Genomic DNA, 121,924 nt, shown 5'->3' on the forward strand with positions numbered 1-121,924 from the left:
CTCGTCTCTCTTCTAGGACCCATTTTACGTGTCTGTTTTAAATCCTTCGTAAATCCACTCCACAATGGCCTATCAACTTGAAACTGTTTAGGGTCATCAAAGACATTACCATGATGAACCATGTTCAGTTTGGCATTAATATCTTAAAAAGTAAAACATTTATTTTTTGACTATGTAACACTAATCCTTAAAATAATAATTTAAAATAGACATCTCATGGACTAAAAGTCAGATTCACTCCAAAAGTGGTCTTTGGACTCATCACAATAGTCCCTAAAGAGGACTCATCACAATAGTCCCTAAAGAGGTCTCATCACAATGGTGCCTAAAGAGGACTCATCACAATGGTGCCTAAAGAGGACTCATCACAATAGTCCCTAAAGAGGTCTCATCACAATGGTGCCTAAAGAGGACTCATCACAATGGTGCCTAAAGAGGACTCATCACAATAGTCCCTAAAGAGGACTCATCACAATAGTCCCTAAAGAGGACTCATCACAATAGTCCCTAAAGAGGACTCATCACAATAGTCCCTAAAGAGGACTCATCACAATAGTCCCTAAAGAGGACTCATCACAATAGTCCCTAAAGAGGACTCATCACAATAGTCCCTAAAGAGGACTCATCACAATAGTCCCTAAAGAGGACTCATCACAATAGTCCCTAAAGAGGACTCATCACAATAGTCCCTAAAGAGGTTGTTGTTGTCCTGATATCTCTAAAAACAAGGAAACAAATCATTATTTACATACGTAACACTAATGCTCAAAACCATCTGGAATCATCTTCTACTTTATGAACAATACATCAGATTCACTTCTGATTTTTGTCTTTAATAGTTTTGAGAAAAAATAGTTGCTACATTCAAATATGGCCGCACTCTACCTATAGACGCATGTTAGCACACATGCTAATGCTAAAACATAATTTAAACATTTACTCATGAACCATAGATCAGATTGACTCTAGATTTGGTATATAGACTTGGTAGACTGGTATATAGATTTGGTGTATAGATTTGGTAGACTGGTATATAGATTTGGTGTATAGATTTGGTATATAGACTCAATGAATTAGCCTCTAAAGAATTTGAGAAAGATTAATTGTTGCATTCATTATCGGCCACTAGATGAAATGTTCTTACGTAGTTGATTTGCAAATCCAATCAGCTTTCCACATTGATTTAATGTCGTCACATTTATGTTTTGGGTTAAAGTGAAGAGGAAACTACATGGATTACAACCAGGGAAGGTGAAAAATGTCAAAATACAACAACAAAAAATAACATAAAGATCAATCTTTGAAAAATAAACTACCAAATACTTGTATTTTGAAGTGTATTTAATTAAAATGCATGTATTTTGTATTTTAAAACACAGAAGTACATTATCCAGTAGCAGGCCCCAACAGCAACAACCCTCTCAGTAATGGTAACAGAAACAGTTGACTTGCTCTGACTGTGATACAGTATGTTGCTGTTTATCTGCCTTTAATGCACTGAAGTCACTCTGGATAAGAGCGTCTGATAAATGACCAAGTGTATTAGTGAAAATGAACATACCAAAATGAAATGCAATGTGCTAGGGCAAGAAACTAAAAGGTTCCCCCCTTCAGGGTCCCCAGGACCAGGACCTAAGGACACGGATCTACAGTATGGTACAGTAGCTTTCCCAGAAGCCTGGTTACAGTATGGTACAGTAGCTTTCCCAGAAGCCTGGTTACAGTATGGTACAGTAGCTTTCCCAGTAGCCTGGTTACAGTATGGTACAGTAGCTATCCCAGAAGCCTGGTTACAGTATGGTACAGTAGCTATCCCAGAAGCCTGGTTACAGTATGGTACAGTAGCTTTCCCAGAATCCTGGTGCAGCTCTGGGTGGAACTCTGGGTGCAGCTCTGGGTGCAGCTCTGAATCCACCTTCCATATCATTTCTGGTATCCCCAGACTCCATCGGGGCGATGCCCTGATACATAATAACATTTTTCTCATGAGTGGAATAGCCCGCCTCTTTCAGGAAGATCTCCAATGATTGGCCACGTATGGTCATGAGCAACCCCCTGCTGATGCAATATGTGTTGACCGGGTCGAAGCTCCTCAGGTCCTCGTGCTGGGTCACATAGACCTTATCCACTGTCATGTCTGGACGCATACTGATGATGAGGCGGTCCATGTTGCTGGTATCTATGTCACCAGTGTTGTACTTCCTGACGTACTCAGGCATGGAATCAGATGCTGGGAGGTGGAGGTTGCCCACCTCATAGAACGGGTAGTCACCATAAGGAAGCAGCCTCTTGCAGACGTCGTTTTCACACTCACGTCTGTTCATGAAGTAATGGAAACCAAAGCGTTCTTCTTTGGGGTTGTAATTTGCAACCATCTGGTTGTCATTTTTGTAGACGATGTAATCGTTGGCGAACCAGAAAAGGAGCTTGAGTCCGTGCCGGGGTGAGGGACGACCAAACCTTGAAGCTCTCAGCTCCGCCATATTGTTCAATGTTCGTACCATGGTACCCCTGGGGGAGGGAGAGAGAGAGAGAGAGAGAGAGAGGGAAAGAGGGAGAGAGAGAGAGGGGGATGGGTAGAGAGAGAGAGAGAGAGAGATGAATAGAGAGAGAGAGAGAGAGAGAGAGATGAATAGAGAGAGAGAGAGAGAGAGAGAGGGAGAGAGGGAGAGAGAGAGGGAGAGGGAGGGGAGAGAGGGAGAGGGAGGGGGAGAGAGAGGGAGAAAGATGGATATAGAGAGGGGGAGAGAGAGAAAACAGACAGCATTAAACAATACAGTTCATGGTGATACAGTTAAGTTACCTTCCATATACAGTATAGTTGGAGTGCACTAATGTGGCTGTTCCCTACATCACTACACTGGCAAAAGTGTTACAGGCTGTTTAATTTTATTTTTCTATTTCGAGGTTGGATGTTAGCACGTAGAACGCACCAATTGGTGTCACCTCGTTAGTCAGTTTGTGTTACACCTGTGCTGGCTTGTCCATCTCGTTAATTAGAAGGTGCTTCACCTGTGCTGGCCCAGGTTATATTTAAGAGTGGCTGGCCCAGGTGATATTTAAGAGCGTCTGGCCCAGGTTATATTTAAGAGTGGCTGGCCCAGGTGATATTTAAGAGTGGCTGGCCCAGGTGATATTTAAGAGTGGCTGGCCCAGGTGATATTTAAGAGTGGCTGGCCCAGGTGATATTTAAGAGTGGCTGGCCCAGGTGATATTTAAGAGTGGCTGGCCCAGGTGATATTTAAGAGCGTCTGGCCCAGGTGATATTTAAGAGTGGCTGGCCCAGGTGCTATTTAAGAGTGGCTGGCCCAGGTGATATTTAAGAGAGTCTGGCCCAGGTGATATTTAAGAGTGGCTGGCCCAGGTGATATTTAAGAGTGGCTGGCCCAGGTGCTATTTAAGAGTGGCTGGCCAAGGTGATATTTAAGAGTGGCTGGCCCAGGTGATATTTAAGAGTGGCTGGCCCAGGTGCTATTTAAGAGAGTCTGGCCCAGGTGATATTTAAGAGTGGCTGGCCCAGGTGATATTTAAGAGTGGCTGGCCCAGGTGATATTTAAGAGTGGCTGGCCAAGGTGATATTTAAGAGCGTCTGGCCCAGGTGATATTTAAGAGTGGCTGGCCCAGGTGATATTTAAGAGTGGCTGGCGCAGGTGATATTTAAGAGTGGCTGGCCCAGGTGATATTTAAGAGCGTCTGGCCCAGGTGATATTTAAGAGTGGCTGGCCCAGGTGCTATTTAAGAGTGGCTGGCCCAGGTGATATTTAAGAGAGTCTGGCCCAGGTGATATTTAAGAGTGGCTGGCCCAGGTGATATTTAAGAGTGGCTGGCCCAGGTGATATTTAAGAGTGGCTGGCCCAGGTGATATTTAAGAGTGGCTGGCCCAGGTGATATTTAAGAGTGGCTGGCCCAGGTTATATTTAAGAGCGTCTGGCCCAGGTGATATTTAAGAGCGGCTGCCCAGGTGATATTTAAGAGTGGCTGGCCCAGGTGATATTTAAGAGTGGCTGGCCCAGGTGCTATTTAAGAGTGGCTGGCCCAGGTGCTATTTAAGAGAGTCTGGCCCAGGTGATATTTAAGAGTGGCTGGCCCAGGTGATATTTAAGAGTGGCTGGCCCAGGTGATATTTAAGAGTGGCTGGCCCAGGTGATATTTAAGAGTGGCTGGCCCAGGTTATATTTAAGAGCGTCTGGCCCAGGTGATATTTAAGAGCGGCTGCCCAGGTGATATTTAAGAGTGGCTGGCCCAGGTGATATTTAAGAGTGGCTGGCCCAGGTGCTATTTAAGAGTGGCTGGCCCAGGTGCTATTTAAGAGTGGCTGGCCCAGGTGATATTTAAGAGTGGCTGGCCCAGGTGCTATTTAAGAGTGGCTGGCCAAGTGCTTCAGTTGTCTTGATAGATGTGGAGGGTTGGCACTGTTGGATTCTGGGTTAAACGTGGATTAGAGACATGATAGATCAGAAGTAATATTATAGTTTCTGAGGGGGGAAAGAGACTGGTTGTTACATCAGTATTACTATAGTATCTGAGGGGGGATAGAGACTGGTTGTTACATCAGTATTACTATAGTATCTGAGGGGGGAAAGAGACTGGTTGTTACATCAGTAATACTATAGTATCTGAGGGGGGATAGAGACTGGTTGTTACATCAGTATTACTATAGTATCTGAGGGGGGATAGAGACTGGTTGTTACATCAGTATTACTATAGTATCTGAGGGGGGATAGAGACTGGTTGTTACATCAGTATTACTATAGTATCTGAGGGGGGAAAGAGACTGGTTGTTACATCAGTAATACTATAGTATCTGAGGGGGGATAGAGACTGGTTGTTACATCAGTAATACTATAGTATCTGAGGGGGGATAGAGAATGGTTGTTACATCAGTAATACTATAGTATCTGAGGGGGGAAAGAGACTGGTTGTTACATCAGTAATACTATAGTATCTGAGGGGTGATAGAGACTGGTTGAAGTAATACTATAGTATCTGAGGGGGGATAGAGACTGGTTGTTACATCAGTAATACTATAGTATCTGAGGGGGGATAGAGACTGGTTGTTACATCAGTAATACTATAGTATCTGAGGGGGGATAGAGACTGGTTGTTACATCAGTAATACTATAGTATCTGAGTGGGGAAAGAGACTGGTTGTTACATCAGTAATACTATAGTATCTGAGGGGGGATAGAGACTGGTTGTTACATCAGTAATACTATAGTATCTGAGGGGGGATAGAGACTGGTTGTTACATCAGTAATACTATAGTATCTGAGGGGGGATAGAGACTGGTTGTTACATCAGTAAAACTATAGAATCTGAGGGGGGAAAGAGACTGGTTGTTACATCAGTATTACTATAGTATCTGAGGGGGGATAGAGACTGGTTGTTACATCAGTAATACTATAGTATCTGAGGGGGGATAGAGACTGGTTGTTACATCAGTAATACTATAGTATCTGAGGGGTGATAGAGACTGGTTGTTACATCAGTAATACTATCGTATCTGAGGGGTGATAGAGACTGGTTGTTACATCAGTAATACTATAGTACCTGAGGGGGGATAGAGACTGGTTGTTACATCAGTAATACTATAGTATCTGAGGGGGGATAGAGACTGGCTGATACATCAGTAATACTATAGTTTCTGAGCGGGGATAGAGACTGGTTGTTACATCAGTAATACTATAGTATCTGAGGGGGGATAGAGACTGGTTGTTACATCAGTAATACTATAGTATCTGAGGGGGGATAGAGATTGGTTGTTACATCAGTAATACTATAGTACCTGAGGGGGGATAGAGACTGGTTGTTACATCAGTAATACTATAGTATCTGAGGGGGGAAAGAGACTGGTTGTTACATCAGTAATACTATAGTATCTGAGGGGGGTTAGAGACTGGTTGTTACATCAGTAATACTATAGTATCTGAGGGGGGATAGAGACTGGTTGTTACATCAGTAATACTATAGTACCTGAGGGGGGATAGAGACTGGTTGTTACATCAGTAATACTATAGTACCTGAGGGGGGAGAGAGACTGGTTGTTACATCAGTAATACTATAGTATCTGAGGGGTGATAGAGACTGGTTGTTACATCAATAATACTACAGTATCTGAGGGGTGATAGAGACTGGTTGTTACATCAGTAATACTATAGTACCTGAGGGGGGAGAGAGACTGGTTGTTACATCAGTAAAACTATAGTATCTGAGGGGGAATAGAGACTGGTTGTTACATCAGTAATACTATAGTATCTGGGGGGGGGGGATAGAGACTGGTTGTTACATCAGTAATACTATAGTATCTGAGGGGGGATAGAGACTGGTTGTTACATCAGTAATACTATAGTATCTGAGTGGGGAAAGAGACTGGTTGTTACATCAGTAATACTATAGTATCTGAGGGGGGATAGAGACTGGTTGTTACATCAGTAATACTATAGTATCTGAGGGGGGATAGAGACTGGTTGTTACATCAGTAATACTATAGTATCTGAGGGGGGATAGAGACTGGTTGTTACATCAGTAATACTATAGTATCTGAGGGGGATAGAGACTGGTTGTTACATCAGTAATACTATAGTATCTGAGGGGGGATAGAGACTGGTTACATCAGTAATACTATAGTATCTGAGGGGGGATAGAGACTGGTTGTTACATCAGTAATACTATAGTATCTCAGGGGGGATAGAGACTGGTTGTTACATCAGTAATACTATAGTACCTGAGGGGGGATAGAGACTGGTTGTTACATCAGTAATACTATAGTATCTGAGGGGGGAGAGAGACTGGTTGTTACATCAGTAATACTATAGTATCTGAGGAGTGATAGAGACTGGTTGTTACATCAGTAATACTATAGTATCTGGGGGGGGATAGAGACTGGTTGTTACATCAGTAATACTATAGTATCTGAGGGGGGATAGAGACTGGTTGTTACATCAGTAATACTATAGTATCTGAGGGGGGATAGAGACTGGTTGTTACATCAGTAATACTATAGTATCTGAGGGGGGATAGAGAATGGTTGTTACATCAGTAATACTATAGTATCTGAGGGGGGAAAGAGACTGGTTGTTACATCAGTAATACTATAGTATCTGAGGGGTGATAGAGACTGGTTGTTACATCAGTAATACTATAGTATCTGAGGGGTGATAGAGACTGGTTGTTACATCAGTAATACTATAGTATCTGAGGGGGGATAGAGACTGGTTGTTACATCAGTATTACTATAGTATCTGAGGGGGGATAGAGACTGGTTGTTACATGAGTATTACTGTAGTATCTGAGGGGGGATAGAGACTGGTTGTTACATCAGTAATACTATAGTATCTGAGGGGGGAAAGAGACTGGTTGTTACATCAGTAATACTATAGTATCTGAGGGGTGATAGAGACTGGTTGAAGTAATACTATAGTATCTGAGGGGGGATAGAGACTGGTTGTTACATCAGTAATACTATAGTATCTGAGGGGGGATAGAGACTGGTTGTTACATCAGTAATACTATAGTATCTGAGTGGGGAAAGAGACTGGTTGTTACATCAGTAATACTATAGTATCTGAGGGGGGATAGAGACTGGTTGTTACATCAGTAATACTATAGTATCTGAGGGGGGATAGAGACTGGTTGTTACATCAGTAATACTATAGTATCTGAGGGGGGATAGAGACTGGTTGTTACATCAGTAAAACTATAGAATCTGAGGGGGGAAAGAGACTGGTTGTTACATCAGTATTACTATAGTATCTGAGGGGGGATAGAGACTGGTTGTTACATCAGTAATACTATAGTATCTGAGGGGGGATAGAGACTGGTTGTTACATCAGTAATACTATAGTATCTGAGGGGGGATAGAGACTGGTTGTTACATCAGTAAAACTATAGAATCTGAGGGGGGAAAGAGACTGGTTGTTACATCAGTATTACTATAGTATCTGAGGGGGGATAGAGACTGGTTGTTACATCAGTATTACTATAGTATCTGAGGGGGGATAGAGACTGGTTGTTACATCAGTATTACTATAGTATCTGAGGGGGGATAGAGACTGGTTGTTACATGAGTATTACTGTAGTATCTGAGGGGGGATAGAGACTGGTTGTTACATCAGTAATACTATAGTATCTGAGGGGGGATAGAGACTGGTTGTTACATCAGTAATACTATAGTATCTGAGGAGGGATAGAGACTGGTTGTTAGATCAGTAATATTATAGTTTCTGAGGGGGGAAAGAGACTGGTTGTTACATCAGTAATACTATAGTATCTGAGGGGGGATAGAGACTGGTTGTTACATCAGTAATACTATAGTATCTGAGGGGGGATAGAGACTGGTTGTTACATCAGTAATACTATAGTATCTGAGGGGTGATAGAGACTGGTTGTTACATCAGTAATACTATCGTATCTGAGGGGTGATAGAGACTGGTTGTTACATCAGTAATACTATAGTACCTGAGGGGGGATAGAGACTGGTTGTTACATCAGTAATACTATAGTATCTGAGGGGGGATAGAGACTGGCTGATACATCAGTAATACTATAGTTTCTGAGCGGGGATAGAGACTGGTTGTTACATCAGTAATACTATAGTATCTGAGGGGGGATAGAGACTGGTTGTTACATCAGTAATACTATAGTATCTGAGGGGGGATAGAGATTGGTTGTTACATCAGTAATACTATAGTACCTGAGGGGGGATAGAGACTGGTTGTTACATCAGTAATACTATAGTATCTGAGGGGGGAAAGAGACTGGTTGTTACATCAGTAATACTATAGTATCTGAGGGGGGTTAGAGACTGGTTGTTACATCAGTAATACTATAGTATCTGAGGGGGGATAGAGACTGGTTGTTACATCAGTAATACTATAGTACCTGAGGGGGGATAGAGACTGGTTGTTACATCAGTAATACTATAGTACCTGAGGGGGGAGAGAGACTGGTTGTTACATCAGTAATACTATAGTATCTGAGGGGTGATAGAGACTGGTTGTTACATCAATAATACTACAGTATCTGAGGGGTGATAGAGACTGGTTGTTACATCAGTAATACTATAGTACCTGAGGGGGGAGAGAGACTGGTTGTTACATCAGTAAAACTATAGTATCTGAGGGGGAATAGAGACTGGTTGTTACATCAGTAATACTATAGTATCTGGGGGGGGGGGGGATAGAGACTGGTTGTTACATCAGTAATACTATAGTATCTGAGGGGGGATAGAGACTGGTTGTTACATCAGTAATACTATAGTATCTGAGGGGGATCGAGACTGGTTGTTACATCAGTAATACTATAGTATCTGAGGGGGGATAGAGACTGGTTGTTACATCAGTAATACTATAGTATCTGAGGGGGGATAGAGACTGGTTGTTACATCAGTAATACTATAGTATCTGAGGGGGGATAGAGACTGGTTGTTACATCAGTAATACTATAGTATCTGAGGGGGATAGAGACTGGTTGTTACATCAGTAATACTATAGTATCTGAGGGGGGATAGAGACTGGTTACATCAGTAATACTATAGTATCTGAGGGGGGATAGAGACTGGTTGTTACATCAGTAATACTATAGTATCTCAGGGGGGATAGAGACTGGTTGTTACATCAGTAATACTATAGTACCTGAGGGGGGATAGAGACTGGTTGTTACATCAGTAATACTATAGTATCTGAGGAGTGATAGAGACTGGTTGTTACATCAGTAATACTATAGTATCTGAGGGGGGATAGAGACTGGTTGTTACATCAGTAATACTATAGTATCTGAGGGGGGATAGAGACTGGTTGTTACATCAGTAATACTATAGTATCTGAGGGGGGATAGAGACTGGTTGTTACATCAGTAATACTATAGTATCTGAGGGGGGATAGAGACTGGTTGTTACATCAGTAATACTATAGTATCTGAGGGGGATAGAGACTGGTTGTTACATCAGTAATACTATAGTATCTGAGGGGGATAGAGACTGGTTGTTACATCAGTAATACTATAGTATCTGAGGGGGGATAGAGACTGGTTACATCAGTAATACTATAGTATCTGAGGGGGGATAGAGACTGGTTGTTACATCAGTAATACTATAGTATCTGGGGGGGGATAGAGACTGGTTTTACATCAGAAGTTAATGGTTATCTGTAGGAATGTGCTGGGTGGACGGGAGGAAGTCACGGGAGAACTATAGGTGAGTAACTAACTATGGGTGGAGACCTTTGGTTTAGACATCAAGTGGGTTGAGGTCAGGTCACCTTAAGGGTTAAGGGAGACGGAACGGTTTATTACTCTGTCACTTCGTCTTCCTGTTAAACCATAAAAGTTGAAAGGATTGGAGAGAAGGAGGAGTGCCTACATTGGAGTATATATATATTTGTGGTGGAAAGATGTTATGTCTGAAAGGAGCTGTATTGAACATTTGGGAAGAATTACATCTGGTTAAGATTTTTTTGTCCGTTGAGTCAATTAGAACTGAACCTTTAGTTGTCTTGGTAGATGTGGAGGGTTAACTCCTCTAGTTGTCTTGGTAGATGTGGAGGGTTAACTCCTTTAGTTGTCTTGAGAGATGTGGAGGGTTAACTCCTTTAGTTGTCTTGGTAGATGTGGAGGGTTAACTCCTTTAGTTGTCTTGGTAGATGTGGAGGGTTAACTCCTCTAGTTGTCTTGGTAGATGTGGAGGGTTAACTCCTCAAGTTGTCTTGATAGATGTGGAGGGTTAACTCCTCTAGTTGTCTTGATAGATGTGGAGGGTTAACTCCTTTAGTTGTCTTGAGAGATGTGGAGGGTTAACTCCTTTAGTTGTCTTGGTAGATGTGGAGGGTTAACTCCTTTAGTTGTCTTGGTAGATGTGGAGGGTTAACTCCTCTAGTTGTCTTGGTAGATGTGGAGGGTTAACTCCTCAAGTTGTCTTGATAGATGTGGAGGGTTAACTCCTCTAGTTGTCTTGATAGATGTGGAGGGTTAACTCCTCTAGTTGTCTTGAGAGATGTGGAGGGTTAACTCATTTAGTTGTCTTGGTAGATGTGGAGGGTTAACTCCTTTAGTTGTCTTGGTAGATGTGGAGGGTTAACTCCTCTAGTTGTCTTGGTAGATGTGGAGGGTTAACTCCTCTAGTTGTCTTGATAGATGTGGAGTGTTAACTCCTCTAGTTGTCTTGGTAGATGAGGAGGGTTAACTCCTTTAGTTGTCTTGATAGATGTGGAGGGTTAACTCCTTTAGTTGTCTTGATAGATGTGGAGGGTTAACTCCTCTAGTTGTCTTGGTAGATGTGGAGGGTTAACTCCTCTAGTTGTCTTAATAGATGTGGAGGGTTAACTCCTTTAGTTGTCTTGGTAGATGTGGAGGGTTAACTCCTCTAGTTGTCTTGGTAGATGTGGAGGGTTAACTCCTCTAGTTGTCTTGGTAGATGTGGAGGGTTAACTCCTCTAGTTGTCTTGGTAGATGTGGAGGGTTAACACCTTTAGTTGTCTTGGTAGATGTGGAGGGTTAACTCCTCTAGTTGTCTTGATAGATGTGGAGGGTTAACTCCTCTAGTTGTCTTGGTAGATGTGGAGGGTTAACTCCTCTAGTTGTCTTGATAGATGTGGAGGGTTAACTCCTTTAGTTGTCTTGATAGATGTGGAGGGTTAACTCCTTTAGTTGTCTTGGTAGATGTGGAGGGTTAACTCCTCTAGTTGTCTTAATAGATGTGGAGGGTTAACTCCTCTAGTTGTCTTGGTAGATGTGGAGGGTTAACTCCTTTAGTTGTCTTGATAGATGTGGAGGGTTAACTCCTTTAGTTGTCTTGATAGATATGGAGGGTTAACTCCTCTAGTTGTCTTGATAGATGTGGAGGGTTAACTCCTCTAGTTGTCTTGATAGATGTGGAGGGTTAACTCCTCTAGTTGTCTTGATAGATGTGGAGGGTTAACTCCTCTAGTTGTCTTGGTAGATGTGGAGGGTTAACTCCTCTAGTTGTCTTGATAGATGTGGAGGGTTAACTCCTCTAGTTGTCTTGATAGATGTGGAGGGTTAACTCCTCTAGTTGTCTTGATAGATGTGGAGGGTTAACTCCTCTAGTTGTCTTGATAGATGTGGAGGGTTAACTACTCTAGTTGTCTTGATAGATGTGGAGGGTTAACTACTCTAGTTGTCTTGATAGATGTGGAGGGTTAACTCCTCTAGTTGTCTTGAGATATGTGGAGGGTTAACTCCTTTAGTTGTCTTGATAGATGTGGAGGGTTAACTCCTCTAGTTGTCTTGATAGATGTGGAGGGTTAACTCCTCTAGTTGTCTTGATAGATGTGGAGGGTTAACTCCTCTAGTTGTCTTGATAGATGTGGAGGGTTAACTCCTCTAGTTGTCTTGATAGATGTGGAGGGTTAACTCCTCTAGTTGTCTTGATAGATGTGGAGGGTTAACTACTCTAGTTGTCTTGAGAGATGTGGAGGGTTAACTCCTTTAGTTGTCTTGATAGATGTGGAGGGTTAACTCCTTTAGTTGTGGTTTACTTCATGTCTTTAAGTTTGGTGTGTGTTTTCATTTTGTTTGCCTGTTCTTGGTGAATTTAGTGGGTCTCATGGTGGAAGTCTTTTAGGATCCAGTTGTTGTTGCTAGTCAACGTTCAGTGGACACCATGAGTGTCTCTCAGAACCCCTCCTAAAACCCCAGCCGTGTCGTTTTGGTTGTTGTCATTGACTTTTAGTTCCCCCTTCTGTTTCAGTGACATATTTGGTTTTCTTGCTGTGGAACGTGACAATAGGACATCAAATAGAAAGGAGGACCAAGGCACTCTTCATATCATTAATTAAATTACCTTTATTTGTATGGTATGTTCAATAGAAACAAAGTTTAAAAAATCAGACGAAATCAAATCCCTGACGGAGGCCATACTCCCTGACGGAGGCCATACTCCCTGACGAAGGCCATACTCCCTGACGGAGGCCATACTCCCTGACGGAGGCCATACTCCCTGACGAAGGCCATACTCCCTGACGAAGGCCATACTCCCTGACGGAGGCCATACTCCCTGACGGAGGCCATACTCCCTGACGAAGGCCATACTCCCTGACGGAGGCCATACTCCCTGACGGAGGCCATACACACTGACGGAGGCCATACTCCCTGACGGAGGCCATACTCCCTGATGGAGGCCATACTCCCTGACGGAGGCCATACTCCCTGACGGAGGCCATACTCCCTGACGGAGGCCATACTCCCTGACGGAGGCCATACTCCCTGACGAAGGCCATACTCCCTGACGAAGGCCATGCAGCCGAAACATGTCGATTTTTAAAACTTTGTTTCTATTGAACATGCTATACAAATAAAGGCATTTTAATGAATTATATGAAGAGTGCCTTGGTCCTCCTTTCTATTTTATGACCAATTCACCCCTTTTACCAAAGAGCACCTTCTATCTACCAAAATGTACTATAGTGTACCTTAGTAGCGCTTCCCTTCCTCCTCTTTCTACTAGTGACAGTAGGACAGTTGTTATCGTTGGACTAAAACAACTGTGGTAACCTAGTAACGTGAGCCCTCTTGACGATTATCATGAAACGTCATCAACATGAACAGCCCAGCAGGTTTGAGCACATTTTCATTTGGCAGCACATCCATCAAGAGACAATATACTGTACATGAGTTCCAAATGCCACCCTATTCCCTATATAGTGCCCTTCTTTTGAACAGGGCCCAATAGGGAATAGGGTGTCATTTGGGACCACTCCTGGATGAGTCAAGTGTTAGTTTGAAATGTAATCTCCTGAAGGATCCAGGAACATGAAACTTAAGGGGAAGAAAATATTTAACTACATGACAATGAATGCGAGGTTTAAATAGTTACAAAACAGTATACCTGTTAAAGTTAAAAGTGAACGTCATAAACAGAAGGGGAAATCTGTCACATTTACCGTACCATGTTTTAATGTAGAAAATACTGTATATATTTATATTTTATATTTTTTTACTGTATTTAAGTTTCCAGTAATGTCAACTTATTATACATTTTGATAGTACTGCTTTATTATTCTGGAAAAACTTCATATAAAAAAGGATATAAATATTCACTGAGTGTATAAAACATGAGGAACACCTGCTCTTTCCATGACATAGACTGACCAGGTGAATCCAGGTGAAAGATATGATCCCTTATTAATGCCACTTGTTAAATCTGCTTCAATCAGTGTAGATGAAGTGAAGGAGACAGGGTAAAGAAGGATTATTAGGCCTTGAGACAATTGAAACATGGATTGTGTATGTGTTGCTATTCAGAGGGTGAATGGGCAAGATAAAACATTTATGTGCCTCTGAACGGGGTCGGGTAGTGTGGAACACTTTTGACACCTTGTAGAGTCCATGCCCCGGTGACTTGAGCTGTTCTGAGGACAAAGGGGGTGCAACTCAATATTAGGAAGGTGTTCCTAATGGTTTGTACACTCAGTGTATATATATATATATAATTGATTACAACTGTTGTTGTATCTGATCATAAACAACTCAAGACTGGAGAGCAGACCTCGATGAACTCAGATTAGATCAGATTTAGATGACCTCAGATTAGAGCAGACCTCAATGAACTCAGATTAGAGCAGACCTAGATTGAACTCAGATTAGATCAGGCCTAGATGAACTCAGATTAGATCAGACCTAGATGAACTCAGATTAGAGCAGACCTAGATGAACTCAATTAGATCAGACCTAGATGAACTCAGATTAGAGCAGACCTAAATGAACTCAGATTAGAGCAGACCTAGATTGAACTCAGATTAGATCAGACCTAGATGAACTCAGATTAGAGCAGACCTAGATTGAACTCAGATTAGAGCAGACCTAGATGAACTCAGATTAGATCAGACCTAGATATACTCAGATTAGAGCAGACCTAGATTGAACTCAGATTAGAGCAGACATAGATTAACTCAGATTAGAGCAGACCTAGATTAACTCAGATTAGAGCAGACCTAGATTAACTCAGATTAGAGCAGACCTAGATTGAACTCAGATTAGAGCAGACCTAGATGAACTCAGATTAGATCAAATAAAGTATCAAGTTGTTAATTGTGAGCTAGATTCGGGCATATTCCTTCCTAGAGAGAAAATTACGAAAAATACATCACAAACTAGATCTAGCGTGTTTAGTAAGGACAGACTAGATCTAACTTGTTTAGTAAGGACAGGCTAGATCTAACTTGTTTAGTAAGGACAGACTAGATCTAACTTGTTTAGTAAGGACAGACTAGATCTAACTTGTTTAGTAAGGACAGACAAGATCTAACTTGTTTAGTAAGGACAGACAAGACCTAACTTGTTTAGTAAGGACAGACTAGATCTAACTTGTTTAGTAAGGACAGACTAGACCTAACTTGTTTAGTAAGGACAGACTAGATCTAACTTGTTTAGTAAGGACAGACTAGACCTAACTTGTTTAGTAAGGACAGACTAGATCTAACTTGTTTAGTAAGGACAGACTAGATCTAACTTGTTTAGTAAGGACAGACTAGATCTAACTTGTTTAGTAAGGACAGGCTAGATCTAACTTGTTTAGTAAGGACAGACAAGATCTAACTTGTTTAGTAAGGACAGACAAGACCTAACTTGTTTAGTAAGGACAGACTAGATCTAACTTGTTTAGTAAGGACAGACTAGACCTAACTTGTTTAGTAAGGACAGACTAGATCTAACGTGTTTAGTAAAGACAGACTAGACCTAACTTGTTTAGTAAGGACAGACTAGATCTAACGTGTTTAGTAAAGACAGACTAGACCTAACTTGTTTAGTAAGGACAGACTAGATCTAACTTGTTTAGTAAAGACAGACTAGATCTAACTTGTTTAGTAAAGACAGACTAGACCTAACTTGTTTAGTAAAGACAGACCAGATCACAAAAAAGCACATAAAATGTTTTTACTGTACCTGGTGTTTTAAAATAAATGTAATCTCTATTTTCTGGTGCTCGATGTCCCTGTAGATCTGTATGAGGCCGTGTGAGAAGATGATTGGATGATCTGCAAGCTTTGCTGCCTGTGTGTGTGTGTGTGTGTGTGTGTGTGTGTGTGTGTGTGTGTGTGTGTGTGTGTGTGTGTGTGTGTGTGTGTGTGTGTGTGTGTGTGTGTGTGTGTGTGTGTGTGTGTGTGTGTGTGTGTGTGTGTGTGTGTGCGTGTAGTAGCAACCCGTCATTCAGGTTCTATTATAAGCCCCTCCTCTTTTTTTCTTGCATGTTATTTTTGCATGTAACTTTTGTTCCTCCTTTAGCACCTGTTAGAGCTGATAAAGGAGTTACTAGACTGGTCACCAATCAGACCTGTTAGAGGTGATAAAGGAGTTACTAGACTGGTCACCAATCAGACCTGTTAGAGGTGATAAAGGAGTTACTAGACTGGTCACCAATCAGACCTGTTAGAGCTGATAAAGGAGTTACTAGACTGGTCACCAATCAGACCTGTTAGAGGTGGTAAAGGAGTTACTAGACTGGTCACCAATCAGACCTGTTAGAGCTGATAAAGGAGTTACTAGACTGGTCACCAATCAGACCTGTTAGAGGTGTTAAAGGAGTTACTAGACTGGTCACCAATCAGACCTGTTAGAGGTGATAAAGGAGTTACTAGACTGGTCACCAATCAGACCTGTTAGAGCTGATAAAGGAGTTACTAGACTGGTCACCAATCAGACCTGTTAGAGGTGGTAAAGGAGTTACTAGACTGGTCACCAATCAGACCTGTTAGAGCTGATAAAGGAGTTACTAGACTGGTCACCAATCAGACCTGTTAGAGGTGTTAAAGGAGTTACTAGACTGGTCACCAATCAGACCTGTTAGAGGTGGTAAAGGAGTTACTAGACTGGTCACCAATCAGACCTGTTAGAGCTGTTAAAGGAGTTACTAGACTGGTCACCAATCAGACCTGTTAGAGGTACTAAAGGAGTTACTAGACTGGTCACCAATCAGACCTGTTAGAGGTGTTAAAGGAGTTACTAGACTGGTCACCAATCAGACCTGTTAGAGCTGTTAAAGGAGTTACTAGACTGGTCACCAATCAGACCTGTTAGAGGTGTTAAAGGAGTTACTAGACTGGTCACCAATCAGACCTGTTAGAGCTGATAAAGGAGTTACTAGACTGGTCACCAATCAGACCTGTTAGAGGTGTTAAAGGAGTTACTAGACTGGTCACCAATCAGACCTGTTAGAGCTGAAAAAGGAGTTACTAGACTGGTCACCAATCAGACCTGTTAGAGGTGTTAAAGGAGTTACTAGACTGGTCACCAATCAGACCTGTTAGAGGTGGTAAAGGAGTTACTAGACTGGTCACCAATCAGACCTGTTAGAGGTACTAAAGGAGTTACTAGACTGGTCACCAATCAGACCTGTTAGAGGTGTTAAAGGAGTTACTAGACTGGTCACCAATCAGACCTGTTAGAGCTGTTAAAGGAGTTACTAGACTGGTCACCAATCAGACCTGTTAGAGCTGTTAAAGGAGTTACTAGACTGGTCACCAATCAGACCTGTTAGAGCTGTTAAATGAGTTACTAGACTGGTCACCAATCAGACCTGTTAGAGCTGTTAAAGGAGTTACTAGACTGGTCACCAATCAGACCTGTTAGAGCTGTTAAAGGAGTTACTAGACTGGTCACCAATCAGACCTGTTAGAGGTGTTAAATGAGTTACTAGACTGGTCACCAATCAGACCTGTTAGAGGTGTTAAAGGAGTTACTAGACTGGTCACCAATCAGACCTGTTAGAGGTGTTAAAGGAGTTACTAGACTGGTCACCAATCAGACCTGTTAGAGCTGTTAAAGGAGTTACTAGACTGGTCACCAATCAGACCTGTTAGAGCTGTTAAAGGAGTTACTAGACTGGTCACCAATCAGACCTGTTAGAGCTGTTAAATGAGTTACTAGACTGGTCACCAATCAGACCTGTTAGAGCTGTTAAAGGAGTTACTAGACTGGTCACCAATCAGACCTGTTAGAGCTGTTAAAGGAGTTACTAGACTGGTCACCAATCAGACCTGTTAGAGCTGTTAAAGGAGTTACTAGACTGGTCACCAATCAGACCTGTTAGAGGTGTTAAATGAGTTACTAGACTGGTCACCAATCAGACCTGTTAGAGGTGTTAAAGGAGTTACTAGACTGGTCACCAATCAGACCTGTTAGATGTGTTAAAGGAGTTACTAGACTGGTCACCAATCAGACCTGTTAGAGGTGGTAAAGGAGTTACTAGACTGGTCACCAATCAGACCTGTTAGAGGTGGTAAAGGAGTTACTAGACTGGTCACCAATCAGACCTGTTAGAGGTGTTAAATGAGTTACTAGACTGGTCACCAATCAGACCTGTTAGAGGTGCTAAATGAGTTACTAGGCTGGTCACCAATCAGACCTGTTAGAGGTGTTAAATGAGTTACTAGACTGGTCACCAATCAGACCTGTTAGAGGTGTTAAAGGAGTTACTAGACTGGTCACCAATCAGACCTGTTAGAGGTGTTAAAGGAGTTACTAGACTGGTCACCAATCAGACCTGTTAGAGGTGATAAAGGAGTTACTAGACTGGTCACCAATCAGACCTGTTAGAGGTGTTAAAGGAGTTACTAGACTGGTCACCAATCAGACCTGTTAGAGGTGTTAAAGGAGTTACTAGACTGGTCACCAATCAGACCTGTTAGAGGTGTTAAATGAGTTACTAGACTGGTCACCAATCAGACCTGTTAGAGCTGTTAAATGAGTTACTAGACTGGTCACCAATCAGACCTGTTAGAGGTGTTAAAGGAGTTACTAGACTGGTCACCAATCAAACCTGTTAGAGATGTTAAAGGGGTTACTAGACTGGTCACCAATCAGACCTGTTAGAGGTGGTAAAGGAGTTACTAGACTGGTGTCACGTTCCTGACCTATTTTCTGTTGTTTTGTATGTGTTAGTCGGTCAGGGCGTGAGTGTGGGTGGGCATTTCTATGTTTTGTGTTTCTATGTTTAGGTCTGGTAATCAGCCTTATATGGTTCTCAATCAGAGACAGGTGTTTTACGTTTTCCTCTGATTGAGAACCATATATAGGTTGGCTGTTCACACTGTTTGTTTGTGGGTGATTGTCTTCCGTGTCTGTGTCTGCGCACCACACGGGACTGTTTGGCCGTTCGTTTCGTTTATTGTAGTCTGTTCCTGTTCGTGAGTTCTGCGTGTTTTATCTAAGTTCCATGATCAGGTCTGTCTACGTTGTTTGTTTGTCATTTTGTATAAGTCAAGTATAGTTTCGTGTCAGTCTTCGTCTTTTCAATAAATTCATTATGTCAACATACCTCGCTGCGTATTGGTCCACCGATCCTTCTCTCCTCTCCTCGTCCGAGGAGGAGGAAGACGACAGGCGTTACAACTGGTCACCAATCAGACCTGTTAGAGGTGTTAAAGGAGTTACTAGACTGGTCACCAATCAGACCTGTTAGAGGTGTTAAAGGGGTTACTAGACTGGTCACCAATCAGACCTGTTAGAGCTGATAAAGGAGTTACTAGACTGGTCACCAATCAGACCTGTTAGAGGTGGTAAAGGAGTTACTAGACTGGTCACCAATCAGACCTGTTAGAGCTGATAAAGGAGTTACTAGACTGGTCACCAATCAGACCTGTTAGAGGTGTTAAAGGAGTTACTAGACTGGTCACCAATCAGACCTGTTAGAGCTGATAAAGGAGTTACTAGACTGGTCACCAATCAGACCTGTTAGAGGTGGTAAAGGAGTTACTAGACTGGTCACCAATCAGACCTGTTAGAGCTGATAAAGGAGTTACTAGACTGGTCACCAATCAGACCTGTTAGAGGTGTTAAAGGAGTTACTAGACTGGTCACCAATCAGACCTGTTAGAGGTGGTAAAGGAGTTACTAGACTGGTCACCAATCAGACCTGTTAGAGCTGTTAAAGGAGTTACTAGACTGGTCACCAATCAGACCTGTTAGAGGTACTAAAGGAGTTACTAGACTGGTCACCAATCAGACCTGTTAGAGCTGTTAAAGGAGTTACTAGACTGGTCACCAATCAGACCTGTTAGAGCTGTTAAAGGAGTTACTAGACTGGTCACCAATCAGACCTGTTAGAGGTGTTAAAGGAGTTACTAGACTGGTCACCAATCAGACCTGTTAGAGCTGTTAAAGGAGTTACTAGACTGGTCACCAATCAGACCTGTTAGAGCTGATAAAGGAGTTACTAGACTGGTCACCAATCAGACCTGTTAGAGCTGTTAAAGGAGTTACTAGACTGGTCACCAATCAGACCTGTTAGAGCTGTTAAATGAGTTACTAGACTGGTCACCAATCAGACCTGTTAGAGCTGTTAAAGGAGTTACTAGACTGGTCACCAATCAGACCTGTTAGAGCTGTTAAAGGAGTTACTAGACTGGTCACCAATCAGACCTGTTAGAGCTGTTAAAGGAGTTACTAGACTGGTCACCAATCAGACCTGTTAGAGGTGTTAAATGAGTTACTAGACTGGTCACCAATCAGACCTGTTAGAGGTGTTAAAGGAGTTACTAGACTGGTCACCAATCAGACCTGTTAGAGGTACTAAAGGAGTTACTAGGCTGGTCACCAATCAGACCTGTTAGAGGTGTTAAAGGAGTTACTAGACTGGTCACCAATCAGACCTGTTAGAGCTGTTAAAGGAGTTACTAGACTGGTCACCAATCAGACCTGTTAGAGCTGTTAAATGAGTTACTAGACTGGTCACCAATCAGACCTGTTAGAGCTGTTAAAGGAGTTACTAGACTGGTCACCAATCAGACCTGTTAGAGCTGTTAAAGGAGTTACTAGACTGGTCACCAATCAGACCTGTTAGAGCTGTTAAAGGAGTTACTAGACTGGTCACCAATCAGACCTGTTAGAGGTGTTAAATGAGTTACTAGACTGGTCACCAATCAGACCTGTTAGAGGTGTTAAAGGAGTTACTAGACTGGTCACCAATCAGACCTGTTAGAGGTGGTAAAGGAGTTACTAGACTGGTCACCAATCAGACCTGTTAGAGGTGGTAAAGGAGTTACTAGACTGGTCACCAATCAGACCTGTTTTAAGGTGATAAAGGAGTTACTAGACTGGTCACCAATCAGACCTGTTAGAGGTACTAAAGGAGTTACTAGACTGGTCACCAATCAGACCTGTTAGAGGTGGTAAAGGGGTTACTAGACTGGTCACCAATCAGACCTGTTAGAGGTGTTAAAGGAGTTACTAGACTGGTCACCAAGCAGACCTGTTAGAGGTGCTAAAGGAGTTACTAGACTGGTCACCAATCAGACCTGTTAGAGGTGTTAAAGGAGTTACTAGACTGGTCACCAATCAGACCTGTTAGAGGTGGTAGAGGAGTTACTAGACTGGTCACCAATCAGACACAACATTAAGGTAAAACAGAGACTTAAACAAGATCAAATATATGATCATCTCAAAATGCAGACAGGTTGTGTGAACTGGTTCCAACTCCAAACTATGAACTGTACATGTTTGTAACACCTAAAGAGATTGTGTACAGATTAGTGCAAAAAGAGGTATGGAATAACCAAAGAGTTTATTGAATTCCTTCATTATGTACAGTTGAAGTCAGAAGTTTACATTCACTTAGGTTCAACCACTCCACAAATTTCTGGTTAACAAACTATAGTTTTGGCAAGTCGGTTAGGACATCTACTTTGTGCATGACACAAGTCATTTTTACAACAATTGTTTACAGACAGATTATTTCACTTATTACTGTATCACAATTCCAGTGTGTCAGAAGTTTACATACACTAAGTTGATTGTGCCTTTAAACAGCTTGGAAAATTCCAGAAAATTATGTCATGACATTTGAAGCTTCTGATAGGCTAATTGACATAACTTGAGTCAATTGGAGGTGTACCTGTGGATGTATTTCAAGGCCTACCTTCAAACTCAGTGCCTCTTTGCTTAACATCATGGGAAAATCAAAAGAAATCATGACCTCAGAAAAGAATTGTAGATTCTGGTTCATCTGGTTCATCCTTGGGAGCAATTTCCAAACGCCTGAAGGTACCACATTCATCTGTACAAACAATAGTACGAAAGTATAAACACCATGGGACCACGCAGCCATCATACCGTTCAGGAAGGAGACGCGTTCTGTCTCCTAGAGATTAACGTACTTTGGTGCGAAAAGTGCAAATCAATCCCAGAACAGCAGCAAAGGACCTTGTGAAGATGCTGGAGGAAACAGGTACAAAAGTATCTATATCCACAGTAAAACGAGTCCTATATCGACATAACCTGAAAGGTCGCTCAGCAAGGAAGAAGCCACTGCTCCAAAACTGCCATAAAAAAGCCAGACTACGGTTTGCAACTGCACATGGAGACAAAGATCGTACTTTTTGGAGAAATGTCCTCTGGTCTGATGAAACAAAAATAGAACTGCTTGGCCATAATGATCATCGTTATGTTTGGAGGAAAAAGGGGGGGCTTGCAAGCCGAAGAACACCATCATGTTGTGGGGATGCTTTGCTGTAGGAGGGACAAAATAGATGGCAACATGAGGAAGGAAAATGATGTGGATATATTGAAGCAACATCTCAAGACATGTCAGGAAGTTAAAGCTTCGTCGCAAATGGGTCTTCTGGGAATGAGATGAAAGAAATAAAAGCTGAAATTAATCATTCTCTACTATTATTCTGACATTTCACATTCTTAAAATAAAGTGGTGATCTTAACTGACCTAATGTCACGTCCTGACCATAGTTCTTATGTGTGTTGCTTGTTTTAGAGTTGGTCAGGACGTGAGCTGGGTGGGCATTCTATGTTGTGTGTCTAGTTTGTCTGTTTCTGTGTCCAGCCTAATATGGTTCTCAATCAGAGGCAGCTGTCAATCGTTGTCCCTGATTGAGAATCATATATAGGAGGCTTGTTTTGTGTTGGGATTTTGTGGGTGATTGTTTCCTGTCTTCTGTCTTTGTGTTCTGCACCAGATAGGACTGTTGTCGGTTTTCACATTTATTGTTTTGTTGTTTGTAGTGTTCACATATTCGTCTATTAAACATGTTGAACACTAGCCGCGCTGCATTTTGGTCCTCTCCTTCATCCCAGGAAGAAAACCGTGACACCTAAGACAGGGAATTTTTACTAGGAGTAAATGTCAGGAATTATGAAAAGACTGAGTTTAAATGTATTTGGCTAAGGTGTATGTAGACTTCCGAATTCAACTGTAAATGTCTTCAATAAGATTGTGTGTGTGTTCTTAAAAAAACACCTGTTGTTAAGGGGAATGTGTGTTCTCAGTAAAACACCTGTTGTTAAGGGGAATGTGTGTTCTCAATAAAACACCTGTTAAGGGGAATGTGTTCTCAGTAAAACACCTGTTGTTAAGGGGAATGTGTGTTCTCAGTAAAACACCTGTTGTTAAGGGGAATGTGTGTTCTCAGTAAAACACCTGTTGTTAAGGGGAATGTGTTCTCAATAAAACACCTGTTGTTAAGGGGAATGTGTTCTCAGTAAAACACCTGTTGTTAAGGGGAATGTGTGTTCTCAATAAAACACCTGTCGTTAAGGGGAATGTGTGTTCTCAGTAAAACACCTGTTGTTAAGGGGAATGTGTTCTCAGTAAAACACCTGTTGTTAAGGGGAATGTGTGTTCTCAGTAAAACACCTGTTGTTAAGGGGAATGTGTGTTCTCAATAAAACACCTGTTGTTAAGGGGAATGTGTGTTCTCAATAAAACACCTGTTGTTAAGGAGAATGTGTTCTCAATCAAACACCTGTTGTTAAGGGGAATGTGTGTTCTCAGTAAAACACCTGTTGTTAAGGGGAATGTGTTCTCAATAAAACACCTGTTGTTAAGGGGAATGTGTGTTCTCAATCAAACACCTGTTGTTAAGGGGAATGTGTGTTCTCAATCAAACACCTGTTGTTAAGGGGAATTTGTTCTCAATCAAACACCTGTTGTTAAGGGGAATGTGTGTTCTCAATCAAACACCTGTTGTTAAGGGGAATGTGTTCTCAATAAAACACCTGTTGTTAAGGGGAATGTGTTCTCAATAAAACACCTGTTAAGGGGAATGTGTTCTCAGTAAAACACCTGTTGTTAAGGGGAATGTGTTCTCAATAAAACACCTGTTGTTAAGGGGAATGTGTTCTCAGTAAAACACCTGTTGTTAAGGGGAATGTGTTCTCAGTAAAACACCTGTTGTTAAGGGGAATGTGTTCTCAATAAAACACCTGTTGTTAAGGGGAATGTGTGTTCTCAGTAAAACACCTGTTGTTAAGGGGAATGTGTGTTCTCAATAAAACACCTGTTGTTAAGGGGAATGTGTTCTCAGTAAAACACCTGTTGTTAAGGGGAATGTGTGTTCTCAGTAAAACACCTGTTGTTAAGGGGAATGTGTGTTCTCAATAAAACACCTGTTGTTAAGGGGAATGTGTGTTCTCAGTAAAACACCTGTTGTTAAGGGTAATGTGTGTTCTCAATAAAACACCTGTTGTTAAGGGGAATGTGTGTTCTCAATAAAACACCTGTTGTTAAGGGGAATGTGTTCTCAGTAAAACACCTGTTGTTAAGGGGAATGTGTGTTCTCAATAAAACACCTGTTGTTAAGGGGAATGTGTTCTCAGTAAAACACCTGTTGTTAAGGGGAATGTGTGTTCTCAGTAAAACACCTGTTGTTAAGGGGAATGTGTTCTCAATAAAACACCTGTTGTTAAGGGGAATGTGTGTTCTCAATAAAACACCTGTTGTTAAGGGGAATGTGTGTTCTCAGTAAAATACCTGTTGTTAAGGGGAATGTGTTCTCAATAAAACACCTGTTGTTAAGGGGAATGTGTGTTCTCAATAAAACACCTGTTGTTAAGGGGAATGTGTGTTCTCAGTAAAATACCTGTTGTTAAGGGGAATGTGTTCTCAGTAAAATACCTGTTGTTAAGGGGAATGTGTTCTCAATAAAACACCTGTTGTTAAGGGGAATGTGTGTTCTCAATAAAACACCTGTTGTTAAGGGGAATGTGTGTTCTCAATAAAACACCTGTTGTTAAGGGGAATGTGTGTTCTCAGTAAAACACCTGTTGTTAAGGGGAATGTGTTCTCAATAAAACACCTGTTGTTAAGGGGAACGTGTTCTCAATAAAACACCTGTTGTTAAGGGGAATGTGTGTTCTCAATAAAACACCTGTTGTTAAGGGGAATGTGTGTTCTCAATAAAACACCTGTTGTTAAGGGGAATGTGTGTTCTCAGAAAAACACCTGTTGTTAAGGGGAATGTGTGTTCTATCCACTAGCCTAGTGGTTAGAGCGTTGGGCCAATAACCAAAAGGTTGCAAGTTCAAATCCCCGAGCTGACAAGGTACAAATCTGTCATTCTGCCCTTGAACAGCCAGTTAACCCACTGGTCCTAGGCCGTCATTGTAAATAAGAATTTGTTCTTAACTGGCTTGCCTAGTTAAATTAAGGTAAACAATACAAGGTGAGTGCTGACTGAACCAACCTTTATAGGGGTGGGTTTCAAATGACACACTATTCCCTTTCTTGTGCACTACTTTAGACTAGGGCCTATAGGGAATAGGGTGCCATTCAGGATGTACTCTTTATAAATACACAGTTGAATACTGGTAGTATAACACAACATACTAACTGTAAGGCCAGCAGCCTCAACAACTCTCTCATCAGTTGAATACTGGTAGTATAACACAACATACTAACTGTAAGGCCAGCAGCCTCAACAACTCTCTCAACAGTTGAATACTGGTAGTATAACACAACATACTAACTGTAAGGCCTGCAGCCTCAACAACTCTCTCAACAGTAGAATACTGGTAGTATAACACAACATACTAACTGTAAGGCCAGCAGCCTCAACAACTCTCTCAACAGTAGAATACTGGTAGTATAACACAACATACTAACTGTAAGGCCAGCAGCCTCAACAACTCTCTCAACAGTTGAATACTGGTAGTATAACACAACATACTAACTGTAAGGCCAGCAGCCTCAACAACTCTCTCAACAGTTGAATACTGGTAGTATAACACAACATACTAACTGTAAGGCCAGCAGCCTCAACAACTCTCTCATTATCGTCTCCTCATATAAAGAGCTGAGTCAAAATCACCAGGAATTAGTTTGGAACTGTATTATAGCAATGTGTATATTTTTATGTTATATTTAAACCATTTCTTCCTTTGAGAACAATTTTACACCTCATCTGACTTGAAATTTGAACTGTCTCCTGTTTATATTATCTGTCAAGGTCTTTTTCTGAGGCAGCTCTGGTCCAGTTCGTTACGTGAAGCTTGCGGATGCTGAACATTCAAGCAGGCCACACAAAATAACGCCTTGGACCAGAGATATTGTAGGGGTTACAGGGGGACAGGTTGGTAAAATGCAGTACTGTATTAATATCCTGTTACTGCTGTTTCTACTTAACATATATAAATAAAGGCTGTCAATAACACTGAAACAAAGCAGTGGTGTGGTCCCCTCATGTCCCCCTCCCACATAGTACTGCCTGGATTACACCACATAATACTGCCTGGATTACACCACATAATACTGCCTGGATTACACCACATAGTACTGCCTGGATTACACCATATAATACTGTCTGGATTAAACCACATAATACTGCCTGGATTACACCACATAATACTGCCTGGATTACACCACATAATACTGCCTGGATTACACCACATAGTACTGCCTGGATTACACCACATAGTACTGCCTGGATTACACCACATAGTACTGCCTGGATTACACCACATAGTACTGTTTGGATTACACCACATAATACTGCCTGGATTACACCACATAGTACTGCCTGGATTACACCACATAATACTGCCTGGATTACACCACATAGTACTGCCTGGATTACACCACATAGTACTGCCCGGATTACACCACATAATACTGCCTGGATTACACCACATAGTACTGCCTGGATTACACCACATAATACTGCCTGGATTACACCACATAGTACTGCCTGGATTACACCACATAATACTGCCTGGATTACACCACATAGTACTGCCTGGATTACACCACATCGCACTGCCCGGATTATACCACATAATACTGCCTGGATTACACCACATAGTACTGCCTGGATTACACCACATAATACTGCCTGGATTACACCACATAGTACTGCCTGGATTACACCACATAGTACTGCCCGGATTACACCACATAATACTGCCTGGATTACACCACATAGTACTGCCTGGATTACACCACATAATACTGCCTGGATTACACCACATAGTACTGCCTGGATTACACCACATAGTACTGCCTGGATTACACCACATAATACTGCCTGGATTACACCACATAGTACTGCCTGGATTACACCACATAGTACTGCCCGGATTACACCACATAATACTGCCTGGATTACACCACATAATACTGCCTGGATTACACCACATAATACTGCCCGGATTACACCACATAGTACTGCCTGGATTACACCACATAGTACTGCCTGGATTACACCACATAGTACTGCCCGGATTACACCACATAATACTGCCTGGATTACAGCACATAGTACTGCCTGGATTACACCACATAATACTGCCTGGATTACACCACATAGCACTGCCTGGATTACACCACATAGCACTGCCTGGATTACACCACATAGTACTGCCTGGATTACACCACATAGCACTGCCTGGATTACACCACATAATACTGTCTGGATTACACCACATAATACTGCCTGGATTACACCACATAGTACTGCCTGGATTACACCACATAGCACTGCCTGGATTACACCACATAATACTGTCTGGATTACACCACATAGTACTGCCTGGATTACACCACATAATACTGCCTGGATTACACCACATAATACTGCCTGGATTACACCACATAATACTGTCTGGATTACACCACATAATACTGCCTGGATTACACCACATAATACTGCCTGGATTACACCACATAATACTGCCTAGATTACACCACATAATACTGCCTGGATTACACCACATAATACTGCCTGGATTACACCAAATAATACTGCCTGGATTACACCACATAATACTGCCTGGATTACACCACATAATACTGCCTGGATAACACCACATAATACTGTCTGGATTACACCACATAATACTGCCTGGATTACACCACATAATACTGCCTGGATTACACCACATAATACTGCCTGGATTACACCACATAATACTGCTTGGATTACACCACATAATACTGCCTGGATTACACCACATAATACTGCCTGGATTACACCACATAATACTGCCTGGATTACACCACATAATACTGCCTGGATTACACCACATAGTACTGCCTGGATTACACCACATAATACTGCCTGGATTACACCACATAGTACTGCCTGGATTACACCACATAATACTGCCTGGATTACACCACATAGTACTGCCTGGATTACACCACATAATACTGCCTGGATTACACCACATAGCACTGCCTGGATTACACCACATAATACTGCCTGGATTACACCACATAATACTGCCTGGATTACACCACATAATACTGCCTGGATTACACCACATAATACTGCCTGGATTACACCACATAATACTGCCTGGATTACACCACATAATACTGCCTGGATTACACCACACAGTACTGCCTGGATTACACCACATAATACTGCCTGGATTACACCACATAGTACTGCCTGGATTACACCACATAATACTGCCTGGATTACACCACATAGTACTGCCTGGATTACACCACATAATACTGCCTGGATTACACCACATAATACTGCCTGGATTACACCACATAATACTGCCTGGATTACACCACATAATACTGCCTGGATTACACCACATAATACTGCCTGGATTACACCACATAATACTGCCTGGATTACACCACATAATACTGCCTGGATTACACCACATAATACTGCCTGGATTACACCACATAATACTGCCTGGATTACACCACATAATACTGCCTGGATTACACCACATAATACTGCCTGGATTACACCACATAGTACTGCCTGGATTACACCACATAATACTGCCTGGATTACACCACATAGTACTGCCTGGATTACACCACATAATACTGCATGGATTACACCACATAGTACTGCCTGGATTACACCACATAATACTGTCTGTATTACACCACATAATACTGCCTGGATTACACCACATAATACTGCCTGGATTACACCACATAATACTGCCTGGATTACACCACATAGTACTGCCTGGATTACACCACATAATACTGTCTGTATTACACCACATAGTACTGCCTGGATTACACCACATAATACTGTCTGTATTACACCACATAGTACTGCCTGGATTACACAACAAAGTACTGCCTGGATTACACCACATAGTACTGCCTGGATTACACCACATAATACTGTCTGTATTACACCACATAGTACTGCCTGGATTACACCACAAAGTACTGCCTGGATTACACCACATAGTACTGCCTGGATTACACCACATAATACTGTCTGTATTACACCACATAGTACTGCCTGGATTACACCACATAGCACTGCCTGGATTACACCACATAATACTGTCTGTATTACACCACATAGTGCTGCCTGGATTACACCACATAGCACAGGGAGGCTGTATCAACGTGAACTAATGTGTGTCAGCGTCTTCATACCTCTCTTTGTTTTTCTCCATCACTCTCCATCTCTTTCTCCTCTTCCGTCAGTCTGGAGTGCTGTTCCATCTGTGGCCACAAGGTGGAGTGAGAAGATCATGTAGAAACACATGATCAACAGACAGCTGATTTTACGTGGCCGTTTAAATCCCTGTAAATCCACTCCACAGTGGCATATCAACTTGAAACTTGTCAGCACTATCATGGACATCTCTAAGATGAACCACACTGAATGTTGTACTGAGATCTCTAAAAGAAAAACATGGAAACTATTAACAAATCATTATTTACAACTAATGTTCAAAACCATCTGGAATCATCTTCTCCTTTATGAACAATACATCAGATTCACTTCAGATGTTTGTCTTTAATAGTTTTGAGACAAAATAGTTGCTACATTCAAATATGGCCGCACTCTACCTATAGACGCATGTTAGCACACATGCTAATGCTAAAACATACTTTAAACATCTACTCATGAACCATAGATCAGATTGACTCTAGATTTGGTATATAGACTTGGTAGACTGGTATATAGATTTGGTATATAGACTTGGTAGACTGGTATATAGATTTGGTATATAGACTTGGTAGATAGACTCAATGAATTAGCCTCTAAAGAATTTGAGAATGATTACTTGTTGCATTCATTGCCGGCCACGAGATGAAATGTTCTTATGTAGTTGATTTGCAAATCCAATCAGCTTTCCACATTGATTTAATGTCATCACATTTATGTTTTGGGTTAAAGTGAAGAGGAAACTACATTGATTACAACCAGGGAAGGTGAAAAATGTCAAAATACAACAACAAAAAATAACAAAGATCAATGTTTGATAAATAAACTACCAAATACTTGTATTTTGAAGTGTATTTAATTAAAATGCATGTATTTTGTATTTTAAAATACAGAAGTACATTAGCCAGTAGCAGGCCCCAACAGCAACAACCCTCCAAGTAATGGTAACAGAAACAGTTGACTTGCTCTGACTGTGATACAGTATGTTGCTGTTTATCTGCCTTTAATGCACTGAAGTCACTCTGGATAAGAGCGTCTGATAAATGACCAAGTGTATTAGTGAAAATGAACAAACCAAAATGAAATGCAATGTGCTAGGGCAAGAAACTAAAAAGTTCCCCCCTTCAGGGTCCCCAGGACCAGGACTTAAGGACACTGATCTACAGAATGGTACAGTAGCTTTCCCAGAAGCCTGGTTACAGTATGGTACAGTAGCTTTCCCAGAAGCCTGGTTACAGTATGGTACAGTAGCTTTCCCAGAAGCCTGGTTACAGTATGGTACAGTAGCTTTCCCAGTAGCCTGGTTACAGTATGGTACAGTAGCTATCCCAGAATCCTGGTGCAGCTCTGGGTGGAGCTCTGGGTGCAGCTCTGGGTGCAGCTCTGGATCCACCTTCCATATCATTTCTGGTATCCCCAGACTCCCTGGGGGCGATGCCCTGATGCATAATTACATTTTTCTCATGGGTGGAATAGCCCGCCTCTTTCAGGAAGATCTCCAATGATTGGCCACGTATGGTCATGAGCAACCCCCTGCTGATGCAATATGTGTTGACCGGGTCGAAGCTCCTCAGGTCCTCGTGCTGGGTCACATAGACCTTATCCACTGTCATGTCTGGACGCATACTGATGATGAGGCGGTCCATGTTGCTGGTATCTATGTGATGAGTGTAACCCTTCCTGACATACTCAGGCATGGAATCAGATGCTGGGAGGTGGAGGTTGCCCACCTCATAGAATGGGTAGCCACCATCAGGAAGCAGCTTCTTGCAGATGTTGTTGTCACACTGAAGTCTGTTCTGGAAGTGATGGAAACCAAAGTCTCCCTTGTTGGGGTTGTAATTTGCAACTATCTGGTTGTCATTTTTGATGACGATGTAATCTTTGGCGAACCAGAAAAGGAGCTTGAGTCCGTGCCTCGGTGAGGGACGACCAAACCTAGAACCTCTCAGCTCCTCCATATTGTTCAATGTCTGAACCTGAACCATGGTACCACTGGGGGAGAGAGAGAGAGAGAGAGAGAGAGAGAGAGAGAGAGAGAGAGAGAGAGAGAGAGAGAGAGAGAGAGAGAGAGAGAGAGAGAGAGAGAGAGAGAGAGAGAGAGAGAGAGAGAGAGAGAGAGAGAGAGAAAGAGAGAGAGAGCGAGAGAGAGAGAGAGAGAGAGAGAGAGAGAGAGAGAGAGAGAGAGAGAACAGACAGCATTAAACAATACAGTTCATGATGATACAGTTAAGTTACCTTCCATATACAGTATAAGCCTCTGCTAAGAGGTCTGGACCTTTATGGCACAGGAGTGCACTAATGTGGCTGTTCCCTACATCACTACATTGGCAAAAGTGTTACAGGGTGTTTTATTTTATTTTTATATTTCGAGGTTGGATGTTAGCATGTAGGGAGCACCAATTGGTGTCACCTCGTTAGTCAGTATGTGTTACACCTGTGCTGGCTTGTCCGTCTCGTTAATTGGAAAGTGATATTTAAGAGCGGCTGGCCCAGGTGATATTTAAGAGCGGCTGGCCCAGGTGATATTTAAGAGCGGCTGGCCCAGGTGATATTTAAGAGTGGCTGGCCCAGGTTATATTTAAGAGCGTCTGGCCCAGGTGATATTTAAGAGCGGCTGCCCAGGTGATATTTAAGAGTGGCTTGCCCAGGTGATATTTAAGAGTGGCTGGCCCAGGTGCTATTTAAGAGTGGCTGGCCCAGGTGCTATTTAAGAGTGGCTGGCCCAGGTGATATTTAAGAGTGGCTGGCCCAGGTACTATTTAAGAATGGCTGGCCAAGTGCTTCAGTTGTCTTGATAGATGTGGAGGGTTGGCACTGTTGGATTCTGGGTTATACGTGGATTAGAGACATGATAGATCAGAAGTAATATTATATTTTCTGAGGGGGGAAAGAGACTGGTTGTTACATCAGTATTACTATAGTATCTGAGGGGGGATAGAGACTGGTTGTTACATCAGTAATACTATAGTATCTGAGGGGGGATAGAGACTGGTTGTTACATCAGTAATACTATAGTATCTGAGTGGGGAAAGAGACTGGTTGTTACATGAGTATTACTGTAGTATCTGAGGGGGGATAGAGACTGGTTGTTACATCAGTAATACTATAGTATCTGAGGGGGGATAGAGACTGGTTGTTACATCAGTAATACTATAGTATCTGAGGGGGGATAGAGACTGGTTGTTACATCAGTAATACTATAGTATCTGAGGGGGGATAGAGACTGGTCGTTACATCAGTAAAACTATAGAATCTGAGGGGGGAAAGAGACTGGTTGTTACATCAGTATTACTATAGTATCTGAGGGGGGATAGAGACTGGTTGTTACATCAGTAATACTATAGTATCTGAGGGGGGATAGAGACTGGTTGTTACATCAGTAATACTATAGTATCTGAGGGGGGATAGAGACTGGTTGTTACATCAGTAAAACTATAGAATCTGAGGGGGGAAAGAGACTGGTTGTTACATCAGTATTACTATAGTATCTGAGGGGGGATAGAGACTGGTTGTTACATCAGTATTACTATAGTATCTGAGGGGGGATAGAGACTGGTTGTTACATCAGTATTACTATAGTATCTGAGGGGGGATAGAGACTGGTTGTTACATGAGTATTACTGTAGTATCTGAGGGGGGATAGAGACTGGTTGTTACATCAGTAATACTATAGTATCTGAGGGGGGATAGAGACTGGTTGTTACATCAGTAATACTATAGTATCTGATGGGGGATAGAGACTGGTTGTTAGATCAGTAATATTATAGTTTCTGAGGGGGGAAAGAGACTGGTTGTTACATCAGTAATACTATAGTATCTGAGGGGGGATAGAGACTGGTTGTTACATCAGTAATACTATAGTATCTGAGGGGGGATAGAGACTGGTTGTTACATCAGTAATACTATAGTATCTGAGGGGGGATAGAGACTGGCTGATACATCAGTAATACTATAGTTTCTGAGGGGGGATAGAGACTGGTTGTTACATCAGTAATACTATAGTATCTGAGGGGGGATAGAGACTGGTTGTTACATCAGTAATACTATAGTATCTGAGGGGGGATAGAGACTGGTTGTTACATCAGTAATACTATAGTACCTGAGGGGGGATAGAGACTGGTTGTTACATCAGTAATACTATAGTATCTGAGGGGGGAAAGAGACTGGTTGTTACATCAGTAATACTATAGTATCTGAGGGGGGTTAGAGACTGGTTGTTACATCAGTAATACTATAGTATCTGAGGGGGGATAGAGACTGGTTGTTACATCAGTAATACTATAGTACCTGAGGGGGGATAGAGACTGGTTGTTACATCAGTAATACTATAGTACCTGAGGGGGGAGAGAGACTGGTTGTTACATCAGTAATACTATAGTATCTGAGGGGTGATAGAGACTGGTTGTTACATCAATAATACTACAGTATCTGAGGGGTGATAGAGACTGGTTGTTACATCAGTAATACTATAGTACCTGAGGGGGGAGAGAGACTGGTTGTTACATCAGTAATACTATAGTACCTGAGGGGGAGAGAGACTGGTTGTTACATCAGTAAAACTATAGTATCTGAGGGGGAATAGAGACTGGTTGTTACATCAGTAATACTATAGTATCTGGGGGGGGGGGGGGGGGGATAGAGACTGGTTGTTACATCAGTAATACTATAGTATCTGAGGGGGGATAGAGACTGGTTGTTACATCAGTAATACTATAGTATCTGAGGGGGGATAGAGACTGGTTTTTACATCAGTAATACTATAGTATCTGAGGGGGATAGAGACTGGTTGTTACATCAGTAAAACTATAGAATCTGAGGGGGGATAGAGACTGGTTGTTACATCAGTAATACTATAGTATCTGAGGGGTGATAGAGACTGGTTGTTACATCAGTAATACTATAGTATCTGAGGGGGGAAAGAGACTGGTTGTTACATCAGTAATACTATAGTACCTGAGGGGGGATAGAGACTGGTTGTTACATCAGTAATACTATAGTATCTGAGGGGGGAAAGAGACTGGTTGTTACATCAGTAATACTATAGTACCTGAGGGGGGATAGAGAATGGTTGTTACATCAGTAATACTATAGTATCTGAGGGGGGATAGAGACTGGTTGTTACATCAGTAATACTATAGTACCTGAGGGGGGATAGAGACTGGTTGTTACATCAGTAATACTATAGTATCTGAGGGGGGATAGAGACTGGTTGTTACATCAGTAATACTATAGTACCTGAGGGGGGATAGAGACTGGTTGTTACATCAGTAATACTATAGTACCTGAGGGGGATAGAGACTGGTTGTTACATCAGTAATACTATAGTATCTGAGGGGGGATAGAGACTGGTTGTTACATCAGTAATACTATAGTACCTGAGGGGGGATAGAGACTGGTTGTTACATCAGTAAAACTATAGTATCTGAGGGGGAATAGAGACTGGTTGTTACATCAGTATTACTATAGTATCTGAGGGGGGATAAAGACTGGTTGTTACATCAGTAATACTATAGTATCTGAGTGGGGATAGAGACTGGTTGTTACATCAGTAATACTATAGTATCTGAGGGGGGATAGAGACTTGTTGTTACATCAGTAATACTATAGTATCTGGGGGGGGATAGAGACTGGTTGTTCCATCAGTAATACTATAGTATCTGAGGGGGGATAGAGACTGGTTGTTACATCAGTAATACTATAGTATCTGAGGGGGGATAGAGACTGGTTGAAGTAATACTATAGTATCTGAGGGGGATAGAGACTGGTTGTTACATCAGTAATACTATAGTACCTGAGGGGGGATAGAGACTGGTTGTTACATCAGTAATACTATAGTATCTGAGGGGGATCGAGACTGGTTGTTACATCAGTAATACTATAGTATCTGAGGGGGGATAGAGACTGGTTGTTACATCAGTAATACTATAGTATCTGAGGGGGGATAGAGACTGGTTGTTACATCAGTAATACTATAGTATCTGAGGGGGGATAGAGACTGGTTGTTACATCAGTAATACTATAGTATCTGAGGGGGATAGAGACTGGTTGTTACATCAGTAATACTATAGTATCTGAGGGGGGATAGAGACTGGTTACATCAGTAATACTATAGTATCTGAGGGGGGATAGAGACTGGTTGTTACATCAGTAATACTATAGTATCTCAGGGGGGATAGAGACTGGTTGTTACATCAGTAATACTATAGTACCCGAGGGGGGATAGAGACTGGTTGTTACATCAGTAATACTATAGTATCTGAGGGGGAAGAGAGACTGGTTGTTACATCAGTAATACTATAGTATCTGAGGAGTGATAGAGACTGGTTGTTACATCAGTAATACTATAGTATCTGAGGGGGGATAGAGACTGGTTGTTACATCAGTAATACTATAGTATCTGAGGGGGGATAGAGACTGGTTGTTACATCAGTAATACTATAGTATCTGAGGGGGGATAGAGACTGGTTGTTACATCAGTAATACTATAGTATCTGAGGGGGGATAGAGACTGGTTGTTACATCAGTAATACTATAGTATCTGAGGGGGGATAGAGACTGGTTACATCAGTAATACTATAGTATCTGAGGGGGGATAGAGACTGGTTGTTACATCAGTAATACTATAGTATCTGGGGGGGGATAGAGACTGGTTTTACATCAGAAGTTAATGGTTATCTGTAGGAATGTGCTGGGTGGACGGGGGGAAGTCACGGGAGAACTATAGGTGAGTAACTAACTATGGGTGGAGACCTTTGGTTTAGACATCAAGTGGGTTGAGGTCAGGTCACCTTAAGGGTTAAGGGAGACGGAACGGTTTATTACTCTGTCACTTCGTCTTCCTGTTAAACCATAAAAGTTGAAAGGATTGGAGAGAAGGAGGAGTGCCTACATTGGAGTATATATATATTTGTGGTGGAAAGATGTTATGTCTGAAAGGAGCTGTATTGAACATTTGGGAAGAATTACATCTGGTTAAGATTTTTTTGTCCGTTGAGTCAATTAGAACTGAACCTTTAGTTGTCTTGGTAGATGTGGAGGGTTAACTCCTCTAGTTGTCTTGGTAGATGTGGAGGGTTAACTCCTTTAGTTGTCTTGAGAGATGTGGAGGGTTAACTCCTTTAGTTGTCTTGGTAGATGTGGAGGGTTAACTCCTTTAGTTGTCTTGGTAGATGTGGAGGGTTAACTCCTCTAGTTGTCTTGGTAGATGTGGAGGGTTAACTCCTCAAGTTGTCTTGATAGATGTGGAGGGTTAACTCCTCTAGTTGTCTTGATAGATGTGGAGGGTTAACTCCTTTAGTTGTCTTGAGAGATGTGGAGGGTTAACTCCTTTAGTTGTCTTGGTAGATGTGGAGGGTTAACTCCTTTAGTTGTCTTGGTAGATGTGGAGGGTTAACTCCTCTAGTTGTCTTGGTAGATGTGGAGGGTTAACTCCTCAAGTTGTCTTGATAGATGTGGAGGGTTAACTCCTCTAGTTGTCTTGATAGATGTGGAGGGTTAACTCCTCTAGTTGTCTTGAGAGATGTGGAGGGTTAACTCATTTAGTTGTCTTGGTAGATGTGGAGGGTTAACTCCTTTAGTTGTCTTGGTAGATGTGGAGGGTTAACTCCTCTAGTTGTCTTGGTAGATGTGGAGGGTTAACTCCTCTAGTTGTCTTGATAGATGTGGAGTGTTAACTCCTCTAGTTGTCTTGGTAGATATGGAGGGTTAACTCCTTTAGTTGTCTTGATAGATGTGGAGGGTTAACTCCTTTAGTTGTCTTGATAGATGTGGAGGGTTAACTCCTCTAGTTGTCTTGGTAGATGTGGAGGGTTAACTCCTCTAGTTGTCTTAATAGATGTGGAGGGTTAACTCCTTTAGTTGTCTTGGTAGATGTGGAGGGTTAACTCCTCTAGTTGTCTTGGTAGATGTGGAGGGTTAACTCCTCTAGTTGTCTTGATAGATGTGGAGGGTTAACTCCTCTAGTTGTCTTGATAGATGTGGAGGGTTAACTACTCTAGTTGTCTTGATAGATGTGGAGGGTTAACTACTCTAGTTGTCTTGAGATATGTGGAGGGTTAACTCCTTTAGTTGTCTTGATAGATGTGGAGGGTTAACTCCTCTAGTTGTCTTGATAGATGTGGAGGGTTAACTCCTCTAGTTGTCTTGATAGATGTGGAGGGTTAACTCCTCTAGTTGTCTTGATAGATGTGGAGGGTTAACTCCTCTAGTTGTCTTGATAGATGTGGAGGGTTAACTCCTTTAGTTGTCTTGATAGATGTGGAGGGTTAACTCCTTTAGTTGTGGTTTACTTCATGTCTTTAAGTTTGGTGTGTGTTTTCATTTTGTTTGCCTGTTCTTGGTGAATTTAGTGGGTCTCATGGTGGAAGTCTTTTAGTATCCAGTTGTTGTTGCTAGTCAACGTTCAGTGGACACCATGAGTGTCTCTCAGAACCCCTCCTAAAACCCCAGCCGTGTCGTTTTGGTTGTTGTCATTGACTTTTAGTTCCCCCTTCTGTTTCAGTGACATATTTGGTTTTCTTGCTGTGGAACGTGACAATAGGACATCAAATAGAAAGGAGGACCAAGGCACTCTTCATATCATTCATTAAATTACCTTTATTTGTATGGTATGTTCAATAGAAACAAAGTTTAAAAAATCGGACAAAATCAAATCCCTGACGGAGGCCATACTCCCTGACGGAGGCCATACTCCCTGACGAAGGCCATACTCCCTGACGGAGGCCATACTCCCTGACGGAGGCCATACACACTGACGGAGGCCATACTCCCTGACGGAGGCCATACTCCCTGACGGAGGCCATACTCCCTGACGAAGGCCATACTCCCTGACGGAGGCCATACTCCCTGACGGAGGCCATACACACTGACGGAGGCCATACTCCCTGACGGAGGCCATACTCCCTGACGGAGGCCATACTCCCTGACGGAGGCCATACTCCCTGACGGAGGCCATACTCCCTGACGGAGGCCATACTCCCTGACGGAGGCCATACTCCCTGACGGAGGCCATACTCCCTGACGAAGGCCATACTCCCTGACGAAGGCCATGCAGCCGAAACATGTCGATTTTTAAAACTTTGTTTCTATTGAACATGCTATACAAATAAAGGCATTTTAATGAATTATATGAAGAGTGCCTTGGTCCTCCTTTCTATTTTATGACCAATTCACCCCTTTTACCAAAGAGCACCTTCTATCTACCAAAATGTACTATAGTGTACCTTAGTAGCGCTTCCCTTCCTCCTCTTTCTACTAGTGACAGTAGGACAGTTGTTATCGTTGGACTAAAACAACTGTGGTAACCTAGTAACGTGAGCCCTCTTGACGATTATCATGAAACGTCATCAACATGAACAGCCCAGCAGGTTTGAGCACATTTTCATTTGGCAGCACATCCATCAAGAGACAATATACTGTACATGAGTTCCAAATGCCACCCTATTCCCTATATAGTGCCCTTCTTTTGAACAGGGCCCAATAGAGAATAGGGTGTCATTTGGGACCACTCCTGGATGAGTCAAGTGTTAGTTTGAAATGTAATCTCCTGAAGGATCCAGGAACATGAAACTGAAGGGGAAGAAAATATTTAACTACATGACAATGAATGCGAGGTTTAAATAGTTACAAAACAGTATACCTGTTAAAGTTAAAAGTGAACGTCATAAACAGAAGGGGAAATCTGTCACCTTTACCGTACCATGTTTTAATGCAGAAAAAATGGGTTGATACTCTATATATTTTCAACCACAATCTGTCAGGTTTCAGGTAATGTCAATTTATTAAATGTTAATACATTTTGATAGTACTGCTTTATTATTCTGGAAAAACTTAATGTAAAAAAAGGATATAAATATTCACTGAGTGGACAAAACATTAAGAACACCTGTTGTATCCATTACATAGACTGACCAGTTGAATCCAGGTGAAAGATATGATCCCTTATTAATGCCACTTGTTAAATCCACTTCAATCAGTGTGATGATGAAGGGGAGGAGACAGGTTAAAGAAGGATGTTTAAGCCTTGAGACAATTGAAACATGGATTGTGTATGTGTTGCCATTCAGAGGGTGAATGGGGAAGATAAAATATTTATGTGCCTCTGAACGGGGTCGGGTAGTGTGGAACACTTTTGACACCTTGTAGAGTCCATGCCCCGGTGACTTGAGCTGTTCTGAGGACAAAGGGGGTGCAACTCAATATTAGGAAGGTGTTCCTAATGGTTTGTACACTCAGTGTATATATATATATATAATTGATTACAACTGTTGTTGTATCTGATCATAAACAACTCAAGACTGGAGAACAGACCTCGATGAACTCAGATTAGATCAGATTTAGATGACCTCAGATTAGAGCAGACCTCAATGAACTCAGATTAGAGCAGACCTAGATTGAACTCAGATTAGATCAGACCTAGATGAACTCAGATTAGATCAGACCTAGATGAACTCAGATTAGAGCAGACCTAGATGAACTCAATTAGATCAGACCTAGATGAACTCAGATTAGAGCAGACCTAAATGAACTCAGATTAGAGCAGACCTAGATTGAACTCAGATTAGAGCAGACCTAGATGAACTCAGATTAGATCAGACCTAGATATACTCAGATTAGAGCAGACCTAGATTGAACTCAGATTAGAGCAGACATAGATTAACTCAGATTAGAGCAGACCTAGATTAACTCAGATTAGAGCAGACCTAGATTGAACTCAGATTAGAGCAGACCTAGATGAACTCAGATTAGATCAAATAAAGTATCAAGTTGTTAATTGTGAGCTAGATTCGGGCATATTCCTTCCTAGAGAGAAAATTACGAAAAATACATCACAAACTAGATCTAGCGTGTTTAGTAAGGACAGACTAGATCTAACTTGTTTAGTAAGGACAGGCTAGATCTAACTTGTTTAGTAAGGACAGACAAGATCTAACTTGTTTAGTAAGGACAGACAAGACCTAACTTGTTTAGTAAGGACAGACTAGATCTAACTTGTTTAGTAAGGACAGACTAGACCTAACTTGTTTAGTAAGGACAGACTAGATCTAACGTGTTTAGTAAAGACAGACCAGATCACAAAAAAGCACATAAAATGTTTTTACTGTACCTGGTGTTTTAAAATAAATGTAATCTCTATTTTCTGGTGCTCGATGTCCGTGTAGATCTGTATGAGGCCGTGTGAGAAGATGATTGGATGATCTGCAAGCTTTGCTGCCTGTGTGTGTGTGTGTGTGTGTGTGTGTGTGTGTGTGTGTGTGTGTGTGTGTGTGTGTGTGTGTGTGTGTGTGTGTGTGTGTGTGTGTGTGTGTGTGTGTGTGTGTGTGTGTGTGTGTGTGTGTGTGTGTGTGTGTGTGTGTGTGTGTGTGTGTGTGTGGTAGTAGCAACCCGTCATTCAGGTTCTGTTATAAGCCCCTCCTCTTTTTTTCTTGCATGTTATTTTTGCATGTAACTTTTGTTCCTCCTTTAGCACCTGTTAGAGCTGATAAAGGAGTTACTAGACTGGTCACCAATCAGACCTGTTAGAGGTGATAAAGGAGTTACTAGACTGGTCACCAATCAGACCTGTTAGAGGTGATAAAGGAGTTACTAGACTGGTCACCAATCAGACCTGTTAGAGCTGATAAAGGAGTTACTAGACTGGTCACCAATCAGACCTGTTAGAGGTGGTAAAGGAGTTACTAGACTGGTCACCAATCAGACCTGTTAGAGCTGATAAAGGAGTTACTAGACTGGTCACCAATCAGACCTGTTAGAGGTGTTAAAGGAGTTACTAGACTGGTCACCAATCAGACCTGTTAGAGGTGATAAAGGAGTTACTAGACTGGTCACCAATCAGACCTGTTAGAGCTGATAAAGGAGTTACTAGACTGGTCACCAATCAGACCTGTTAGAGGTGGTAAAGGAGTTACTAGACTGGTCACCAATCAGACCTGTTAGAGCTGATAAAGGAGTTACTAGACTGGTCACCAATCAGACCTGTTAGAGGTGTTAAAGGAGTTACTAGACTGGTCACCAATCAGACCTGTTAGAGGTGGTAAAGGAGTTACTAGACTGGTCACCAATCAGACCTGTTAGAGCTGTTAAAGGAGTTACTAGACTGGTCACCAATCAGACCTGTTAGAGGTACTAAAGGAGTTACTAGACTGGTCACCAATCAGACCTGTTAGAGGTGTTAAAGGAGTTACTAGACTGGTCACCAATCAGACCTGTTAGAGCTGTTAAAGGAGTTACTAGACTGGTCACCAATCAGACCTGTTAGAGGTGTTAAAGGAGTTACTAGACTGGTCACCAATCAGACCTGTTAGAGCTGATAAAGGAGTTACTAGACTGGTCACCAATCAGACCTGTTAGAGGTGTTAAAGGAGTTACTAGACTGGTCACCAATCAGACCTGTTAGAGCTGATAAAGGAGTTACTAGACTGGTCACCAATCAGACCTGTTAGAGGTGTTAAAGGAGTTACTAGACTGGTCACCAATCAGACCTGTTAGAGGTGGTAAAGGAGTTACTAGACTGGTCACCAATCAGACCTGTTAGAGCTGTTAAAGGAGTTACTAGACTGGTCACCAATCAGACCTGTTAGAGGTACTAAAGGAGTTACTAGACTGGTCACCAATCAGACCTGTTAGAGGTGTTAAAGGAGTTACTAGACTGGTCACCAATCAGACCTGTTAGAGCTGTTAAAGGAGTTACTAGACTGGTCACCAATCAGACCTGTTAGAGCTGTTAAAGGAGTTACTAGACTGGTCACCAATCAGACCTGTTAGAGCTGTTAAATGAGTTACTAGACTGGTCACCAATCAGACCTGTTAGAGCTGTTAAAGGAGTTACTAGACTGGTCACCAATCAGACCTGTTAGAGCTGTTAAAGGAGTTACTAGACTGGTCACCAATCAGACCTGTTAGAGCTGTTAAAGGAGTTACTAGACTGGTCACCAATCAGACCTGTTAGAGGTGTTAAATGAGTTACTAGACTGGTCACCAATCAGACCTGTTAGAGGTGTTAAAGGAGTTACTAGACTGGTCACCAATCAGACCTGTTAGAGCTGTTAAAGGAGTTACTAGACTGGTCACCAATCAGACCTGTTAGAGGTACTAAAGGAGTTCCTAGACTGGTCACCAATCAGACCTGTTAGAGGTGTTAAAGGAGTTACTAGACTGGTCACCAATCAGACCTGTTAGAGGTGTTAAAGGAGTTACTAGACTGGTCACCAATCAGACCTGTTAGAGCTGTTAAAGGAGTTACTAGACTGGTCACCAATCAGACCTGTTAGAGCTGTTAAAGGAGTTACTAGACTGGTCACCAATCAGACCTGTTAGAGCTGTTAAATGAGTTACTAGACTGGTCACCAATCAGACCTGTTAGAGCTGTTAAAGGAGTTACTAGACTGGTCACCAATCAGACCTGTTAGAGCTGTTAAAGGAGTTACTAGACTGGTCACCAATCAGACCTGTTAGAGCTGTTAAAGGAGTTACTAGACTGGTCACCAATCAGACCTGTTAGAGGTGTTAAATGAGTTACTAGACTGGTCACCAATCAGACCTGTTAGAGGTGTTAAAGGAGTTACTAGACTGGTCACCAATCAGACCTGTTAGAGGTACTAAAGGAGTTACTAGACTGGTCACCAATCAGACCTGTTAGAGGTGTTAAAGGAGTTACTAGACTGGTCACCAATCAGACCTGTTAGAGCTGATAAAGGAGTTACTAGACTGGTCACCAATCAGACCTGTTAGAGGTGGTAAAGGAGTTACTAGACTGGTCACCAATCAGACCTGTTAGAGCTGATAAAGGAGTTACTAGACTGGTCACCAATCAGACCTGTTAGAGGTGTTAAAGGAGTTACTAGACTGGTCACCAATCAGACCTGTTAGAGGTGGTAAAGGAGTTACTAGACTGGTCACCAATCAGACCTGTTAGAGCTGTTAAAGGAGTTACTAGACTGGTCACCAATCAGACCTGTTAGAGGTACTAAAGGAGTTACTAGACTGGTCACCAATCAGACCTGTTAGAGGTGTTAAAGGAGTTACTAGACTGGTCACCAATCAGACCTGTTAGAGCTGTTAAAGGAGTTACTAGACTGGTCACCAATCAGACCTGTTAGAGGTGTTAAAGGAGTTACTAGACTGGTCACCAATCAGACCTGTTAGAGCTGTTAAAGGAGTTACTAGACTGGTCACCAATCAGACCTGTTAGAGCTGATAAAGGAGTTACTAGACTGGTCACCAATCAGACCTGTTAGAGCTGTTAAAGGAGTTACTAGACTGGTCACCAATCAGACCTGTTAGAGCTGTTAAATGAGTTACTAGACTGGTCACCAATCAGACCTGTTAGAGCTGTTAAAGGAGTTACTAGACTGGTCACCAATCAGACCTGTTAGAGCTGTTAAAGGAGTTACTAGACTGGTCACCAATCAGACCTGTTAGAGCTGTTAAAGGAGTTACTAGACTGGTCACCAATCAGACCTGTTAGAGCTGTTAAAGGAGTTACTAGACTGGTCACCAATCAGACCTGTTAGAGGTGTTAAATGAGTTACTAGACTGGTCACCAATCAGACCTGTTAGAGGTGTTAAAGGAGTTACTAGACTGGTCACCAATCAGACCTGTTAGAGGTACTAAAGGAGTTACTAGACTGGTCACCAATCAGACCTGTTAGAGGTGTTAAAGGAGTTACTAGACTGGTCACCAATCAGACCTGTTAGAGCTGTTAAAGGAGTTACTAGACTGGTCACCAATCAGACTTGTTAGAGTTGTTAAATGAGTTACTAGACTGGTCACCAATCAGACCTGTTAGAGCTGTTAAAGGAGTTACTAGACTGGTCACCAATCAGACCTGTTAGAGCTGTTAAAGGAGTTACTAGACTGGTCACCAATCAGACCTGTTAGAGCTGTTAAAGGAGTTACTAGACTGGTCACCAATCAGACCTGTTAGAGGTGTTAAATGAGTTACTAGACTGGTCACCAATCAGACCTGTTAGAGGTGTTAAAGGAGTTACTAGACTGGTCACCAATCAGACCTGTTAGAGGTGTTAAATGAGTTACTAGACTGGTCACCAATCAGACCTGTTAGAGGTGTTAAAGGAGTTACTAGACTGGTCACCAATCATACCTGTTAGAGGTGTTAAAGGAGTTACTAGACTGGTCACCAATCAGACCTGTTAGAGGTGGTAAAGGAGTTACTAGACTGGTCACCAATCAGACCTGTTAGAGGTGGTAAAGGAGTTACTAGACTGGTCACCAATCAGACCTGTTAGAGGTGTTAAATGAGTTACTAGACTGGTCACCAATCAGACCTGTTAGAGCTGATAAATGAGTTACTAGATTGGTCACCAATCAGACCTGTTAGAGGTGTTAAATGAGTTACTAGACTGGTCACCAATCAGACCTGTTAGAGGTGTTAAAGGAGTTACTAGACTGGTCACCAATCAGACCTGTTAGAGGTGTTAAAGGAGTTACTAGACTGGTCACCAATCAGACCTGTTAGAGGTGATAAAGGAGTTACTAGACTGGTCACCAATCAGACCTGTTAGAGGTGTTAAAGGAGTTACTAGACTGGTCACCAATCAGACCTGTTAGAGGTGCTAAATGAGTTACTAGACTGGTCACCAATCAGACCTGTTAGAGCTGTTAAATGAGTTACTAGACTGGTCACCAATCAGACCTGTTAGAGCTGTTAAATGAGTTACTAGACTGGTCACCAATCAGACCTGTTAGAGGTGTTAAAGGAGTTACTAGACTGGTCACCAATCAAACCTGTTAGAGATGTTAAAGGGGTTACTAGACTGGTCACCAATCAGACCTGTTAGAGGTGGTAAAGGAGTTACTAGACTGGTGTCACGTTCCTGACCTATTTTCTGTTGTTTTGTATGTGTTAGTCGGTCAGGGCGTGAGTGTGGGTGGGCATTTCTATGTTTTGTGTTTCTATGTTTAGGTCTGGTAATCAGCCTTATATGGTTCTCAATCAGAGACAGGTGTTTTACGTTTTCCTCTGATTGAGAACCATATATAGGTTGGCTGTTCACACTGTTTGTTTGTGGGTGATTGTCTTCCGTGTCTGTGTCTGCGCACCACACGGGACTGTTTGGCCGTTCGTTTCGTTTATTGTAGTCTGTTCCTGTTCGTGAGTTCTGCGTGTTTTATGTAAGTTCCATGATCAGGTCTGTCTACGTTGTTTGTTTGTCATTTTGTATAAGTCAAGTATAGTTTCGTGTCAGTCTTCGTCTTTTCAATAAATTCATTATGTCAACATACCTCGCTGCGTATTGGTCCACCGATCCTTCTCTCCTCTCCTCGTCCGAGGAGGAGGAAGACGACAGGCGTTACAACTGGTCACCAATCAGACCTGTTAGAGGTACTAAAGGAGTTACTAGACTGGTCACCAATCAGACCTGTTAGAGGTGTTAAAGGGGTTACTAGACTGGTCACCAATCAGACCTGTTAGAGGTGATAAAGGAGTTACTAGACTGGTCACCAATCAGACCTGTTAGAGGTGATAAAGGAGTTACTAGACTGGTCACCAATCAGACCTGTTTTAAGGTGATAAAGGAGTTACTAGACTGGTCACCAATCAGACCTGTTAGAGGTACTAAAGGAGTTACTAGACTGGTCACCAATCAGACCTGTTAGAGGTGCTAAAGGAGTTACTAGACTGGTCACCAAGCAGACCTGTTAGAGGTGGTAAAGGGGTTACTAGACTGGTCACCAATCAGACCTGTTAGAGGTGTTAAAGGAGTTACTAGACTGGTCACCAAGCAGACCTGTTAGAGGTGCTAAAGGAGTTACTAGACTGGTCACCAAGCAGACCTGTTAGAGGTGTTAAATGAGTTACTAGACTGGTCACCAAGCAGACCTGTTAGAGGTGCTAAAGGAGTTACTAGACTGGTCACCAAGCAGACCTGTTAGAGGTGTTAAATGAGTTCCTAGACTGGTCACCAATCAGACCTGTTAGAGGTGTTAAAGGAGTTACTAGACTGGTCACCAATCAGACCTGTTAGAGGTGGTAGAGGAGTTACTAGACTGGTCACCAATCAGACACAACATTAAGGTAAAACAGAGACTTAAACAAGATCAAATATATGATCATCTCAAAATGCAGACAGGTTGTGTGAACTGGTTCCAACTCCAAACTATGAACTGTACATGTTTGTAACACCTAAAGAGATTGTGTACAGATTAGTGCAAAAAGAGGTATGGAATAACCAAAGAGTTTATTGAATTCCTTCATTATGTACAGTTGAAGTCAGAAGTTTACATTCACTTAGGTTCAACCACTCCACAAATTTCTGGTTAACAAACTATAGTTTTGGCAAGTCGGTTAGGACATCTACTTTGTGCATGACACAAGTCATTTTTACAACAATTGTTTACAGACAGATTATTTCACTTATTACTGTATCACAATTCCAGTGTGTCAGAAGTTTACATACAGTAAGTTGATTGTGCCTTTAAACAGCTTGGAAAATTCCAGAAAATGATGTCATGACATTTGAAGCTTCTGATAGGCTAATTGACATAACTTGAGTCAATTGGAGGTGTACCTATGGATGTATTTCAAGGCCTACCTTCAAACTCAGTGCCTCTTTGCTTGACATCATGGGAAAATCTAAAGAAATCAGCCAAGACCTTAGAAAAAGATTGTAGACCTCCACAAGTCTGGTTCATCCTTGGGAGCAATTTCCAAACACCTGAAGGTACCACATTCATCTGTACAAAAAATAGAACACAAGTATAAACACCATGGGACCACGCAGCCGTCATACCGCTCAGGAAGGAGACGCGTTCTGTCTCCTAGAGATGAACGTACTTTGGTGCGAAATGTGCAAATCAATCATAGAACAACAGCAAAGGACCTTGTGATGATGCTGGAGGAAACAGGTACAAAAGTATCTATATCCACAGTAAAATGAGTCCTATATCAACATAACCTGAAGGGCTGCTCAGTAAGGAAGAAGCCACTGCTCCAAAACTGCCATAAAAAAGCCAGACTACGGTTTGCAACTGCACATGGGGACAAAGTGTAATAAAATAATGACTATCGTTATGTTTGGAGGAAAAAGGGGGATGCTTGCAAGCCGAAGAACACCATCCCACCTGTGAAGCACGGGGGTGGCAGCATCATGTTGTGGGGGTGCTTTGCTGCAGGAGGGACTGGTGCACTTCACAAAATAGATGGAAACATGAGGAATGAAAATTATGTGGATATATTGAAGCAACATCTCAAGACATTAGTCAGGATGGTAAAGCTTGGGTTTAAATGTATTTGGCTAAGGTGTATGTAAACTTCTGACTTCAACTGTAAATGTCTTCAATAAGATCCTTGCTATAACCTGATTCTGAGGGTTGTTAAGGGGAATATCTTTCTCAGTAAAACACCTGTTGTTAAGGGGAATATCTGTTCTCAGTAAAACACCTGTTGTTAAGGGGAATATCTGTTCTCAGTAAAACACCTGTTGTTAAGGGGAATATGTGTTCTATCTGATACAATGCAAGGTGAGTGCTGACTGAACCCACCTTTATAGTATTTTGAGTCCCAAATGGCACCCTATAGGCCTATAGGGAATAGGGTGCCATTCAGGATGTACCCTTTATAAATACACAGCTGAATACTGGGTAACACAACATACTAACTGTAAGGCCAGCAGCCTCAACAACTCTCTCATCAGTTGAATACTGGTAGTATAACACAACATACTAACTGTAAGGCCAGCAGCCTCAACAACTCTCTCATCAGTTGAATACTGGTAGTATAACACAACATACTAACTGTAAGGCCAGCAGCCTCAACAACTCTCTCATCAGTTGAATACTGGTAGGATAACACAACATACTAACTGTAAGGCCAGCAGCCTCAACAACTCTCTCAACAGTTGAATACTGGTAGTATAACACAACATACTAACTGTAAGGCCAGCAGCCTCAACAACTCTCTCATCAGTTGAATACTGGTAGTATAACACAACATACTAACTGTAAGGCCAGCAGCCTCAACAACTCTCTCATCAGTTGAATACTGGTAGTATAACACAACATACTAACTGTAAGGCCAGCAGCCTCAACAACTCTCTCATCAGTTGAATACTGGTAGGATAACACAACATACTAAGTGTAAGGCCAGCAGCCTCAACAACTCTCTCAACAGTTGAATACTGGTAGTATAACACAACATACTAACTTGTAAGGCCAGCAGCCTCAACAACTCTCTCATCACCGTCTCTCTTCTCATATAAAGAGTCAAAATCCCCAGGAATTAGTTTGGTACTGTATTATAGCAATGTGTATATTTTTATGTTATATTTAAACCATTTCTTCCTTTGAGAACACTTCTACACCTCTTCTGACTTGAAACTTGAACTGTCTCCTGTTTATATTATCTGTCAAGGTCTATTTATTAATATCCTGTTACTGCTGTTTCTACTTAACAGATATAAATAAAGGCTGTCAATAACACTGAAACAAAGCAGTGGTGTTGTTCCCTCATGTCCCCCTCCCACAGAGTACTGCCTGGATTACACCACATAATACTGTCTGGATTACACCACATAGTACTGCCTGGATTACACCACATAATACTGTCTGGATTACACCACATAATACTGCCTGGATTACACCACATAATACTGCCTGGATTACACCACATAGTACTGCCTGGATTACACCACATAATACTGTCTGGATTACACCACATAATACTGCCTGGATTACACCACATAGTACTGCCTGGATTACACCACATAGAACTGCCTGGATTACACCACATAATACTGCCTGGATTACACCACATAGTACTGCCAGGATTACACCACATAATACTGTCTGGATTACACCACAAAGAACTGCCTGGATTACACTACATAGTACTGCCTGGATTACACCACATAATACTGCCTGGATTACACCACATAATACTGCCTGGATTACACCACATAGAACTGCCTGGATTACACCACATAGAACTGCCTGGATTACACTACATAGTACTGTGTGGATTACACTACATAGTACTGCCTGGATTACACCACATAGTACTGCCTGGATTACACCACATAATACTGCCTGGATTACACCACATAGTACTGCCTGGATTACACCACATAATACTGCCTGGATTACACCACATAGTACTGCCTGGATTACACCACATAATACTGCCTGGATTACACCACATAATACTGTCTGGATTACACCACATAGTACTGCCTGGATTACACCACATAGAACTGCCTGGATTACACCACATAGTACTGCCTGGATTACACCACATAGTACTGCCTGGATTACACCACATAATACTGCCTGGATTACACCACATAGTACTGCCTGGATTACACCACATAATACTGCCTGGATTATACCACATAATACTGCCTGGATTACACCACATAATACTGCCTGGATTACACCACATAATACTGCCTGGATTACACCACATAGTACTGCCTGGATTACACCACATAATACTGCCTGGATTACACCACATAATACTGCCTGGATTACACCACATAGCATAGGGAGGCTGTATCAACGTGAACTGATGTGTGTCAGTGTCTTTATACCTTTATGTTGCAAAGCTAAATAGACATTTCTGTTTATTTTCTTTTTATTGTTATTGTCGAAACTATGAGGAGAATCACAGAATAAACATTTAATTTAAACTGAAAGATGTGTGTTGTTTAATGGCGCTGGTTGGTGTTCTATGTGTTTCTACATGATCTTCTCACTCCACCTGGTGGCCACAGATGGAACAGCACTCCAGACTGACGGAAGAGGAGAAAGAGATGGAGAGTGATGGAGAAAAACAAAGAGACACCTTACAGTCATGTACATTCTCAGTTCTCGTCTCTCTTCTAGGACCCATTTTACGTGTCTATTTTAAATCCTTCGTAAATCCACTCCACAATGGCCTATCAACTTGAAACTGTTTAGGGTCATCAAAGACATTACCATGATGAACCATGTTCAGTTTGGCATTAATATCTTAAAAAGTAAAACATTTATTTTTTGACTATGTAACGCTAATCCTTAAAATAATAATTTAAAATAGACATCTCATGGACTAAAAGTCAGATTCACTCCAAAAGTGGTCTTTGGACTCATCACAATAGTCCCTAAAGAGGACTCATCACAATAGTCCCTAAAGAGGTCTCATCACAATGGTGCCTAAAGAGGACTCATCACAATGGTGCCTAAAGAGGACTCATCACAATAGTCCCTAAAGAGGTCTCATCACAATGGTGCCTAAAGAGGACTCATCACAATGGTGCCTAAAGAGGACTCATCACAATAGTCCCTAAAGAGGACTCATCACAATAGTCCCTAAAGAGGACTCATCACAATAGTCCCTAAAGAGGACTCATCACAATAGTCCCTAAAGAGGACTCATCACAATAGTCCCTAAAGAGGACTCATCACAATAGTCCCTAAAGAGGACTCATCACAATAGTCCCTAAAGAGGACTCATCACAATAGTCCCTAAAGAGGACTCATCACAATAGTCCCTAAAGAGGTTGTTGTTGTCCTGATATCTCTAAAAACAAGGAAACAAATCATTATTTACATACGTAACACTAATGCTCAAAACCATCTGGAATCATCTTCTACTTTATGAACAATACATCAGATTCACTTCTGATTTTTGTCTTTAATAGTTTTGAGAAAAAATAGTTGCTACATTCAAATATGGCCGCACTCTACCTATAGACGCATGTTAGCACACATGCTAATGCTAAAACATAATTTAAACATTTACTCATGAACCATAGATCAGATTGACTCTAGATTTGGTATATAGACTTGGTAGACTGGTATATAGATTTGGTATATAGACTTGGTAGATAGACTCAATGAATTAGCCTCTAAAGAATTTGAGAATGATTAATTGTTGCATTCGTTGTCGGCCACTAGATGAAATGTTCTTACGTAGTTGATTTGCAAATCCAATCAGCTTTCCACATTGATTTAATGTCATCACATTTATGTTTTGGGTTGAAGTGAAGAGGAAACTACATTGATTACAACCAGGGAAGGTGAAAAATGTCAAAATACAACAACAAAAAATAACATAAAGATCAATCTTTGAAAAATAAACTACCAAATACTTGTATTTTGAAGTGTATTTAATTAAAATGCATGTATTTTGTATTTTAAAACACAGAAGTACATTATCCAGTAGCAGGCCCCAACAGCAACAACCCTCTCAGTAATGGTAACAGAAACAGTTGACTTGCTCTGACTGTGATACAGTATGTTGCTGTTTATCTGCCTTTAATGCACTGAAGTCACTCTGGATAAGAGCGTCTGATAAATGACCAAGTGTATTAGTGAAAATGAACATACCAAAATGAAATGCAATGTGCTAGGGCAAGAAACTAAAAGGTTCCCCCCTTCAGGGTCCCCAGGACCAGGACCTAAGGACACGGATCTACAGTATGGTACAGTAGCTTTCCCAGAAGCCTGGTTACAGTATGGTACAGTAGCTTTCCCAGAAGCCTGGTTACAGTATGGTACAGTAGCTTTCCCAGTAGCCTGGTTACAGTATGGTACAGTAGCTATCCCAGAAGCCTGGTTACAGTATGGTACAGTAGCTATCCCAGAAGCCTGGTTACAGTATGGTACAGTAGCTTTCCCAGTAGCCTGGTTACAGTATGGTACAGTAGCTTTCCCAGAATCCTGGTGCAGCTCTGGGTGGAACTCTGGGTGCAGCTCTGGGTGCAGCTCTGAATCCACCTTCCATATCATTTCTGGTATCCCCAGACTCCATCGGGGCGATGCCCTGATACATAATAACATTTTTCTCATGAGTGGAATAGCCCGCCTCTTTCAGGAAGATCTCCAATGATTGGCCACGTATGGTCATGAGCAACCCCCTGCTGATGCAATATGTGTTGACCGGGTCGAAGCTCCTCAGGTCCTCGTGCTGGGTCACATAGACCTTATCCACTGTCATGTCTGGACGCATACTGATGATGAGGCGGTCCATGTTGCTGGTATCTATGTCACCAGTGTTGTACTTCCTGACGTACTCAGGCATGGAATCAGATGCTGGGAGGTGGAGGTTGCCCACCTCATAGAACGGGTAGTCACCATAAGGAAGCAGCCTCTTGCAGACGTCGTTTTCACACTCACGTCTGTTCATGAAGTAATGGAAACCAAAGCGTTCTTCTTTGGGGTTGTAATTTGCAACCATCTGGTTGTCATTTTTGTAGACGATGTAATCGTTGGCGAACCAGAAAAGGAGCTTGAGTCCGTGCCGGGGTGAGGGACGACCAAACCTTGAAGCTCTCAGCTCCGCCATATTGTTCAATGTTCGTACCATGGTACCCCTGGGGGAGGGAGAGAGAGAGAGAGAGAGAGAGAGGGAAAGAGGGAGAGAGAGAGAGGGGGATGGGTAGAGAGAGAGAGAGAGAGAGAGAGATGAATAGAGAGAGAGAGAGAGAGAGAGAGAGATGAATAGAGAGAGAGAGAGAGAGAGAGAGGGAGAGAGGGAGAGAGAGAGGGAGAGGGAGGGGGAGAGAGGGAGAGGGAGGGGGAGAGAGAGGGAGAAAGATGGATATAGAGAGGGGGAGAGAGAGAAAACAGACAGCATTAAACAATACAGTTCATGGTGATACAGTTAAGTTACCTTCCATATACAGTATAAGCCTCTGTTAAGAGGTCTGGACCTTAATGGCGTTGGAGTGCACTAATGTGGCTGTTCCCTACATCACTACACTGGCAAAAGTGTTACAGGCTGTTTAATTTTATTTTTCTATTTCGAGGTTGGATGTTAGCACGTAGAACGCACCAATTGGTGTCACCTCGTTAGTCAGTTTGTGTTACACCTGTGCTGGCTTGTCCATCTCGTTAATTAGAAGGTGCTTCACCTGTGCTGGCCCAGGTTATATTTAAGAGTGGCTGGCCCAGGTGATATTTAAGAGCGTCTGGCCCAGGTTATATTTAAGAGTGGCTGGCCCAGGTGATATTTAAGAGTGGCTGGCCCAGGTGATATTTAAGAGTGGCTGGCCCAGGTGATATTTAAGAGTGGCTGGCCCAGGTGATATTTAAGAGTGGCTGGCCCAGGTGATATTTAAGAGTGGCTGGCCCAGGTGATATTTAAGAGCGTCTGGCCCAGGTGATATTTAAGAGTGGCTGGCCCAGGTGCTATTTAAGAGTGGCTGGCCCAGGTGATATTTAAGAGAGTCTGGCCCAGGTGATATTTAAGAGTGGCTGGCCCAGGTGATATTTAAGAGTGGCTGGCCCAGGTGCTATTTAAGAGTGGCTGGCCAAGGTGATATTTAAGAGTGGCTGGCCCAGGTGATATTTAAGAGTGGCTGGCCCAGGTGCTATTTAAGAGAGTCTGGCCCAGGTGATATTTAAGAGTGGCTGGCCCAGGTGATATTTAAGAGTGGCTGGCCCAGGTGATATTTAAGAGTGGCTGGCCAAGGTGATATTTAAGAGCGTCTGGCCCAGGTGATATTTAAGAGTGGCTGGCCCAGGTGATATTTAAGAGTGGCTGGCGCAGGTGATATTTAAGAGTGGCTGGCCCAGGTGATATTTAAGAGCGTCTGGCCCAGGTGATATTTAAGAGTGGCTGGCCCAGGTGCTATTTAAGAGTGGCTGGCCCAGGTGATATTTAAGAGAGTCTGGCCCAGGTGATATTTAAGAGTGGCTGGCCCAGGTGATATTTAAGAGTGGCTGGCCCAGGTGATATTTAAGAGTGGCTGGCCCAGGTGATATTTAAGAGTGGCTGGCCCAGGTGATATTTAAGAGTGGCTGGCCCAGGTTATATTTAAGAGCGTCTGGCCCAGGTGATATTTAAGAGCGGCTGCCCAGGTGATATTTAAGAGTGGCTGGCCCAGGTGATATTTAAGAGTGGCTGGCCCAGGTGCTATTTAAGAGTGGCTGGCCCAGGTGCTATTTAAGAGAGTCTGGCCCAGGTGATATTTAAGAGTGGCTGGCCCAGGTGATATTTAAGAGTGGCTGGCCCAGGTGATATTTAAGAGTGGCTGGCCCAGGTGATATTTAAGAGTGGCTGGCCCAGGTTATATTTAAGAGCGTCTGGCCCAGGTGATATTTAAGAGCGGCTGCCCAGGTGATATTTAAGAGTGGCTGGCCCAGGTGATATTTAAGAGTGGCTGGCCCAGGTGCTATTTAAGAGTGGCTGGCCCAGGTGCTATTTAAGAGTGGCTGGCCCAGGTGATATTTAAGAGTGGCTGGCCCAGGTGCTATTTAAGAGTGGCTGGCCAAGTGCTTCAGTTGTCTTGATAGATGTGGAGGGTTGGCACTGTTGGATTCTGGGTTAAACGTGGATTAGAGGCATGATAGATCAGAAGTAATATTATAGTTTCTGAGGGGGGAAAGAGACTGGTTGTTACATCAGTATTACTATAGTATCTGAGGGGGGAAAGAGACTGGTTGTTACATCAGTATTACTATAGTATCTGAGGGGGGAAAGAGACTGGTTGTTACATCAGTAATACTATAGTATCTGAGGGGGGATAGAGACTGGTTGTTACATCAGTATTACTATAGTATCTGAGGGGGGATAGAGACTGGTTGTTACATCAGTATTACTATAGTATCTGAGGGGGGAAAGAGACTGGTTGTTACATCAGTAATACTATAGTATCTGAGGGGGGAAAGAGACTGGTTGTTACATCAGTATTACTATAGTATCTGAGGGGGGATAGAGACTGGTTGTTACATCAGTATTACTATAGTATCTGAGGGGGGATAGAGACTGGTTGTTACATCAGTATTACTATAGTATCTGAGGGGGGAAAGAGACTGGTTGTTACATCAGTAATACTATAGTATCTGAGGGGGGATAGAGACTGGTTGTTACATCAGTAATACTATAGTATCTGAGGGGGGATAGAGAATGGTTGTTACATCAGTAATACTATAGTATCTGAGGGGGGAAAGAGACTGGTTGTTACATCAGTAATACTATAGTATCTGAGGGGTGATAGAGACTGGTTGTTACATCAGTAATACTATAGTATCTGAGGGGTGATAGAGACTGGTTGTTACATCAGTAATACTATAGTATCTGAGGGGGGATAGAGACTGGTTGTTACATCAGTATTACTATAGTATCTGAGGGGGGATAGAGACTGGTTGTTACATGAGTATTACTGTAGTATCTGAGGGGGGATAGAGACTGGTTGTTACATCAGTAATACTATAGTATCTGAGGGGGGAAAGAGACTGGTTGTTACATCAGTAATACTATAGTATCTGAGGGGTGATAGAGACTGGTTGAAGTAATACTATAGTATCTGAGGGGGGATAGAGACTGGTTGTTACATCAGTAATACTATAGTATCTGAGGGGGGATAGAGACTGGTTGTTACATCAGTAATACTATAGTATCTGAGTGGGGAAAGAGACTGGTTGTTACATCAGTAATACTATAGTATCTGAGGGGGGATAGAGACTGGTTGTTACATCAGTAATACTATAGTATCTGAGGGGGGATAGAGACTGGTTGTTACATCAGTAATACTATAGTATCTGAGGGGGGATAGAGACTGGTTGTTACATCAGTAAAACTATAGAATCTGAGGGGGGAAAGAGACTGGTTGTTACATCAGTATTACTATAGTATCTGAGGGGGGATAGAGACTGGTTGTTACATCAGTAATACTATAGTATCTGAGGGGGGATAGAGACTGGTTGTTACATCAGTAATACTATAGTATCTGAGGGGGGATAGAGACTGGTTGTTACATCAGTAAAACTATAGAATCTGAGGGGGGAAAGAGACTGGTTGTTACATCAGTATTACTATAGTATCTGAGGGGGGATAGAGACTGGTTGTTACATCAGTATTACTATAGTATCTGAGGGGGGATAGAGACTGGTTGTTACATCAGTATTACTATAGTATCTGAGGGGGGATAGAGACTGGTTGTTACATGAGTATTACTGTAGTATCTGAGGGGGGATAGAGACTGGTTGTTACATCAGTAATACTATAGTATCTGAGGGGGGATAGAGACTGGTTGTTACATCAGTAATACTATAGTATCTGAGGAGGGATAGAGACTGGTTGTTAGATCAGTAATATTATAGTTTCTGAGGGGGGAAAGAGACTGGTTGTTACATCAGTAATACTATAGTATCTGAGGGGGGATAGAGACTGGTTGTTACATCAGTAATACTATAGTATCTGAGGGGGGATAGAGACTGGTTGTTACATCAGTAATACTATAGTATCTGAGGGGTGATAGAGACTGGTTGTTACATCAGTAATACTATCGTATCTGAGGGGTGATAGAGACTGGTTGTTACATCAGTAATACTATAGTACCTGAGGGGGGATAGAGACTGGTTGTTACATCAGTAATACTATAGTATCTGAGGGGGGATAGAGACTGGCTGATACATCAGTAATACTATAGTTTCTGAGCGGGGATAGAGACTGGTTGTTACATCAGTAATACTATAGTATCTGAGGGGGGATAGAGACTGGTTGTTACATCAGTAATACTATAGTATCTGAGGGGGGATAGAGATTGGTTGTTACATCAGTAATACTATAGTACCTGAGGGGGGATAGAGACTGGTTGTTACATCAGTAATACTATAGTATCTGAGGGGGGAAAGAGACTGGTTGTTACATCAGTAATACTATAGTATCTGAGGGGGGTTAGAGACTGGTTGTTACATCAGTAATACTATAGTATCTGAGGGGGGATAGAGACTGGTTGTTACATCAGTAATACTATAGTACCTGAGGGGGGATAGAGACTGGTTGTTACATCAGTAATACTATAGTACCTGAGGGGGGAGAGAGACTGGTTGTTACATCAGTAATACTATAGTATCTGAGGGGTGATAGAGACTGGTTGTTACATCAATAATACTACAGTATCTGAGGGGTGATAGAGACTGGTTGTTACATCAGTAAAACTATAGTATCTGAGGGGGAATAGAGACTGGTTGTTACATCAGTAATACTATAGTATCTGGGGGGGGGGATAGAGACTGGTTGTTACATCAGTAATACTATAGTATCTGAGGGGGGATAGAGACTGGTTGTTACATCAGTAATACTATAGTATCTGAGGGGGATCGAGACTGGTTGTTACATCAGTAATACTATAGTATCTGAGGGGGGATAGAGACTGGTTGTTACATCAGTAATACTATAGTATCTGAGGGGGGATAGAGACTGGTTGTTACATCAGTAATACTATAGTATCTGAGGGGGGATAGAGACTGGTTGTTACATCAGTAATACTATAGTATCTGAGGGGGATAGAGACTGGTTGTTACATCAGTAATACTATAGTATCTGAGGGGGGATAGAGACTGGTTACATCAGTAATACTATAGTATCTGAGGGGGGATAGAGACTGGTTGTTACATCAGTAATACTATAGTATCTCAGGGGGGATAGAGACTGGTTGTTACATCAGTAATACTATAGTACCTGAGGGGGGATAGAGACTGGTTGTTACATCAGTAATACTATAGTATCTGAGGGGGGAGAGAGACTGGTTGTTACATCAGTAATACTATAGTATCTGAGGAGTGATAGAGACTGGTTGTTACATCAGTAATACTATAGTATCTGAGGGGGGATAGAGACTGGTTGTTACATCAGTAATACTATAGTATCTGAGGGGGGATAGAGACTGGTTGTTACATCAGTAATACTATAGTATCTGAGGGGGGATAGAGACTGGTTGTTACATCAGTAATACTATAGTATCTGAGGGGGGATAGAGACTGGTTGTTACATCAGTAATACTATAGTATCTGAGGGGGATAGAGACTGGTTGTTACATCAGTAATACTATAGTATCTGAGGGGGATAGAGACTGGTTGTTACATCAGTAATACTATAGTATCTGAGGGGGGATAGAGACTGGTTACATCAGTAATACTATAGTATCTGAGGGGGGATAGAGACTGGTTGTTACATCAGTAATACTATAGTATCTGGGGGGGGATAGAGACTGGTTTTACATCAGAAGTTAATGGTTATCTGTAGGAATGTGCTGGGTGGACGGGAGGAAGTCACGGGAGAACTATAGGTGAGTAACTAACTATGGGTGGAGACCTTTGGTTTAGACATCAAGTGGGTTGAGGTCAGGTCACCTTAAGGGTTAAGGGAGACGGAACGGTTTATTACTCTGTCACTTCGTCTTCCTGTTAAACCATAAAAGTTGAAAGGATTGGAGAGAAGGAGGAGTGCCTACATTGGAGTATATATATATTTGTGGTGGAAAGATGTTATGTCTGAAAGGAGCTGTATTGAACATTTGGGAAGAATTACATCTGGTTAAGATTTTTTTGTCCGTTGAGTCAATTAGAACTGAACCTTTAGTTGTCTTGGTAGATGTGGAGGGTTAACTCCTCTAGTTGTCTTGGTAGATGTGGAGGGTTAACTCCTTTAGTTGTCTTGAGAGATGTGGAGGGTTAACTCCTTTAGTTGTCTTGGTAGATGTGGAGGGTTAACTCCTTTAGTTGTCTTGGTAGATGTGGAGGGTTAACTCCTCTAGTTGTCTTGGTAGATGTGGAGGGTTAACTCCTCAAGTTGTCTTGATAGATGTGGAGGGTTAACTCCTCTAGTTGTCTTGATAGATGTGGAGGGTTAACTCCTTTAGTTGTCTTGAGAGATGTGGAGGGTTAACTCCTTTAGTTGTCTTGGTAGATGTGGAGGGTTAACTCCTTTAGTTGTCTTGGTAGATGTGGAGGGTTAACTCCTCTAGTTGTCTTGGTAGATGTGGAGGGTTAACTCCTCAAGTTGTCTTGATAGATGTGGAGGGTTAACTTCTCTAGTTGTCTTGATAGATGTGGAGGGTTAACTCCTCTAGTTGTCTTGAGAGATGTGGAGGGTTAACTCATTTAGTTGTCTTGGTAGATGTGGAGGGTTAACTCCTTTAGTTGTCTTGGTAGATGTGGAGGGTTAACTCCTCTAGTTGTCTTGGTAGATGTGGAGGGTTAACTCCTCTAGTTGTCTTGATAGATGTGGAGTGTTAACTCCTCTAGTTGTCTTGGTAGATGAGGAGGGTTAACTCCTTTAGTTGTCTTGATAGATGTGGAGGGTTAACTCCTTTAGTTGTCTTGATAGATGTGGAGGGTTAACTCCTCTAGTTGTCTTGGTAGATGTGGAGGGTTAACTCCTCTAGTTGTCTTAATAGATGTGGAGGGTTAACTCCTTTAGTTGTCTTGGTAGATGTGGAGGGTTAACTCCTCTAGTTGTCTTGGTAGATGTGGAGGGTTAACTCCTCTAGTTGTCTTGGTAGATGTGGAGGGTTAACTCCTCTAGTTGTCTTGGTAGATGTGGAGGGTTAACACCTTTAGTTGTCTTGGTAGATGTGGAGGGTTAACTCCTCTAGTTGTCTTGATAGATGTGGAGGGTTAACTCCTCTAGTTGTCTTGGTAGATGTGGAGGGTTAACTCCTCTAGTTGTCTTGATAGATGTGGAGGGTTAACTCCTTTAGTTGTCTTGATAGATGTGGAGGGTTAACTCCTTTAGTTGTCTTGGTAGATGTGGAGGGTTAACTCCTCTAGTTGTCTTAATAGATGTGGAGGGTTAACTCCTCTAGTTGTCTTGGTAGATGTGGAGGGTTAACTCCTTTAGTTGTCTTGATAGATGTGGAGGGTTAACTCCTTTAGTTGTCTTGATAGATATGGAGGGTTAACTCCTCTAGTTGTCTTGATAGATGTGGAGGGTTAACTCCTCTAGTTGTCTTGATAGATGTGGAGGGTTAACTCCTCTAGTTGTCTTGATAGATGTGGAGGGTTAACTCCTCTAGTTGTCTTGGTAGATGTGGAGGGTTAACTCCTCTAGTTGTCTTGATAGATGTGGAGGGTTAACTCCTCTAGTTGTCTTGATAGATGTGGAGGGTTAACTCCTCTAGTTGTCTTGATAGATGTGGAGGGTTAACTCCTCTAGTTGTCTTGATAGATGTGGAGGGTTAACTACTCTAGTTGTCTTGATAGATGTGGAGGGTTAACTACTCTAGTTGTCTTGATAGATGTGGAGGGTTAACTCCTCTAGTTGTCTTGAGATATGTGGAGGGTTAACTCCTTTAGTTGTCTTGATAGATGTGGAGGGTTAACTCCTCTAGTTGTCTTGATAGATGTGGAGGGTTAACTCCTCTATTTGTCTTGATAGATGTGGAGGGTTAACTCCTCTAGTTGTCTTGATAGATGTGGAGGGTTAACTCCTCTAGTTGTCTTGATAGATGTGGAGGGTTAACTCCTCTAGTTGTCTTGATAGATGTGGAGGGTTAACTACTCTAGTTGTCTTGAGAGATGTGGAGGGTTAACTCCTTTAGTTGTCTTGATAGATGTGGAGGGTTAACTCCTTTAGTTGTGGTTTACTTCATGTCTTTAAGTTTGGTGTGTGTTTTCATTTTGTTTGCCTGTTCTTGGTGAATTTAGTGGGTCTCATGGTGGAAGTCTTTTAGGATCCAGTTGTTGTTGCTAGTCAACGTTCAGTGGACACCATGAGTGTCTCTCAGAACCCCTCCTAAAACCCCAGCCGTGTCGTTTTGGTTGTTGTCATTGACTTTTAGTTCCCCCTTCTGTTTCAGTGACATATTTGGTTTTCTTGCTGTGGAACGTGACAATAGGACATCAAATAGAAAGGAGGACCAAGGCACTCTTCATATCATTCATTAAATTACCTTTATTTGTATGGTATGTTCAATAGAAACAAAGTTTAAAAAATCGGACAAAATCAAATCCCTGACGGAGGCCATACTCCCTGACGGAGGCCATACTCCCTGACGAAGGCCATACTCCCTGACGGAGGCCATACTCCCTGACGGAGGCCATACACACTGACGGAGGCCATACTCCCTGACGGAGGCCATACTCCCTGACGGAGGCCATACTCCCTGACGAAGGCCATACTCCCTGACGGAGGCCATACTCCCTGACGGAGGCCATACACACTGACGGAGGCCATACTCCCTGACGGAGGCCATACTCCCTGACGGAGGCCATACTCCCTGACGGAGGCCATACTCCCTGACGGAGGCCATACTCCCTGACGGAGGCCATACTCCCTGACGGAGGCCATACTCCCTGACGAAGGCCATACTCCCTGACGAAGGCCATGCAGCCGAAACATGTCGATTTTTAAAACTTTGTTTCTATTGAACATGCTATACAAATAAAGGCATTTTAATGAATTATATGAAGAGTGCCTTGGTCCTCCTTTCTATTTTATGACCAATTCACCCCTTTTACCAAAGAGCACCTTCTATCTACCAAAATGTACTATAGTGTACCTTAGTAGCGCTTCCCTTCCTCCTCTTTCTACTAGTGACAGTAGGACAGTTGTTATCGTTGGACTAAAACAACTGTGGTAACCTAGTAACGTGAGCCCTCTTGACGATTATCATGAAACGTCATCAACATGAACAGCCCAGCAGGTTTGAGCACATTTTCATTTGGCAGCACATCCATCAAGAGACAATATACTGTACATGAGTTCCAAATGCCACCCTATTCCCTATATAGTGCCCTTCTTTTGAACAGGGCCCAATAGGGAATAGGGTGTCATTTGGGACCACTCCTGGATGAGTCAAGTGTTAGTTTGAAATGTAATCTCCTGAAGGATCCAGGAACATGAAACTTAAGGGGAATAAAATATTTAACTACATGACAGTAAATGCGAGGTTTAAATAGTTACAAAACAGTATACCTGTTAAAGTTAAAAGTGAACGTCATAAACAGAAGGTAAAATCTGTCACCTTTACCGTACCATGTTTTAATGCAGAAAAAATGGGTTGATACTCTATATATTTTCAACCACAATCTGTCAGGTTTCAGGTAATGTCAATTTATTAAATATTAATAGATTTTGATAGTACTGCTTTATTATTCTGGAAAAACTTAATGTAAAAAAAGGATATAAATATTCACTGAGTGTATAAAACATTAGGAACACCTGCTCTTTCCATGACATAGACTGACCAGGTGAATCCAGGTAAAAGATATGATCCCTTATTGATGTCACTTGTTAAATCCACTTCAATCAGTGTAGATGAAGGGGAGGGAGACGGGTTAAAGAAGGATTATTAGGCCTTGAGACAATTGAGACATGGATTGTGTATGTGTGCCATTCAGAGGGTGAATGGGCAAGACAACATATTTAAGTGCCTTTGAACGGGGTATAGTAGTTTGGAACACCTTTGACACCTTGTAGAGTCCGTGCCCCGGTGACTTGAGCTGTTCTGAGGACAAAGGGGGTGCAACTCAATATTAGGAAGGTGTTCCTAATGGTTTGTACACTCAGTGTATAAATATATATATAATTGATTACAACTGTTGTTGTATCTGATCATAAACAACTCAAGACTGGAGAGCAGACCTAGATGAACTCAGATAAAATCAGACCTAATGGAACTCAGATTAGAGCAGACCTAATGGAACTCAGATGAGAGCAGACCTAATGGAACTCAAATTAGATCAGACCTAGATGAGCTCAGATCTGATCAAATAAAGTATCAAATTGTTAATTGTGAGCTAGATTCGGGCATATTCCTTCCTAGAGAGAAAATTCACGAAAAATACATCACAAACTAGATCTAGCTTGTTTAGTAAGGACAGACAAGACCAAACTTGTTTAGTAAGGACAGACTAGATCTAACCTGTTTAGTAAGGACAGGCTAGATCTAACTTGTTTAGTAAGGACAGACTAGACCTAACTTGTTTAGTAAGGACAGATTAGATCTAACTTGTTTAGTAAGGACAGACTAGATCTAACTTGTTTAGTAAGGACAGACTAGACCTAACTTGTTTAGTAAGGACAAACTAGATCTAACTTGTTTAGTAAGGACAGACTAGACCTAACTTGTTTAGTAAGGACAGACTAGACCTAACTTGTTTAGTAAGGACAGACTAGATCTAACTTGTTTAGTAAAGACAGACTAGATCACAAAAAAGCACATAAAATGTTTTTACTGTACCTGGTGTTTTAAAATAAATGTAATCTCTATTTTCTGGTGCTCGATGTCCCTGTAGATCTGTATGAGGCCGTGTGAGAAGATTATTGGATGATCTGCAAGCTTTGCTGCCTGTGTGTGTGTGTGTGTGTGTGTGTGTGAGTGTGTGTGTGTGTGTGTGTGTGTGTGTGTGTGTGTGTGTGTGTGTGTGTGTGTGTGTGTGTGTGTGTGTGTGTGTGTGTGTGTGTGTGTGTGTGTGTGTGTGTGTGTGTGTGTAGTAGCAACCCGTCATTCAGGTTCTGTTATAAGCCCCTCCTCTTTTTTTCTTGCCTGTTTTGCATGTTATTTTTGCATGTAACTTTTGTTCCTCTTTTGTCAGGAATTACGAAAAGACTGAGTTTAAATGTATTTGGCTAAGGTGTATGTAAACTTCCGAATTCAACTGTAAATGTCTTCATTAAGATTGTGTGTGTGTTCTTAAAAAAACACCTGTTGTTAGGGGGAATGTGTTCTCAATAAAACACCTGTTGTTAAGGGGAATGTGTGTTCTCAGTAAAACACCTGTTGTTAAGGGGAATGTGTGTTCTCAATAAAACACCTGTTGTTAAGGGGAATGTGTGTTCTCAATAAAACACCTGTTGTTAAGGGGAATGTGTGTTCTCAATAAAACACCTGTTGTTAAGGGGAATGTGTGTTCTCAGTAAAACACCTGTTGTTAAGGGGAATGTGTGTTCTCAGTAAAACACCTGTTGTTAAGGGGAATGTGTGTTCTCAGTAAAACACCTGTTGTTAAGGGGAATGTGTGTTCTCAATAAAACACCTGTTGTTAAGGGGAATGTGTGTTCTCAATAAAATACCTGTTGTTAAGGGGAATGTGTGTTCTCAATAAAATACCTGTTGTTAAGGGGAATGTGTGTTCTCAGTAAAACACCTGTTGTTAAGGGGAATGTGTGTTCTCAATAAAACACCTGTTGTTAAGGGGAATGTGTGTTCTCAATAAAACACCTGTTGTTAAGGGGAATGTGTGTTCTCAATAAAACACCTGTTAAGGGGAATGTGTGTTCTCAGTAAAACACCTGTTGTTAAGGGGAATGTGTGTTCTCAGTAAAACACCTGTTGTTAAGGGGAATGTGTGTTCTCAATAAAACACCTGTTGTTAAGGGGAATGTGTGTTCTCAATAAAACACCTGTTGTTAAGGGGAATGTGTGTTCTCAATAAAACACCTGTTGTTAAGGGGAATGTGTGTTCTCAGTAAAACACCTGTTGTTAAGGGGAATGTGTGTTCTCAGTAAAACACCTGTTGTTATGGGGAATGTGTGTTCTCAGTAAAACACCTGTTGTTAAGGGGAATGTGTGTTCTCAATAAAACACCTGTTGTTAAGGGGAATGTGTGTTCTTAATAAAACACCTGTTGTTAAGGGGAATGTGTGTTCTCAGTAAAACACCTGTTGTTAAGGGGAATGTGTGTTCTTAATAAAACACCTGTTGTTAAGGGGAATGTGTGTTCTCAATAAAACACCTGTTGTTAGGGGGAATGTGTTCTCAATAAAACACCTGTTGTTAAGGGGAATGTGTGTTCTCAGTAAAACACCTGTTGTTAAGGGGAATGTGTGTTCTCAATAAAACACCTGTTGTTAAGGGGAATGTGTGTTCTCAATAAAACACCTGTTGTTAAGGGGAATGTGTGTTCTCAATAAAACACCTGTTGTTAAGGGGAATGTGTGTTCTCAGTAAAACACCTGTTGTTAAGGGGAATGTGTGTTCTCAGTAAAACACCTGTTGTTAAGGGGAATGTGTGTTCTCAGTAAAACACCTGTTGTTAAGGGGAATGTGTGTTCTCAATAAAACACCTGTTGTTAAGGGGAATGTGTGTTCTCAATAAAATACCTGTTGTTAAGGGGAATGTGTGGTCTCAATAAAACACCTGTTGTTAAGGGGAATGTGTGTTCTCAGTAAAACACCTGTTGTTAAGGGGAATGTGTGTTCTCAATAAAACACCTGTTGTTAAGGGGAATGTGTGTTCTCAATAAAACACCTGTTGTTAAGGGGAATGTGTGTTCTCAATAAAACACCTGTTGTTAAGGGGAATGTGTGTTCTCAGTAAAACACCTGTTGTTAAGGGGAATGTGTGTTCTCAGTAAAACACCTGTTGTTAAGGGGAATGTGTGTTCTCAATAAAACACCTGTTGTTAAGGGGAATGTGTGTTCTCAATAAAACACCTGTTGTTAAGGGGAATGTGTGTTCTCAATAAAACACCTGTTGTTAAGGGGAATGTGTGTTCTCAATAAAACACCTGTTGTTAAGGGGAATGTGTGTTCTCAGTAAAACACCTGTTGTTAAGGGGAATGTGTGTTCTCAGTAAAACACCTGTTGTTAAGGGGAATGTGTGTTCTTAATAAAACACCTGTTGTTAAGGGGAATGTGTGTTCTCAATAAAACACCTGTTGTTAGGGGGAATGTGTTCTCAATAAAACACCTGTTGTTAGGGGGAATGTGTTCTCAATAAAACACCTGTTGTTAGGGGGAATGTGTTCTCAATAAAACACCTGTTGTTAAGGGGAATGTGTTCTCAATAAAACACCTGTTGTTAAGGGGAATGTGTGTTCTCAGTAAAACACCTGTTGTTAATGGGAATGTGTTCTCAATAAAACACCTGTTGTTAAGGGGAATGTGCTCTCAATAAAACACCTGTTGTTAATGGGAATGTGTGTTCTTAATAAAACACCTGTTGTTAAGGGGAATGTGTGTTCTTAGTAAAACACCTGTTGTTAAGGGGAATGTGTGTTCTCAATAAAACACCTGTTGTTAAGGGGAATGTGTGTTCTCAATAAAACACCTGTTGTTAAGGGGAATGTGTGTTCTCAATAAAACACCTGCTGTTAAGGGGAATGTGTGTTCTCAGTAAAACACCTGTTGTTAAGGGGAATGTGTGTTCTCAATAAAACACCTGTTGTTAGGGGGAATGTGTTCTCAATAAAACACCTGTTGTTAAGGGGAATGTGTGTTCTCAATAAAACACCTGTTGTTAAGGGGAATGTGTTCTCAGTAAAACACCTGTTGTTAAGGGGAATGTGTGTTCTCAGTAAAACACCTGTTGTTAAGGGGAATGTGTGTTCTTAATAAAACACCTGTTGTTAAGGGGAATGTGTTCTCAGTAAAACACCTGTTGTTAAGGGGAATGTGTTCTCAGTAAAACACCTGTTGTTAAGGGGAATGTGTGTTCTCAGTAAAACACCTGTTGTTAAGGGGAATGTGTGTTCTCAATAAAACACCTGTTGTTAAGGGGAATGTGTGTTCTCAGTAAAACACCTGTTGTTATGGGGAATGTGTGTTCTCAGTAAAACACCTGTTGTTAAGGGGAATGTGTCTTCTCAATAAAACACCTGTTGTTAAGGGGAATGTGTGTTCTTAATAAAACACCTGTTGTTAAGGGGAATGTGTGTTCTCAGTAAAACACCTGTTGTTAAGGGGAATGTGTGTTCTTAATAAAACACCTGTTGTTAAGGGGAATGTGTGTTCTCAATAAAACACCTGTTGTTAGGGGGAATGTGTTCTCAATAAAACACCTGTTGTTAAGGGGAATGTGTGTTCTCAGTAAAACACCTGTTGTTAAGGGGAATGTGTGTTCTCAATAAAACACCTGTTGTTAAGGGGAATGTGTGTTCTCAATAAAACACCTGTTGTTAAGGGGAATGTGTGTTCTCAATAAAACACCTGTTGTTAAGGGGAATGTGTGTTCTCAGTAAAACACCTGTTGTTAAGGGGAATGTGTGTTCTCAGTAAAACACCTGTTGTTAAGGGGAATGTGTGTTCTCAGTAAAACACCTGTTGTTAAGGGGAATGTGTGTTCTCAATAAAACACCTGTTGTTAAGGGGAATGTGTGTTCTCAATAAAATACCTGTTGTTAAGGGGAATGTGTGGTCTCAATAAAACACCTGTTGTTAAGGGGAATGTGTGTTCTCAGTAAAACACCTGTTGTTAAGGGGAATGTGTGTTCTCAATAAAACACCTGTTGTTAAGGGGAATGTGTGTTCTCAATAAAACACCTGTTGTTAAGGGGAATGTGTGTTCTCAATAAAACACCTGTTGTTAAGGGGAATGTGTGTTCTCAGTAAAACACCTGTTGTTAAGGGGAATGTGTGTTCTCAGTAAAACACCTGTTGTTAAGGGGAATGTGTGTTCTCAATAAAACACCTGTTGTTAAGGGGAATGTGTGTTCTCAATAAAACACCTGTTGTTAAGGGGAATGTGTGTTCTCAATAAAACACCTGTTGTTAAGGGGAATGTGTGTTCTCAATAAAACACCTGTTGTTAAGGGGAATGTGTGTTCTCAGTAAAACACCTGTTGTTATGGGGAATGTGTGTTCTCAGTAAAACACCTGTTGTTAAGGGGAATGTGTGTTCTCAATAAAACACCTGTTGTTAAGGGGAATGTGTGTTCTTAATAAAACACCTGTTGTTAAGGGGAATGTGTGTTCTCAGTAAAACACCTGTTGTTAAGGGGAATGTGTGTTCTTAATAAAACACCTGTTGTTAAGGGGAATGTGTGTTCTCAATAAAACACCTGTTGTTAGGGGGAATGTGTTCTCAATAAAACACCTGTTGTTAAGGGGAATGTGTGTTCTCAGTAAAACACCTGTTGTTAAGGGGAATGTGTGTTCTCAATAAAACACCTGTTGTTAAGGGGAATGTGTGTTCTCAATAAAACACCTGTTGTTAAGGGGAATGTGTGTTCTCAATAAAACACCTGTTGTTAAGGGGAATGTGTGTTCTCAGTAAAACACCTGTTGTTAAGGGGAATGTGTGTTCTCAGTAAAACACCTGTTGTTAAGGGGAATGTGTGTTCTCAGTAAAACACCTGTTGTTAAGGGGAATGTGTGTTCTCAGTAAAACACCTGTTGTTAAGGGGAATGTGTGTTCTCAATAAAATACCTGTTGTTAAGGGGAATGTGTGGTCTCAATAAAACACCTGTTGTTAAGGGGAATGTGTGTTCTCAGTAAAACACCTGTTGTTAAGGGGAATGTGTGTTCTCAATAAAACACCTGTTGTTAAGGGGAATGTGTGTTCTCAATAAAACACCTGTTGTTAAGGGGAATGTGTGTTCTCAATAAAACACCTGTTGTTAAGGGGAATGTGTGTTCTCAGTAAAACACCTGTTGTTAAGGGGAATGTGTGTTCTCAGTAAAACACCTGTTGTTAAGGGGAATGTGTGTTCTCAATAAAACACCTGTTGTTAAGGGGAATGTGTGTTCTCAATAAAACACCTGTTGTTAAGGGGAATGTGTGTTCTCAATAAAACACCTGTTGTTAAGGGGAATGTGTGTTCTCAATAAAACACCTGTTGTTAAGGGGAATGTGTGTTCTCAGTAAAACACCTGTTGTTAAGGGGAATGTGTGTTCTCAGTAAAACACCTGTTGTTAAGGGGAATGTGTGTTCTTAATAAAACACCTGTTGTTAAGGGGAATGTGTGTTCTCAATAAAACACCTGTTGTTAGGGGGAATGTGTTCTCAATAAAACACCTGTTGTTAGGGGGAATGTGTTCTCAATAAAACACCTGTTGTTAGGGGGAATGTGTTCTCAATAAAACACCTGTTGTTAAGGGGAATGTGTTCTCAATAAAACACCTGTTGTTAAGGGGAATGTGTGTTCTCAGTAAAACACCTGTTGTTAATGGGAATGTGTTCTCAATAAAACACCTGTTGTTAAGGGGAATGTGCTCTCAATAAAACACCTGTTGTTAATGGGAATGTGTGTTCTTAATAAAACACCTGTTGTTAAGGGGAATGTGTGTTCTCAATAAAACACCTGTTGTTAAGGGGAATGTGTGTTCTTAGTAAAACACCTGTTGTTAAGGGGAATGTGTGTTCTCAATAAAACACCTGTTGTTAAGGGGAATGTGTGTTCTTAATAAAACACCTGTTGTTAAGGGGAATGTGTGTTCTTAATAAAACACCTGTTGTTAAGGGGAATGTGTGTTCTTAATAAAACACCTGTTGTTAAGGGGAATGTGTGTTCTTAATAAAACACCTGTTGTTAAGGGGAATGTGTGTTCTCAATAAAACACCTGTTGTTAAGGAGAATGTGTGTTCTTAGTAAAACACCTGTTGTTAAGGGGAATGTGTGTTCTTAGTAAAACACCTGTTGTTAAGGGGAATGTGTGTTCTCAATAAAACACCTGTTGTTAAGGGGAATGTGTGTTCTCAGTAAAACACCTGTTGTTAAGGGGAATGTGTGTTCTCAATAAAACACCTGTTGTTAAGGGGAATGTGTGTTCTCAATAAAACACCTGTTGTTAAGGGGAATGTGTGTTCTCAATAAAACACCTGTTGTTAAGGGGAATGTGTGTTCTATCCACTAGCCTAGTGGACTAGTCCAAAGGTTGCTAGATTGAATCCCCGAGCCGACAAGGTACAAATCTGTCGTTCTGCCCCTGAATAGTTAACCCACTGTTCCTAGGCCGTCATTGTAAATAAGAATTTGTTCTTAACTGGCTTGCCTAGTTAAATTAAGGTAAACAATACAAGGTGAGTGCTGACTGAACCAACCTTTATAGTTTTGAGTTCCATATGACACACTATTCCCTTTCTAGTGCACTACTTTAGACTAGGGCATATAGGGAATAGGGTGCCATTCAGGATGTACACTTTATAAATACTAGTTGAATACTGGTAGAGTAACACAACATACTAACTGTAAGGCCAGCAGCCTCAACAACTCTTACACCACATAATACTGCCTGGATTACACCACATAATACTGCCTGGATTACACTACATAATACTGCCTGGATTACACTACATAATACTGCCTGGATTACACCACATAGTACTGCCTGGATTACACCACATAATACTGCCTGGATTACACCACATAGTACTGCCTGGATTACACCACAAAGTACTGCCTGGATTACACCACATAATACTGCCTGGATTACACCACATAGTACTGCCTGGATTACACCACATAATACTGCCTGGATTACACCACATAATACTGCCTGGATTACACCACATAGTACTGCCTGGATTACACCACATAATACTGCCTGGATTACACCACATAGTACTGCGTGGATTACACCACATAATACTGCCTGGATTACACCACATAGTACTGCGTGGATTACACTACATAATACTGCCTGGATTACACCACATAATACTGCCTGGATTACACCACATAATGCTGCCTGGATTACACCACATAATACTGCCTGGATTACACCACATAGTACTGCCTGGATTACACCACATAGTACTGCCTGGATTACACCACATAATACTGCCTGGATTACACCACATCGTACTGCCTGGATTACACCACATAATACTGCCTGGATTACACCACATCGTACTGCCTGGATTACACCACATAGTACTGCCTGGATTACACCACATAGTACTGACTGGATTACACCACATAATACTGCCTGGATTACACCACATCGTACTGCCTGGATTACACAACATAGAACTGCCTGGATTACACCACATAATACTGCCTGGATTACACCACATAGCACAGGGAGGCTGTATCAACGTGAACTGATGTGTGTCGGCGTCTTCATACCTCTCTTTGTTTTTCTCCATCACTCTCCATCTCTTTCTCCTCTTCCGTCAGTCTGGAGTGCTGTTCCATCTGTGGCCACAAGGTGGAGTGAGAAGATCATGTAGAAACACATGATCAACAGATAGCTGATTTTACGTGGCCATTTAAATCCCTGTAAATCCACTCCACAGTGGCATATCAACTTGAAACTTGTCAGCACTATCATGGACGTCTCTAAGATGAACCACACTGAATGTTGTACTGAGATCTCTAAAAGAAAAACATGGAAACTATTAACAAATCATTATTTACAACTAATGTTCAAAACCATCTGGAATCATCTTCTCCTTTATGAACAATACATCAGATTCACTTCTGATTTTTGTCTTTAATAGTTTTGAGAAAAAATAGTTGCTACATTCAAATATGGCCGCACTCCTACCTATAGACACATGTTAGCACACATGCTAATGCTAAAACATACTTTAAACATCTACTCATGAACCATAGATCAGATTGACTCTAGATTTGGTATATAGACTTGGTAGACTGGTATATAGATTTGGTGTATAGATTTGGTAGATAGACTCAATGAATTAGCCTCTAAAGAATTTGAGAAAGATTAATTGTTGCATTCGTTGTCGGCCACTAGATGAAATGTTCTTACGTGGTTGATTTGCAAATCCAATCAGCTTTCCACATTGATTTAATGTCGTCACATTTATGTTTTGGGTTAAAGTGAAGAGGAAACTACATGGATTACAACCAGGGAAGGGGAAAAATGTCAAAATACAACAACAAAAAATAACATTAAGATCAATCTTTGAAAAATAAACTACCAAATACTTGTATTTTGAAGTGTATTTAATTAAAATGCATGTATTTTGTATTTTAAAATACAGAAGTACATTATCCAGTAGCAGGCCCCAACAGCAACAACCCTCTCAGTAATGGTAACAGAAACAGTTGACTTGCTCTGACTGTGATACAGTATGTTGTTGTTTATCTGCCTCAGTTGAATGCACTGAAGTCACTCTGGATAAGAGTGTCTGATAAATGACCAAATGTATTAGTGAAAATGAACATACCAAAATTAAATGCAATGTGCTAGGGCAAGAAACTAAAAAGTTGGGGACCTTCAGGGTCCCCAGGACCAGGAATTAAGGACACTGATCTACAGTATGGTACAGTAGCTTTCCCAGAAGCCTGGTTACAGTATGGTACAGTAGCTTTCCCAGAAGCCTGGTTACAGTATGGTACAGTAGCTTTCCCAGAAGCCTGGTTACAGTATGGTACAGTAGCTTTCCCAGAAGCCTGGTTACAGTATGGTACAGTAGCTTTCCCAGAAGCCTGGTTACAGTATGGTACAGTGTCTTTCCCAGAAGCCTGGTTACAGTATGGTACAGTAGCTTTCCCAGAAGCCTGGTTACAGTATGGTACAGTAGCTTTCCCAGAAGCCTGGTTACAGTATGGTACAGTAGCTTTCCCAGAAGCCTGGTGCAGCTCTGGATCCAGCTTCCATATCAATCCTGGTATCCCCAGACTCCCTGGGGGCGATGCCATGGGTGGAATAGCCCGCCTCTTTCAGGAAGATCTCCAATGATTGGCCACATATGATCATGAGCAACTCCCTTCTGATGCAATATGTGTTGAGTGGGGCGAAGTTCTTCAGGTCCTTGTGCTGGGTCACATAGACCTTATCCACTGTCCTGTCTGGACGCATACTGATGATGAGGCGGTCCATGTTGCTGGTATCTATGTCACCAGTGTTGTACTTCCTGACATATTTAGGCAAGGATTTAGATGCTGTGTGGTGGAGGTCGCCCACCTCATAGAATGTGTAGCCATCATCAGGAAGCAGCTTGTTGTTGTCACACTGAAGTCTGTTCTTGAAGAGACGGAAACCAAAGCCTCCCTCTTTGGGGTCGTACTTTGCAACCATCTGGTTGTCATTTTTGATGACGATGTAATCTTTGGCGAACCAGAAAAGGAGCTTGAGTCCGTGCCGGGGTGAGGGACGACCAAACCCAGAAGTTCTCAGCTCCGCCATATTGTTCAATGTTTGAACCTGAACCATGGTACCACTGGGGGGGGGGGGGGGAGAGAGAAAACAGACAGCATTAAACAATACAGTTCATGGTGATACAGTTAAGTTACCTTCCATATACAGTATAAGCCTCTGCTAAGAGGTCTGGACCTTTATGGCACAGGAGTGCACTAATGTGGCTGTTCCCTACATCACTAAACTGGCAAAAGTGTTACAGGGTGTTTTATTTTATTTTTATATTTCGAGGTTGGATGTTAGCATGTAGGGAGCACCAATTGGTGTCACCTCGTTAGTCAGTATGTGTTACACCTGTGCTGGCTTGTCCGTCTCGTTAATTGGAAAGTGATATTTAAGAGCGGCTGGCCCAGGTTATATTTAAGAGCGGCTGGCCCAGGTGATATTTAAGAGCGGCAGGCCCAGGTGATATTTAAGAGCGGCTGGCCCAGGTTATATTTAAGAGCGGCTGGCCCAGGTGATATTTAAGAGCGGCTGGCCCATCTGATATTTAAGAGCGTCTGGCCCATGTGATATTTAAGAGAGTCTGGCCCATGTGATATTTAAGAGCGGCTGGCCCAGCTGATATTTAATAGTGGCTGGCCCAGGTGATATTTAAGAGCAGCTGGCCCAGGTTATATTTAAGAGCGGCTGGCCAAGTGCTTCATTTGTCTTGATAGATCTAGAAGGTTAGCACTGTTGGATTCTGGGTTAAATGTGGAACATTGCAATACTAGAGACATGATAGATCAGAAGTAATACTATAGTTTGTGAGGGGGGATAGAGACTGGTTGTTACATCATTAATACTATAGTATCTGAGGGGGGATATAGACTGGTTGTTACATCAGTAATACTATAGTATCTGAGGGGGGATAGAGACTGGTTGTTACATCAGTAATACTATAGTATCTGAGGGGGGATAGAGACTGGTTGTTGCATCAGTAATACTATAGTATCTGAGGGGGGATAGAGACTGGTTGTTACATCAGTAATACTATAGTATCTGAGGGGGGATAGAGACTGGTTACATCAGTAATACTATAGTATCTGAGGGGGGATAGAGACTGGTTGTTACATCAGTAATACTATAGTATCTGAGGGGGGATAGAGAATGGTTGTCACATCAGTAATACTATAGTATCTGAGGGGGGATAGAGACTGGTTACATCAGTAATACTATAGTATCCGAGGGGGGATAGAGACTGGTTGTTACATCAGTAATACTATAGTATCTGAGGGGGGATAGAGACTGGTTGTCACATCAGTAATACTATAGTATCTGAGGGGGGATAGAGACTGGTTGTCACATCAGTAATACTATAGTATCTGAGGGGGGATAGAGACTGGTTAAATCAGTAATACTATAGTATCCGAGGGGGGATAGAGACTGGTTGTTACATCAGTAATACTATAGTATCTGAGGGGGGATAGAGACTGGTTGTCACATCAGTAATACTATAGTATCTGAGGGGGGATAGAGACTGGTTGTCACATCAGTAATACTATAGTATCTGAGGGGGGATAGAGACTGGTTGTCACATCAGTAATACTATAGTATCTGAGGGGGGATAGAGACTGGTTGTCACATCAGTAATACTATAGTATCTGAGGGGGGATAGAGACTGGTTGTCACATCAGTAATTGTTGCGTCAAAAAACAGAACACTTAAAACATGATCACAATGGCAGCTCTTCCTTTAAAGAACTCCAGGCCTCAAAAGGGCAGATAACCCAAAAACACGGGTGGAACTAAAAAATTGAGCCAGGATTTCTGGAGGGACTACTTTTACATGCGCACCTGGCAGATAAGCATGGGTATAAAATGTTTGGTCCTCAACATACACACAGCTCATTGTTCAACCCTAAAGACGCAACTGGTATGTAATGTTTGGAATGATTTATTATGTTGCATCCAGTGCTTAGCACAATTTACATGTTTAACTCTGGTAGGAGTGGTGACTTTTGTTGTGGATATTTTCTGACTGCAGAAGTAATTGCTAGAAGTGCTAGATTAAATTGTTTAAACTGTTACTTTATTCAAAGCCATGCTTTGTTGCTGTGTCATGCATTGTTTAGTGTAAAATAATGCATGTTTATTCTCTGTTTAAGGTTATCAACCTACTCCTATCCCTATTACTAATCCTATTCCTTATTCCTCTGTCATTCAACTACTCTATTCAACAAATCAACTGTTTCAACAAATGGCATCAAAACCATAATAAAACACTGGAAAGGAATTGAGTTGTCCCTTTGCATCCTTCACGGGTTGAGCAAGCCGTTTTCAAGTTTGGGCAGAGCTGAAATAATTAGAACACCTAGACAACTTGACAGTAATACTATAGTATCTGAGGGGTGAAAGAGACTGGTTGTTACATCAGTAATACTATAGTATCTGAGGGGGGATAGAGACTGGATGTTACATCAGTAATACTATAGTATCTGAGGGGGGATAGAGACTGGTTGTTACATCAGTAATACTATAGTATCTGAGGGGGGATAGAGACTGGTTGTTACATCAGTAATACTATAGTATCTGAGGGGGGATAGAGACTGGTTGTTACATCAGTAATACTATAGTATCTGAGGGGTGATAGAGTCTGGTTGTTACATCAGTAATACTATAGTATCTGAGGGGGGATAGAGACTGGTTGTTACATCAGTAATACTATAGTATCTGAGAAGTGATAGAGACTGGTTGTTACATCAGTAATACTATAGTATCTGAGGGGGGATAGAGACTGGTTGTTACATCAGTAATACTATAGTATCTGAGGGGGGATAGAGACTGGTTGTTACATCAGTAATACTATAGTATCTGAGGGGGGATAGAGACTGGTTGTTACATCAGTAATACTATAGTATCTGAGGGGGGATAGAGACTGGTTGTTACATCAGTAATACTATAGTATCTGAGGGGGGATAGAGACTGGTTGTTACATCAGTAATACTATAGTATCTGAGGGGTTATAGAGACTGGTTGTTACATCAGAAGTAATACTATAGTATCTGAGGGGTGATAGAGACTGGTTGTTACATCAGTAATACTATAGTATCTGAGGGGGGATAGAGACTGGTTGTTACATCAGCAATACTTTAGTATCTGAGGGGGGATAGAGACTGGTTGTTATATCAGTAATACTATAGTATCTGAGGGGTGATAGAGACTGGTTGTTAAAACAGTATTACTATAGTATCTGAGGGGGGATAGAGACTGGTTGTTACATCAGTAATCCTATAGTATCTGAGGGGTGATAGAGACTGGTTGTTACATCAGTAATACTATAGTATCTGAGGGGGGATAGAGACTGGTTGTTACATCAGTAATACTATAGTATCTGAGGGGGGATAGAGACTGGTTGTTACATCAGTAATACTATAGTATCTGAGGGGGGATAGAGACTGGTTGTTATCTCAGTAATACTATAGTATCTGAGGGGGGATAGAGACTGGTTGTTACATCAGTAATACTATAGTATCTGAGGGGTGATAGAGACTGGTTGTTACATCAGTAATACTATAGTATCTGAGGGGGGATAGAGACTGGTTGTTACATCAGTAATACTATAGTATCTGAGGGGGGATAGAGACTGGTTGTTACATCAGTAATACTATAGTATCTGAGGGGGGATAGAAACTGGTTGTTACATCAGTAATACTATAGTATCTGAGGGGGGACAGAGACTGGTTGTTACATCAGTAATACTATAGTATCTGAGGGGGGATAGAGACTGGTTGTTACATCAGTAATACTATAGTATCTGAGGGGGGATAGAGACCGGTTGTTACATCAGTAATACTATAGTATCTGAGGGGTGATAGAGACTGGTTGTTACTTCAGTAATACTATAGTATCTGAGGGGGGATAGAGACTGGTTGTTACATCAGTAATACTATAGTATCTGAGGGGGGATAGAGACTGGTTGTTACATCAGTAATACTATAGTATCTGAGGGGTGATAGAGACTGGTTGTTACATCAGTAATACTATAGTATCTGAGGGGGGGCAGAGACTGGTTGTTACATCAGTAATACTATAGTATCTGAGGGGGGATAGAGACTGGATGTTACATCAGTAATACTATAGTATCTGAGGGGGGATAGAGACCGGTTGTTACATCAGTAATACTATAGTATCTGAGGGGTGATAGAGACTGGTTGTTACATCAGTAATACTATAGTATCTGAGGGGGGATAGAGACTGGTTGTTACATCAGTAATACTATAGTATCTGAGGAGTATGGGGGGAAAAAAATCTTATACTTTTACTAAAAAGTTCCCCCCTTCAGGGTCCCCAGGAACAGGACTAAAGGACACTGATCTACAGTATGGTACAGTGTCTTTCCCAAAAGCCTGGTTACAGTATGGTACAATACCTTTCCCAGAAGCCTGGTGCAGCTCTGGGTGGAGCTCTGGATTCAACTTCCATATTAATCCTGGTATCCCCAGTCTCCATGGCGGCGATGCCCTGATACATAATTGATATTGGCTCGTGGGTGGAATAGCCCGCCTGTTCCAGGAAGTTACTCAGTGACATGTCTGCGGATGGATGGCCACATATGGTCATGAGCAACCCCCTGCTGATGCGATATGTGTTGAGCGGGTCGAAGTTACTCAGGTCCTTGTGCTGGGTCACATAGACCTTATCCACTGTCCTGTCTGGACGCATACTGATGATGAGGCGGTCCATGTTGCTGGTATCTATGTGATGAGTGTAGTCCTCACTGATGTACTCAGGCGTGTAATCAGATGCTATATGATGGAGGTTGCCCACCTCATAGAATGGGTAGCCACCATAAGGAAGCAGCCTCTTGCGGACGTTGTTTTCATACTCAAGTTTGTTCTTGAAGTCATGGAAACCAAAGTCTCCCTCTTCGGGGTCGTAATTTGCAACCATCTGGTTGTCATCGTCGAAGACAATGTAATCATTGGCGAACCAGAAAAGGAGCTTGAGTCCGTGCCTCGGCCAGGGACAACCAAACCTAGAAGCTCTCAGCTCCGCCATAGTGTTCAATGTTCGAACCATGGTACCCCTGGGGGAGGGAGAGAGAGAGGGAGAGAGAGAGAGAAAGAGAGAGAGAGAGAGAGAGAGAGAGAGAGAGAGAGAGAGAGAGAGAGAGAGAGTACAAGGAAATAGACAGCATTAAACAATACAGTTCATGGTGATACAGTTAAGTTACCTTCCATATACAGTATAAGCCTCTGCTAAGAGGTCTGGACCTTAATGGCACAGGAGTGCACTAATGTGGCTGTTCCCTACATCACTACACTGGCAAAAGTGTTACAGGCTGTTAAATTTTATTTTTATATTTTGAGGTTGGATGTTAGCATGTAGGGCGCACCAATTGGTGTCACCTCGTTAGTCGGTTTGTGTTACACCTGTGCTGGCTTGTCCATCTCGTTAATTAGAAGGTGCTTCACCTGTGCTGGCCCAGGTTATATTTAAGAGTGGCTGGCCCAGGTGATATTTAAGAGCGGCTGGCCCAGGTGATATTTAAGACTGGCTGGCCCAGGTGATATTTAAGAGCGGCTGGCCCAGGTGATATTTAAGAATGGCTGGCCCAGGTGATATTTAAGAGCGGCTGGCCCAGGTGCTATTTAAGAGAGGCTGGCCCAGGTGATATTTAAGAGCGGCTGGCCCAGGTGCTATTTAAGAGCGGCTGGCCCAGGGGATATTTAAGAGCGGCTGGCCCAGGGGATATTTAAGAGCGGCTGGCCCAGGGGATATTTAAGAGCGGCTGGCCCAGGGGATATTTAAGAGCGGCTGGCCCAGGGGATATTTAAGAGCGGCTGGCCCAGGTGCTATTTAAGAGCGGCTGGCCCAGGTGCTATTTAAGAGCGGCTGGCCCAGGTGCTATTTAAGAGCGGCTGGCCCAGGGGATATTTAAGAGCGGCTGGCCCAGGGGATATTTAAGAGCGGCTGGCCCAGGGGATATTTAAGAGCGGCTGGCCCAGGGGATATTTAAGAGCGGCTGGCCCAGGGGATATTTAAGAGCGGCTGGCCCAGGTGATATTTAAGAGCGGCTGGCCCAGGTGATATTTAAGAATGGCTGGCCCAGGTGATATTTAAGAGTGTCTGACCCAGGTGATATTTAAGAGTGGCAGGCCCAGGTGATATTTAAGAGTGGCAGGCCCAGGTGATATTTAAGAGTGGCAGGCCCAGGTGATATTTAAGAGTGGCAGGCCCAGGTGATATTTAAGAGTGGCAGGCCCAGGTGATATTTAAGAGTGGCAGGCCCAGGTGATATTTGAGAGTGGCAGGCCCAGGTGATATTTGAGAGTGGCAGGCCCAGGTGATATTTGAGAGTGGCAGGCCCAGGTGCTATTTAAGAGTGGCAGGCCCAGGTGATATTTAAGAGTGGCAGGCCCAGGTGATATTTAAGAGTGGCAGGCCCAGGTGATATTTAAGAGTGGCAGGCCCAGGTGATATTTAAGAGTGGCAGGCCCAGGTGATATTTAAGAGTGGCAGGCCCAGGTGATATTTAAGAGTGGCAGGCCCAGGTGATATTTAAGAGTGGCAGGCCCAGGTGATATTTAAGAGTGGCAGGCCCAGGTGATATTTAAGAGTGGCAGGCCCAGGTGATATTTAAGAGTGGCAGGCCCAGGTGATATTTAAGAGTGGCAGGCCCAGGTGATATTTAAGAGTGGCAGGCCCAGGTGATATTTAAGAGTGGCAGGCCCAGGTGATATTTAAGAGTGGCAGGCCCAGGTGATATTTAAGAGTGGCAGGCCCAGGTGATATTTAAGAGTGGCAGGCCCAGGTGATATTTAAGAGTGGCAGGCCCAGGTGATATTTAAGAGTGGCAGGCCCAGGTGATATTTAAGAGTGGCAGGCCCAGGTGATATTTAAGAGTGGCAGGCCCAGGTGATATTTAAGAGCGGCTGGCCCAGGTGATATTTAAGAGCGGCTGGCCCAGGGGATATTTAAGAGCGGCTGGCCCAGGGGATATTTAAGAGCGGCTGGCCCAGGGGATATTTAAGAGCGGCTGGCCCAGGGGATATTTAAGAGCGGCTGGCCCAGGGGATATTTAAGAGCGGCTGGCCCAGGGGATATTTAAGAGCGGCTGGCCCAGGTGCTATTTAAGAGCGGCTGGCCCAGGTGCTATTTAAGAGCGGCTGGCCCAGGGGATATTTAAGAGCGGCTGGCCCAGGGGATATTTAAGAGCGGCTGGCCCAGGGGATATTTAAGAGCGGCTGGCCCAGGGGATATTTAAGAGCGGCTGGCCCAGGGGATATTTAAGAGCGGCTGGCCCAGGTGATATTTAAGAGCGGCTGGCCCAGGTGATATTTAAGAACGGCTGGCCCAGGTGATATTTAAGAGTGTCTGACCCAGGTGATATTTAAGAGTGGCAGGCCCAGGTGATATTTAAGAGTGGCAGGCCCAGGTGATATTTAAGAGTGGCAGGCCCAGGTGATATTTGAGAGTGGCAGGCCCAGGTGATATTTAAGAGTGGCAGGCCCAGGTGATATTTAAGAGTGGCAGGCCCAGGTGATATTTAAGAGTGGCAGGCCCAGGTGATATTTAAGAGTGGCAGGCCCAGGTGATATTTAAGAGTGGCAGGCCCAGGTGATATTTAAGAGTGTCTGGCCCAGGTGATATTTAAGAGTGTCTGGCCCAGGTGATATTTAAGAGCGTCTGGCCCAGGTGATATTTATGAGTGACTGGCCAAGTGCTTCAGTTGTCTTGATAGATGTGGAGGGTTAGCACTGTTGGATTCTGGGTTAAACGTGGAGCATTGCTATACTAGAGACATGATAGATCAGAAGTAAGACTATAGTATCTGATGGGGGATAGAGACTGGTTGTTACATCAGTAATACTATAGTATCTGAGGGGGGATAGAGACTGGTTGTTACATCAGTAATACTATAGTATCTGAGGGGGGATAGAGACTGGTTGTTACATCAGTAATACTATAGTATCTGAGGGGGGATAGAGACTGGTTGTTACATCAGTAATACTATAGTATCTGAGGGGTGATAGAGACTGGTTGTTACATCAGTAATACTATAGTATCTGATGGGGGATAGAGACTGGTTGTTACATCAGTAATACTATAGTATCTGAGGGGGGATAGAGACTGGTTGTTACATCAGTAATACTATAGTATCTGAGGGGTGATAGAGACTGGTTGTTACATCAGTAATACTATAGTATCTGAGGGGGGATAGAGACTGGTTGTTACATCAGTAATACTATAGTTTCTGAGGGGGGATAGAGAATGGTTGTTACATCAGTAATACTATAGTATCTGAGGGGGGATAGAGACTGGTTGTTACATCAGTAATACTATAGTATCTGAGGGGGGATAGAGAATGGTTGTTACATCAGTAATACTATAGTATCTGAGGGGGGATAGAGACTGGTTGTTACATCAGTAATACTATAGTATCTGAGGGGGGATAGAGACTGGTTGTTACATCAGTAATACTATAGTATCTGAGGGGGGATAGAGACTGGTTGTTACATCAGTAATACTATAGTATCTGGGGGGGGGGGGGATAGAGACTGGTTGTTACATCAGTAATACTATAGTATCTGAGGGGGGAAAGAGACTGGTTGTCACATCAGTAATACTATAGTATCTGAGGGGGGATAGAGACTGGTTGTTACATCAGTAATACTATAGTATCTGAGGGGGGATAGAGACTGGTTGTTACATCAGTAATACTATAGTATCTGAGGGGGGATAGAGACTGGTTGTTACATCAGTAATACTATAGTATCTGAGGGGGGATAGAGACTGGTTGTTACATCAGTAATACTATAGTATCTGAGGGGGGATAGAGACTGGTTGTTACATCAGTAATACTATAGTATCTGAGGGGGGATAGAGACTGGTTGTTACATCAGTAATACTATAGTATCTGAGGGGGGATAGAGACTGGTTGTTACATCAGTAATACTATAGTATCTGAGGGGTGATAGAGACTGGTTGTTACATCAGTAATACTATAGTATCTGAGGGGTGATAGAGACTGGTTGTTACATCAGAAGTTAATGGTTATCTGTAGGAATGTGCTGGGTGGATGGGAGGAAGTCACGGGAGAACTATAGGTGATACGGGTGGAGAGCTTTGGTTTAGACATCAAGTGGGTTGAGGTCAGGTCACCTTAAGGGAGACGGAACGGTTTATTACTCTGTCACTTCGTCTTCCTGTTGAACCATAAAGTTGAAAGGATTGGAGAGAAGGAGGAGTGCCTACATTGGAGTATATATATATTTGTGGTGGAAAGATGTTATGTCTGAAAGGAGCTGTATTGAACATTTGGGAAGAATTACATCTGGTTAAGATTTTTTTGTCCGTTGAGTCAATTAGAACTGAACCTTTAGTTGTCTTGGTAGATGTGGAGGGTTAACTCCTCTAGTTGTCTTGGTAGATGTGGAGGGTTAACTCCTTTAGTTGTCTTGAGAGATGTGGAGGGTTAACTCCTTTAGTTGTCTTGGTAGATGTGGAGGGTTAACTCCTTTAGTTGTCTTGGTAGATGTGGAGGGTTAACTCCTCTAGTTGTCTTGGTAGATGTGGAGGGTTAACTCCTCAAGTTGTCTTGATAGATGTGGAGGGTTAACTCCTCTAGTTGTCTTGATAGATGTGGAGGGTTAACTCCTTTAGTTGTCTTGAGAGATGTGGAGGGTTAACTCCTTTAGTTGTCTTGGTAGATGTGGAGGGTTAACTCCTTTAGTTGTCTTGGTAGATGTGGAGGGTTAACTCCTCTAGTTGTCTTGGTAGATGTGGAGGGTTAACTCCTCAAGTTGTCTTGATAGATGTGGAGGGTTAACTCCTCTAGTTGTCTTGATAGATGTGGAGGGTTAACTCCTCTAGTTGTCTTGAGAGATGTGGAGGGTTAACTCATTTAGTTGTCTTGGTAGATGTGGAGGGTTAACTCCTTTAGTTGTCTTGGTAGATGTGGAGGGTTAACTCCTCTAGTTGTCTTGGTAGATGTGGAGGGTTAACTCCTCTAGTTGTCTTGATAGATGTGGAGTGTTAACTCCTCTAGTTGTCTTGGTAGATGTGGAGGGTTAACTCCTTTAGTTGTCTTGATAGATGTGGAGGGTTAACTCCTTTAGTTGTCTTGAGAGATGTGGAGGGTTAACTCCTTTAGTTGTCTTGGTAGATGTGGAGGGTTAACTCCTCTAGTTGTCTTGGTAGATGTGGAGGGTTAACTCCTCTAGTTGTCTTGGTAGATGTGGAGGGTTAACACCTTTAGTTGTCTTGGTAGATGTGGAGGGTTAACTCCTTTAGTTGTCTTTATAGATGTGGAGGGTTAACTCCTTTAGTTGTCTTGATAGTTGTGGAGGGTTAACTCCTCTAGTTGTCTTGATAGATGTGGAGGGTTAACTCCTCTAGTTGTCTTGGTAGATGTGGAGGGTTAACTCCTCTAGTTGTCTTGATAGATGTGGAGGGTTAACTCCTTTAGTTGTCTTGATAGATGTGGAGGGTTAACTCCTTTAGTTGTCTTGGTAGATGTGGAGGGTTAACTCCTCTAGTTGTCTTAATAGATGTGGAGGGTTAACTCCTCTAGTTGTCTTGGTAGATGTGGAGGGTTAACTCCTTTAGTTGTCTTGATAGATGTGGAGGGTTAACTCCTTTAGTTGTCTTGATAGATATGGAGGGTTAACTCCTCTAGTTGTCTTGATAGATGTGGAGGGTTAACTCCTCTAGTTGTCTTGGTAGATGTGGAGGGTTAACTCCTCTAGTTGTCTTGATAGATGTGGAGGGTTAACTCCTCTAGTTGTCTTGATAGATGTGGAGGGTTAACTCCTCTAGTTGTCTTGGTAGATGTGGAGGGTTAACTCCTCTAGTTGTCTTGATAGATGTGGAGGGTTAACTCCTCTAGTTGTCTTGATAGATGTGGAGGGTTAACTCCTCTAGTTGTCTTGATAGATGTGGAGGGTTAACTCCTCTAGTTGTCTTGATAGATGTGGAGGGTTAACTCCTCTAGTTGTCTTGATAGATGTGGAGGGTTAACTACTCTAGTTGTCTTGATAGATGTGGAGGGTTAACTACTCTAGTTGTCTTGAGATATGTGGAGGGTTAACTCCTTTAGTTGTCTTGATAGATGTGGAGGGTTAACTCCTCTAGTTGTCTTGATAGATGTGGAGGGTTAACTCCTCTAGTTGTCTTGATAGATGTGGAGGGTTAACTCCTCTAGTTGTCTTGATAGATGTGGAGGGTTAACTCCTCTAGTTGTCTTGATAGATGTGGAGGGTTAACTCCTCTAGTTGTCTTGATAGATGTGGAGGGTTAACTACTCTAGTTGTCTTGAGAGATGTGGAGGGTTAACTCCTTTAGTTGTCTTGATAGATGTGGAGGGTTAACTCCTTTAGTTGTGGTTTACTTCATGTCTTTAAGTTTGGTGTGTGTTTTCATTTTGTTTGCCTGTTCTTGGTGAATTTAGTGGGTCTCATGGTGGAAGTCTTTTAGGATCCAGTTGTTGTTGCTAGTCAACGTTCAGTGGACACCATGAGTGTCTCTCAGAACCCCTCCTAAAACCCCAGCCGTGTCGTTTTGGTTGTTGTCATTGACTTTTAGTTCCCCCTTCTGTTTCAGTGACATATTTGGTTTTCTTGCTGTGGAACGTGACAATAGGACATCAAATAGAAAGGAGGACCAAGGCACTCTTCATATCATTCATTAAATTACCTTTATTTGTATGGTATGTTCAATAGAAACAAAGTTTAAAAAATCAGACAAAATCAAATCCCTGACGGAGGCCATACTCCCTGACGGAGGCCATACTCCCTGACGAAGGCCATACTCCCTGACGGAGGCCATACTCCCTGACGGAGGCCATACACACTGACGGAGGCCATACTCCCTGACGGAGGCCATACTCCCTGACGGAGGCCATACTCCCTGACGGAGGCCATACTCCCTGACGGAGGCCATACTCCCTGACGGAGGCCATACTCCCTGACGGAGGCCATACTCCCTGACGGAGGCCATACTCCCTGACGGAGGCCATACTCCCTGACGAAGGCCATACTCCCTGACGAAGGCCATGCAGCCGAAACATGTCGATTTTTAAAACTTTGTTTCTATTGAACATGCTATACAAATAAAGGCATTTTAATGAATTATATGAAGAGTGCCTTGGTCCTCCTTTCTATTTTATGACCAATTCACCCCTTTTACCAAAGAGCACCTTCTATCTACCAAAATGTACTATAGTGTACCTTAGTAGCGCTTCCCTTCCTCCTCTTTCTACTAGTGACAGTAGGACAGTTGTTATCGTTGGACTAAAACAACTGTGGTAACCTAGTAACGTGAGCCCTCTTGACGATTATCATGAAACGTCATCAACATGAACAGCCCAGCAGGTTTGAGCACATTTTCATTTGGCAGCACATCCATCAAGAGACAATATACTGTACTTGAGTTCCAAATGCCACCCTATTCCCTATATAGTGCCCTTCTTTTGAACAGGGCCCAATAGGGAATAGGGTGTCATTTGGGACCACTCCTGGATGAGTCAAGTGTTAGTTTGAAATGTAATCTCCTGAAGGATCCAGGAACATGAAACTTAAGGGGAAGAAAATATTTAACTACATGACAGTAAATGCGAGGTTTAAATAGTTACAAAACAGTATACCTGTTAAATTTAAAAGTGAACCGTCATAAACAGAAGGGAAAATCTGTCACCTTTACCGTACCATGTTTTAATGCAGAAAAAATGGGTTGATACTGTATATATTTTCAACCACAATCTGTCAGGTTTCAGGTAATGTCAATTTATTAAATGTTAATACATTTTGATAGTACTGCTTTATTATTCTGGAAAAACTTCATGTAAAAAAAGGATATAAATATTCACTGAGTGGACAAAACATTAAGAACACCCTGTTGTATCCATGACTGACCAGGTGAATCCAGGTAAAAGATATGATCCCTTATTAATATCACTTGCTAAATCCACTTCAATCAGTGTAGATGAAGGGGAGGGAGACGGGTTAAATAAGTATTTTTAGGCCTTGAGACAATTGAAACATGGATTGTGTCTGTGTTGCCATTCAGAGGGTGAATGGGGAAGATAAAACATTTATGTGCCTCTGAACGGGGTATAGTAGTTTGGAACACCTTTGACACCTTGTAGAGTCCGTGCCCCGGTGAATTGAGCTGTTCTGAGGACAAAAGGGGGCAACTAAATATTAGGAAGGCGTTCCTAATGGTTTGTACACTCAGTGTATAAATATATATATAATTGATTACAACTGTTGTTGTATCTGATCATAAACAACTCAAGACTGGAGAGCAGACCTAGATGAACTCAGATAAAATCAGATTTAGATGACCTCAGATTAGAGCAGACCTAGATGAACTCAGATTAGAGCAGACCTAGAGGAACTCAGATTAGAGCAGACCTAGAGGAACTCAGATTAGAGCAGACCTAGATGAACTCAGATTAGAGCAGACCTAGAGGAACTCAGATTAGAGCAGACCTAGAGGAACTCAGATTAGAGCAGACCTAGATGAGCTTAGATTAGAGCAGACCTAGATTGAACTCAGATTAGATCAGACCTAGATGAACTCAGATTAGAGCAGACCTAGATGAACTCAGATTAGAGCAGACCTAGATGAACTCAGATTAGAGCGGACCTCAATGAACTCAGATTAGAGCAGACCTAATGGAACTCAGATTAGAGCAGACCTAGATTGAACTCAGATTAGAGCAGACCTAGATGAACTCAGATTAGATCAGACCTAGATGAACTCAGATTAAAGCAGACCTAGATTGAACTCAGATTAGAGCAGACCTATATTAACTCAGATTAGAGCAGACCTAGATGAACTCAGATTAGAGCAGACCTAGATGAACTCAGATTAGAGCAGACCTAATGGAACTCAGATTAGAGCAGACCTAGATGAACTCAGATTAGAGCAGACCTAATGAAACTCAGATTAGAGCAGACCTAGATTGAACTCAGATTAGAGAAGACCTAGATGAACTCAGATTAGAGCAGACCTAATGGAACTCAGATTAGATCAGACCTAGATGAGCTCAGATCAGATCAAGTAAAGTATCAAATTGTTAATTGAGCTAGATTCGGGCGTATTCCTTCCTAGAGAGAAAATTTACGAAAAATACATCACAAACTAGATCAAGCTTGTTTAGTAAGGACAGACAAGACCTAACTTGTTTAGTAAGGACAGACTAGATCTAACTTGTTTAGTAAGGACAGACTAGACCTAACTCGTTTAGTAAGGACAGACTAGATCTAAATTGTTTAGTAAGGACAGACTAGATCTAACTTGTTTAGTAAGGACAGACTAGACCTAACTTGTTTAGTAAGAACAGACTAGACCTAACTTGTTTAGTAAGGACAGACTAGATCTAACTTGTTTAGTAAAGACAGACTAGATCACAAAAAAGCACATAAAATGTTTTTACTGTACCTGGTGTTTTAAAATAAATGTAATCTCTATTTTCTGGTGCTCGATGTCCCTGTAGATCTGTATGAGGCCGTGTGAGAAGATTATTGGATGATCTGCAAGCTTTGCTCCCTGTGTGTGTGTGTGTGTGTGTGTGTGTGTGTGTGTGTGTGTGTGTGTGTGTGTGTGTGTGTGTGTGTGTGTGTGTGTGTGTGTGTGTGTGTGTGTGTAGTAGCAACCCGTCATTCAGGTTCTGTTATAAGCCCCTCCTCTTTTTTTCTTGCCTGTTTTGCATGTTATTTTTGCATGTAACTTTTGTTCCTCTTTTGTCAGGAATTACGAAAAGACTGAGTTTAAATGTATTTGGCTAAGGTGTATGTAAACTTCCGAATTCAACTGTAAATGTCTTCATTAAGATTGTGTGTGTGTTCTCAGTAAAACACCTGTTGTTAGGGGGAATGTGTTCTCAATAAAACACCTGTTGTTAGGGGGAATGTGTTCTCAATAAAACACCTGTTGTTAAGGGGAATGTGTTCTCAATAAAACACCTGTTGTTAAGGGGAATGTGTGTTCTCAGTAAAACACCTGTTGTTAATGGGAATGTGTTCTCAATAAAACACCTGTTGTTAAGGGGAATGTGTGTTCTCAATAAAACACCTGTTGTTAAGGGGAATGTGTGTTCTCAATAAAACACCTGTTGTTAAGGGGAATGTGTGTTCTCAGTAAAACACCTGTTGTTAATGGGAAAGTGTTCTCAATAAAACACCTGTTGTTAAGGGGAATGTGTGTTCTCAATAAAACACCTGTTGTTAAGGGGAATGTGTGTTCTCAATAAAACACCTGTTGTTAAGGGGAATGTGTGTTCTCAATAAAACACCTGTTGTTAAGGGGAATGTGTGTTCTCAGTAAAACACCTGTTGTTAATGGGAATGTGTTCTCAATAAAACACCTGTTGTTAAGGGGAATGTGTGTTCTCAATAAAACACATGTTGTTAAGGGGAATGTGTTCTCAATAAAACACCTGTTGTTAAGGGGAATGTGTGTTCTCAGTAAAACACCTGTTGTTAATGGGAATGTGTGTTCTCAGTAAAACACCTGTTGTTAATGGGAATGTGTTCTCAATAAAACACCTGTTGTTAAGGGGAATGTGTGTTCTTAGTAAAACACCTGTTGTTAAGGGGAATGTGTGTTCTCAATAAAACACCTGTTGTTAAGGGGAATGTGTGTTCTCAGTAAAACACCTGTTGTTAATGGGAATGTGTTCTCAATAAAACACCTGTTGTTAAGGGGAATGTGTGTTCTCAATAAAACACCTGTTGTTAAGGGGAATGTGTGTTCTCAATAAAACACCTGTTGTTAAGGGGAATGTGTGTTCTCAGTAAAACACCTGTTGTTAAGGGGAATGTGTGTTCTCAATAAAACACCTGTTGTTAAGGGGAATGTGTGTTCTCAATAAAACACCTGTTGTTAAGGGGAATGTGTGTTCTCAGTAAAACACCTGTTGTTAAGGGGAATGTGTGTTCTCAATAAAATACCTGTTGTTAAGGGGAATGTGTGTTCTCAGTAAAACACCTGTTGTTAAGGGGAATGTGTGTTCTCAGTAAAACACCTGTTGTTAAGGGGAATGTGTGTTCTCAATAAAACACCTGTTGTTAAGGGGAATGTGTGTTCTCAATAAAACACCTGTTGTTAAGGGGAATGTGTGTTCTCAATAAAACACCTGTTGTTAAGGGGAATGTGTGTTCTCAATAAAACACCTGTTGTTAAGGGGAATGTGTGTTCTCAATAAAACACCTGTTGTTAAGGGGAATGTGTGTTCTTAATAAAACACCTGTTGTTAAGGGGAATGTGTTCTCAATAAAACACCTGTTGTTAAGGGGAATGTGTGTTCTCAGTAAAACACCTGTTGTTAGGGGGAATGTGTGTTCTCAGTAAAACACCTGTTGTTAAGGGGAATGTGTGTTCTCAGTAAAACACCTGTTGTTAAGGGGAATGTGTGTTCTCAATAAAACACCTGTTGTTAAGGGGAATGTTTGTTCTCAGTAAAACACCTGTTGTTAAGGGTAATGTGTGTTCTCAATAAAACACCTGTTGTTAAGGGGAATGTGTGTTCTCAATAAAACACCTGTTGTTAAGGGGAATGTGTGTTCTCAATAAAACACCTGTTGTTAAGGGGAATGTGTGTTCTCAATAAAACACCTGTTGTTAAGGGGAATGTGTTCTCAATAAAACACCTGTTGTTAAGGGGAATGTGCTCTCAATAAAACACCTGTTGTTAAGGGGAATGTGTGTTCTCAATAAAACACCTGTTGTTAAGGGGAATGTGTTCTCAGTAAAACACCTGTTGTTAAGGGGAATGTGTGTTCTCAGTAAAACACCTGTTGTTAAGGGGAATGTGTTCTCAGTAAAACACCTGTTGTTAAGGGGAATGTGTGTTCTCAATAAAACACCTGTTGTTAAGGGGAATGTGTGTTCTCAATAAAACACCTGTTGTTAAGGGGAATGTGTGTTCTCAGTAAAACACCTGTTGTTAAGGGGAATGTGTTCTCAGTAAAACACCTGTTGTTAAGGGGAATGTGTTCTCAATAAAACACCTGTTGTTAAGGGGAATGTGTTCTCAATAAAACACCTGTTGTTAAGGGGAATGTGTGTTCTCAATAAAACACCTGTTGTTAAGGGGAATGTGTGTTCTCAATAAAACACCTGTTGTTAGGGGGAATATGTGTTCTCAATAAAACACCTGTTGTTAAGGGGAATGTGTTCTCAGTAAAACACCTGTTGTTAAGGGGAATGTGTTCTCAGTAAAACACCTGTTGTTAAGGGGAATGTGTGTTCTCAATAAAACACCTGTTGTTAAGGGGAATGTGTGTTCTCAATAAAACACCTGTTGTTAAGGGGAATGTGTGTTCTCAATAAAACACCTGTTGTTAAGGGGAATGTGTGTTCTCAGTAAAACACCTGTTGTTAAGGGGAATGTGTGTTCTCAATAAAACACCTGTTGTTAAGGGGAATGTGTGTTCTCAGTAAAACACCTGTTGTTAAGGGGAATGTGTGTTCTCAGTAAAACACCTGTTGTTAAGGGGAATGTGTGTTCTCAATAAAACACCTGTTGTTAAGGGGAATGTGTGTTCTCAGTAAAACACCTGTTGTTAAGGGGAATGTGTGTTCTCAGTAAAACACCTGTTGTTAAGGGGAATGTGTGTTCTCAATAAAACACCTGTTGTTAAGGGGAATGTGTGTTCTCAATAAAACACCTGTTGTTAAGGGGAATGTGTGTTCTCAGTAAAACACCTGTTGTTAAGGGGAATGTGTGTTCTCAATAAAACACCTGTTGTTAAGGGGAATGTGTTCTCAGTAAAACACCTGTTGTTAAGAGGAATGTGTGTTCTCAATAAAACACCTGTTGTTAGGGGGAATTTGTGTTCTCAGTAAAACACCTGTTGTTAAGGGGAACGTGTAGTACACCACATAGTACTGCCTGGATTACACCACATAATACTGCCTGGATTACACCACATAATACTGTCTGGATTACACCACATAGTACTGCCTGGATTACACCACATAATACTGTCTGGATTACACCACATAGTACTGCCTGGATTACACCACATAATACTGTCTGGATTACACCACATAATACTGTCTGGATTACACCACATAATACTGTCTGGATTACACCACATAGCACTGCCCGGATTACACCACATAGCACTGCCCGGATTACACCACATAGTACTGCGTGGATTACACCACATAATACTGCCTGGATTACACCACATAGTACTGCCTGGATTACACCACATAATACTGTCTGGATTACACCACATAGTACTGCCTGGATTACACCACATAATACTGTCTGGATTACACCACATAATACTGTCTGGATTACACCACATAATACTGTCTGGATTACACCACATAGCACTGCCCGGATTACACCACATAGCACTGCCCGGATTACACCACATAGTACTGCGTGGATTACACCACATAATACTGCCTGGATTACACCACATAGTACTGCCTGGATTACACCACATAATACTGTCTGGATTACACCACATAATACTGTCTGGATTACACCACATAATACTGTCTGGATTACACCACATAATACTGTCTGGATTACACCACATAGTATTGCCTGGATTACACCACATAATACTGCCTGGATTACACCACATAGTACTGCCTGGATTACACCACATAGTACTGCCTGGATTACACCACATAATACTGTCTGGATTACACCACATAATACTGTCTGGATTACACCACATAATACTGTCTGGATTACACCACATAATACTGTCTGGATTACACCACATAGTATTGCCTGGATTACACCACATAGTATTGCCTGGATTACACCACATAGTGCTGCCTGGATTACACCACATAGTACTGCCTGGATTACACCACATAGTACTGCCTGGATTACACCACATAATACTGCCTGGATTACACCACATAGTACTGCCAGGATTACACAACATAGAACTGCCTGGATTACACCACATAATACTGCCTGGATTACACCACATAATACTGTCTGGATTACACCACATAGTACTGCCTGGATTACACCACATAATACTGCCTGGATTACACCACATAATACTGCCTGGATTACACCACATAGTACTGCCTGGATTACACCACATAATACTGCCTAGATTACACCACATAATACTGCCTGGATTACACCACATAATACTGCCTGGATTACACCACATAGTACTGCCTGGATTACACCACATAGTACTGCCTGGATTACACCACATAGCACAGGGAGGCTGTATCAACGTGAACTGATGTGTGTCGGCGTCTTCATACCTCTCTTTGTTTTTCTCCGTCACTCTCCATCTCTTTCTCCTCTTCCGTCAGTCTGGAGTGCTGTTCCATCTGTGGCCACAAGGTGGAGTGAGAAGATCATGTAGAAACACATGATCAACAGATAGCTGATTTTAGGTGGCCGTTTAAATCCCTGTAAATCCACTCCACAGTGGCATATCAACTTGAAACTTGTCAGCACTATCATGGACGTCTCTAAGATGAACCACACTGAATGTTGTACTGAGATCTCTAAAAGAAAAACATGGAAACTATTAACAAATCATTATTTACAACTAATGTTCAAAACCATCTGGAATCATCTTCTCCTTTATGAACAATACATCAGATTCACTTCAGATGTTTGTCTTTAATAGTTTTGAGACAAAATAGTTGCTACATTCAAATATGGCTGCACTCTACCTATAGACGCATGTTAGCACACATGCTAATGCTAAAACATACTTTAAACATCTACTCATGAACCATAGATCAGATTGACTCTAGATTTGGTATATAGACTTGGTAGACTGGTATATAGATTTGGTATATAGACTTGGTAGACTGGTATATAGATTTGGTATATAGACTTGGTAGATAGACTCAATGAATTAGCCTCTAAAGAATTTGAGAATGATTACTTGTTGCATTCATTGCCGGCCACGAGATGAAATGTTCTTATGTAGTTGATTTGCAAATCCAATCAGCTTTCCACATTGATTTAATGTCATCACATTTATGTTTTGGGTTAAAGTGAAGAGGAAACTACATTGATTACAACCAGGGAAGGTGAAAAATGTCAAAATACAACAACAAAAAATAACAAAGTCAAATGTTTGAAAAATAAACTACCAAATACTTGTATTTTGAAGTGTATTTAATTAAAATGCATGTATTTTGTATTTTAAAATACAGAAGTACATTAGCCAGTAGCAGGCCCCAACAGCAACAACCCTCCAAGTAATGGTAACAGAAACAGTTGACTTGCTCTGACTGTGATACAGTATGTTGCTGTTTATCTGCCTTTAATGCACTGAAGTCACTCTGGATAAGAGCGTCTGATGAATGACCAAGTGTATTAGTGAAAATGAACAAACCAAAATGAAATGCAATGTGCTAGGGCAAGAAACTAAAAAGTTCCCCCCTTCAGAGTCCCCAGGACCAGGACTTAAGGACACTGATCTACAGAATGGTACAGTAGCTTTCCCAGAAGCCTGGTTACAGTATGGTACAGTAGCTTTCCCAGAAGCCTGGTTACAGTATGGTACAGTAGCTTTCCCAGTAGCCTGGTTACAGTATGGTACAGTAGCTATCCCAGAATCCTGGTGCAGCTCTGGGTGGAGCTCTGGGTGGAGCTCTGGATCCACCTTCCATATCATTTCTGGTATCCCCAGACTCCCTGGGGGCGATGCCCTGATGCATAATTACATTTTTCTCATGGGTGGAATAGCCCGCCTCTTTCAGGAAGATCTCCAATGATTGGCCACGTATGGTCATGAGCAACCCCCTGCTGATGCAATATGTGTTGACCGGGTCGAAGCTCCTCAGGTCCTCGTGCTGGGTCACATAGACCTTATCCACTGTCATGTCTGGACGCATACTGATGATGAGGCGGTCCATGTTGCTGGTATCTATGTGACCAGTGTTGTGCTTCCTGACGTACTCAGGCATGGAATCAGATGCTGGGAGGTGGAGGTTGCCCACCTCATAGAACGGGTAGTCACCATAAGGAAGCAGCCTCTTGCAGACGTCGTTTTCACACTCACGTCTGTTCATGAAGTAATGGAAACCAAAGCGTTCTTCTTTGGGGTTGTAATTTGCAACCATCTGGTTGTCATTTTTGATGACGATGTAATCTTTGGCGAACCAGAAAAGGAGCTTGAGTCCGTGCCTCGGCCAGGGACGACCAAACCTAGAACCTCTCAGCTCCGTCATATTGTTCAATGTTCGAACCATGGTATCCCTGGGGGAGGGAGAGAGAGAGAGAGAGAGAGAGAGAGGGAAAGAGGGAGAGAGAGAGAGGGGGATGGGTAGAGAGAGAGAGAGAGAGAGATGAATAGAGAGAGAGAGAGAGAGAGATGAATAGAGAGAGAGAGAGAGAGAGGGAGAGAGGGAGAGAGAGAGAGGGAGAGGGAGGGGGAGAGAGGGAGAGGGAGGGGGAGAGAGAGGGAGAAAGATGGATATAGAGAGAGAGAGAGAGAGAAAACAGACAGCATTAAACAATACAGTTCACGATGATACAGTTAAGTTACCTTCCATATACAGTATAAGCCTCTGCTAAGAGGTCTGGACCTTAATGGCGTTGGAGTGCACTAATGTGGCTGTTCCCTACATCACTACACTGGCAAAAGTGTTACAGGCTGTTTAATTTTATTTTTCTATTTCGAGGTTGGATGTTAGCACGTAGAACGCACCAATTGGTGTCACCTCGTTAGTCAGTTTGTGTTACACCTGTGCTGGCTTGTCCATCTCGTTAATTAGAAGGTGCTTCACCTGTGCTGGCCCAGGTTATATTTAAGAGTGGCTGGCCCAGGTGATATTTAAGAGCGTCTGGCCCAGGTGATATTTAAGAGTGGCTGGCCCAGGTGATATTTAAGAGTGGCTGGCCCAGGTGATATTTAAGAGTGGCTGGCCCAGGTGATATTTAAGAGTGGCTGGCCCAGGTGATATTTAAGAGTGGCTGGCCCAGGTGATATTTAAGAGTGGCTGGCCCAGGTGATATTTAAGAGCGTCTGGCCCAGGTGATATTTAAGAGTGGCTGGCCCAGGTGCTATTTAAGAGTGGCTGGCCCAGGTGATATTTAAGAGAGTCTGGCCCAGGTGATATTTAAGAGTGGCTGGCCCAGGTGATATTTAAGAGTGGCTGGCCCAGGTGCTATTTAAGAGAGTCTGGCCCAGGTGATATTTAAGAGTGGCTGGCCAAGGTGATATTTAAGAGTGGCTGGCCCAGGTGATATTTAAGAGTGGCTGGCCCAGGTGCTATTTAAGAGAGTCTGGCCCAGGTGATATTTAAGAGTGGCTGGCCCAGGTGATATTTAAGAGTGGCTGGCCCAGGTGATATTTAAGAGTGGCTGGCCAAGGTGATATTTAAGAGCGTCTGGCCCAGGTGATATTTAAGAGTGGCTGGCCCAGGTGATATTTAAGAGTGGCTGGCGCAGGTGATATTTAAGAGTGGCTGGCCCAGGTGATATTTAAGAGCGTCTGGCCCAGGTGATATTTAAGAGTGTCTGGCCCAGGTGCTATTTAAGAGTGGCTGGCCCAGGTGATATTTAAGAGAGTCTGGCCCAGGTGATATTTAAGAGTGGCTGGCCCAGGTGATATTTAAGAGTGGCTGGCCCAGGTGATATTTAAGAGTGGCTGGCCCAGGTGATATTTAAGAGTGGCTGGCCCAGGTGATATTTAAGAGTGGCTGGCCCAGGTGATATTTAAGAGCGTCTGGCCCAGGTGATATTTAAGAGCGGCTGCCCAGGTGATATTTAAGAGTGGCTGGCCCAGGTGATATTTAAGAGTGGCTGGCCCAGGTGCTATTTAAGAGTGGCTGGCCCAGGTGCTATTTAAGAGTGGCTGGCCCAGGTGATATTTAAGAGTGGCTGGCCCAGGTGCTATTTAAGAGTGGCTGGCCAAGTGCTTCAGTTGTCTTGATAGATGTGGAGGGTTGGCACTGTTGGATTCTGGGTTAAACGTGGATTAGAGACATGATAGATCAGAAGTAATATTATAGTTTCTGAGGGGGGAAAGAGACTGGTTGTTACATCAGTATTACTATAGTATCTGAGGGGGGATAGAGACTGGTTGTTACATCAGTATTACTATAGTATCTGAGGGGGGATAGAGACTGGTTGTTACATCAGTAATACTATAGTATCTGAGGGGGGATAGAGACTGGTTGTTACATCAGTAATAATATAGTATCTGAGGGGGGATAGAGACTGGTTGTTACATCAGTAATACTATAGTATCTGAGGGGGGATAGAGACTGGTTGTTACATCAGTATTACTATAGTATCTGAGGGGGGATAGAGACTGGTTGTTACATCTGTAATACTATAGTATCTGAGGGGGGATAGAGACTGGTTGTTACATCAGTAATACTATAGTATCTGAGGGGGGATAGAGACTGGTTGTTACATCAGTAATACTATAGTATCTGAGGGGGGAAAGAGACTGGTTGTTACATCAGTATTACTATAGTATCTGAGGGGGGATAGAGACTGGTTGTTACATCAGTATTACTATAGTATCTGAGGGGGGATAGAGACTGGTTGTTACATGAGTATTACTGTAGTATCTGAGGGGGGATAGAGACTGGTTGTTACATCAGTAATACTATAGTATCTGAGGGGGGAAAGAGACTGGTTGTTACATCAGTAATACTATAGTATCTGAGGGGTGATAGAGACTGGTTGAAGTAATACTATAGTATCTGAGGGGGGATAGAGACTGGTTGTTACATCAGTAATACTATAGTATCTGAGGGGGGATAGAGACTGGTTGTTACATCAGTAACACTATAGTATCTGAGTGGGGAAAGAGACTGGTTGTTACATCAGTAATACTATAGTATCTGAGGGGGGATAGAGACTGGTTGTTACATCAGTAATACTATAGTATCTGAGGGGGGATAGAGACTGGTTGTTACATCAGAAAAACTATAGAATCTGAGGGGGGAAAGAGACTGGTTGTTACATCAGTATTACTATAGTATCTGAGGGGGGATAGAGACTGGTTGTTACATCAGTATTACTATAGTATCTGAGGGGGGATAGAGACTGGTTGTTACATCAGTATTACTATAGTATCTGAGGGGGGATAGAGACTGGTTGTTACATCAGTAATACTATAGTATCTGAGGGGGGATAGAGACTGGTTGTTACATCAGTAAAACTATAGAATCTGAGGGGGGAAAGAGACTGGTTGTTACATCAGTATTACTATAGTATCTGAGGGGGGATAGAGACTGGTTGTTACATCAGTATTACTATAGTATCTGAGGGGGGATAGAGACTGGTTGTTACATGAGTATTACTGTAGTATCTAAGGGGGGATAGAGACTGGTTGTTACATCAGTAATACTATAGTATCTGAGGGGGGATAGAGACTGGTTGTTACATCAGTAATACTATAGTATCTGAGGGGGGATAGAGACTGGTTGTTAGATCAGTAATATTATAGTTTCTGAGGGGGGATAGAGACTGGTTGTTACATCAGTAATACTATAGTATCTGAGGGGTGATAGAGACTGGTTGTTACATCAGTAATACTATAGTATCTGAGGGGTGATAGAGACTGGTTGTTACATCAGTAATACTATAGTACCTGAGGGGGGATAGAGACTGGTTGTTACATCAGTAATAATATAGTATCTGAGGGGGGATAGAGACTGGTTGTTACATCAGTAATACTATAGTATCTGAGGGGGGATAGAGACTGGTTGTTACATCAGTAATAATATAGTATCTGAGGGGGGATAGAGACTGGCTGATACATCAGTAATACTATAGTTTCTGAGGGGGGATAGAGACTGGTTGTTACATCAGTAATACTATAGTATCTGAGGGGGGATAGAGACTGGTTGTTACATCAGTAATACTATAGTATCTGAGGGGGGATAGAGACTGGTTGTTACATCAGTAATACTATAGTACCCGAGGGGGGATAGAGACTGGTTGTTACATCAGTAATACTATAGTATCTGAGGGGGGAAAGAGACTGGTTGTTACATCAGTAATACTATAGTATCTGAGGGGGGATAGAGACTGGTTGTTACATCAGTAATACTATAGTATCTGAGGGGGGATAGAGACTGGTTGTTACATCAGTAATACTATAGTATCTGAGGGGGGATAGAGACTGGTTGTTACATCAGTAATACTATAGTACCTGAGGGGGGATAGAGACTGGTTGTTACATCAGTAATACTATAGTACCTGAGGGGGGAGAGAGACTGGTTGTTACATCAGTAAAACTATAGTATCTGAGGGGGAATAGAGACTGGTTGTTACATCAGTAATACTATAGTACCTGAGGGGGGATAGAGACTGGTTGTTACATCAGTAATACTATAGTACCTGAGGGGGGAGAGAGACTGGTTGTTACATCAGTAATACTATAGTATCTGAGGGGTGATAGAGACTGGTTGTTACATCAATAATACTACAGTATCTGAGGGTTGATAGAGACTGGTTGTTACATCAGTAATACTATAGTACCTGAGGGGGGAGAGAGACTGGTTGTTACATCAGTAATACTATAGTACCTGAGGGGGGAGAGAGACTGGTTGTTACATCAGTAATACTATAGTACCTGAGGGGTGATAGAGACTGGTTGTTACATCAGTAATACTATAGTATCTGAGGGGGGATAGAGACTGGTTGTTACATCAGTAATACTATAGTATCTGAGGGGGGATAGACACTGGTTTTTACATCAGTAATACTATAGTATCTGAGGGGGATAGAGACTGGTTGTTACATCAGTAAAACTATAGAATCTGAGGGGGGATAGAGACTGGTTGTTACATCAGTAATACTATAGTATCTGAGGGGTGATAGAGACTGGTTGTCACATCAGTAATACTATAGTATCTGAGGGGTGATAGAGACTGGTTGTTACATCAGTAATACTATAGTATCTGAGGGGTGATAGAGACTGGTTGTCACATCAGTAATACTATAGTATCTGAGGGGTGATAGAGACTGGTTGTTACATCAGTAATACTATAGTATCTGAGGGGGGAAAGAGACTGGTTGTTACATCAGTAATACTATAGTACCTGAGGGGGGATAGAGACTGGTTGTTACATCAGTAATACTATAGTATCTGAGGGGGGAAAGAGACTGGTTGTTACATCAGTAATACTATAGTACCTGAGGGGGGATAGAGACTGGTTGTTACATCAGTAATACTATAGTATCTGAGGGGGGATAGAGACTGGTTGTTACATCAGTAATACTATAGTACCTGAGGGGGGGATAGAGACTGGTTGTTACATCAGTAATACTATAGTATCTGAGGGGGGAGAGAGACTGGTTGTTACATCAGTAAAACTATAGTATCTGAGGGGGAATAGAGACTGGTTGTTACATCAGTATTACTATAGTATCTGAGGGGGGATAAAGACTGGTTGTTACATCAGTAATACTATAGTATCTGAGTGGGGATAGAGACTGGTTGTTACATCAGTAATACTATAGTATCTGAGGGGGGATAGAGACTTGTTGTTACATCAGTAATACTATAGTATCTGGGGGGGGATAGAGACTGGTTGTTCCATCAGTAATACTATAGTATCTGAGGGGGGATAGAGACTGGTTGTTACATCAGTAATACTATAGTATCTGAGGGGGGATAGAGACTGGTTGAAGTAATACTATAGTATCTGAGGGGGATAGAGACTGGTTGTTACATCAGTAATACTATAGTACCTGAGGGGGGATAGAGACTGGTTGTTACATCAGTAATACTATAGTATCTGAGGGGGATAGAGACTGGTTGTTACATCAGTAATACTATAGTATCTGAGGGGGGATAGAGACTGGTTACATCAGTAATACTATAGTATCTGAGGGGGGATAGAGACTGGTTGTTACATCAGTAATACTATAGTATCTCAGGGGGGATAGAGACTGGTTGTTACATCAGTAATACTATAGTACCTGAGGGGGGATAGAGACTGGTTGTTACATCAGTAATACTATAGTATCTGAGGGGGGAGAGAGACTGGTTGTTACATCAGTAATACTATAGTATCTGAGGAGTGATAGAGACTGGTTGTTACATCAGTAATACTATAGTATCTGAGGGGGGATAGAGACTGGTTGTTACATCAGTAATACTATAGTATCTGAGGGGGGATAGAGACTGGTTGTTACATCAGTAATACTATAGTATCTGAGGGGGGATAGAGACTGGTTGTTACATCAGTAATACTATAGTATCTGAGGGGGGATAGAGACTGGTTGTTACATCAGTAATACTATAGTATCTGAGGGGGATAGAGACTGGTTGTTACATCAGTAATACTATAGTATCTGAGGGGGATAGAGACTGGTTGTTACATCAGTAATACTATAGTATCTGAGGGGGGATAGAGACTGGTTACATCAGTAATACTATAGTATCTGAGGGGGGATAGAGACTGGTTGTTACATCAGTAATACTATAGTATCTGGGGGGGATAGAGACTGGTTTTACATCAGAAGTTAATGGTTATCTGTAGGAATGTGCTGGGTGGACGGGAGGAAGTCACGGGAGAACTATAGGTGAGTAACTAACTATGGGTGGAGACCTTTGGTTTAGACATCAAGTGGGTTGAGGTCAGGTCACCTTAAGGGTTAAGGGAGACGGAACGGTTTATTACTCTGTCACTTCGTCTTCCTGTTAAACCATAAAAGTTGAAAGGATTGGAGAGAAGGAGGAGTGCCTACATTGGAGTATATATATATTTGTGGTGGAAAGATGTTATGTCTGAAAGGAGCTGTATTGAACATTTGGGAAGAATTACATCTGGTTAAGATTTTTTTGTCCGTTGAGTCAATTAGAACTGAACCTTTAGTTGTCTTGGTAGATGTGGAGGGTTAACTCCTCTAGTTGTCTTGGTAGATGTGGAGGGTTAACTCCTTTAGTTGTCTTGAGAGATGTGGAGGGTTAACTCCTTTAGTTGTCTTGGTAGATGTGGAGGGTTAACTCCTTTAGTTGTCTTGGTAGATGTGGAGGGTTAACTCCTCTAGTTGTCTTGGTAGATGTGGAGGGTTAACTCCTCAAGTTGTCTTGATAGATGTGGAGGGTTAACTCCTCTAGTTGTCTTGATAGATGTGGAGGGTTAACTCCTTTAGTTGTCTTGAGAGATGTGGAGGGTTAACTCCTTTAGTTGTCTTGGTAGATGTGGAGGGTTAACTCCTTTAGTTGTCTTGGTAGATGTGGAGGGTTAACTCCTCTAGTTGTCTTGGTAGATGTGGAGGGTTAACTCCTCAAGTTGTCTTGATAGATGTGGAGGGTTAACTCCTCTAGTTGTCTTGATAGATGTGGAGGGTTAACTCCTCTAGTTGTCTTGAGAGATGTGGAGGGTTAACTCATTTAGTTGTCTTGGTAGATGTGGAGGGTTAACTCCTTTAGTTGTCTTGGTAGATGTGGAGGGTTAACTCCTCTAGTTGTCTTGGTAGATGTGGAGGGTTAACTCCTCTAGTTGTCTTGATAGATGTGGAGTGTTAACTCCTCTAGTTGTCTTGGTAGATGTGGAGGGTTAACTCCTTTAGTTGTCTTGATAGATGTGGAGGGTTAACTCCTTTAGTTGTCTTGATAGATGTGGAGGGTTAACTCCTCTAGTTGTCTTGGTAGATGTGGAGGGTTAACTCCTCTAGTTGTCTTAATAGATGTGGAGGGTTAACTCCTTTAGTTGTCTTGGTAGATGTGGAGGGTTAACTCCTCTAGTTGTCTTGGTAGATGTGGAGGGTTAACTCCTCTAGTTGTCTTGATAGATGTGGAGGGTTAACTCCTCTAGTTGTCTTGATAGATGTGGAGGGTTAACTACTCTAGTTGTCTTGATAGATGTGGAGGGTTAACTACTCTAGTTGTCTTGAGATATGTGGAGGGTTAACTCCTTTAGTTGTCTTGATAGATGTGGAGGGTTAACTCCTCTAGTTGTCTTGATAGATGTGGAGGGTTAACTCCTCTAGTTGTCTTGATAGATGTGGAGGGTTAACTCCTCTAGTTGTCTTGATAGATGTGGAGGGTTAACTCCTCTAGTTGTCTTGATAGATGTGGAGGGTTAACTCCTCTAGTTGTCTTGATAGATGTGGAGGGTTAACTACTCTAGTTGTCTTGAGAGATGTGGAGGGTTAACTCCTTTAGTTGTCTTGATAGATGTGGAGGGTTAACTCCTTTAGTTGTGGTTTACTTCATGTCTTTAAGTTTGGTGTGTGTTTTCATTTTGTTTGCCTGTTCTTGGTGAATTTAGTGGGTCTCATGGTGGAAGTCTTTTAGGATCCAGTTGTTGTTGCTAGTCAACGTTCAGTGGACACCATGAGTGTCTCTCAGAACCCCTCCTAAAACCCCAGCCGTGTCGTTTTGGTTGTTGTCATTGACTTTTAGTTCCCCCTTCTGTTTCAGTGACATATTTGGTTTTCTTGCTGTGGAACGTGACAATAGGACATCAAATAGAAAGGAGGACCAAGGCACTCTTCATATCATTCATTAAATTACCTTTATTTGTATGGTATGTTCAATAGAAACAAAGTTTAAAAAATCAGACAAAATCAAATCCCTGACGGAGGCCATACTCCCTGACGAAGGCCATACTCCCTGACGGAGGCCATACTCCCTGACGGAGGCCATACACACTGACGGAGGCCATACTCCCTAACGGAGGCCATACTCCCTGACGGAGGCCATACTCCCTGACGGAGGCCATACTCCCTGACGGAGGCCATACTCCCTGACGGAGGCCATACTCCCTGACGGAGGCCATACTCCCTGACGGAGGCCATACTCCCTGACGGAGGCCATACTCCCTGACGAAGGCCATACTCCCTGACGAAGGCCATGCAGCCGAAACATGTCGATTTTTAAAACTTTGTTTCTATTGAACATGCTATACAAATAAAGGCATTTTAATGAATTATATGAAGAGTGCCTTGGTCCTCCTTTCTATTTTATGACCAATTCACCCCTTTTACCAAAGAGCACCTTCTATCTACCAAAATGTACTATAGTGTACCTTAGTAGCGCTTCCCTTCCTCCTCTTTCTACTAGTGACAGTAGGACAGTTGTTATCGTTGGATTAAAACAACTGTGGTAACCTAGTAACGTGAGCCCTCTTGACGATTATCATGAAACGTCATCAACATGAACAGCCCAGCAGGTTTGAGCACATTTTCATTTGGCAGCACATCCATCAAGAGACAATATACTGTACATGAGTTCCAAATGCCACCCTATTCCCTATATAGTGCCCTTCTTTTGAACAGGGCCCAATAGAGAATAGGGTGTCATTTGGGACCACGCCTGGATGAGTCAAGTGTTAGTTTGAAATGTAATCTCCTGAAGGATCCAGGAACATGAAACTTAAGGGGAAGAAAATATTTAACTACATGACAATGAATGCGAGGTTTAAATAGTTACAAAACAGTATACCTGTTAAAGTTAAAAGTGAACGTCATAAACCGAAGGTAAAATCTGTCGTCTTTACCGTACCATGTTTTAATGCAGAAAAAATGGGTTGATACTCTATATATTTTCAACCACAATCTGTCAGGTTTCAGGTAATGTCAATTTATTAAATGTTAATACATTTTGATAGTACTGCTTTATTATTCTGGAAAAACTTAATGTAAAAAAAGGATATAAATATTCACTGAGTGTACAAAACATTAGGAACACCTGCTCTTTCCATGACATAGACTGATCAGTTGAATCCAGGTGAAAGATATGATCCCTTATTAATGTCACTTGTTAAATCCACTTCAATCAGTGTGATGATGAAGGGGAGGAGACAGGTTAAAGAAGGATGTTTAAGCCTTGAGACAATTGAAACATGGATTGTGTATGTGTTGCCATTCAGAGGGTGAATGGGGAAGATAAAATATTTATGTGCCTCTGAACGGGGTCGGGTAGTGTGGAACACTTTTGACACCTTGTAGAGTCCATGCCCCGGTGACTTGAGCTGTTCTGAGGACAAAGGGGGTGCAACTCAATATTAGGAAGGTGTTCCTAATGGTTTGTACACTCAGTGTATATATATATATATAATTGATTACAACTGTTGTTGTATCTGATCATAAACAACTCAAGACTGGAGAGCAGACCTCGATGAACTCAGATTAGATCAGATTTAGATGACCTCAGATTAGAGCAGACCTCAATGAACTCAGATTAGAGCAGACCTAGATTGAACTCAGATTAGATCAGACCTAGATGAACTCAGATTAGATCAGACCTAGATGAACTCAGATTAGAGCAGACCTAGATGAACTCAATTAGATCAGACCTAGATGAACTCAGATTAGAGCAGACCTAAATGAACTCAGATTAGAGCAGACCTAGATTGAACTCAGATTAGAGCAGACCTAGATGAACTCAGATTAGATCAGACCTAGATATACTCAGATTAGAGCAGACCTAGATTGAACTCAGATTAGAGCAGACATAGATTAACTCAGATTAGAGCAGACCTAGATTAACTCAGATTAGAGCAGACCTAGATTGAACTCAGATTAGAGCAGACCTAGATGAACTCAGATTAGATCAAATAAAGTATCAAGTTGTTAATTGTGAGCTAGATTCGGGCATATTCCTTCCTAGAGAGAAAATTACGAAAAATACATCACAAACTAGATCTAGCGTGTTTAGTAAGGACAGACTAGATCTAACTTGTTTAGTAAGGACAGGCTAGATCTAACTTGTTTAGTAAGGACAGACAAGATCTAACTTGTTTAGTAAGGACAGACAAGACCTAACTTGTTTAGTAAGGACAGACTAGATCTAACTTGTTTAGTAAGGACAGACTAGACCTAACTTGTTTAGTAAGGACAGACTAGATCTAACGTGTTTAGTAAAGACAGACCAGATCACAAAAAAGCACATAAAATGTTTTTACTGTACCTGGTGTTTTAAAATAAATGGAATCTCTATTTTCTGGTGCTCGATGTCCCTGTAGATCTGTATGAGGCCGTGTGAGAAGATGATTGGATGATCTGCAAGCTTTGCTCCCTGTGTGTGTGTGTGTGTGTGTGTGTGTGTGTGTGTGTGTGTGTGTGTGTGTGTGTGTGTGTGTGTGTGTGTGTGTGTGTGTGTGTGTGTGTGTGTGTGTGTGTGTGTGTGTGTGTGTGTGTGTGTGTGTGTGTGTGTGTGCGTGTAGTAGCAACCCGTCATTCAGGTTCTGTTATAAGCCCCTCCTCTTTTTTTCTTGCATGTTATTTTTGCATGTAACTTTTGTTCCTCCTTTAGCACCTGTTAGAGCTGATAAAGGAGTTACTAGACTGGTCACCAATCAGACCTGTTAGAGGTGATAAAGGAGTTACTAGACTGGTCACCAATCAGACCTGTTAGAGGTGATAAAGGAGTTACTAGACTGGTCACCAATCAGACCTGTTAGAGCTGATAAAGGAGTTACTAGACTGGTCACCAATCAGACCTGTTAGAGGTGGTAAAGGAGTTACTAGACTGGTCACCAATCAGACCTGTTAGAGCTGATAAAGGAGTTACTAGACTGGTCACCAATCAGACCTGTTAGAGGTGTTAAAGGAGTTACTAGACTGGTCACCAATCAGACCTGTTAGAGGTGATAAAGGAGTTACTAGACTGGTCACCAATCAGACCTGTTAGAGCTGATAAAGGAGTTACTAGACTGGTCACCAATCAGACCTGTTAGAGGTGGTAAAGGAGTTACTAGACTGGTCACCAATCAGACCTGTTAGAGCTGATAAAGGAGTTACTAGACTGGTCACCAATCAGACCTGTTAGAGGTGTTAAAGGAGTTACTAGACTGGTCACCAATCAGACCTGTTAGAGGTGGTAAAGGAGTTACTAGACTGGTCACCAATCAGACCTGTTAGAGCTGTTAAAGGAGTTACTAGACTGGTCACCAATCAGACCTGTTAGAGGTACTAAAGGAGTTACTAGACTGGTCACCAATCAGACCTGTTAGAGGTGTTAAAGGAGTTACTAGACTGGTCACCAATCAGACCTGTTAGAGCTGTTAAAGGAGTTACTAGACTGGTCACCAATCAGACCTGTTAGAGGTGTTAAAGGAGTTACTAGACTGGTCACCAATCAGACCTGTTAGAGCTGATAAAGGAGTTACTAGACTGGTCACCAATCAGACCTGTTAGAGGTGTTAAAGGAGTTACTAGACTGGTCACCAATCAGACCTGTTAGAGCTGATAAAGGAGTTACTAGACTGGTCACCAATCAGACCTGTTAGAGGTGTTAAAGGAGTTACTAGACTGGTCACCAATCAGACCTGTTAGAGGTGGTAAAGGAGTTACTAGACTGGTCACCAATCAGACCTGTTAGAGCTGTTAAAGGAGTTACTAGACTGGTCACCAATCAGACCTGTTAGAGGTACTAAAGGAGTTACTAGACTGGTCACCAATCAGACCTGTTAGAGGTGTTAAAGGAGTTACTAGACTGGTCACCAATCAGACCTGTTAGAGCTGTTAAAGGAGTTACTAGACTGGTCACCAATCAGACCTGTTAGAGCTGTTAAAGGAGTTACTAGACTGGTCACCAATCAGACCTGTTAGAGCTGTTAAATGAGTTACTAGACTGGTCACCAATCAGACCTGTTAGAGCTGTTAAAGGAGTTACTAGACTGGTCACCAATCAGACCTGTTAGAGCTGTTAAAGGAGTTACTAGACTGGTCACCAATCAGACCTGTTAGAGCTGTTAAAGGAGTTACTAGACTGGTCACCAATCAGACCTGTTAGAGGTGTTAAATGAGTTACTAGACTGGTCACCAATCAGACCTGTTAGAGGTGTTAAAGGAGTTACTAGACTGGTCACCAATCAGACCTGTTAGAGGTGATAAAGGAGTTACTAGACTAGTCACCAATCAGACCTGTAAGAGGTGTTAAAGGAGTTACTAGACTAGTCACCAATCAGACCTGTTAGATGTGGTAAAGGAGTTACTAGACTGGTCACCAATCAGACCTGTTAGAGCTGATAAAGGAGTTACTAGACTGGTCACCAATCAGACCTGTTAGAGGTGTTAAAGGAGTTACTAGACTGGTCACCAATCAGACCTGTTAGAGCTGTTAAAGGAGTTACTAGACTGGTCACCAATCAGACCTGTTAGAGCTGTTAAAGGAGTTACTAGACTGGTCACCAATCAGACCTGTTAGAGGTACTAAAGGAGTTACTAGACTGGTCACCAATCAGACCTGTTAGAGGTGTTAAAGGAGTTACTAGACTGGTCACCAATCAGACCTGTTAGAGCTGTTAAAGGAGTTACTAGACTGGTCACCAATCAGACCTGTTAGAGGTGTTAAAAGGAGTTACTAGACTGGTCACCAATCAGACCTGTTAGAGCTGTTAAAGGAGTTACTAGACTGGTCACCAATCAGACCTGTTAGAGCTGTTAAATGAGTTACTAGACTGGTCACCAATCAGACCTGTTAGAGCTGTTAAAGGAGTTACTAGACTGGTCACCAATCAGACCTGTTAGAGCTGTTAAAGGAGTTACTAGACTGGTCACCAATCAGACCTGTTAGAGCTGTTAAAGGAGTTACTAGACTGGTCACCAATCAGACCTGTTAGAGGTGTTAAATGAGTTACTAGACTGGTCACCAATCAGACCTGTTAGAGCTGTTAAAGGAGTTACTAGACTGGTCACCAATCAGACCTGTTAGAGGTACTAAAGGAGTTACTAGACTGGTCACCAATCAGACCTGTTAGAGGTGTTAAAGGAGTTACTAGACTGGTCACCAATCAGACCTGTTAGAGCTGATAAAGGAGTTACTAGACTGGTCACCAATCAGACCTGTTAGAGGTGGTAAAGGAGTTACTAGACTGGTCACCAATCAGACCTGTTAGAGCTGATAAAGGAGTTACTAGACTGGTCACCAATCAGACCTGTTAGAGGTGTTAAAGGAGTTACTAGACTGGTCACCAATCAGACCTGTTAGAGGTGGTAAAGGAGTTACTAGACTGGTCACCAATCAGACCTGTTAGAGCTGTTAAAGGAGTTACTAGACTGGTCACCAATCAGACCTGTTAGAGGTACTAAAGGAGTTACTAGACTGGTCACCAATCAGACCTGTTAGAGGTGTTAAAGGAGTTACTAGACTGGTCACCAATCAGACCTGTTAGAGCTGTTAAAGGAGTTACTAGACTGGTCACCAATCAGACCTGTTAGAGGTGTTAAAGGAGTTACTAGACTGGTCACCAATCAGACCTGTTAGAGCTGTTAAAGGAGTTACTAGACTGGTCACCAATCAGACCTGTTAGAGCTGATAAAGGAGTTACTAGACTGGTCACCAATCAGACCTGTTAGAGCTGTTAAAGGAGTTACTAGACTGGTCACCAATCAGACCTGTTAGAGGTGATAAAGGAGTTACTAGACTGGTCACCAATCAGACCTGTTAGAGGTGATAAAGGAGTTACTAGACTGGTCACCAATCAGACCTGTTAGAGCTGATAAAGGAGTTACTAGACTGGTCACCAATCAGACCTGTTAGAGGTGGTAAAGGAGTTACTAGACTGGTCACCAATCAGACCTGTTAGAGCTGATAAAGGAGTTACTAGACTGGTCACCAATCAGACCTGTTAGAGGTGTTAAAGGAGTTACTAGACTGGTCACCAATCAGACCTGTTAGAGGTGATAAAGGAGTTACTAGACTGGTCACCAATCAGACCTGTTAGAGCTGATAAAGGAGTTACTAGACTGGTCACCAATCAGACCTGTTAGAGGTGGTAAAGGAGTTACTAGACTGGTCACCAATCAGACCTGTTAGAGCTGATAAAGGAGTTACTAGACTGGTCACCAATCAGACCTGTTAGAGGTGTTAAAGGAGTTACTAGACTGGTCACCAATCAGACCTGTTAGAGGTGGTAAAGGAGTTACTAGACTGGTCACCAATCAGACCTGTTAGAGCTGTTAAAGGAGTTACTAGACTGGTCACCAATCAGACCTGTTAGAGGTACTAAAGGAGTTACTAGACTGGTCACCAATCAGACCTGTTAGAGGTGTTAAAGGAGTTACTAGACTGGTCACCAATCAGACCTGTTAGAGCTGTTAAAGGAGTTACTAGACTGGTCACCAATCAGACCTGTTAGAGGTGTTAAAGGAGTTACTAGACTGGTCACCAATCAGACCTGTTAGAGGTGATAAAGGAGTTACTAGACTGGTCACCAATCAGACCTGTTAGAGGTGTTAAAGGAGTTACTAGACTGGTCACCAATCAGACCTGTTAGAGCTGATAAAGGAGTTACTAGACTGGTCACCAATCAGACCTGTTAGAGGTGTTAAAGGAGTTACTAGACTGGTCACCAATCAGACCTGTTAGAGGTGGTAAAGGAGTTACTAGACTGGTCACCAATCAGACCTGTTAGAGCTGTTAAAGGAGTTACTAGACTGGTCACCAATCAGACCTGTTAGAGGTACTAAAGGAGTTACTAGACTGGTCACCAATCAGACCTGTTAGAGGTGTTAAAGGAGTTACTAGACTGGTCACCAATCAGACCTGTTAGAGCTGTTAAAGGAGTTACTAGACTGGTCACCAATCAGACCTGTTAGAGCTGTTAAAGGAGTTACTAGACTGGTCACCAATCAGACCTGTTAGAGCTGTTAAAGGAGTTACTAGACTGGTCACCAATCAGACCTGTTAGAGCTGTTAAAGGAGTTACTAGACTGGTCACCAATCAGACCTGTTAGAGCTGTTAAATGAGTTACTAGACTGGTCACCAATCAGACCTGTTAGAGCTGTTAAAGGAGTTACTAGACTGGTCACCAATCAGACCTGTTAGAGCTGTTAAAGGAGTTACTAGACTGGTCACCAATCAGACCTGTTAGAGCTGTTAAAGGAGTTACTAGACTGGTCACCAATCAGACCTGTTAGAGCTGTTAAAGGAGTTACTAGACTGGTCACCAATCAGACCTGTTAGAGGTGTTAAATGAGTTACTAGACTGGTCACCAATCAGACCTGTTAGAGGTGTTAAAGGAGTTACTAGACTGGTCACCAATCAGACCTGTTAGAGGTGTTAAAGGAGTTACTAGACTGGTCACCAATCAGACCTGTTAGAGCTGTTAAAGGAGTTACTAGACTGGTCACCAATCAGACCTGTTAGAGCTGTTAAAGGAGTTACTAGACTGGTCACCAATCAGACCTGTTAGAGCTGTTAAATGAGTTACTAGACTGGTCACCAATCAGACCTGTTAGAGGTGGTAAAGGAGTTACTAGACTGGTCACCAATCAGACCTGTTAGAGCTGATAAAGGAGTTACTAGACTGGTCACCAATCAGACCTGTTAGAGCTGTTAAAGGAGTTACTAGACTGGTCACCAATCAGACCTGTTAGAGCTGATAAAGGAGTTACTAGACTGGTCACCAATCAGACCTGTTAGAGGTGGTAAAGGAGTTACTAGACTGGTCACCAATCAGACCTGTTAGAGCTGATAAAGGAGTTACTAGACTGGTCACCAATCAGACCTGTTAGAGGTGTTAAAGGAGTTACTAGACTGGTCACCAATCAGACCTGTTAGAGGTGGTAAAGGAGTTACTAGACTGGTCACCAATCAGACCTGTTAGAGCTGTTAAAGGAGTTACTAGACTGGTCACCAATCAGACCTGTTAGAGGTACTAAAGGAGTTACTAGACTGGTCACCAATCAGACCTGTTAGAGGTGTTAAAGGAGTTACTAGACTGGTCACCAATCAGACCTGTTAGAGCTGTTAAAGGAGTTACTAGACTGGTCACCAATCAGACCTGTTAGAGGTGTTAAAGGAGTTACTAGACTGGTCACCAATCAGACCTGTTAGAGCTGTTAAAGGAGTTACTAGACTGGTCACCAATCAGACCTGTTAGAGCTGTTAAAGGAGTTACTAGACTGGTCACCAATCAGACCTGTTAGAGCTGTTAAATGAGTTACTAGACTGGTCACCAATCAGACCTGTTAGAGCTGTTAAAGGAGTTACTAGACTGGTCACCAATCAGACCTGTTAGAGCTGTTAAAGGAGTTACTAGACTGGTCACCAATCAGACCTGTTAGAGCTGTTAAAGGAGTTACTAGACTGGTCACCAATCAGACCTGTTAGAGCTGTTAAAGGAGTTACTAGACTGGTCACCAATCAGACCTGTTAGAGGTGTTAAATGAGTTACTAGACTGGTCACCAATCAGACCTGTTAGAGGTGTTAAAGGAGTTACTAGACTGGTCACCAATCAGACCTGTTAGAGGTACTAAAGGAGTTACTAGACTGGTCACCAATCAGACCTGTTAGAGGTGTTAAAGGAGTTACTAGACTGGTCACCAATCAGACCTGTTAGAGCTGATAAAGGAGTTACTAGACTGGTCACCAATCAGACCTGTTAGAGGTGGTAAAGGAGTTACTAGACTGGTCACCAATCAGACCTGTTAGAGCTGATAAAGGAGTTACTAGACTGGTCACCAATCAGACCTGTTAGAGGTGTTAAAGGAGTTACTAGACTGGTCACCAATCAGACCTGTTAGAGGTGGTAAAGGAGTTACTAGACTGGTCACCAATCAGACCTGTTAGAGCTGTTAAAGGAGTTACTAGACTGGTCACCAATCAGACCTGTTAGAGGTACTAAAGGAGTTACTAGACTGGTCACCAATCAGACCTGTTAGAGGTGTTAAAGGAGTTACTAGACTGGTCACCAATCAGACCTGTTAGAGCTGTTAAAGGAGTTACTAGACTGGTCACCAATCAGACCTGTTAGAGGTGTTAAAGGAGTTACTAGACTGGTCACCAATCAGACCTGTTAGAGCTGTTAAAGGAGTTACTAGACTGGTCACCAATCAGACCTGTTAGAGCTGATAAAGGAGTTACTAGACTGGTCACCAATCAGACCTGTTAGAGCTGTTAAAGGAGTTACTAGACTGGTCACCAATCAGACCTGTTAGAGCTGTTAAATGAGTTACTAGACTGGTCACCAATCAGACCTGTTAGAGCTGTTAAAGGAGTTACTAGACTGGTCACCAATCAGACCTGTTAGAGGTACTAAAGGAGTTACTAGACTGGTCACCAATCAGACCTGTTAGAGGTGTTAAAGGAGTTACTAGACTGGTCACCAATCAGACCTGTTAGAGCTGTTAAAGGAGTTACTAGACTGGTCACCAATCAGACCTGTTAGAGGTGTTAAAGGAGTTACTAGACTGGTCACCAATCAGACCTGTTAGAGCTGTTAAAGGAGTTACTAGACTGGTCACCAATCAGACCTGTTAGAGCTGTTAAAGGAGTTACTAGACTGGTCACCAATCAGACCTGTTAGAGCTGTTAAATGAGTTACTAGACTGGTCACCAATCAGACCTGTTAGAGCTGTTAAAGGAGTTACTAGACTGGTCACCAATCAGACCTGTTAGAGCTGTTAAAGGAGTTACTAGACTGGTCACCAATCAGACCTGTTAGAGCTGTTAAAGGAGTTACTAGACTGGTCACCAATCAGACCTGTTAGAGGTGTTAAATGAGTTACTAGACTGGTCACCAATCAGACCTGTTAGAGGTGTTAAAGGAGTTACTAGACTGGTCACCAATCAGACCTGTTAGAGGTACTAAAGGAGTTACTAGACTGGTCACCAATCAGACCTGTTAGAGGTGTTAAAGGAGTTACTAGACTGGTCACCAATCAGACCTGTTAGAGCTGATAAAGGAGTTACTAGACTGGTCACCAATCAGACCTGTTAGAGGTGGTAAAGGAGTTACTAGACTGGTCACCAATCAGACCTGTTAGAGCTGATAAAGGAGTTACTAGACTGGTCACCAATCAGACCTGTTAGAGGTGTTAAAGGAGTTACTAGACTGGTCACCAATCAGACCTGTTAGAGGTGGTAAAGGAGTTACTAGACTGGTCACCAATCAGACCTGTTAGAGCTGTTAAAGGAGTTACTAGACTGGTCACCAATCAGACCTGTTAGAGGTACTAAAGGAGTTACTAGACTGGTCACCAATCAGACCTGTTAGAGGTGTTAAAGGAGTTACTAGACTGGTCACCAATCAGACCTGTTAGAGCTGTTAAAGGAGTTACTAGACTGGTCACCAATCAGACCTGTTAGAGGTGTTAAAGGAGTTACTAGACTGGTCACCAATCAGACCTGTTAGAGCTGTTAAAGGAGTTACTAGACTGGTCACCAATCAGACCTGTTAGAGCTGATAAAGGAGTTACTAGACTGGTCACCAATCAGACCTGTTAGAGCTGTTAAAGGAGTTACTAGACTGGTCACCAATCAGACCTGTTAGAGCTGTTAAATGAGTTACTAGACTGGTCACCAATCAGACCTGTTAGAGCTGTTAAAGGAGTTACTAGACTGGTCACCAATCAGACCTGTTAGAGCTGTTAAAGGAGTTACTAGACTGGTCACCAATCAGACCTGTTAGAGCTGTTAAAGGAGTTACTAGACTGGTCACCAATCAGACCTGTTAGAGGTGTTAAATGAGTTACTAGACTGGTCACCAATCAGACCTGTTAGAGGTGTTAAAGGAGTTACTAGACTGGTCACCAATCAGACCTGTTAGAGGTACTAAAGGAGTTACTAGACTGGTCACCAATCAGACCTGTTAGAGGTGTTAAAGGAGTTACTAGACTGGTCACCAATCAGACCTGTTAGAGCTGTTAAATGAGTTACTAGACTGGTCACCAATCAGACCTGTTAGAGCTGTTAAAGGAGTTACTAGACTGGTCACCAATCAGACCTGTTAGAGGTGTTAAAGGAGTTACTAGACTGGTCACCAATCATACCTGTTAGAGGTGTTAAAGGAGTTACTAGACTGGTCACCAATCAGACCTGTTAGAGGTGGTAAAGGAGTTACTAGACTGGTCACCAATCAGACCTGTTAGAGGTGGTAAAGGAGTTACTAGACTGGTCACCAATCAGACCTGTTAGAGGTGTTAAATGAGTTACTAGACTGGTCACCAATCAGACCTGTTAGAGGTGCTAAATGAGTTACTAGATTGGTCACCAATCAGACCTGTTAGAGGTGTTAAATGAGTTACTAGACTGGTCACCAATCAGACCTGTTAGAGGTGTTAAAGGAGTTACTAGACTGGTCACCAATCAGACCTGTTAGAGGTGTTAAAGGAGTTACTAGACTGGTCACCAATCAGACCTGTTAGAGGTGATAAAGGAGTTACTAGACTGGTCACCAATCAGACCTGTTAGAGGTGTTAAAGGAGTTACTAGACTGGTCACCAATCAGACCTGTTAGAGGTGCTAAATGAGTTACTAGACTGGTCACCAATCAGACCTGTTAGAGCTGTTAAATGAGTTACTAGACTGGTCACCAATCAGACCTGTTAGAGCTGTTAAATGAGTTACTAGACTGGTCACCAATCAGACCTGTTAGAGGTGTTAAAGGAGTTACTAGACTGGTCACCAATCAAACCTGTTAGAGGTGTTAAAGGAGTTACTAGACTGGTCACCAATCAGACCTGTTAGAGCTGTTAAAGGAGTTACTAGACTGGTCACCAATCAGACCTGTTAGAGGTGTTAAAGGAGTTACTAGACTGGTCACCAATCAGACCTGTTAGAGCTGTTAAAGGAGTTACTAGACTGGTCACCAATCAGACCTGTTAGAGCTGATAAAGGAGTTACTAGACTGGTCACCAATCAGACCTGTTAGAGCTGTTAAAGGAGTTACTAGACTGGTCACCAATCAGACCTGTTAGAGCTGTTAAATGAGTTACTAGACTGGTCACCAATCAGACCTGTTAGAGCTGTTAAAGGAGTTACTAGACTGGTCACCAATCAGACCTGTTAGAGCTGTTAAAGGAGTTACTAGACTGGTCACCAATCAGACCTGTTAGAGCTGTTAAAGGAGTTACTAGACTGGTCACCAATCAGACCTGTTAGAGGTGTTAAATGAGTTACTAGACTGGTCACCAATCAGACCTGTTAGAGGTGTTAAAGGAGTTACTAGACTGGTCACCAATCAGACCTGTTAGAGGTACTAAAGGAGTTACTAGACTGGTCACCAATCAGACCTGTTAGAGGTGTTAAAGGAGTTACTAGACTGGTCACCAATCAGACCTGTTAGAGCTGTTAAATGAGTTACTAGACTGGTCACCAATCAGACCTGTTAGAGCTGTTAAAGGAGTTACTAGACTGGTCACCAATCAGACCTGTTAGAGCTGTTAAAGGAGTTACTAGACTGGTCACCAATCAGACCTGTTAGAGCTGTTAAAGGAGTTACTAGACTGGTCACCAATCAGACCTGTTAGAGGTGTTAAATGAGTTACTAGACTGGTCACCAATCAGACCTGTTAGAGGTGTTAAAGGAGTTACTAGACTGGTCACCAATCAGACCTGTTAGAGGTGTTAAATGAGTTACTAGACTGGTCACCAATCAGACCTGTTAGAGGTGTTAAAGGAGTTACTAGACTGGTCACCAATCATACCTGTTAGAGGTGTTAAAGGAGTTACTAGACTGGTCACCAATCAGACCTGTTAGAGGTGGTAAAGGAGTTACTAGACTGGTCACCAATCAGACCTGTTAGAGGTGGTAAAGGAGTTACTAGACTGGTCACCAATCAGACCTGTTAGAGGTGTTAAATGAGTTACTAGACTGGTCACCAATCAGACCTGTTAGAGGTGCTAAATGAGTTACTAGATTGGTCACCAATCAGACCTGTTAGAGGTGTTAAATGAGTTACTAGACTGGTCACCAATCAGACCTGTTAGAGGTGTTAAAGGAGTTACTAGACTGGTCACCAATCAGACCTGTTAGAGGTGTTAAAGGAGTTACTAGACTGGTCACCAATCAGACCTGTTAGAGGTGATAAAGGAGTTACTAGACTGGTCACCAATCAGACCTGTTAGAGGTGTTAAAGGAGTTACTAGACTGGTCACCAATCAGACCTGTTAGAGGTGCTAAATGAGTTACTAGACTGGTCACCAATCAGACCTGTTAGAGCTGTTAAATGAGTTACTAGACTGGTCACCAATCAGACCTGTTAGAGCTGTTAAATGAGTTACTAGACTGGTCACCAATCAGACCTGTTAGAGGTGTTAAAGGAGTTACTAGACTGGTCACCAATCAAACCTGTTAGAGATGTTAAAGGGGTTACTAGACTGGTCACCAATCAGACCTGTTAGAGGTGGTAAAGGAGTTACTAGACTGGTGTCACGTTCCTGACCTATTTTCTGTTGTTTTGTATGTGTTAGTCGGTCAGGGCGTGAGTGTGGGTGGGAATTTCTATGTTTTGTGTTTCTATGTTTAGGTCTGGTAATCAGCCTTATATGGTTCTCAATCAGAGACAGGTGTTTTACGTTTTCCTCTGATTGAGAACCATATATAGGTTGGCTGTTCACACTGTTTGTTTGTGGGTGATTGTCTTCCGTGTCTGTGTCTGCGCACCACACGGGACTGTTTGGCCGTTCGTTTCGGTTATTGTAGTCTGTTCCTGTTCGTGAGTTCTGCGTGTTTTATGTAAGTTCCATGATCAGGTCTGTCTACGTTGTTTGTTTGTCATTTTGTATAAGTCAAGTATAGTTTCGTGTCAGTCTTCGTCTTTTCAATAAATTCATTATGTCAACATACCTCGCTGCGTATTGGTCCACCGATCCTTCTCTCCTCTCCTCGTCCGAGGAGGAGGAAGACGACAGGCGTTACAACTGGTCACCAATCAGACCTGTTAGAGGTACTAAAGGAGTTACTAGACTGGTCACCAATCAGACCTGTTAGAGGTGTTAAAGGGGTTACTAGACTGGTCACCAATCAGACCTGTTAGAGGTGATAAAGGAGTTACTAGACTGGTCACCAATCAGACCTGTTAGAGGTGATAAAGGAGTTACTAGACTGGTCACCAATCAGACCTGTTTTAAGGTGATAAAGGAGTTACTAGACTGGTCACCAATCAGACCTGTTAGAGGTACTAAAGGAGTTACTAGACTGGTCACCAATCAGACCTGTTAGAGGTGCTAAAGGAGTTACTAGACTGGTCACCAAGCAGACCTGTTAGAGGTGGTAAAGGGGTTACTAGACTGGTCACCAATCAGACCTGTTAGAGGTGTTAAAGGAGTTACTAGACTGGTCACCAAGCAGACCTGTTAGAGGTGCTAAAGGAGTTACTAGACTGGTCACCAAGCAGACCTGTTAGAGGTGTTAAAGGAGTTACTAGACTGGTCACCAAGCAGACCTGTTAGAGGTGCTAAAGGAGTTACTAGACTGGTCACCAAGCAGACCTGTTAGAGGTGTTAAAGGAGTTCCTAGACTGGTCACCAATCAGACCTGTTAGAGGTGTTAAAGGAGTTACTAGACTGGTCACCAATCAGACCTGTTAGAGGTGGTAGAGGAGTTACTAGACTGGTCACCAATCAGACACAACATTAAGGTAAAACAGAGACTTAAACAAGATCAAATATATGATCATCTCAAAATGCAGACAGGTTGTGTGAACTGGTTCCAACTCCAAACTATGAACTGTACATGTTTGTAACACCTAAAGAGATTGTGTACAGATTAGTGCAAAAAGAGGTATGGAATAACCAAAGAGTTTATTGAATTCCTTCATTATGTACAGTTGAAGTCAGAAGTTTACATTCACTTAGGTTCAACCACTCCACAAATTTCTGGTTAACAAACTATAGTTTTGGCAAGTCGGTTAGGACATCTACTTTGTGCATGACACAAGTCATTTTTACAACAATTGTTTACAGACAGATTATTTCACTTATTACTGTATCACAATTCCAGTGTGTCAGAAGTTTACATACAGTAAGTTGATTGTGCCTTTAAACACCTTGGAAAATTCCAGAAAATGATGTCATGACCTTTGAAGCTTCTGATAGGCTAATTGACATCATTGGAGTCAATTGGAGGTGTACCTGTGGATGTATTTCAAGGCCTACCTTCAAACTCAGTGCCTCTTTGCTTGACATCATGGGAAAATCTAAAGAAATCAGCCAAGACCTTAGAAAAAGATTGTAGACCTCCACAAGTCTGGTTCATCCTTGGGAGCAATTTCCAAACACCTGAAGGTACCACATTCATCTGTACAAAAAATAGAACACAAGTATAAACACCATGGGACCACGCAGCCGTCATACCGCTCAGGAAGGAGACGCGTTCTGTCTCCTAGAGATGAACGTACTTTGGTGCGAAATGTGCAAATCAATCATAGAACAACAGCAAAGGACCTTGTGATGATGCTGGAGGAAACAGGTACAAAAGTATCTATATCCACAGTAAAATGAGTCCTATATCAACATAACCTGAAGGGCTGCTCAGTAAGGAAGAAGCCACTGCTCCAAAACTGCCATAAAAAAGCCAGACTACGGTTTGCAACTGCACATAGGGACAAAGATTGTATTTTTTGGAGAAATGTCCTCTGGTCGGATGAAACAAAAATAGAACTGTTTAGCCATAATGACTATCGTTATGTTTGGAGGAAAAAGGGGGATGCTTGCAAGCCGAAGAACACCATCCCACCTGTGAAGCACGGGGGTGGCAGCATCATGTTGTGGGGGTGCTTTGCTGCAGGAGGGACTGGTGCACTTCACAAAATAGATGGAAACATGAGGAATGAAAATTATGTGGATATATTGAAGCAACATCTCAAGACATTAGTCAGGATGGTAAAGCTTGGGTTTAAATGTATTTGGCTAAGGTGTATGTAAACTTCTGACTTCAACTGTAAATGTCTTCAATAAGATCCTTGCTATAACCTGATTCTGAGGGTTGTTAAGGGGAATATCTTTCTCAGTAAAACACCTGTTGTTAAGGGGAATATGTGTTCTATCTGATACAATGCAAGGTGAGTGCTGACTGAACCCACCTTTATAGTATTTTGAGTCCCAAATGGCACCCTATAGGCCTATAGGGAATAGGGTGCCATTCAGGATGTACCCTTTATAAATACACAGCTGAATACTGGGTAACACAACATACTAACTGTAAGGCCAGCAGCCTCAACAACTCTCTCATCAGTTGAATACTGGTAGTATAACACAACATACTAACTGTAAGGCCAGCAGCCTCAACAACTCTCTCATCAGTTGAATACTGGTAGTATAACACAACATACTAACTGTAAGGCCAGCAGCCTCAACAACTCTCTCATCAGTTGAATACTGGTAGTATAACACAACATACTAACTGTAAGGCCAGCAGCCTCAACAACTCTCTCATCAGTTGAATACTGGTAGGATAACACAACATACTAACTGTAAGGCCAGCAGCCTCAACAACTCTCTCAACAGTTGAATACTGGTAGTATAACACAACATACTAACTGTAAGGCCAGCAGCCTCAACAACTCTCTCATCAGTTGAATACTGGTAGTATAACACAACATACTAACTGTAAGGCCAGCAGCCTCAACAACTCTCTCATCAGTTGAATACTGGTAGGATAACACAACATACTAACTGTAAGGCCAGCAGCCTCAACAACTCTCTCATCAGTTGAATACTGGTAGTATAACACAACATACTAACTTGTAAGGCCAGCAGCCTCAACAACTCTCTCATCACCGTCTCTCTTCTCATATAAAGAGTCAAAATCCCCAGGAATTAGTTTGGTACTGTATTATAGCAATGTGTATATTTTTATGTTATATTTAAACCATTTCTTCCTTTGAGAACACTTCTACACCTCTTCTGACTTGAAACTTGAACTGTCTCCTGTTTATATTATCTGTCAAGGTCTATTTATTAATATCCTGTTACTGCTGTTTCTACTTAACAGATATAAATAAAGGCTGTCAATAACACTGAAACAAAGCAGTGGTGTTGTTCCCTCATGTCCCCCTCACACATAATACTGCCTGGATTACACCACATAATACTGTCTGGATTACACCACATAGTACTGCCTGGATTACACCACATAATACTGCCTGGATTACACCACATAATACTGCCTGGATTACACCACATAATACTGCCTGGATTACACCACATAGTACTGCCTGGATTACACCACATAATACTGTCTGGATTACACCACATAATACTGCCTGGATTACACCACATAGTACTGCCTGGATTACACCACATAGAACTGCCTGGATTACACCACATAATACTGCCTGGATTACACCACATAGTACTGCCAGGATTACACCACATAATACTGTCTGGATTACACCACAAAGAACTGCCTGGATTACACTACATAGTACTGCCTGGATTACACCACATAATACTGCCTGGATTACACCACATAATACTGCCTGGATTACACCACATAGAACTGCCTGGATTACACCACATAGAACTGCCTGGATTACACTACATAGTACTGTGTGGATTACACTACATAGTACTGCCTGGATTACACCACATAGTACTGCCTGGATTACACCACATAATACTGTCTGGATTACACCACATAATACTGCCTGGATTACACCACATAATACTGCCTGGATTACACCACATAGAACTGCCTGGATTACACCACATAGAACTGCCTGGATTACACTACATAGTACTGCCTGGATTACACCACATAGTACTGCCTGGATTACACCACATAATACTGTCTGGATTACACCACATAATACTGCCTGGATTACACCACATAATACTGCCTGGATTACACCACATAATACTGCCTGGATTACACCACATAATACTGCCTGGATTACACCACATAATACTGTCTGGATTACACCACATAGTACTGCCTGGATTACACCACATAATACTGCCTGTATTACACCACATAGTACTGCCTGGATTACACCACATAATACTGTCTGGATTACACCACATAATACTGCCTGGATTACACCACATAATACTGCCTGGATTACACCACATAATACTGCCTGGATTACACCACATAGCATAGGGAGGCTGTATCAACGTGAACTGATGTGTGTCAGTGTCTTTATACCTTTATGTTGCAAAGCTAAATAGACATTTCTGTTTATTTTATTTTTATTTTTATTGTCGAAACTATGAGGAGAATCACAGAATAAACATTTAATTTAAACTGAAAGATGTGTGTTGTTTAATGGCGCTGGTTGGTGTTCTATGTGTTTCTACATGATCTTCTCACTCCACCTGGTGGCCACAGATGGAACAGCACTCCAGACTGACGGAAGAGGAGAAAGAGATGGAGAGTGATGGAGAAAAACAAAGAGACACCTTACAGTCATGTACATTCTCAGTTCTCGTCTCTCTTCTAGGACCCATTTTACGTGTCTATTTTAAATCCTTCGTAAATCCACTCCACAATGGCCTATCAACTTGAAACTGTTTAGGGTCATCAAAGACATTACCATGATGAACCATGTTCAGTTTGGCATTAATATCTTAAAAAGTAAAACATTTATTTTTTGACTATGTAACACTAATCCTTAAAATAATAATTTAAAATAGACATCTCATGGACTAAAAGTCAGATTCACTCCAAAAGTGGTCTTTGGACTCATCACAATAGTCCCTAAAGAGGACTCATCACAATAGTCCCTAAAGAGGTCTCATCACAATGGTGCCTAAAGAGGACTCATCACAATGGTGCCTAAAGAGGACTCATCACAATAGTCCCTAAAGAGGACTCATCACAATAGTCCCTAAAGAGGACTCATCACAATAGTCCCTAAAGAGGACTCATCACAATAGTCCCTAAAGAGGACTCATCACAATAGTCCCTAAAGAGGACTCATCACAATAGTCCCTAAAGAGGACTCATCACAATAGTCCCTAAAGAGGACTCATCACAATAGTCCCTAAAGAGGTTGTTGTTGTCCTGATATCTCTAAAAACAAGGAAACAAATCATTATTTACATACGTAACACTAATGCTCAAAACCATCTGGAATCATCTTCTACTTTATGAACAATACATCAGATTCACTTCTGATTTTTGTCTTTAATAGTTTTGAGAAAAAATAGTTGCTACATTCAAATATGGCCGCACTCTACCTATAGACGCATGTTAGCACACATGCTAATGCTAAAACATAATTTAAACATTTACTCATGAAC

At 42.0% G+C, this 121,924-nt stretch overlaps 5 protein-coding genes across 5 annotated transcripts; all 5 read right to left on the minus strand.

The window, feature by feature from the left end:
* Positions 1-1,165: 1,165 nt before the first annotated feature.
* LOC139567742 (uncharacterized) lies at positions 1,166-16,006 on the minus strand. The gene is made up of 2 exons (XM_071389208.1): positions 15,898-16,006; positions 1,166-2,511 (listed from the first exon to the last, which is right to left on the minus strand). Exon 2 carries the CDS (start codon positions 2,502-2,504, stop codon positions 1,827-1,829), a length of 678 nt encoding a protein of 225 aa, XP_071245309.1. The 5' UTR covers positions 2,505-2,511; positions 15,898-16,006; the 3' UTR covers positions 1,166-1,826.
* Positions 16,007-30,461: 14,455 nt separating this feature from the next.
* Positions 30,462-40,868, minus strand: LOC139567750 (uncharacterized). The gene is made up of 2 exons (XM_071389220.1): positions 40,732-40,868; positions 30,462-31,619 (listed from the first exon to the last, which is right to left on the minus strand). Exon 2 carries the CDS (start codon positions 31,610-31,612, stop codon positions 30,929-30,931), a length of 684 nt encoding a protein of 227 aa, XP_071245321.1. The 5' UTR covers positions 31,613-31,619; positions 40,732-40,868; the 3' UTR covers positions 30,462-30,928.
* Positions 40,869-51,557: 10,689 nt separating this feature from the next.
* Positions 51,558-63,684, minus strand: LOC139567755 (uncharacterized). The gene is made up of 2 exons (XM_071389233.1): positions 63,537-63,684; positions 51,558-52,937 (listed from the first exon to the last, which is right to left on the minus strand). Exon 2 carries the CDS (start codon positions 52,928-52,930, stop codon positions 52,253-52,255), a length of 678 nt encoding a protein of 225 aa, XP_071245334.1. The 5' UTR covers positions 52,931-52,937; positions 63,537-63,684; the 3' UTR covers positions 51,558-52,252.
* Positions 63,685-71,915: 8,231 nt separating this feature from the next.
* LOC139570169 (uncharacterized) lies at positions 71,916-87,631 on the minus strand. Its single transcript, XM_071391791.1, has 3 exons — positions 87,504-87,631; positions 77,485-78,141; positions 71,916-73,153 (listed from the first exon to the last, which is right to left on the minus strand). The coding sequence occupies exons 2-3, from the start codon at positions 78,132-78,134 to the stop codon at positions 72,532-72,534; spliced, it is 1,272 nt and encodes a 423-aa protein (XP_071247892.1). The 5' UTR covers positions 78,135-78,141; positions 87,504-87,631; the 3' UTR covers positions 71,916-72,531.
* A 5,546-nt stretch (positions 87,632-93,177) lies between these two features.
* Positions 93,178-105,120, minus strand: LOC139567760 (uncharacterized). Its single transcript, XM_071389247.1, has 2 exons — positions 104,915-105,120; positions 93,178-94,281 (listed from the first exon to the last, which is right to left on the minus strand). Exon 2 carries the CDS (start codon positions 94,272-94,274, stop codon positions 93,609-93,611), a length of 666 nt encoding a protein of 221 aa, XP_071245348.1. The 5' UTR covers positions 94,275-94,281; positions 104,915-105,120; the 3' UTR covers positions 93,178-93,608.
* Between the last annotated feature and the right edge of the window lie 16,804 nt (positions 105,121-121,924).

This window comes from Salvelinus alpinus, chromosome 1 (assembly GCF_045679555.1).
Source record: "Salvelinus alpinus chromosome 1, SLU_Salpinus.1, whole genome shotgun sequence".
In the NCBI taxonomy this organism is placed as follows: Eukaryota; Metazoa; Chordata; class Actinopteri; order Salmoniformes; family Salmonidae; genus Salvelinus; species Salvelinus alpinus.

Bases quoted from the DNA above. Each gene is read 5' to 3' on its own strand.
- LOC139567742 (XM_071389208.1), bottom strand. From the start codon at position 2,504: ATGGTACGAACATTGAACAATATGGCGGAGCTGAGAGCTTCAAGGTTT.
- LOC139567750 (XM_071389220.1), bottom strand. From the start codon at position 31,612: ATGGTTCAGGTTCAGACATTGAACAATATGGAGGAGCTGAGAGGTTCT.
- LOC139567755 (XM_071389233.1), bottom strand. From the start codon at position 52,930: ATGGTACGAACATTGAACAATATGGCGGAGCTGAGAGCTTCAAGGTTT.
- LOC139570169 (XM_071391791.1), bottom strand. From the start codon at position 78,134: ATGGTTCGAACATTGAACACTATGGCGGAGCTGAGAGCTTCTAGGTTT. The intron at 73,154-77,484 runs GTATTGTACCAT...CCCCCCCCCCAG, and splicing joins GCACCAGGCTTCTGGGAAAG to TGGTACCATGGTTCAGGTTC.
- LOC139567760 (XM_071389247.1), bottom strand. From the start codon at position 94,274: ATGGTTCGAACATTGAACAATATGACGGAGCTGAGAGGTTCTAGGTTT.